Source organism: Heterodontus francisci, chromosome 44 (assembly GCF_036365525.1).
Source record: "Heterodontus francisci isolate sHetFra1 chromosome 44, sHetFra1.hap1, whole genome shotgun sequence".
In the NCBI taxonomy this organism is placed as follows: Eukaryota; Metazoa; Chordata; class Chondrichthyes; order Heterodontiformes; family Heterodontidae; genus Heterodontus; species Heterodontus francisci.
This window is the reverse complement of record NC_090414.1, coordinates 23,897,784-24,030,022: the sequence shown is the minus strand read 5'-3', so window position 1 is coordinate 24,030,022 and position 132,239 is coordinate 23,897,784. Positions and strand designations below refer to the sequence as shown.

General features: G+C 51.8%; 1 protein-coding gene across 1 annotated transcript; it reads right to left on the bottom strand.

Moving 5' to 3' along the window:
• Positions 1-19,584: 19,584 nt before the first annotated feature.
• On the bottom strand, positions 19,585-113,681 carry LOC137355843 (serine/threonine-protein kinase D3-like). The gene is made up of 17 exons (XM_068021421.1): positions 113,205-113,681; positions 92,200-92,341; positions 91,839-91,970; positions 91,369-91,496; positions 89,353-89,548; positions 86,216-86,299; positions 85,389-85,551; positions 82,091-82,214; positions 26,656-26,733; positions 26,235-26,505; positions 26,097-26,125; positions 25,204-25,276; positions 23,999-24,105; positions 22,508-22,669; positions 21,728-22,094; positions 21,538-21,623; positions 19,585-20,819 (listed from the first exon to the last, which is right to left on the bottom strand). The coding sequence occupies exons 1-17, from the start codon at positions 113,424-113,426 to the stop codon at positions 20,649-20,651; spliced, it is 2,535 nt and encodes an 844-aa protein (XP_067877522.1). The 5' UTR covers positions 113,427-113,681; the 3' UTR covers positions 19,585-20,648.
• Between the last annotated feature and the right edge of the window lie 18,558 nt (positions 113,682-132,239).

Here is a 132,239-nt window from a genome sequence, read left to right as displayed (position 1 = left end):
TGGGAGGCGTGGGGGGGAATCAGTGAGGGGGGAGGTGGGGGGGGGATCAGTGAGGGGGGAGGCGGGGGGGGGATCAATGAGGGGGGAGGTGGGGGGGATCAGTGAGGGGGGAGGTGGGGGGGAATCAGTGAGGGGGGAGGCGGGGGGGGATCAGTGAGGGGGGAGGCGGGGGGGGGGATCAGTGAGGGGGAGGCGGGGGGGGCATCAATGAGGGGGGAGGTGGGGGGGGATCAGTGAGGGGGGAGGTGGGAGGGAATCAGTGAGGGGGGAGGTGGGGGGATGATCAGTGAGGGGGGAGGTGGGGGGGGGATCAGTGAGGGGGGAGGTGGGAGGTGGGGGGGGATCAGTGAGGGGGGAGGCGGGGGGATGATCAGTGAGGGGGGAGGCGGGGGGGGGGATCAGTGAGGGGGGAGGTGGGGGGATGATCAGTGAGGGGGGAGGTGGGGGGATGATCAGTGAGGGGGGAGGTGGGGGGGGGATCAGTGAGGGGGGAGGTGGGGGGATGATCAGTGAGGGGGGAGGTGGGGGGATGATCAGTGAGGGGGGAGGCGGGGGGGGGATCAGTGAGGGGGGATGTGGGAGGTGCGGGGGGATCAGTGAGGGGGGAGGCAGGGGGGAATCAGTGAGGGGGAGGTGGGGGGGGAATCAGTGAGGGGGGAGGCGGGGGGGGATCAGTGAGGGGGGAGGCGGGGGGGGGATCAGTGAGGGGGGAGGCGGGGGGGGGATCAGTGAGGGGGGAGGTGGGAGGTGGGGGGGATCAGTGAGGGGGGAGGCGGGGGGGTGATCAGTGAGGGGGGAGGCGGGGGGGGGAATCAGTGAGGGGGGAGGTGGGAGGTGGGGGGGAATCAGTGAGGGGGGAGGTGGGAGGTGGGGGGGAATCAGTGAGGGGGGATGTGGGGGGATGATCAGTGAGGGGGGATGTGGGGGGGAATCAGTGAGGGGGAGGTGGGGGGGGAATCAGTGAGGGGGGAGGCGGGGGGGGGGAATCAGTGAGGGGGGAGGCGGGGGGGGGGAATCAGTGAGGGGGGAGGCGGGGGGGGGAATCAGTGAGGGGGGAGGTGGGAGGTGGGGGGGGAATCAGTGAGGGGGGAGGTGGGAGGTGGGGGGGGGAGGTGGGAGGTGGGGGGGGAATCAGTGAGGGGGGAGGTGGGAGGTGGGGGGGAATCAGTGAGGGGGGATGTGGGGGGGGGATCAGTGAGGGGGAGGTGGGGGGGGAATCAGTGAGGGGGGAGGTGGGAGGTGGGGGGGAATCAGTGAGGGGGGATGTGGGGGGGGGATCAGTGAGGGGGAGGTGGGGGGGGGATCAGTGAGGGGGAGGTGGGGGGGAATCAGTGAGGGGGGAGGTGGGGGGGGGATCAGTGAGGGGGAGGTGGGGGGGGATCAGTGAGGGGGGAGGTGGGGGGGGAATCAGTGAGGGGGAGGTGGGGGGGGATCAGTGAGGGGGGAGGCGGGGGGGGGGATCAGTGAGGGGGGAGGCGGGGGGGGAATCAGTGAGGGGGGAGGCGGGGGGGGGGATCAGTGAGGGGGGAGGCGGGGGGATGATCAGTGAGGGGGGAGGTGGGGGGGATCAGTGAGGGGGGAGGCGGGGGGGGGGGATCAGTGAGGGGGGAGGCGGGGGGGGATCAGTGAGGGGGGATCAATGAGGGGGGAGGCGGGGGGGGGATCAGTGAGGGGGGAGGCGGGGGGGGATCAGTGAGGGGGGAGGCGGGGATCAATGAGGGGGGAGGCGGGGGGGGAGGTGGGGGGATGATCAGTGAGGGGGGAGGTGGGGGGGAATCAGTGAGGGGGGAGGCGGGGGGATGATCAGTGAGGGGGGAGGTGGGGGGGAATCAGTGAGGGGGGAGGCGGGGGGGGGGATCAGTGAGGGGGGAGGTGGGGGGGGATCAGTGAGGGGGGAGGCGGGGGGATGATCAGTGAGGGGGGAGGTGGGGAGGAAATCAGTGAGGGGGAGGTGGGGGGGGAATCAGTGAGGGGGGAGGCGGGGGGGGGATCAATGAGGGGGGAGGTGGGGGGGGATCAGTGAGGGGGGAGGCGGGGGGGGATCAGTGAGGGGGGAGGTGGGAGGTGGGGGGGATCAGTGAGGGGGGAGGCGGGGGGATGATCAGTGAGGGGGGAGGTGGGGGGGAATCAGTGAGGGGGAGGTGGGGGGGGAATCAGTGAGGGGGGAGGCGGGGGGGGATCAATGAGGGGGGAGGTGGGGGGGGATCAGTGAGGGGGGAGGCGGGGGGGGATCAGTGAGGGGGGAGGTGGGGGGATGATCAGTGATGGGGGAGGCGGGGGGGGGGATCAGTGAGGGGGGAGGTGGGAGGTGGGGGGGGGATCAGTGAGGGGGGAGGCGGGGGGATGATCAGTGAGGGGGGAGGTGGGGGGGAATCAGTGAGGGGGAGGTGGGGGGGGGATCAGTGAGGGGGGAGGTGGGGGGGCGATCAGTGAGGGGGGAGGTGGGGGGGCGATCAGTGAGGGGGGAGATGGGGGGGATGATCAGTGAGGGGGGAGGCGGGGGGGGATCAGTGAGGGGGGAGGTGGGGGGGAATCAGTGAAGGGGGAGGTGGGGGGATGATCAGTGAGGGGGGAGGCGAGGGGGGGGATCAGTGAGGGGGGAGGTGGGAGGTGGGGGGGAATCAGTGAGGGGGGAGGTGGGGGGATGATCAGTGAGGGGGAGGTGGGGGGGATCAGTGAGGGGGGAGGTGGGGGGGAATCAGTGAGGGGGGAGGCGGGGGGGGGGATCAGTGAGGGGGGAGGCGGGGGGGGCATCAATGAGGGGGGAGGTGGGGGGGGATCAGTGAGGGGGGAGGTGGGAGGGAATCAGTGAGGGGGGAGGTGGGGGGATGATCAGTGAGGGGGGAGGTGGGGGGGGGGGGATCAGTGAGGGGGGAGGTGGGAGGTGGGGGGGGATCAGTGAGGGGGGAGGTGGGGGGGGATCAGTGAGGGGGGAGGCGGGGGGATGATCAGTGAGGGGGGAGGCGGGGGGATGATCAGTGAGGGGGGAGGCGGGGGGGGGGGGATCAGTGAGGGGGGAGGTGGGGGGATGATCAGTGAGGGGGGAGGCGGGGGGGGGGATCAGTGAGGGGGGAGGCGGGGGGGGGATCAGTGAGGGGGGAGGCGGGGGATGATCAGTGAGGGGGGAGGTGGGGGGATGATCAGTGAGGGGGGAGGCGGGGGGGGGGGATCAGTGAGGGGGGAGGTGGGAGGTGGGGGGGGATCAGTGAGGGGGGAGGCGGGGGGATGATCAGTGAGGGGGGAGGTGGGGGGGAATCAGTGAGGGGGAGGTGGGGGGGGGAAATCAGTGAGGGGGGAGGCGGGGGGGGGGATCAGTGAGGGGGGAGGCGGGGGGGGGATCAGTGAGGGGGCAGGCGGGGGGGGGATCAGTGAGGGGGGAGGCGGGGGGATGATCAGTGAGGGGGAGGTGGGGGGGGAATCAGTGAGGGGGAGGTGGGGGGGGGGATCAGTGAGGGGGGAGGTGGGGGGGGCGATCAGTGAGGGGGGAGGTGGGGGGATGATCAGTGAGGGGGGAGGTGGGGGGGAATCAGTGAGGGGGGAGGTTGGGGGGATGATCAGTGAGGGGGGAGGTTGGGGGGATGATCAGTGAGGGGGGAGGCGGGGGGGGGAATCAGTGAGGGGGGAGGTGGGAGGTGGGGGGGAATCAGTGAGGGGGGATGTGGGGGGATGATCAGTGAGGGGGGAGGTGGGGGGGAATCAGTGAGGGGGGAGGTGGGGGGGGGATCAGTGAGGGGGAGGTGGGGGGGGGAATCAGTGAGGGGGGAGGTGGGGGGGGAATCAGTGAGGGGGAGGTGGGGGGGGATCAGTGAGGGGGGAGGCGGCGGGGGGAATCAGTGAGGGGGGAGGCGGGGGGGGGGAATCAGTGAGGGGGAGGCGGGGGGGGGAATCAGTGAGGGGGGAGGTGGGAGGTGGGGGGGAATCAGTGAGGGGGGATGTGGGGGGGGATCAGTGAGGGGGAGGTGGGGGGGGAATCAGTGAGGGGGGAGGTGGGGGGGGAATCAGTGAGGGGGGAGGTGGGGGGGGAATCACTGAGGGGGGAGGTGGGGGGGGAATCAGTGAGGGGGGAGGCGGGGGGGGGATCAGTGAGGGGGGAGGCGGGGGGGGGATCAGTGAGGGGGGAGGCGGGGGGGGGATCAGTGAGGGGGGAGGCGGGGGGGGGGATCAGTGAGGGGGGAGGCGGGGGGGGGGATCAGTGAGGGGGGAGGCGGGGGGGGGATCAGTGAGGGGGGAGGCGGGGGGATGATCAGTGAGGGGGGAGGTGGGGGGGAATCAGTGAGGGGGGAGGTGGGGGGGATCAGTGAGGGGGGAGGCGGGGGGGGGGGATCAGTGAGGGGGGATCAATGAGGGGGGAGGTGGGGGGGGATCAATGAGGGGGGAGGTGGGGGGGGGATCAGTGAGGGGGGAGGTGGGGGGGGATCAGTGAGGGGGGAGGTGGGGGGGGGATCAGTGAGGGGGGAGGCGGGGATCAATGAGGGGGGATCAGTGAGGGGGGAGGTGGGGGGATGATCAGTGAGGGGGGAGGTGGGGGGGAATCAGTGAGGGGGGAGGCGGGGGGATGATCAGTGAGGGGGGAGGTGGGGGGGAATCAGTGAGGGGGGAGGCGGGGGGGGGATCAGTGAGGGGGGAGGTGGGGGGATGATCAGTGAGGGGGGAGGCGGGGGGGGGGATCAGTGAGGGGGGAGGCGGGGGGATGATCAGTGAGGGGGGAGGTGGGGGGGAAATCAGTGAGGGGGGAGGCGGGGGGGGGATCAGTGAGGGGGGAGGCGGGGGGGGGATCAGTGAGGGGGCAGGCGGGGGGGGGATCAGTGAGGGGGGAGGCGGGGGGATGATCAGTGAGGGGGAGGTGGGGGGGGAATCAGTGAGGGGGAGGTGGGGGGGGGGATCAGTGAGGGGGGAGGTGGGGGGGCGATCAGTGAGGGGGGAGGTGGGGGGATGATCAGTGAGGGGGGAGGTGGGGGGGAATCAGTGAGGGGGGAGGTTGGGGGGATGATCAGTGAGGGGGGAGGTTGGGGGGATGATCAGTGAGGGGGGAGGCGGGGGGGGGAATCAGTGAGGGGGGAGGTGGGAGGTGGGGGGGAATCAGTGTGGGGGGATGATCAGTGAGGGGGGAGGTGGGGGGGAATCAGTGAGGGGGGAGGTGGGGGGGGGATCAGTGAGGGGGAGGTGGGGGGGGGATCAGTGAGGGGGAGGTGGGGGGGGAATCAGTGAGGGGGGAGGTGGGGGGGGAATCAGTGAGGGGGAGGTGGGGGGGGATCAGTGAGGGGGGAGGCGGCGGGGGGAATCAGTGAGGGGGGAGGCGGGGGGGGGGGAATCAGTGAGGGGGGAGGCGGGGGGGGGGAATCAGTGAGGGGGAGGCGGGGGGGGGAATCAGTGAGGGGGGAGGTGGGAGGTGGGGGGGGAATCAGTGAGGGGGGATGTGGGGGGGGATCAGTGAGGGGGAGGTGGGGGGGGAATCAGTGAGGGGGGAGGTGGGGGGGGAATCAGTGAGGGGGGAGGTGGGGGGGGAATCACTGAGGGGGGAGGTGGGGGGGGAATCAGTGAGGGGGGAGGCGGGGGGGGGATCAGTGAGGGGGGAGGCGGGGGGGGGATCAGTGAGGGGGGAGGCGGGGGGGGATCAGTGAGGGGGGAGGCGGGGGGGGGATCAGTGAGGGGGGAGGCGGGGGGGGGATCAGTGAGGGGGGAGGCGGGGGGATGATCAGTGAGGGGGGAGGTGGGGGGAATCAGTGAGGGGGGAGGTGGGGGGGATCAGTGAGGGGGGAGGCGGGGGGGGGGATCAGTGAGGGGGGAGGCGGGGGGGGATCAGTGAGGGGGGATCAATGAGGGGGGAGGTGGGGGGGGATCAATGAGGGGGGAGGTGGGGGGGGGATCAGTGAGGGGGGAGGTGGGGGGGGATCAGTGAGGGGGGAGGTGGGGGGGGGATCAGTGAGGGGGGAGGCGGGGATCAATGAGGGGGGATCAGTGAGGGGGGAGGTGGGGGGATGATCAGTGAGGGGGGAGGTGGGGGGGAATCAGTGAGGGGGGAGGCGGGGGGATGATCAGTGAGGGGGGAGGTGGGGGGGAATCAGTGAGGGGGGAGGCGGGGGGGGAATCAGTGAGGGGGGAGGCGGGGGGGGGATCAGTGAGGGGGGAGGTGGGGGGATGATCAGTGAGGGGGGAGGCGGGGGGGGGGATCAGTGAGGGGGGAGGCGGGGGGATGATCAGTGAGGGGGGAGGTGGGGGGGAAATCAGTGAGGGGGAGGTGGGGGGGGAAATCAGTGAGGGGGGAGGCGGGGGGGGGATCAATGAGGGGGGAGGTGGGGGGGGATCAGTGAGGGGGGAGGCGGGGGGGGGATCAGTGAGGGGGGAGGTGGGAGGTGGGGGGGATCAGTGAGGGGGGAGGCGGGGGGATGATCAGTGAGGGGGGAGGTGGGGGGGAATCAGTGAGGGGGAGGTGGGGGGGGAATCAGTGAGGGGGGAGGCGGGGGGGGATCAATGAGGGGGGAGGTGGGGGGGGATCAGTGAGGGGGGAGGCGGGGGGGGATCAGTGAGGGGGGAGGTGGGGGGATGATCAGTGATGGGGGAGGCGGGGGGGGGGATCAGTGAGGGGGGAGGTGGGAGGTGGGGGGGGGATCAGTGAGGGGGGAGGCGGGGGGATGATCAGTGAGGGGGGAGGTGGGGGGGAATCAGTGAGGGGGAGGTGGGGGGGGATCAGTGAGGGGGGAGGTGGGGGGGCGATCAGTGAGGGGGGAGGTGGGGGGGAATCAGTGAGGGGGGAGATGGGGGGGATGATCAGTGAGGGGGGAGGCGGGGGGGGGATCAGTGAGGGGGGAGGTGGGGGGGAATCAGTGAAGGGGGAGGTGGGGGGATGATCAGTGAGGGGGGAGGCGGGGGGGGGATCAGTGAGGGGGGAGGTGGGAGGTGGGGGGGAATCAGTGAGGGGGGAGGTGGGGGGATGATCAGTGAGGGGGAGGTGGGGGGGATCAGTGAGGGGGGAGGTGGGGGGATGATCAGTGAGGGGGGAGGCGGGGGGGGGATCAGTGAGGGGGGAGGCGGGGGGGGCATCAATGAGGGGGGAGGTGGGGGGGGATCAGTGAGGGGGGAGGTGGGAGGGAATCAGTGAGGGGGGAGGTGGGGGGATGATCAGTGAGGGGGGAGGTGGGGGGGGGGGATCAGTGAGGGGGGAGGTGGGAGGTGGGGGGGGATCAGTGAGGGGGAGGTGGGGGGGGATCAGTGAGGGGGGAGGCGGGGGGATGATCAGTGAGGGGGGAGGCGGGGGGATGATCAGTGAGGGGGGAGGCGGGGGGGGGGGATCAGTGAGGGGGGAGGTGGGGGGATGATCAGTGAGGGGGGAGGCGGGGGGGGGGTTCAGTGAGGGGGGAGGCGGGGGATGATCAGTGAGGGGGGAGGTGGGGGGGGGGATCAGTGAGGGGGGAGGCGGGGGATGATCAGTGAGGGGGGAGGTGGGGGGATGATCAGTGAGGGGGGAGGCGGGGGGGGGGATCAGTGAGGGGGGAGGTGGGAGGTGGGGGGGGATCAGTGAGGGGGGAGGCGGGGGGATGATCAGTGAGGGGGGAGGTGGGGGGGAATCAGTGAGGGGGAGGTGGGGGGGGGAAATCAGTGAGGGGGGAGGCGGGGGGGGGATCAGTGAGGGGGGAGGCGGGGGGGGGGAATCAGTGAGGGGGGAGGCGGGGGGGGGAATCAGTGAGGGGGGAGGTGGGAGGTGGGGGGGAATCAGTGAGGGGGGATGTGGGGGGGGATCAGTGAGGGGGAGGTGGGGGGGGAATCAGTGAGGGGGGAGGTGGGGGGGGAATCAGTGAGGGGGGAGGTGGGGGGGGAATCACTGAGGGGGGAGGTGGGGGGGGAATCAGTGAGGGGGGAGGCGGGGGGGGGATCAGTGAGGGGGGAGGCGGGGGGGGGATCAGTGAGGGGGGAGGCGGGGGGGGGGGATCAGTGAGGGGGGAGGCGGGGGGGGGGATCAGTGAGGGGGGAGGCGGGGGGGGGATCAGTGAGGGGGGAGGCGGGGGGATGATCAGTGAGGGGGGAGGTGGGGGGAATCAGTGAGGGGGGAGGTGGGGGGGATCAGTGAGGGGGGAGGCGGGGGGGGGGGATCAGTGAGGGGGGAGGCGGGGGGGGAATCAGTGAGGGGGGATCAATGAGGGGGGAGGTGGGGGGGGGATCAATGAGGGGGGAGGTGGGGGGGGGATCAGTGAGGGGGGAGGTGGGGGGGATCAGTGAGGGGGGAGGCGGGGATCAATGAGGGGGGAGGCGGGGGGGGATCAGTGAGGGGGGAGGTGGGGGGATGATCAGTGAGGGGGGAGGTGGGGGGGAATCAGTGAGGGGGGAGGCGGGGGGGGGGATCAGTGAGGGGGGAGGTGGGGGGATGATCAGTGAGGGGGGAGGCGGGGGGGGGGATCAGTGAGGGGGGAGGTGGGGGGGGATCAGTGAGGGGGGAGGCGGGGGGATGATCAGTGAGGGGGGAGGTGGGGGGGAAATCAGTGAGGGGGAGGTGGGGGGGGAATCAGTGAGGGGGGAGGCGGGGGGGGGATCAATGAGGGGGGAGGTGGGGGGGGATCAGTGAGGGGGGAGGCGGGGGGGGATCAGTGAGGTGGGAGGTGGGGGGGATCAGTGAGGGGGGAGGCGGGGGGATGATCAGTGAGGGGGGAGGTGGGGGGGAATCAGTGAGGGGGGAGGTGGGGGGGAATCAGTGAGGGGGAGGTGGGGGGGAATCAGTGAGGGGGAGGTGGGGGGGAATCAGTGAGGGGTAGGTGGGGGGGAATCAGTGAGGGGGGAGGCGGGGGGGGGGATCAATGAGGGGGGAGGTGGGGGGGGATCAGTGAGGGGGGAGGCGGGGGGGGGATCAGTGAGGGGGGAGGCGGGGGGGGGGATCAGTGAGGGGGGAGGTGGGGGGATGATCAGTGATGGGGGAGGCGGGGGGGGGGATCAGTGAGGGGGGAGGTGGGGGGGGGATCAGTGAGGGGGGAGGCGGGGGGATGATCAGTGAGGGGGGAGGTGGGGGGGAATCAGTGAGGGGGAGGTGGGGGGGGGATCAGTGAGGGGGGAGGCGGGGGGGGGGATCAGTGAGGGGGGAGGTGGGGGGGCGATCAGTGAGGGGGGAGGTGGGGGGATGATCAGTGAGGGGGGAGGTGGGGGGGAATCAGTGAGGGGGGAGATGGGGGGGATGATCAGTGAGGGGGGAGGCGGGGGGGGGGGATCAGTGAGGGGGGAGGTGGGGGGGAATCAGTGAAGGGGGAGGTGGGGGGATGATCAGTGAGGGGGGAGGCGGGGGGGGGATCAGTGAGGGGGGAGGTGGGAGGTGGGGGGGAATCAGTGAGGGGGGAGGTGGGGGGATGATCAGTGAGGGGGAGGTGGGGGGAGGTGGGGGGGGGATCAGTGAGGGGGAGGTGGGGGGGGGAATCAGTGAGGGGGAGGTGGGGGGGGAATCAGTGAGGGGGAGGTGGGGGGGGATCAGTGAGGGGGGAGGCGGGGGGGGGGGATCAGTGAGGGGGGAGGCGGGGGGGGGGATCAGTGAGGGGGGAGGCGGTGGGGGGGATCAGTGAGGGGGGAGGCGGGGGGATGATCAGTGAGGGGGGAGGTGGGGGGGATCAGTGAGGGGGGAGGCGGAGGGGGGGGATCAGTGAGGGGGGAGGTGGGGGGGCGATCAGTGAGGGAGGAGGTGGGGGGGGGGATCAGTGAGGGGGGAGGTGGGAGGTGGGGGATCAGTGAGGGGAGAGGTGGGGGGGAATCAGTGAGGGGGGAGGTGGGGGAAGGGAATCAGTGAGGGGGGAGGTGGGGGAAGGGAATCAGTGAGGGGGGAGGTGGGGGGAATCAGTGAGGGGGGAGGTGGGGGGGGAATCAGTGAGGGGGGAGGTGGGGGGATGATCAGTGAGGGGGGAGGCGGGGGGGGGGATCAGTGAGGGGGGAGGTGGGGGGATGATCAGTGAGGGGGGAGGTGGGGGGGGATCAGTGAGGGGGAGGTGGGGGGGAGGTGGGGGGGATCAGTGAGGGGGGAGGCGGGGGGGGGGATCAGTGAGGGGGGAGGTGGGGGGGAATCAGTGAGGGGGGAGGTGGGGGGATGATCAGTGAGGGGGGAGGCGGGGGGGGAATCAGTGCGGGGGGAGGTGGGAGGTGGGGGGGAATCAGTGAGGGGGGAGGTGGGAGGTGGGGGGGGATCAGTGAGGGGGAGGTGGGGGGGGGAATCAGTGAGGGGGAGGTGGGGGGGGATCAGTGAGGGGGGAGGCGGGGGGGGGGATCAGTGAGGGGGGAGGCGGGGGGGGATCAGTGAGGGGGGATGATCAGTGATGGGGGAGGTGGGGGGGAATCAGTGAGGGGGGAGGTGGGGGGGATCAGTGAGGGGGGAGGCGGGGGGGGGGATCAGTGAGGGGGGAGGCGGGGGGGGATCAGTGAGGGGGGAGGCGGGGGGGGGATCAGTGAGGGGGGAGGTGGGAGGTGGGGGGGGAATCAGTGAGGGGGGAGGTGGGGGAGGGGAATCAGTGAGTGGGGAGGTGGGGGGGAATCAGTGAGGGGGGGGTTTGGGGGGAATCAGTGAGGGGGGGGTTTGGGGGGGAATCAGTGAGGGGGGAGGTGGGGGGGGGAATCAGTGAGGGGGGAGGTGGGGGGATGATCAGTGATGGGGGAGGTGGGGGGATGATCAGTGAGGGGGGAGGCGGGGGGGGGATCAGTGAGGGGGGGATCAGTGAGGGGGGAGGTGGGGGGGGGGAGAATCAGTGAGGGGGGAATCAGTGAGGTGGAGGTGGGGGGATGATCAGTGAGGGGGGAGGTGGGGGGGGATCAGTGAGGGGGAGGTGGGGGGGAGAATCAGTGAGGGGGGGTTCAGTGAGAGGGGAGGTGGGGGGGGAGAATCAGTCAGGGGGGAATCAGTGAGGCCGGATCAGAGAGGGGGGAGGTGGGGGGGGATCAGAGAGGGGGGAGGTGGGGGGGGGATCAGTGAGGGGGGAGGTGGGGGGGGAAATCAGTGAGGGCGAAGGTGGGGGGGGGATCTGTGAGGGGGGAGGTGGGGGGGGGGATCAGAGAGGGGAGAGGTGGGGGGGGATCAGTGAGGGGGGAGGTGGGGTGGGGATCAGAGAGAGGGGAGGTGGGGGGGGGATCAGTGAGGGGGGGGATCAGAGAGGGGGGAGGGGCAGGGGGGAACGGGGCAGAGTGGGGGAGGGACGGGGGGAAAGTGCGGTAGGGGGAAGGAGCAGGGAGGTAGAGGGGGGACGGGGAGGGGGGACGGAGGACGGAAGGTGTGAAGCGGGACGGAGGGAATGAGGACAGAAGGGAAGAGGGGGACGGAGGGAGGGGAGATGGAGGGGGGAGGGGCTGAGGGGGGACAGAGAGGGGGAGGAGGGCGGGGGACTGAGGGAAGGAGGGGGGACAGTGGGAGGGGGCAGAGGGAGGAAGGGAGGTGGGGGGGATCAGTGAGGGGGAAGGTGGGGGGGGGAATCGGTGAGGGGGGAGCTGGGCGGGAGGTGGGGGGGGAAATCAGTGAGGGGGAAGGTGGGGGGGGGGAAATCGGTGAGGGGGGAGGTGGGGGGGGGAAATCAGTGAGGGGGAAGGTGGGGGGGAGGAGCAGTGAGGGGGGAGGTGGGGGGGGAAATCAGTGAGGGGGAAGGTGGGGGGGGGATCAGAGAGGGGGGAGGTGGGGGGGGGGAGAATCAGTCAGGGGGGTATCAGTGAGGGGGGAGGTGGGAATCAGTGAGGGGGGGGGATCAGTGAGGGGGGGGTGGGGGGGGGATCAGTGAGGGGAGGTGGGGGGGGGATCAGTGAGGGGGGATCAGTGAGGGGGGAGGTGGGGGGGGATCTGTGAGGGGGGAATCAGTGAGGCCGGATCAGAGAGGGGGGAGGTGGGGGGGGATCAGAGAGGGGGGAGGTGGGGGGGGGGATCAGTGAGGGGGGAGGTGGGGGAGAAATCAGTGAGGGCGAAGGTGGGGGGGGGATCTGTGAGGGGGGGATGGTGGGGGGGGGATCAGAGAGGGGAGAGGTGGGGGGGGATCAGTGAGGGGGGAGGTGGGGTGGGGATCAGAGAGAGGGGAGGTGGGGGGGGGATCAGTGAGGGGGGGGATCAGAGAGGGGGGAGGTGGGGGGGGGAGAATCAGTCAGGGGGGTATCAGTGAGGGGGGAGGTGGGAATCAGTGAGGGGGGGGGGGATCAGTGAGGGGGAGGTGGGGGGGGGATCAGTGAGGGGAGGTGGGGGGGGGGATCAGAGAGGGGGGAGGTGGGGGGGGGATCAGTGAGGGGGGATCAGAGAGGGGGGAGGTGGGGGGTGGATCAGAGAGGGGGGAATCAGTGAGGGGGGAGGTGGGGGGGCATCAGTGAGGGGGGTGGTGGGGGGGGCATCAGTGAGGGGGGATCAGAGAGGGGGGAGGTGGGGGGGGATCAGTGAGGGGGGAGGTGGGGGGGGGAGAATCAGTGAGGGGGGAATCAGTGAGGGGGAGGTGGGGGGGAGAATCAGTGAGGGGGGGTATCAGTGAGGAGGAGGTGGGGGGGGGATCTGTGAGGGGGGAATCAGTGAGGCCGGATCAGAGAGGGGGGAGGTGGGGGGGGATCAGAGAGGGGGGAGGTGGGGGGGGGATCAGTGAGGGGGGAGGTGGGGGGAGAAATCAGTGAGGGCGAAGGTGGGGGGGGGATCTGTGAGGGGGGAGGTGGGGGGGGATCAGAGAGGGGAGAGGTGGGGGGGGATCAGTGAGGGGGGAGGTGGGGTGGGGATCAGAGAGAGGGGAGGTGGGGGGGGGATCAGTGAGGGGGGGGATCAGAGAGGGGGGAGGGGCAGGGGGGAACGGGGCAGAGTGGGGGAGGGACGGGGGGAAAGTGCGGTAGGGGGAAGGAGCAGGGAGGTAGAGGGGGGACGGGGAGGGGGGACGGAGGATGGAAGGTGTGAAGCGGGACGGAGGGAATGAGGACAGAAGGGAAGAGGGGGACGGAGGGAGGGGAGATGGAGGGGGGAGGAGCTGAGGGGGGACAGAGAGGGGGAGGAGGGCGGGGGACTGAGGGAAGGAGGGGGGACAGTGGGAGGGGGCAGAGGGAGGAAGGGAGGTGGGGGGGATCAGTGAGGGGGAAGGTGGGGGGGGGGAATCGGTGAGGGGGGAGCTGGGCGGGAGGTGGGGGGGGGGAAATCAGTGAGGGGGAAGGTGGGGGGGGGGGGAAATCGGTGAGGGGGGAGCTGGGGGGGGGGAAATCGGTGACGGGGGAGGTGGGGGGGGAGCAGTGAGGGGGGAGGTGGGGGGGGGGAAATCAGTGAGGGGGAAGGTGGGGGGGAGGAGCAGTGAGGGGGGAGGTGGGGGGGGAAATCAGTGAGGGGGAAGGTGGGGGGGGGGATCAGAGAGGGGGGAGGTGGGGGGGGGGAGAATCAGTCAGGGGGGTATCAGTGAGGGGGGAGGTGGGAATCAGTGAGCGGGGGGGGGGATCAGTGAGGGGGAGGTGGGGGGGGGATCAGAGAGGGGGGAGGTGGGGGGGGGGATCAGTGAGCGGGGATCAGAGAGGGGGGAGGTGGGGGGTGGATCAGAGAGGGGGGAATCAGTGAGGGGGGAGGTGGGGGGGCATCAGTGAGGGGGGTGGTGGGGGGGGCATCAGTGAGGGGGGAGGTGGGGGGGGGGAATCAGTGAGGGGGGAGGTGGGGGGGGGATCAGTGAGGGGGGAGGTGGGAGGTGGGGGGGGATCAGTGAGGGGGGGAGGTGGAGGGGGATCAGTGAGGGGGGAGGTTGGGGGGGGCGATCAGAGGGGGGAGGTGGGGGGGGATCAGTGATGGGGGGTTCAGTGAGGGGGGGTCAGTGAGGGGGGAATCAGTGAGGGGGGAATCAGTGAGGGGGGAGGTGGAGGGTGGGGATCAGTGAGGGGGGAGGTGGGGGGGGATCAGTGAGGGGGATCAGAGAGGGGGGAGGTTGGGGGAGGATCAGAGATGGGGATCAGAGAGGGGGGAGGTGGGGGGGGGATCAGAGAGGGGGGAGGTGGGGGGGGGGATCAGTGATGGGGGAGGTGGGGGGATCAGAGAAGGGAGAGGTGGGGGGATCAGAGAGGGAGGAGGGGCAGAGGGAGGGACGGGAATGGGGCGGGGGGGGAACGGGGCAGTGTGGGGGAGGGACGGTGGGAAAGTGCGGTAGGGGGAAGGAGCAGGAGGGGGAACGGTGGAGGAGGGAGGGAGGGGGACAGGAGGAAGGAGGTGGAGGGGGACGGAGGGAATGAGGACAGAAGGGAAGGGGGACGGAGGAAGGGGAGATGGAGGGGGGAGGAGCTGAGTGGGGACAGAGAGGGGGAGGGGGCGGGTGACTGAGGGAAGGAGGGGGGACAGTGGGAGGGGGGTGGGGGGATCAGTGAGGGGGGAGGTGGGGGGGGGAATCAGTGAGGGGGGAGGTGGGGGGGGATCAGTGAGGGGGAGGTGGGGGGGGATCAGTGAGGGGGGAATCGGTGAGGGGGGGAATCAGTGAGGGGGGGAGGTGGGGGGGAACAGAGAGGGGGGAGGTGGGGGGGGATCAGTGAGGGGGGAATCGGTGAGGGGGGGAATCAGTGAGGGGGAAGGTGGGGGGGAACAGAGAGGGGGGAGGTGGGGGGATCAGATAGGGGGGAATCAGTGAGGGGGGAACAGAGAGGGGGAGGTGGGGGGTGGATCAGTGAGGGGGGAGGTGGGGGGGGATCAGTGAGGGGGGAATCAGTGAGGGGGGAGGTGGGGGGGGATCAGTGCGGGGGGAGGTGGGGGAGGTGGGGGTGATCAGTGAGGGGGGAGGTGGGGGGGGATCAGTGCGGGGGGAGGTGGGGGAGGTGGGGGTGATCAGTGAGGGGGGAGGTGGGGGGATCAGTGAGGGGGGCAGTGGGGGGGGATCAGTGAGGGGGGAGGTGGGGGAGGTGGGGGGTGATCAGTGAGGGGGGAGGTGGGGGGGATCAGTGAGGGGGGAGGTGGGGGGGGATCAGAGAGGGGGCAGGTGGGGGGGTGATCAGTGAGGGGGGAGGTGGGGGGGGGATCAGAGAGGGGGGAGGTGGGGGAGGATCAGAGAGGGGGGAGGTGGGGGAGGATCAGAGAGGGGTGAGGTGGGGGGGGGATCAGAGAGGGGGGAGGTGGGGGGGGGATCAGAGAGGGGGGAGGTGGGGGGGGGATCAGAGAGGGGGGAGGTGGGGAGAGGATCAGAGAGGGGGGAGGTGGGAGGGGCTCAGAGAGGGGGAGATCAGTGAGGGGGGATCAGAGAGGGGGGGGATCAGTGAGGGGGGAGGTGGGGGGGACGTCAGAGAGGGGGGAGGTGGGGGGGATCAGAGAAGGGGGAATCAGTGAGGGGGGATCAGAGAGGGGGAATCAGTGAGGGGGTAGGTGGGGGGGGAATCAGTGAGGGGGGAGGTGGGGGGGATCAGTGAGGGGGGATCAGTGAGGGGGGGATCAGTGAGGGGGAGGTGGGGAGCTGGGGGGCATCAGTGAGGGGGGAGGTGGGGGGGATCAGTGAGGGGGGAGGTTGGGGGGGATCAGTGAGGGGGGAATCAGTGAGGGGGGAGGTGGGGGGGGGATCAGTGAGGGGGGAATCAGGGAGGTGGGGGGGATCAGTGAGGGGGGAGGTGGGGGGGATCAGTGAGGGGGGAGGTGGGGGGGGATCAGTGAGGGGGGAGGTGGGGGGGGGATCAGAGAGGGGGGAGGTGGGGGAGGATCAGAGAGGGGGGAGGTAGGGGGAGGATCAGTGAGGGGGGTGGGGAGGGGATCAGAGAGGGGGGTATCAGTGAGGGGGGAGGTGGGGGGGATCAATGAGGGGGGAGGTGGGGGGGGGGATCAGTGAGGGGGGAATCAGTGAGGGGGGGATCAGTGAGGGGGGGATCAGTGAGGGGAGTGGTGGGGGGGGATCAGTGAGGGGGGAGATGGGGGGGATCAGTGAGGGGGGAATCAGTGAGGGGGGGGGTATCAGTGAGGGGGGAGGTGGGGGGGGGGAATCAGTGAGGGGGGAGGTGGGGGATCAGTGAGGGGGGAGGTTGGGGGGGATCAGTGAGGGGGGAATCAGTGAGGGGGGAATCAGTGAGGGGGGAGGTGGGGGGGGATCAGTGAGGGGGGAATCAGGGAGGTGGGATCAGTGAGGGGGGTATCAGGGAGGTGGGGGGGATCAGTGAGGGGGGAGATGGGGGGGATCAGTGAGGGGGGAGGTGGGGGGGGATCAGAGAGGGGGGAGGTGGGAGGTAGGGGGAGGATCAGTGAGGGGGGAGGTGGGGAGGGGATCAGAGAGGGGGGTATCAGTGAGGGGGGAGGTGGGGGGGATCAATGAGGGGGGAGGTGGGGGGGGGATCAGTGAGGGGGGGGATCAGTGAGGGGAGTGGTGGGGGGGGATCAGTGAGGGGGGAATCAGTGAGGGGGGGGATCAGTGAGGGGGGGGATCAGTGAGGGGGGAGGTGGGGGATCAGTGAGGGGGGAGGTGGGGGGGATCAGTGAGGGGGAGGTGGGGGGATCGGTGAGGGGGGAGGTGGGGGTGGATCAGAGAGGGGTGAGGTGGGGGGGGGATCAGAGAGGGGTGAGGTGGGGGGGGAATCAGAGAGGGGGTAGGTGGGGGGGGGATCAGAGAGGGGGGATGTGGGGGGGGATCAGTGAGGGGGGAGGTGGGTGGGATCAGAGAGGGAGGAGGGGCAGAGGGGGGGACGGGAATGGGGCGGGGGGGGAACGGGGCAGTGTGGGGGAGGGACGGTGGGAAAGTGCGGTAGGGGGAAGGAACAGGAGGGGGAACGGTGGAGGAGGGAGGGAGGGGGACAGGATCAAGGAGGTGGAGGGGGGACGGAGGACGGAAGGGGTGAAGCGGGACGGAGGGAATGAGGACAGAAGGGAAGGGGGGACGGAGGGAGGGGAGATGGAGGGGGGGGGGCTGAGGGGGAACAGAGAGGGGGAGGGGGGCGGGGGACTGAGGGAAGGAGGGGGGACAGTGGGAGGGGGCAGAGGGAGGGAAGAGAGAGGGTTCAATGAGTTCGGGAGCAGCGGGAGAAGGGGGAGATGGAGCCTCAACTCCAGGAGCAGTCATTATGGAGTCAATGCCAGTGGAGGGAGAGGGTGCGAGTTGTATTAAAATGATAGGAATGGGAGGACTGAGGGATGGTGTGAAAGGTAACGGAGGTTTGGAGGTTGAGGTAGTGATTGGGTGCAGTCGGCCTGTAGGAATTGGATGGTGATTATTGAATATATGGTGAGACAGGGTCCAATGTAGGCCAATAATGGATCAATAGGAAGTCAGCTATAACAGGGTGCAGATTGCAGTGTTTTGGACGAGTGAGAGTCTGTGGAGTTGGGGTGTTCTTTGGAATAGAATTAGAGAACGGTTACAGCACATGAGAAGGCCATTTGGCCCATTTTCTCCATGCTGACTCTCTGCAAGCACACCTCACCCAGTCCCACTCTCCCCCACCTTGAAATTCGACACTATCCTCCTCACAGTTCACAGAGCTTCCAAGTTTTGCATCATTCGGCAATTTTGAAAACGTGCCCTGTACACCCAAGTCCAGGTCATTAAAATATATCAGGGAAAGCAGGGGTCTCAACCCCGAAGCCTATAAACCTTCCCGCAGTCCGGAAAAAACAAGGGTTCACCACTACTCCCCATTCCTGTCACTCAGCCAATTTCCTACTCATGCTCTCACTGTTTGCTGACAAGCCTATCATGTGCAACTTTATCAAACACCTTTTGGCAATCGAATAGTAGAGGCCCAGTGGGTGACAAAGAATGGATCAGGGTTTCAGTGACACAGGGACTGGAAAGTTGGATAGAAGGTAATGTCAGTGACTATCAGATATCACACCAACCATTCTGTACCTCTCCTGAAACAAACAAACTCATCTCTCACATTGATGACCAGTATGATTAAGGCATTGTTCAGTTCTTTATGTAAAGTATAATTTGTACAGTTTTTGGGCATGAATGAGGTACGAATATTAACTCTGACTGTTGGTAGTGGTCGGCAAACTGCTGGAAGCAGCAACACAATAAATACGTTTGGCAACCTCTGGGGGTAGAGGATCCATCTGTCAGTGAATGGGAAGGGGTTTAATCCATTTGGGATTGTGTACAGTGCGAGTGAATGGGAAGGGGTTTGGATCCATTGGATTGTGTACAGTGGGAGAGAATGGGAAGGGGTTTGGATCCATTGGGATTGTGTACAGTGGGAGTGAATGGAAGGGGTTTAATCCATTTGGGATTGTGTACAGTGGGAGTGAATGGGAAGGGTTTGGATCCATTGGGATTGTGTACAGTGGGAGAGAATGGGAAGGGGTTTGATCCATTTGGGATTGTGTACAGTGGGAGTGAATGGGAAGGGGTTTGGGTCCATTGGGATTGTGTACGGTGGGAGTGAATGGGAAGGGGTTTGGATCCATTGGGATTGTGTACAGTGGGAGAGAATGGGAAGGGGTTTGATCCATTTGGGATTGTGTACAGTGGGAGTGAATGGGAAGGGGTTTGGGTCCATTGGGATTGTGTACAGTGGGAGTGAATGGGAAGGGGTTTGATCCATTTGGGATTGTGTACAGTGGGAGTGAATGGGAAGGGGTTTGATACATTTGGGATTGTGTACAGTGGGAGTGAATGGGAAGGGGTTTGATCCATTTGGGATTGTGTACAGTGGGAGTGAATGGGAAGGGGTTTGATCCATTTGGGATTGTGTACAGTGGGAGTGAATGGGAAGGGGTTTGATCCATTGGGATTGTGTACGGTGGGAGTGAATGGGAAGGGGTTTGATCCATTGGATTGTGTACGGTGGAGTGAATGGGAAGGGGTTTGATCCATTTGGGATTGTGTACAGTGGAGTGAATGGGAAGGGGTTTGATCATTTGGGATTGTGTACAGTGGAGTGAATGGGAAGGGGTTTGATCCATTTGGGATTGTGTACAGTGGGAGTGAATGGGAAGGGTTTGATCCATTGGATTGTGTACGGTGGGAGTGAATGGGAAGGGGTTTGATCCATTTGGATTGTGTACGGTGGGAGTGAATGGGAAGGGGTTTGATCCATTGGATTGTGTACGGTGGGAGTGAATGGGAAGGGGTTTGATCCATTGGGATTGTGTACGGTGGGAGTGAATGGAAGGGGTTGATCCATTGGGATTGTGTACGGTGGGAGTGAATGGGAAGGGGTTTGATCCATTGGGATTGTGTACGGTTGGGAGTGAATGGGAAGGGGTTTGATCCATTGGGATTGTGTACAGTGGGAGTGAATGAGAAGGGGTTTGATCCATTTGGGATTGTGTACAGTGGGAGTGAATGGGAAGGGGTTTGATCCATTTGGGATTGTGTACGGTGGGAGTGAATGGGAAGGGGTTTGGGTCCATTGGGATTGTGTACGGTGGGAGTGAATGGGAAGGGGTTTGGGTCCATTGGGATTGTGTACGGTGGGAGTGAATGGGAAGGGGTTTGATCCATTGGGATTGTGTACAGTGGGAGTGACTGGGAAGGGGTTTGATCCATTGGGATTGTGTACAGTGGGAGTGAATGGGAAGGGGTTTGGGTCCATTGGGATTGTGTACGGTGGGAGTGAATGGGAAGGGGTTTGGGTCCATTGGGATTGTGTACGGTGGGAGTGAATGTGAAGGGGTTTGATCCATTGGGATTGTGTTTGTGTCTGTCAAGCTGTGCCAAATGAAATTACATTTTCTGTGCAATTATAACTTCCTTGTAAAATCTTTTATTGTTTATTTTACAGTATTTCTCTGTCTCCTGTGTTCAAGTGTAAAGCTCCGAGTGTCCAGTCCAGGAGTCTGCCCGTCGATCCTCGGGGTTATCCTTCCTTTCAATGCCAGTGGGCAGCAGCCATGCCCATGAGGGTCACCAACACTCCCGGACACTGATCCCAGGCTCCCGGACACTGATCGCCCAGGCAGGCGGGGTTGCTGTTACCCTGGGGGGGGGGGGGGGGTGCGGGGGAGACCCGTCCCTGGGGCGGGGTCAGCCGATTAGCCTTTCAAACCCTACTGAGAGTCTGCCCACTCACTTCCTGGTCAGACCTGCATGGTCCAAAGAGATGTTAGACTTGTGACGGGATTTCCTGATGGATCCTCAAACTTTCCAGTTCAATGTATTTTTTTTCAGTGCAGAGTAGAAAAGGACAGCCGGAAAAATACACAGGATTAATCCCCAACGAGTTCCTCCCAGGCTTCCGAGTTGAGGAGGAGATTAATTTCCCCGCAAGTGTGTCCAGTCTATTTCCTCTGTGTGTGGGCACAGCTTAAAAACAAGAGTACCCACTTATTGATGCCAGTTAACCCCGAGGTTTCATACACCAGTCAGTGGTCGAGGTGAATAGGATCGATACATTTAAGGGGGAAGCTGGATAAACATGAGGGAGAAAGGAATAGAGGGATAGGGTGGTAGGGTGAGATGGAGAGGGGGTGAGAGGAGGCTCATGTGGAGGAGAAACACCAGCACGTATTGGATGGGCCGAATGGCCAGATTCTGTGCTGTACATTTGATGTAAATCTTTGTCAGCCTCTTGCAGTAAAGCTGGACTCTCAGTGAAACGGTCTTTCACTCATTACCCGTAGTTTAATATAAGCTGTTCACCGGAACACAAACTTGACTGTCTGGAATTATCTGATGTTTCTCACGGCACAGCCTAATCTCCAACCTCTGGAAGGGCCTCGTCACTCTTTACTGAGTGCTGGTCGGGGGGATACTGGCCGACTGCGGAGTGCCCAGGACCAGCGGTCAGTCTGTAAACAGTCAGACGCAGGCGGCTGCCTCCCCTCAGAGTGCATCCTCATCGACCTCCTCGAGGCTGCTGATGAAGTGGGACGGGTAGTCGAGGCCGTGATCCTCAGCGTATCGTCGCCACCGGATGTCGTCACTCGCGTGTGTGATGTAACGCTCACCAAAACGGGTCTCGAAATCCCGCAGATCCAACCAGGTCTGAAAATCCTGTGAGGGAGAGAATGGGGGAGAGAGAGAGAGAGAGAGAGGGGGAGAGGGGAGGGAGAGACAAGGGGGAAATCGAAGGAAGGGAGAGAGAAGGGAAAGGGGGAAGAGAGAATATGGGAAGGAGTGAGTGAGAGAGAGAGAGAGAAGAGAGCAGAGAGAGAGGGAGGTGGAGAGGGAGAGAGAAGGGGGAAGGAAGGGAGAGAGAAGGGAAAGGGGGAGAGAGAATATGGGAAGGAGTGAGTGAGAGAGAGAAGAGAGCAGAGAGAGAGCGAGGGGGAGAAAGACGATAGAGAGAAAGAGAGACAAACAAAAAAGAGAGAGAGAGAGCAGTGACACAGATTGAGAGACAGGTTAGTCATTTTGACCTGCAGTTTGGGGAAATGTTTTTTTTTGGTCTTTGTAAAGTTTTCAGAATAAAGAGTTTGGAAGTGACCACAGTCGATGCGAGTTACTGATCCCCGCCACCCCCCCGCCCCCCCCCACCCCGTTCCCACCACCTCCCCCCCCCCGGTCCCACCCCCCCGCCCCCCCCACCCCGGTCCCACCCCCCCCCCCCCCCCCCGGTCCCACCCCCCCCCCCCCCCGCCCACCCCACCCCCGAGGCGGCAGTGAACCTGCTATTCTGTTAAAAGTGCAGTTCAGTAATCCTCCCATCCTTCCGTGGAGAGATGGTGTGTTCATTGTGTTTGTGGAGAGGTTTGTGCTCCATTCAACTTACCTGAAGCCACAAGTGGCTGAGAGCCTTGTCCACACTATGTCGGGTTCTGATGTTTACCTGCAGCAGGTTATTTATCAGTTCAATGGCTGCAAACACAGAGAGAGATTCAGACAATGAATGAGTTAACACTGAGTGCTCACGCTGAAGCTTGGCCTGAACAAACCCCCTCCCCTGCATCGCTCTCACTTACCCCCCAGTGAAACCTCCCTCCAGGGGCTGGGCGGATACATGAAGTCAGCGTTCTGGATCTGATCGTTGATATCCTCGTCCTCATTGAAGGGGAAGGTGCCGCTGAGGCTGACGTAGACAATGACGCCCACCGACCACATGTCCAGCGACCGGTTGTACCCCTTGCTTCGCAGGACCTCCGGGGCCAGGTAAGCTGGCGTGCCCACCACCGACCTCCGGAACGACTTCTCGCCAATGATCCGCGCAAAGCCAAAGTCGCAGAGCTTGACCTGGGGGAAAGGGTCAGCTGATGCCAGGAGGACGTTCTCGGGCTTCAAGTCACAGTGGACAATGTTCTTGAAGTGGAGATGGCGAAGAGCTTCCAGGATCTGCAGGGAGGGAGAGAGAGAGTGTGAGAGAGAGAGAGTGGGAGAGAGAGTGAGATAGAGAGAGAGAGAGAGAGAGAGAGTGAGAGTGGGAGAGAGAGTGAGAGAGGGAGATTGGAACTCAGTACTGCGGGCACTGGGTTATAATTTCACCTCCTTCCAATCACTTTTCCTCACGGCCGCACCCCCCTCGATAGCAGCTCCCGGTGCGTGGGTGCATGTCGGGAATCACACGCTGCCTGAGGGTGATCACCAGGCCACATCATTCATTCTTACCAGTCTCACACCCCACTTCCCCGACCACACTTAACCCCAGGATCAGCGGGACCCGCGATGCCCCACTTGGTCGAATTGCCGGGTTGGTGTCCAAGCTGCGGCTGCCAGGCCCGGAACCCGAAGGGACCCCACCCACCTACCTGGGTGGTCAGGAATTTGGTCAGTCTCTCCGGAAGCCGGCTGTTCTCGCTCGACAGGATCATCTCCAACATGTCCCCATGCAGCTTCTCCATCACCACAAAGACCCTGTCAGGAGTCTCGAACATGGCATCCAAGTTCACCACTCCTGCGTGTCGGAGGTTCTGCAGAGAGAGAGGTTAGATACAGAGTAAAGCTCCCTCTACACTGTCCCCATCAAACACTCCCAGGACAGGTACAGTACGGGGTTAGATACATAGTAAAGCTCCCTCTACACTGCCCCAATAAACACTCCCAGGACAGGTACAGTACGGGGTTAGATACAGAGTAAAGCTCCCTCTACACTGTCCCCAATAAACACTCCCAGGACAGGTACAGCACGGGGGGTTAGATACAGAGTAAAGCTCCCTCTGCACTGTCCCCATCAAACACTCCCAGGACAGGTACAGTACGGGGTTAGATACAGAGTAAAGCTCCCTCTACACTGTCCCCATCAAACACTCCCAGGACAGGTACAGTACGGGGTTAGATACATAGTAAAGCTCCCTCTACACTGCCCCAATAAACACTCCCAGGACAGGTACAGCACGGGGGGTTAGATACAGAGTAAAGCTCCCTCTGCACTGTCCCCATCAAACACTCCCAGGACAGGTACAGTACGGGGGTTAGATACAGAGTAAAGCTCCCTCTGCACTGTCCCCATCAAACACTCCCAGGACAGGTACAGTACGGGGGTTAGATACAGAGTAAAGCTCCCTCTACACTGTCCCCATCAAACACTCCCAGGACAGGTACAGCACGGGGGGTTAGATACAGAGTAAAGCTCCCTCTACACTGTCCCCATCAAACACTCCCAGGACAGGTACAGTACGGGGGTTAGATACAGAGTAAAGCTCCCTCTACACTGTCCCCATCAAACACTCCCAGGGGATAGTAAACAGGGGAGCCAATTTGTGCACAGTAAGCTCCCACAAACACTGTCCAATCATCTGTTTTTAGTGATGTTGGTTGAGGGATAAATATTGGCCCCAGGACACCGGGGAGAACCCCCCTGCTCTTCTTCCAATAGTGGCCGTGGGATCTTTTACACCCACCCGAGAGGGCAGACAGGGCCTCGGTTTAATGTCTCATCTGAAAGACGGCACCTCCGACAGTGCAGCACTCCCTCAGTACTGACCCTCCGACAATACAGCACTCCCTCAGTATTGACACTGGGAATGTGGGCCTCTATTATGGGGCTCAGGTCTCTGCAGTTGGGTCTCGAACCCATGAGCTTCTGACTCAGAGCCGAGAGAGAGAGAGAGTGCTATGCACTGTGTCACCAAACCTAGCCAACCCTGCGGAGAGGAGGGGTGAGGCGTGAACATGTTTGGTGAGGCACAAATGAGGGAAGAGTTTCGGGGCTGCAGACGTTGTCAGCGATGCTGCCGGGCAGGAATGGATGACGAGTCAGAGGGAGAGTGTCTCACAGGTGGAGTTAGTTCTGTGCCTACCTGCAAGATGGCCACCTCATTCCGTAGCTGACTCTCCTGTTTGGTTGGAAACCGTAACTTGTCAATGACTTTGATTGCGACATCCCGGCCCGATTTCCTGTGTTTCCCTGTAAAGGGGCAGAAAAGGAGCAGGAAAAGCTGTTAATATTGTCCAAAAGGGGATGCTGTTTATATCTGGAGTCCCTCCCTCTCCAGCATTACAACTCTACAGCACCTTTAACACCCCCTCTGACAGTGCGGCACTCCCTCAGTACTGACCCTCCGACAGTGCAGCACTCCCTCAGTACTGACCCTCCGATAGTGCGGCACTCCCTCAGTACTGACCCTCCGACAGTGCGGCACTCCCTCAGTACTGACCCTCCGACAGTGCGGCACTCCCTCAGTACTGACCCTCCGACAGTGCAGCACTCCCTCAGTACTGACCCTCCGACAGTGCGGCACTCCCTCAGTACTGACCCTCCGACACTCCCTCAGTACTGACCCTCCGACAGTGCAGCACTCCCTCAGTACTGACCCTCCGACAGTGCGGCACTCCCTCAGTACTGACCCTCCGACAGTGCGGCACTCCCTCAGTACTGACCCTCCGACAGTGCGGCACTCCCTCAGCACTGACCCTCCGACAGTGCGGCACTCCCTCAGCACTGACCCTCCGACAGTGCGGCACTCCCTCAGTACTGACCCTCCGACAGTGCGGCACTCCCTCAGTACTGACCCTCCGACAGTGCGGCGCTCCCTCAGTACTGACCCTCCGACAGTGCGGCGCTCCCTCAGTACTGACCCTCTGACAGTGTGGCACTCCCCCTGAACTGACCCTCCGACAGTGCGGCACTCCTTCAGTACTGACCCTCCGACAGTGCGGCACTCCCTCAGTACTGACCCTCCGACAGTGCGGCACTCCCTCAGTACTGACCCTCCGACAGTGCGGCACTCCCTCAGTGTCTTGGTGTTAGGGGGTTGGGGGAAACATTAGTCAGAGCTCCTGCTACTCATGAGACTCAGTGACACTTCCTTTGATGTCTTTTTGTGTGGGAACCGGGTGCAAACTAGCTGGGCTGCGATGCCACCCGTGGTCGAAAGACCTGGTGGCAGTCACAGCCTGGGCTCAACAAATAGACCAGGCCCCCTTGGGCAGGTTCCAGTAGGGGGAGTGGGTGCCCTCCACAGCGAGAGGGAGCACGGTTCACAGCATTCCCCCAGTTCCTCACCTCCATAGACAACTCCAAACTGTCCCGATCCCAAAACCTCATCTGGGAATATCTGATAAACAACACTGATATCCTGTGAGGGGCAAAGAGAGAGAGTGTCAGAGATCGAGAGAGTGTGTCAGACACCGAGCGAGAGACAGACAGAGGGCGACGGACACAGAGGAAGTGGGGGGGACGGACACAGAGGAGGGGGGGACGGACACAGAGGAGGGGGGGACGGACACAGAGAAGGGGGGGACGGACACAGAGTAGGGGGGGACGGACACAGAGAAGGGGGGGACGGACACAGAGTAGGGGGGGACGGACACAGAGTAGGGGGGGACGGACACAGAGAAGGGGGGGGACGGACACAGAGAAGGGGGGGGACGGACACAGAGAAGGGGGGGACGGACACAGAGAAGGGGGGTACGGACACAGAGAAGGGGGGGATGGACACAGAGAAGGGGGGATGGACACAGAGAAGGGGGGATGGACATAGAGAAGGGGGGTACGGACACAGAGAAGGGGGGTACGGACACAGAGAAGGGGGGGATGGACACAGAGTAGGGGGGGACGGACACAGAGTAGGGGGGGACGGACACAGAGAAGGGGGGGACGGACACAGAGAAGGGGGGGACGGACACAGCCATTTTCAGGTTCATGTGAATTAACTGAATAAATTGATTAGCTTGAAAGAGGATAATCGTGTTAGGTCATGTGTGTATTGCACTGTGGTTTATAAGCAAGAGGGAGCCGGAGAGAATGACACATGCAGGACTGAACAGTGAAAGCAAGAGCAACATGAATGAGGCTCACAGACACAATCCCTCACATCGACACTGCACCCCACACACCCCCTCCCTCAATCCAATCAGCCCACATCTGCTGCTGGAAACAGGGGTACAAAGACATACCGTGGTTCCCCGCAATTGGGAGCTGGAGTCTGAGGTGGGGACGGGAGAGAGAGAGAGAGAAGAGAAGAGCCGTTAGTTATCCATCATCTTGTTTCATCACCGTGCTCATCAAATCCCTCCCGCCAGACAAGTACTCACCGGGCTCTTTGTGGGGCCCTGTTTGGCTGCCAGTGTTGGTCTGAGGGGCGACAGGCATCAGGGCCTGCCTGATGGCTCTCTCCCAGGCCCGGGCCACGCCGGAGCCCAGGACTGCCCCCGGCTGGGTCTGGGTCGAGACATGTAGGTTCTCACCCACATAGTAAGTGTCGAAGTCGGTGACCAGCTCGAAGCAGTGAGGGGTGCTGTCTGGTGGCAGGTTGCAGAATTCCTGGGCGGACTTCACCAGGAGGATCTCGGACAGCGGGAATTCCTGCAGGGAGAGAAGGAGGAGGAGGAGCATCATCCTGAACGGAATGGTGAAGCAACCCAGAGCAGAACATCAGGACTCTCCTCAATGACCCCGTGACCTGCGGAAAGCGACCACTTTGCTCAACTGACGAGCGGGAGGGGGACAACTTACTTTGTAAAACTTGCTCCCGGTTTCATTCTGATACAGAGTGATACACTTGCTGTCCAGTCTCCAGTAATGTCGTTTCCTCTGTAATGGAGTGCAAAAACATCAGAAAACTAAACCAACGACAGAGTTACACAGTGAGTGACCCTCACCCTGAATAAACAGTGATTCTGTACAGTTACACAGTGAGTGACCCTCATCCTGAATAAACAGTGACACTGTACAGTTACACAGTGAGTGATCCTCACCCTGAATAAACAGTGACTCTGTACAGTTACACAGTGAGTGATCCTCACCCTGAATAAACAGTGACTCTGTACAGTTACACAGTGAGTGATCCCCACCCTGAATAAACAGTGACTCTGCACAGTTACACAGTGAGTGATCCTCACCCTGAATAAACAGTGACTCTGTACATTTACACAGGGAGAAACCCTCACCCTGAATAAACAGTGACTCTGTACAGTTACACAGTGAGTGACCCTCACCCTGAATAAACAGTGATTCTGTACAGTTACACAGTGAGTGACCCTTACCCTGAATAAACAGTGACTCTGTACAGTTACACAGTGAGTGATCCTCACCCTGAATAAACAGTGACTCTGTACAGTTACACAGTGAGTGATCCTCACCCTGAATAAACAGTGACACTGTACAGTTACACAGTGAGTGATCCTCACCCTGAATAAACAGTGACTCTGTACAGTTACACAGTGAGTGATCCTCACCCTGAATAAACAGTGACTCTGTACAGTTACACAGTGAGTGATCCCCACCCTGAATAAACAGTGACTCTGTACATTTACACAGGGAGAAACCCTCACCCTGAATAAACAGTGACTCTGTACAGTTACACAGTGAGTGATCCTCACCCTGAATAAACAGTGACTCTGTACAGTTACACAGTGAGTGATCCTCACCCTGAATAAACAGTGACTCTGTACATTTACACAGGGAGAAACCCTCACCCTGAATAAACAGTGACTCTGTACAGTTACACAGTGAGTGATCCTCACCCTGAATAAACAGTGACTCTGTACAGTTACACAGTGAGTGACCCTCACCCTGAATAAACAGTGATTCTGTACAGTTACACAGTGAGTGACCCTTACCCTGAATAAACAGTGACTCTGTACAGTTACACAGTGAGTGATCCTCACCCTGAATAAACAGTGACTCTGCACAGTTACACAGTGAGTGATCCTCACCCTGAATAAACAGTGACTCTGTACAGTTACACAGTGAGTGATCCTCACCCTGAATAAACAGCGACTCTGTACAGTTACACAGTGAGTGATCCTCAATCTGAATAAACAGTGACTCTGTACAGTTACACAGTGAGTGATCCTCACCCTGAATAAACAGTGACTCTGTACAGTTACACAGTGAGTGACCCTCACTCTGAATAAACAGGGACTCTGTACAGTTACACAGTGAGTGATCCTCACCATGAATAAACAGTGACTCTGTACAGTTGCACAGTGAGTGAACCTCACCTTGAATAAACAGTGACTCTGTACAGTTACACAGTGAATGATCCTCACCCTGAATAAACAGTGAATCTGTACAGTTACACAGTGACTGATCCTCACCCTGAATAAACAGTGACTCTGTACAGTTACACAGTGAGTGATCCTCACCCTGAATAAACAGTGATTCTGTACAGTTACACAGTGAGTGACCCTCACCCTGAATAAACAGTGATTCTGTACAGTTACACAGTGAGTGACCCTTACCCTGAATAAACAGTGACTCTGTACAGTTACACAGTGAGTGATCCTCACCCTGAATAAACAGTGACTCTGTACAGTTACACAGTGAGTGATCCTCACCCTGAATAAACAGTGACACTGTACAGTTACACAGTGAGTGATCCTCACCCTGAATAAACAGTGACTCTGTACAGTTACACAGTGAGTGATCCTCACCCTGAATAAACAGTGACTCTGTACAGTTACACAGTGAGTGATCCCCACCCTGAATAAACAGTGACTCTGCACAGTTACACAGTGAGTGATCCTCACCCTGAATAAACAGTGACTCTGTACATTTACACAGGGAGAAACCCTCACCCTGAATAAACAGTGACTCTGTACAGTTACACAGTGAGTGACCCTCACCCTGAATAAACAGTGACTCTGTACAGTTACACAGTGAGTGACCCTCACCCTGAATAAACAGTGATTCTGTACAGTTACACAGTGAGTGACCCTTACCCTGAATAAACAGTGACTCTGTACAGTTACACAGTGAGTGATCCTCACCCTGAATAAACAGTGACTCTGCACAGTTACACAGTGAGTGATCCTCACCCTGAATAAACAGTGACTCTGTACAGTTACACAGTGAGTGATCCTCACCCTGAATAAACAGCGACTCTGTACAGTTACACAGTGAGTGATCCTCAATCTGAATAAACAGTGACTCTGTACAGTTACACAGTGAGTGATCCTCACCCTGAATAAACAGTGACTCTGTACAGTTACACAGTGAGTGACCCTCACTCTGAATAAACAGGGACTCTGTACAGTTACACAGTGAGTGATCCTCACCATGAATAAACAGTGACTCTGTACAGTTGCACAGTGAGTGAACCTCACCTTGAATAAACAGTGACTCTGTACAGTTACACAGTGAATGATCCTCACCCTGAATAAACAGTGAATCTGTACAGTTACACAGTGACTGATCCTCACCCTGAATAAACAGTGACTCTGTACAGTTACACAGTGAGTGATCCTCACCCTGAATAAACAGTGATTCTGTACAGTTATACAGTGAGTGACCTTCCCCCTGAATAAACAGTGACTCTGTACAGTTACACAGTGAGTGACCCTCACCCTGAATAAACAGTGACTCTGTACAGTTACACAGTGAGTGATCCTCACCATGAATAAACAGTGACTCTGTACAGTTGCACAGTGAGTGAACCTCACCTTGAATAAACAGTGACTCTGTACAGTTACACAGTGAATGATCCTCACCCTGAATAAACAGTGACTCTGTACAGTTACACAGTGAGTGATCCTCACCCTGAATAAACAGTGACTCTGTACAGTTACACAGTGAGTGATCCTCACCCTGAATAAACAGTGACTCTGCACAGTTACACAGTGAGTGATCCTCACCCTGAATAAACAGTGACTCTGTACATTTACACAGGGAGAAACCCTCACCCTGAATAAACAGTGACTCTGTACAGTTACACAGTGAGTGATCCTCACCCTGAATAAACAGTGACTCTGTACAGTTACACAGTGAGTGACCCTCACCCTGAATAAACAGTGATTCTGTACAGTTACACAGTGAGTGACCCTTACCCTGAATAAACAGTGACTCTGTACAGTTACACAGTGAGTGACCCTCACGCTGAATAAACAGTGACTCTGCACAGTTACACAGTGAGTGACCCTCACCCTGAATAAACAGTGACTCTGTACTGTTACACAATGAGTGATTCTCAAACTGAATAAACAGTGACTCTGTACTGTTACACAGTGAGTGATCCTCACCCTGAATAAACAGCGACTCTGTACAGTTACACAGTGAGTGACCCTCACCCTGAATAAACAGTGACTCTGTACAGTGAGTGATCCTCACCCTGAATAAACAGTGACTCTGTACAGTTACACAGTGAGTGATCCTCACCCTGAATAAACAGTGACTCTGTACAGTTACACAGTGAGTGACCCTCACCCTGAATAAACAGTGATTCTGTACAGTTACACAGTGAGTGATCCTCACCCTGAATAAACAGTGATTCTGTACAGTTACACAGTGAGTGACCCTCACCCTGAATAAACAGTGATTCTGTACAGTTACACAGTGAGTGACCCTCACCCTGAATAAACAGTGACTCTGTACAGTTACACAGTGAGTGACCCTTACCCTGAACAAACAGTGACTCTGTACAGTTACAGTGAATGATCCTCACCCTGAATAAACAGTGACTCTGCACAGTTACACAGTGAGTGACCCTTACCCTGAATAAACAGTGACTCTGTACAGTTCCACAGTAAATGATCCTCACCCTGAATAAACAGTGACTCTGTACAGTTACACAGTGAGTGATCCTCACCCTGAATAAACAGTGACTCTGTACAGTTACACAGTGAGTGACCCTCACCCTGAATAAACAGTGACTCTGTACAGATACACAGTGAGTGATCCTCGCCCTGAATAAACAGTGACTCTGTACAGTTGCACAGTGAATGACCATCACCCTGAATAAACAGTGACTCTGTACAGTTACACAGTGAGTGATCCTCACCCTGAATAAACAGTGACTCTGTACAGTTACACAGTGAGTGACCCACACCCTGAATAAACAGTGACTCTGTACAGTTACACAGTGAGTGATCCTCACCCTGAATAAACAGTGACTCTGTACAGTTACACAGTGAGTGATCCTCACCCTGAATAAACAGTGACTCTGTACAGTTACACAGTGAGTGATCCTCACCCTGAATAAACAGTGACTCTGCACAGTTACACAGTGAGTGACCCTCAACCTGAATAAACAGTGACTCTGTACAGTTACACAGTGAGTGACCCTCACCCTGAATAAACAGTGACTCTGTACAGTTACACAGTGAATGATCCTCATCCTGAATAAACAGCGTCTCTGCACAGTTACACAGTGAGTGACCCTCACCCTGAATAAACAGTGATTCTGTACAGTTACACAGTGAGTGATCCTCACCCTGAATAAACAGTGACTCTGTACAGTCACACAGTGAATGATCCTCATCCTGAATAAACAGTGATTCTGTACAGTTACACAGTGAGTGATCCTCACCCTGAATAAACAGTGACTCTGTACAGTTACACAGTGAGTGATTCTCACCCTGAATAAACAGTGACTCTGTACAGTTACACAGTGAGTGATCCTCACCCTGAATAAACAGTGACTCTGTACAGTTACACAGTGAGTGACCATCACCCTGAATAAACAGTGACTCTGTACAGTTACACAGTGACTGATTCTCACCCTGAATAAACAGTGACTCTGTACATTTACACAGTGAGTGACACTCACCCTGAATAAACAGTGACTCTGTACAGTTACACAGTGAATGATCCTCACCCTGAATAAACAGTGACTCTGTACAGTTACACAGTGAGTGACACTCACCCTGAATAAACAGTGACTCTGTACAGTTACACAGTGAGTGATCCTCACCCTGAATAAACAGTGACTCTGCACAGTTACACAGTGAGTGATCCTCACCCTGAATAAACAGCGTCTCTGCACAGATCCACAGTGAGTGATCCTCACCCTGAATAAACAGTGACTCTGCACAGTTACACAGTGAGTGACCCTCACCCTGAATAAACAGTGACTCTGTACTGTTACACAGTGAGTGATCCTCACCCTGAATAAACAGCGACTCTGTACATTTACACAGTGAGTGATCCTCACCCTGAATAAACAGTGACTCTGTACAGTTACACAGTGAGTGATCCTCACCCTGAATAAACAGTGACTCTGTACAGTTACACAGTGAGTGATCCTCACCCTGAATAAACAGTGACTCTGTACAGTTACACAGTGAGTGATCCTCACCATGAATAAACAGTGACTCTGTACAGTTACACAGTGAGTGATCCTCACCATGAATAAACAGTGACTCTGTACATTTACACAGTGAATGACACTCACCCTGAATAAACAGTGACTCTGTAGTTACACTATGAGTGACCCTCACCCTGAATAAACAGTGACTCTGTACAGTTACACAGTGAGTGACCCTCACCCTGAATAAACAGTGATTCTGTACAGTTACACAGTGAGTGACCCTTAACCTGAATATACAGTGACTCTGGACAGTTACACAGTGAGTGATCCTCACCCTGAATAAACAGCGTCTCTGCACAGATCCACAGTGAGTGATCCTCACCCTGAATAAACAGTGACTCTGCACAGTTACACAGTGAGTGACCCTCACCCTGAATAAACAGTAACTCTGTACTGTTACACAGTGAGTGATCCTCAACCTGAATAAACAGTGACTCTGTACATTTACACAGAGAGTGATCCTCACCCTGAATAAACAGTGACTCTGTACATTTACACAGTGAATGACACTCACCCTGAATAAACAGTGACTCTGTAGTTACACAGTGAGTGAACCTCTCCCTGAATAAACAGGGACTCTGTACAGTCACACAGTGAGTGACATTCACCCTGAATAAACAGGGACTCTGGACAGTTACACAGTGAGTGATCCTCACCCTGAATAAACAGTGACTCTGTACAGTTACACAGTGAGTGATCCTCACCCTGAATAAACAGTGACTCTGTACAGTTACACAGTGAGTGATCCTCACCCTGAATAAACAGTGACTCTGTACAGTTACACAGTGAGTGACCCTCACCCTGAATCAACAGTGATTTTGTACAGTTACACAGTGAGTGACGCTTACCCTGAATAAACAGTGACTCTGTACAGTTACACAGTGAGTGACCCTCACCCTGAATAAACAGTGACTCTGTACAGTTACACAGTGAGTGACCATCACCCTGAATAAACAGTGACTCTGTACAGTTACACAGTGAGTGATCCTCACCCTGAATAAACAGTGACTCTGTACTGTTACACAATGACTGATTCTCACCCTGAATAAACAGTGACTCTGTACAGTTACACAGTGAGTGACCCTCACCCTGAATAAACAGTGACTCTGTACTGTTACACAATGACTGATTCTCACCCTGAATAAACAGTGACTCTGTACAGTTACACAGTGAGTGATCCTCACCCTGAATAAACAGTGACTCTGTACATTTACACAGTGAGTGACCCTCACCCTGAATAAACAGTGACTCTGTACAGTTACACAGTGAGTGATCCTCACCCTGAATAAACAGTGAATCTGTACAGTGAGTGATCCTCACCCTGAATAAACAGTGACTCTGTACATTTACACAGTGAGTGACACTCACCCTGAATAAATAGTGACTCTGTACAGTTACACAGTGAGTGATCCTCACCCTGAATAAACAGTGACTCTGTACAGTGAGTGACACTCACCCTGAATAAACAGTGACTCTGTACAGTTACACAGTGAGTGACCCTCACCCTGAATAAACAGTGACTCTGTACAGTTACACAGTGAGTGACCCTCACCCTGAATAAACAGGGACTCTGTACAGTCACACAGTGAGTGACAATCACCCTGAATAAACAGGGACTCTGTACAGTTACACAGTGAGTGACCCTCACCATGAATAAACAGTGACTCTGTACTGTTACACAATGACTGATTCTCACACTGAATAAACAGTGACTCTGTACAGTTACACAGTGAGTGACCCTCACCCTGAATAAACAGGGACTCTGTACAGTCACACAGTGAGTGACATTCTCCCTGAATAAACAGGGACTCTGCACAGTTACACAGTGAGTGATCCTCACCCTGAATAAACAGCGACTCTGTACATTTACACAGTGAGTGATCCTCACCCTGAATAAACAGTGACTCTGTACAGTTACACAGTGAATGATCCTCACACTGAATAAACAGTGTCTCTGTACAGTTACACAGTGAGTGACCATCACCCTGAATAAACAGTGACTCTGTACAGTTACACAGTGCGTGATCCTTACCCTGAATAAACAGTGACTCTGTACAGTTACACAGTGAGTGACCCTCACCCTGAATAAACAGTGATTCTGTACAGTTACACAGTGAGTGACCCTCACCCTGAATAAACAGTGACTCTGTACAGTTACACAGTGAGTGACCCTTACCCTGAATAAACAGTGTCTCTGTACAGTTACACAGTGAGTGACCCTTACCCTGAATAAACAGTGACTCTGTACAGTTACACAGTGAGTGACATTCACCCTGAATAAACAGGGACTCTGTACAGTTACACAGTGACTGATCCTCACCATGAATAAACAGTGACTCTGTACAGTTACACAGTGAGTGATCCTCACCCTGAATAAACAGTGACTCTGTACAGTTACACAGTGAGTGATCCTCACCCTGAATAAACAGCGACTCTGTACAGTTACACAGTGAGTGATCCTCAATCTGAATAAACAGTGACTCTGTACAGTTACAGTGAGTGATCCTCACCCTGAATAAACAGTGACTCTGTACAGTTACACAGTGAGTGATCCTCATCCTGAATAAACAGTGACTCTGTACAGTTACACAGTGAGTGATCCTCACCCTGAATAAACAGTGACTCTGTACAGTTACACAGTGAGTGATCCTCACCATGAATAAACAGTGACTCTGTACAGTTGCACAGTGAGTGACCCTCACCCTGAATAAACAGTGACTCTGTACAGTTACACAGTGAGTGATCCTCACCCTGAATAAACAGTGACTCTGTACAGTTACACAGTGAGTGATCCTCACCATGAATAAACAGTGACTCTGCACAGTTACACAGTGAGTGACCCTCAACCTGAATAAACAGTGACTCTGTACAGTTACACAGTGAGTGACCCTCACCCTGAATAAACAGTGACTCTGTACATTTACACAGTGAGTGACCCTCACCCTGAATAAACAGTGACTCTGTACAGTTACACAGTGAGTGACCCTCACCCTGAATAAACAGTGACTCTGTACAGTTACACAGTGAGTGATCCTCACCCTGAATAAACAGTGACTCTGTGCAGTTACAGTGAGTGATCCTCACCCTGAATAAACAGTGACTCTGTACATGTACACAGTGAGAGACCCTCACCCTGAATAAACAGTGACTCTGTACAGTTACACATTGAGTGATTCTCACCCTGAATAAACAGTGACTCTGTACAGTTACAAAGTGAGTGATCCTCACCCTGAATAAACAGTGGCTCTGTACAGTTACACAGTGAGTGACCCACACCCTGAATAAACAGTGACTCTGTACAGTTACACAGTGAGTGATCCTCACCCTGAATAAACAGTGACTCTGTACATTTACACAGTGAGTGACACTCACCCTGAATAAACATTGACTCTGTACAGTTACACAGTGAATGATCCTCACCCTGAATAAACAGTGTCTCTGTACAGTTACACAGTGAGTGATCATCACCCTGAATAAACAGTGACTCTGCACAGTTACACAGTGAGTGATCCTCACCCTGAATAAACAGTGACTCTGCACAGTTACACAGTGAGTGATCCTCACCCTGAATAAACAGTGACTCTGTACATTTACACAGTGAGTGATCCTCACCCTGAATAAACAGTGACTCTGTACTGTTACACAGTGAGTGACCCTCACCCTGAATAAACAGTGACTCTGTACTGTTACACAGTGAGTGATCCTTACCCTGAATGAACAGCGACTCTGTACATTTACACAGTGAGTGATCCTCACCCTGAATAAACAGTGACTCTGTACAGTTACACAGTGAATGACACTCACCCTGAATAAACAGTGACTCTGTAGTTACACTGTGAGTGACCCTCACCCTGAATAAACAGTGACTCTGTACAGTTACACAGTGAGTGACCCTCACCCTGAATAAACAGTGACTCTGTACAGTTACACAGTGAGTGATCCTCACCCTGAATAAACAGTGATTCTGTACAGTTACACAGTGAGTGACCCTTAACCTGAATATACAGTGACTCTGTACAGTTACACAGTGAGTGAACCTCACCCTGAATAAACAGGGACTCTGTACAGTCACACAGTGAGTGACATTCACCCTGAATAAACAGGGACTCTGTACAGTTACACAGTGAGTGATCCTCACCCTGAATAAACAGTGACTCTGTACAGTTACACAGTGAGTGATCCTCACCCTGAATAAACAGTGACTCTGTACAGTTACACAGTGAGTGACCCTCACCCTGAATAAACAGTGATTTTGTACAGTTACACAGTGAGTGACCCTTACCCTGAATAAACAGTGACTCTGTACAGTTACACAGTGAGTGACCCTCACCCTGAATAAACAGTGACTCTGTACAGTTACACAGTGAGTGACCATCACCCTGAATAAACAGTGACTCTGTACAGTTACACAGTGAGTGATCCTCACCATGAATAAACAGTGACTCTGTACAGTTGCACAGTGAGTGACACTTACCCTGAATAAACAGTGACTCTGTACTGTTACACAATGACTGATTCTCACCCTGAATAAACAGTGACTCTGTACAGTTACACAGTGAGTGACCCTCACCCTGAATAAATAGTGACTCTGTACTGTTACACAATGACTGATTCTCACCCTGAATAAACAGTGACTCTGTACAGTTACACAGTGAGTGACCCTCACCCTGAATAAATAGTGACTCTGTACTGTTACACAATGACTGATTCTCACCCTGAATAAACAGTGACTCTGTACAGTTACACAGTGAGTGATCCTTACCCTGAATAAACGGTGACTCTGTACAGTTACACAGTGAGTGATCCTCACCCTGAATAAACAGTGACTCTGTACAGTTACACAGTGAGTGATCCTCACCCTGAATAAACAGTGACTCTGTACAGTTACACAGTGAGCGATCCTCACCCTGAATAAATAGTGACTCTGTACAGTTACACAGTGAGTGATCCTCACCCTGAATAAACAGTGACTCTGTACAGTTACACAGTGAGTGATCCTTACCCTGAATAAACGGTGACTCTGTACAGTTACACAGTGAGTGATCCTCACCCTGAATAAACAGTGACTCTGTACAGTTACACAGTGAGTGACCCTCACCCTGAATAAACAGTGACTCTGTACAGTTACACAGTGAGTGACCCTCACCCTGAATAAACAGTGACTCTGTACAGTTACACAGTGAGCGACCCTCGCCCTGAATAAACAGTGACTCTGTACAGTTACACAGTGAGTGATCCTCACCCTGAATAAACAGTGACTCTGTACAGTTACACAGTGAGTGACCCTCACCCTGAATAAATAGTGACTCTGTACTGTTACACAGTGAGTGACCCTCACCCTGAATAAATAGTGACTCTGTACTGTTACACAATGACTGATTCTCACCCTGAATAAACAGTGACTCTGTACAGTTACACAGTGAGTGACCCTCACCCTGAATAAATAGTGACTCTGTACTGTTACACAATGACTGATTCTCACCCTGAATAAACAGTGACTCTGTACAGTTACACAGTGAGTGATCCTTACCCTGAATAAACGGTGACTCTGTGCAGTTACACAGTGAGTGATCCTCACCAAGAATAAACAGTGACTCTGTACAGTTACACAGTGAGTGATCCTTACCCTGAATAAACAGTGACTCTGCACAGTTACACAGTGAGTGACCCTCACCCTGAATAAACAGTGACTCTGTACTGTTACACAGTGAGTGATCCTCACCCTGAATAAACAGTGACTCTGTACAGTTACACAGTGAGTGACCCTCACCCTGAATAAACAGTGACTCTGTACAGTTACACAGTGAGTGATCCTCACCCTGAATAAACAGTGACTCTGTACAGTTACACAGGGAATGATCCTCACCCTGAACAAACAGTGACTCTGTACAGTTACACAGTGAGTGATCCTCACCCTGAATAAACGGTGAGTCTGTACAGTTACACAGTGAGTGATCCTCACCCTGAATAAACAGTGACTCTGTACAGTTACACAGTGAGTGACCCTCACCCTGAATAAACAGTGACTCTGTACAGTTACACAGTGAGTGATCCTCACCCTGAATAAACAGTGACTCTGTACAGTTACACAGGGAATGATCCTCACCCTGAACAAACAGTGACTCTGTACAGTTACACAGTGAGTGATCCTCACCCTGAATAAACGGTGAGTCTGTACAGTTACACAGTGAGTGATCCTCACCCTGAATAAACGGTGAGTCTGTACAGTTACACAGTGAGTGATCCTCACCCTGAATAAACAGTGACTCTGTACAGTTACACAGTGAGTGATCCTCACCCTGAATAAACAGTGACTCTGTACAGTTACACAGTGAGTGATCCTTACCCTGAATAAACGGTGACTCTGTGCAGTTACACAGTGAGTGATCCTCACCAAGAATAAACAGTGACTCTGCACAGTTACACAGTGAGTGACCATCACCCTGAATAAACAGTGACTCTGTACAGTTACACAGTGAGTGATCCTTAACCTGAATATACAGTGACTCTGTACAGTTACACAGTGAGTGAACCTCACCCTGAATAAACAGGGACTCTGTACAGTCACACAGTGAGTGACATTCACCCTGAATAAACAGGGACTCTGTACAGTTACACAGTGAGTGATCCTCACCCTGAATAAACAGTGACTCTGTACAGTTACACAGTGAGTGATCCTCACCCTGAATAAACAGTGACTCTGTACAGTTACACAGTGAGTGACCCTCACCCTGAATAAACAGTGATTTTGTACAGTTACACAGTGAGTGACCCTTACCCTGAATAAACAGTGACTCTGTACAGTTACACAGTGAGTGACCCTCACCCTGAATAAACAGTGACTCTGTACAGTTACACAGTGAGTGACCATCACCCTGAATAAACAGTGACTCTGTACAGTTACACAGTGAGTGATCCTCACCATGAATAAACAGTGACTCTGTACAGTTGCACAGTGAGTGACACTTACCCTGAATAAACAGTGACTCTGTACTGTTACACAATGACTGATTCTCACCCTGAATAAACAGTGACTCTGTACAGTTACACAGTGAGTGACCCTCACCCTGAATAAATAGTGACTCTGTACTGTTACACAATGACTGATTCTCACCCTGAATAAACAGTGACTCCGTACAGTTACACAGTGAGTGACCCTCACCCTGAATAAATAGTGACTCTGTACTGTTACACAATGACTGATTCTCACCCTGAATAAACAGTGACTCTGTACAGTTACACAGTGAGTGATCCTTACCCTGAATAAACGGTGACTCTGTACAGTTACACAGTGAGTGATCCTCACCCTGAATAAACAGTGACTCTGTACAGTTACACAGTGAGTGATCCTCACCCTGAATAAACAGTGACTCTGTACAGTTACACAGTGAGCGATCCTCACCCTGAATAAATAGTGACTCTGTACAGTTACACAGTGAGTGATCCTCACCCTGAATAAACAGTGACTCTGTACAGTTACACAGTGAGTGATCCTTACCCTGAATAAACGGTGACTCTGTACAGTTACACAGTGAGTGATCCTCACCCTGAATAAACAGTGACTCTGTACAGTTACACAGTGAGTGACCCTCACCCTGAATAAACAGTGACTCTGTACAGTTACACAGTGAGTGACCCTCACCCTGAATAAACAGTGACTCTGTACAGTTACACAGTGAGCGACCCTCGCCCTGAATAAACAGTGACTCTGTACAGTTACACAGTGAGTGATCCTCACCCTGAATAAACAGTGACTCTGTACAGTTACACAGTGAGTGACCCTCACCCTGAATAAATAGTGACTCTGTACTGTTACACAATGACTGATTCTCACCCTGAATAAACAGTGACTCTGTACAGTTACACAGTGAGTGACCCTCACCCTGAATAAATAGTGACTCTGTACTGTTACACAATGACTGATTCTCACCCTGAATAAACAGTGACTCTGTACAGTTACACAGTGAGTGATCCTTACCCTGAATAAACGGTGACTCTGTGCAGTTACACAGTGAGTGACCCTCACCCTGAATAAACAGTGACTCTGTACAGTTACACAGTGAGTGATCCTCACCCTGAATAAACAGTGACTCTGTACAGTTACACAGTGAGTGATCCTCACCCTGAATAAACAGTGACTCTGTACAGTTACACAGTGAGTGATCCTCACCAAGAATAAACAGTGACTCTGTACAGTTACACAGTGAGTGATCCTTACCCTGAATAAACAGTGACTCTGCACAGTTACACAGTGAGTGACCCTCACCCTGAATAAACAGTGACTCTGTACTGTTACACAGTGAGTGATCCTCAGCCTGAATAAACAGTGACTCTGTACAGTTACACAGTGAGTGACCCTCACCCTGAATAAACAGTGACTCTGTACAGTTACACAGTGAGTGATCCTCACCCTGAATAAACAGTGACTCTGTACAGTTACACAGGGAATGATCCTCACCCTGAACAAACAGTGACTCTGTACAGTTACACAGTGAGTGATCCTCACCCTGAATAAACGGTGAGTCTGTACAGTTACACAGTGAGTGATCCTCACCCTGAATAAACAGTGACTCTGTACAGTTACACAGTGAGTGACCCTCACCCTGAATAAACAGTGACTCTGTACAGTTACACAGTGAGTGATCCTCACCCTGAATAAACAGTGACTCTGTACAGTTACACAGGGAATGATCCTCACCCTGAACAAACAGTGACTCTGTACAGTTACACAGTGAGTGATCCTCACCCTGAATAAACGGTGAGTCTGTACAGTTACACAGTGAGTGACCCTCACCCTGAATAAACAGTGACTCTGCACAGTTACACAGTGAGTGATCCTCACCCTGAATAAACAGTGACTCTGTACAGTTACACAGTGAGTGATCCTCACCCTGAATAAACAGTGACTCTGTACAGTTACACAGTGAGTGATCCTCACCCTGAATAAACAGTGACTCTGTACAGTTACACAGTGAGTGATCCTCACCCTGAATAAACAGTGACTCTGTACAGTTACACAGTGAGTGATCCTCACCCTGAATAAACAGTGACTCTGTACAGTTACACAGTGAGTGATTCTTACCCTGAATAAACGGTGACTCTTTGCAGTTACACAGTGAGTGATCCTCACCCTGAATAAACAGTGACTCTGTACAGTTACACAGTGAGTGACCCTCACCCTGAATAAACAGTGACTCTGTACAGTTACACAGTGAGTGATCCTCACCCTGAATAAACAGTGACTCTGTACAGTTACACAGTGAGTGATCCTCACCCTGAATAAACAGTGACTCTGTACAGTTACACAGTGAGTGACCCTCACCCTGAATAAACAGTGACTCTGTACAGTTACACAGTGAGTGATCCTCACCCTGAATAAACAGTGACTCTGTACAGTTACACAGTGAGTGATCCTCACCCTGAATAAACAGTGACTCTGTACAGTTACACAGTGAGTGATCCTCACCCTGAATAAACAGTGACTCTGTACAGTTACACAGTGAGTGATCCTTACCCTGAATAAACGGTGACTCTGTACAGTTACACAGTGAGTGATCCTCACCCTGAATAAACAGTGACTCTGTGCAGTTACACAGTGAGTGATCCTCACCAAGAATAAACAGTGACTCTGCACAGTTACACAGTGAGTGACCCTCACCCTGAATAAACAGTGACTCTGTACAGTTACACAGTGAGTGATCCTCACCCTGAATAAACAGTGACTCTGTACAGTTACACAGTGAGTGACACTCACCCTGAATAAACAGTGACTCTGTACAGTTACACAGTGAGTGACCCTCACCCTGAATAAACAGTGACTCTGTACAGTTACACAGTGAGTGAACATCACCCTGAATAAACAGTGACTCTGTACTGTTACACAGTGAGTGATCCTCACCCTGAATAAACAGTGACTCTGTACAGTTACACAGTGAGTGACCCTCACCCTGAATAAACAGTGACTCTGTACAGTTACACAGTGAGTGACCCTCACCCTGAATAAACAGTGACTCTGTACAGTTACACAGTGAGTGATTCTCACCCTGAATAAACAGTGACTCTGTACAGTTACACAGTGAGTGATTCTCACCCTGAATAAACAGTGACTCTGTACAGTTACACAGTGAGCGACCCTCACCCTGAATAAACAGTGACTCTGTACAGTTACACAGTGAGCGACCCTCACCCTGAATAAACAGTGACTCTGTACAGTTACACAGTGAGTGACCCTCACCCTGAATAAACAGTGACTCTGTACAGTTACACAGTGAATGATCCTCACCCTGAATAAACAGTGACTCTGTACAGTTACACAGTGAGTGATCCTCACCCTGAATAAACAGTGACTCTGTACAGTTACACAGTGAGTGATCCTCACCCTGAATAAACGGTGAGTCTGTACAGTTACACAGTGAGTGATCCTTACCCTGAATAAACGGTGACTCTGCACAGTTACACAGTGAGTGACCCTCAACCTGAATAAACAGCGGCTCTGTACAGTTACACAGTGAGTGACCCTCACCCTGAATAAACAGTGACTCTGTACAGTTCCACAGTGAGTGACCCTCACCCTGAATAAACAGCGGCTCTGTACAGTTACACAGTGAGTGACCCTCACCCTGAATAAACAGTGACTCTGTACAGTTACACAGTGAGTGATCCTCACCCTGAATAAACAGTGACTCTGCACAGTTACACAGTGAGTGACCCTCACCCTGAATAAACAGTGACTCTGTACAGTTACACAGTGAGTGATCCTCACCCTGAATAAACAGTGACTCTGTACAGTTACACAGTGAGTGACCCTCACCCTGAATAAACAGGGACTCTGTACAGTTACACAGTGAGTGATCCTCACCCTGAATAAACAGTGACTCTGTACAGTTACACAGTGAGTGATCCTCACCCTGAATAAACAGTGACTCTGTACAGTTACACAGTGAGTGACCCTCACCCTGAATAAACAGTGACTCTGTACAGTTACACAGTGAGTGATCCTCACCCTGAATAAACAGTGACTCTGTACAGTTACACAGTGAGTGACCCTCACCCTGAATAAACAGTGACTCTGTACAGTTACACAGTGAGTGACCCTCACCCTGAATAAACAGTGACTCTGTACAGTTACACAGTGAGTGATTCTCACCCTGAATAAACAGTGACTCTGTACAGTTACACAGTGAGTGATTCTCACCCTGAATAAACAGTGACTCTGTACAGTTACACAGTGAGCGACCCTCACCCTGAATAAACAGTGACTCTGTACATTTACACAGTGAGTGATCCTCACCCTGAATAAACAGTGAATCTGTACTGTTACACAGTGAGTGACCCTCACCCTGAATAAACAGTGACTCTGTACTGTTACACAGTGAGTGATCCTCACCCTGAATGAACAGCGACTCTGTACATTTACACAGTGAGTGATCCTCACCCTGAATAAACAGTGACTCTGTACATTTACACAGTGAATGACACTCACCCTGAATAAACAGTGACTCTGTAGTTACACTGTGAGTGACCCTCACCCTGAATAAACAGTGACTCTGTACAGTTACACAGTGAGTGACCCTCACCCTGAATAAACAGTGACTCTGTACAGTTACACAGTGAGTGATCCTCACCATGAATAAACAGTGACTCTGTACAGTTGCACAGTGAGTGACCCTCACCCTGAATAAACAGTGACTCTGTACTGTTACACAATGACTGATTCTCACCCTGAATAAACAGTGACTCTGTACAGTTACACAGTGAGTGATCCTCACCCTGAATAAACAGTGACTCTGTACATTTACACAGTGAGTGACCCTCACCCTGAATAAACAGTGACTCTGTACAGTTACACAGTGAGTGATCCTCACCCTGAATAAACAGTGAATCTGTACAGTGAGTGATCCTCACCCTGAATAAACAGTGACTCTGTACATTTACACAGTGAGTGACACTCACCCTGAATAAACAGTGACTCTGTACAGTTACACAGTGAGTGATCCTCACCCTGAATAAACAGTGAATCTGTACAGTGAGTGATCCTCACCCTGAATAAACAGTGACTCTGTACATTTACACAGTGAGTGACACTCACCCTGAATAAACAGTGACTCTGTACAGTTACACAGTGAGTGACACTCACCCTGAATAAACAGGGACTCTGTACAGTCACACAGTGAGTGACAATCACCCTGAATAAACAGGGACTCTGTACAGTTACACAGTGAGTGACACTCACCCTGAATAAACAGGGACTCTGTACAGTCACACAGTGAGTGACAATCACCCTGAATAAACAGGGACTCTGTACAGTTACACAGTGAGTGACCCTCACCATGAATAAACAGTGACTCTGTACAGTTGCAGAGTGAGTGACCCTCACCCTGAACAAACAGTGACTCTGTACTGTTACACAATGACTGATTCTCATACTGAATAAACAGTGACTCTGTACAGTTACACAGTGAGTGATCCTCACCCTGAATAAACAGTGACTCTGTACAGTTACACAGTGAGTGATCCTTACCCTGAATAAACGGTGACTCTGTACAGTTACACAGTGAGTGATCCTCACCCTGAATAAACAGTGACTTTGTACAGTTACACAGTGAGTGATCCTCACCAAGAATAAACAGTGACTCTGCACAGTTACACAGTGAGTGACCCTCAACCTGAATAAACAGTGACTCTGTACAGTTCCACAGTGAGTGACCCTCACCCTGAATAAACAGCGGCTCTGTACAGTTACACAGTGAGTGACCCTCACCCTGAATAAACAGTGACTCTGTACAGTTACACAGTGAGTGATCCTCACCCTGAATAAACAGTGACTCTGCACAGTTACACAGTGAGTGAACCTCGCCCTGAATAAACAGTGACTCTGTACAGTTACACAGTGAGTGATCCTCACCCTGAATAAACAGTGACTCTGTACAGTTACACAGTGAGTGACCCTCACCCTGAATAAACAGTGACTCTGTACAGTTACACAGTGAGTGATTCTCACCCTGAATAAACAGTGACTCTGTACAGTTACACAGTGAGTGATTCTCACCCTGAATAAACAGTGACTCTGTACAGTTACACAGTGAGCGACCCTCACCCTGAATAAACAGTGACTCTGTACAGTTACACAGTGAGTGACCCTCACCCTGAATAAACAGTGACTCTGTACAGTTACACAGTGAGTGACCCTCACCCTGAATAAACAGTGACTCTGTACAGTTACACAGTGAATGATCCTCACCCTGAATAAACAGTGACTCTGTGCAGTTACACAGTGAATGATCCTCACCCTGAATAAACAGTGACTCTGTACATTTACACAGTGAGTGACCCTCACCTTGAATAAACAGTGACTCTGTACAGTTACACAGTGAGTGACCCTCACCCTGAATAAACAGTGACTCTGTACAGTTACACAGTGAATGATCCTCACCCTGAATAAACAGTGACTCTGCACAGTTACACAGTGAGTGATCCTCACCCTGAATAAACAGTGACTCTGTACAGTTACACAGTGAGTGATCCTCACCCTGAATAAACAGTGACTCTGTACAGTTACACAGTGAGTGATCCTCACCCTGAATAAACAGTGACTCTGTAGTTACACAGTGAATGATCCACACCCTGAATAAACAGTGACTCTGTACAGTTACACAGTGAGTGATCCTCACCCTGAATAAACAGTGACTCTGTACATTTACACAGTGAGTGATCCTCACCCTGAATAAACAGTGACTCTGTACATTTACACAGTGAGTGATCCTCACCCTGAATAAACAGTGAATCTGTACTGTTACACAGTGAGTGACCCTCACCCTGAATAAACAGTGACTCTGTACTGTTACACAGTGAGTGATCCTCACCCTGAATGAACAGCGACTCTGTACATTTACACAGTGAGTGATCCTCACCCTGAATAAACAGTGACTCTGTACATTTACACAGTGAATGACACTCACCCTGAATAAACAGTGACTCTGTAGTTACACTGTGAGTGACCCTCACCCTGAATAAACAGTGACTCTGTACAGTTACACAGTGAGTGACCCTCACCCTGAATAAACAGTGACTCTGTACAGTTACACAGTGAGTGATCCTCACCATGAATAAACAGTGACTCTGTACAGTTGCACAGTGAGTGACCCTCACCCTGAATAAACAGTGACTCTGTACTGTTACACAATGACTGATTCTCACCCTGAATAAACAGTGACTCTGTACAGTTACACAGTGAGTGATCCTCACCCTGAATAAACAGTGACTCTGTACATTTACACAGTGAGTGACCCTCACCCTGAATAAACAGTGACTCTGTACAGTTACACAGTGAGTGATCCTCACCCTGAATAAACAGTGAATCTGTACAGTGAGTGATCCTCACCCTGAATAAACAGTGACTCTGTACATTTACACAGTGAGTGATCCTCACCCTGAATAAACAGTGACTCTGTACAGTGAGTGATCCTCACCCTGAATAAACAGTGACTCTGTACATTTACACAGTGAGTGATCCTCACCATGAATAAACAGTGACTCTGTACATTTACACAGTGAGTGATCCTCACCCTGAATAAACAGTGACTCTGCACAGTTACACAGTGAGTGATCCTCACCCTGAATAAACAGTGACTCTGTACATTTACACAGTGAGTGACCCTCACCCTGAATAAACAGTGACTCTGTACAGTTACACAGTGAGTGATCCTCACCCTGAATAAACAGTGAATCTGTACAGTTACACAGTGAGTGATCCTCACCCTGAATAAACAGTGACTCTGTACAGTGAGTGATCCTCACCCTGAATAAACAGTGACTCTGTACATTTACACAGTGAGTGATCCTCACCATGAATAAACAGTGACTCTGTACATTTACACAGTGAGTGATCCTCACCCTGAATAAACAGTGACTCTGTACATTTACACAGTGAGTGATCCTCACCATGAATAAACAGTGACTCTGTACATTTACACAGTGAGTGATCCTCACCCTGAATAAACAGTGACTCTGTACATTTACACAGTGAGTGATCCTCACCATGAATAAACAGTGACTCTGTACATTTACACAGTGAGTGATCCTCACCCTGAATAAACAGTGACTCTGTACAGTTACACAGTGAGTGATCCTCACCCTGAATAAACAGTGACTCTGTACAGTTACACAGTGAGTGATCCTCACCCTGAATAAACAGTGACTCTGTAAAGTTACACAGTGAGTGATCCTCACCATGAATAAACAGTGACTCTGTACAGTTACACAGTGAGTGATCCTCACCCTGAATAAACAGTGACTCTGTACATTTACACAGTGAGTGATCCTCACCATGAATAAACAGTGACTCTGTACAGTTACACAGTGAGTGATCCTCACCCTGAATAAACAGTGACTCTGTACATTTACACAGTGAGTGATCCTCACCATGAATAAACAGTGACTCTGTACATTTACACAGTGAGTGATCCTCACCCTGAATAAACAGTGACTCTGTACATTTACACATTGAGTGATCCTCACCCTGAATAAACAGTGACTCTGTACATTTACACAGTGAGTGATCCTCACCATGAATAAACAGTGACTCTGTACATTTACACAGTGAGTGATCCTCACCCTGAATAAACAGTGACTCTGTACAGTTACACAGTGAGTGACCCTCACCCTGAATAAACAGTGACTCTGTACAGTTACACAGTGAGTGATCCTCACCATGAATAAACAGTGACTCTGTACATTTACACAGTGAGTGATCCTCACCCTGAATAAACAGTGACTCTGTACAGTTACACAGTGAGTGATCCTCACCCTGAATAAACAGTGACTCTGTACAGTTACACAGTGAGTGATCCTCACCCTGAATAAACAGTGACTCTGTAAAGTTACACAGTGAGTGATCCTCACCATGAATAAACAGTGACTCTGTACAGTTACACAGTGAGTGATCCTCACCCTGAATAAACAGTGACTCTGTACATTTACACAGTGAGTGATCCTCACCATGAATAAACAGTGACTCTGTACATTTACACAGTGAGTGATCCTCACCCTGAATAAACAGTGACTCTGTACATTTACACAGTGAGTGATCCTCACCATGAATAAACAGTGACTCTGTACATTTACACAGTGAGTGATCCTCACCCTGAATAAACAGTGACTCTGTACAGTTACACAGTGAGTGATCCTCACCCTGAATAAATAGTGACTCTGTACTGTTACACAATGACTGATTCTCACCCTGAATAAACAGTGACTCTGTACAGTTACACAGTGAGTGACCCTCACCCTGAATAAATAGTGACTCTGTACTGTTACACAATGACTGATTCTCACCCTGAATAAACAGTGACTCTGTACAGTTACACAGTGAGTGATCCTCACCATGAATAAACAGTGACTCTGTACAGTTACACAGTGAGTGATCCTCACCCTGAATAAACAGTGACTCTGTACAGTTACACAGTGAGTGATCCTCACCAAGAATAAACAGTGACTCTGCACAGTTACACAGTGAGTGACCCTCAAAATGAATAAACAGTGACTCTGTACAGTTCCACAGTGAGTGACCCTCACCCTGAATAAACAGCGGCTCTGTACAGTTACACAGTGAGTGACCCTCACCCTGAATAAACAGTGCCTCTGTACAGTTACACAGTGAATGATCCTCATCCTGAATAAACAGCGTCTCTGCACAGTTACACAGTGAGTGACCCTCACCCTGAATAAACAGCGGCTCTGTACAGTTACACAGTGAGTGACCCTCACCCTGAATAAACAGTGCCTCTGTACAGTTACACAGTGAATGATCCTCATCCTGAATAAACAGCGTCTCTGCACAGTTACACAGTGAGTGATCCTCACCCTGAATAAACAGTGACTCTGTACAGTTACACAGTGAATCGCCCTCACCCTGAATAAACAGTGACTCTGTACAGTTACACAGTGAGTGATCCTTACCCTGAATAAACAGTGACTCTGTACAGTTACACAGTGAGTGACCCTTACCCTGAATAAACAGTGACTCTGTACAGTTACACAGTGAGTGATCCTCACCCTGAATAAACAGTGACTCTGTACAGTTACACAGTGAGTGACCCTTACCCTGAATAAACACTGACTCTGTACAGTTACACAGTGAGTGATCCTCACCCTGAATAAACAGTGACTCTGTACAGTTACACAGTGAGTGATCCTCACCCTGAATAAACAGTGACTCTGTACAGTTACACAGTGAGTGATCCTCACCCTGAATAAACAGTGATTCTGTACAGTTACACAGTGAGTGATCCTCACCCTGAATAAACAGTGACTCTGTACAGTTACACAGTGAGTGATCCTCACCCTGAATAAACAGTGACTCTGTACAGTTACACAGTGAGTGACCCTCAACCTGAATAAACAGTGACTCTGTACAGTTACACAGTGAGTGATCCTCACCATGAATAAACAGTGACTCTGTACAGTTACACAGCGAGTGACCCTCACCCTGAATAAACAGTGACTCTGTACATTTACACAGTGAGTGATCCTCACCCTGAATAAACAGTGACTCTGTACAGTTACACAGTGAGTGACCCTCACTCTGAATAAACAGTGACTCTGTGCAGTTACACAGTGAAGAGACCCTCACCCTGAATAAACAGTGACTCTGTACAGTTACACAGTGAGTGATCCTCACGCTGAATAAACAGTGACTCTGTACAGTTACACAGTGAGTGATTCTCACCCTGAATAAACAGTGACTCTGTACAGTTCCACAGTGAGTGATCCTCACCCTGAATAAATAGTGACTCTGTACAGTTACACAGTGAGTGATTCTCACCCTGAATAAACAGGGACTCTGTACAGTTACACAGTGAGTGATCCTCACCTTGAATAAACAGTGACTCTGTACAGTTACACAGTGAGTGACCCTCACCCTGAATAAACAGTGACTCTGTACAGTTACACAGCGAGTGACCCTCACCCTGAATAAACAGTGACTCTGTACAGTTACACAGTCAGTGACCCTCACCCTGAATAAACAGTGTCTCTGTACAGTTACACAGTGAGTGATCCTCACCCTGAATAAACAGTGACTCTGTACAGTTACACAGAGAGTGACCCTCACCCTGAATAAACAGTGACTCTGTACAGTTACACAGAGAGTGACCCTCACCCTGAATAAACAGTGACTCTGTACAGTTACACAGTGAGTGACCCTCACCCTGAATAAACAGTGACTCTGTGCAGTTACACAGTGAGTGATCCTCACCCTGAATAAACAGTGACTCTGTACAGTTACACAGCGAGTGACCCTCACCCTGAATAAACAGTGACTCTGTACAGTTACACAGTGAGTGACCCTCACCCTGAATAAACAGTGATTCTGTACAGTTACACAGTGAGTGACCCTCACCCTGAATAAACAGTGATTCTGTACAGTGACACAATGAGTGACCCTCACCCTGAATAAACAGTGACTCTGCACAGTTACACAGTGAGTGACCCTTACCCTGAATAAACAGTGACTCTGTACAGTTACACAGTGAGTGACCCTCACCCTGAATAAACAGTGACTCTGTACAGTTACACAGTGAGTGATTCTCACCCTGAATAAACAGCGACTCTGTACAGTTACACAGTGAGTGATCCTCACCCTGAATAAACAGTGACTCTGTACAGTTACACAGTGAGTGATCCTCACCCTGAATAAACAGTGACTCTGCACAGTTACACAGTGAGTGACCCTCACCCTGAATAAACAGTGACTCTGTACAGTTACACAGTGAGTGATTCTCACCCTGAATAAACAGTGACTCTGTACAGTTACACAGTGAGTGATTCTCACCCTGAATAAACAGTGACTCTGTACAGTTACACAGTGAGTGATTCTCACCCTGAATAAACAGTGGCTCTGTACATTTACACAGTGAGTGACCCTCACCTTGAATAAACAGTGACTCTGTACAGTTACACAGTGAGTGACCCTCACCCTGAATAAACAGTGACTCTGTACATTTACACAGTGAGTGATCCTCACCCTGAATAAACAGTGACTCTGTACATTTACACAGTGAGTGATCCTCACCCTGAATAAACAGTGACTCTGTACAGTTACACAGTGAGTGACCCTCACCCTGAATAAACAGTGACTCTGTACATTTACACAGTGAGTGATCCTCACCCTGAATAAACAGTGGCTCTGTACATTTACACAGTGAGTGACCCTCACCTTGAATAAACAGTGACTCTGTACAGTTACACAGTGAGTGACCCTCACCTTGAATAAACAGTGACTCTGTACATTTACACAGTGAGTGATTCTCACCCTGAATAAACAGTGACTCTGTACAGTTACACAGCGAGTGATCCTCACCCTGAATAAACAGTGACTCTGTACAGTTACACAGTGAGTGATCCTCACCCTGAATAAACAGTGACTCTGTACAGTTACACAGTGAGTGATCCTCACCCTGCTGAATAAACAGTGACTCTGTACAGTTACACAGTGAGTGATCCTTACCCTGAATAAACAGTGACTCTGTACAGTTACACAGTGAGTGATCCTCACCCTGAATAAACAGTGGCTCTGTACATTTACACAGTGAGTGACCCTCACCTTGAATAAACAGTGACTCTGTACAGTTACACAGTGAGTGACATTCACCCTGAATAAACAGGGACTCTGTACAGTTACACAGTGAGTGATCCTCACCCTGAATAAACAGTGACTCTGTACAGTTACACAGTGAGTGATCCTCACCCTGCTGAATAAACAGTGACTCTGTACAGTTACACAGTGAGTGATCCTTACCCTGAATAAACAGTGACTCTGTACAGTTACACAGTGAGTGATCCTCACCCTGAATAAACAGTGGCTCTGTACATTTACACAGTGAGTGACCCTCACCTTGAATAAACAGTGACTCTGTACAGTTACACAGTGAGTGACATTCACTCTGAATAAACAGGGACTCTGTACAGTTACACAGTGAGTGATCCTCACCCTGAATAAACAGTGACTCTGTACAGTTACACAGTGAGTGATCCTCACCATGAATAAACAGTGACTCTGTACAGTTGCACAGTGAGTGACACTTACCCTGAATAAACAGTGACTCTGTACTGTTACACAATGACTGATTCTCACCCTGAATAAACAGTGACTCTGTACAGTTACACAGTGAGTGACCCTCACCCTGAATAAACAGTGACTCTGTACTGTTACACAATGACTGAATCTCACCCTGAATAAACAGTGACTCTGTACAGTTACACAGTGAGTGACCCTCACACTTAATAAACAGTGACTCTGTACAGTTGCACAGTGAGTGACCCTCACCCTGAATAAACAGTGACTCTGCACTGTTGCACGGTGAGTGATCCTTACCCTGAATAAACGGTGACTCTGTACAGTTACACAGTGAGTGATCCTCACCCTGAATAAACAGTGACTCTGTACAGTTACACAGTGAGTGATCCTCACCAAGAATAAACAGTGACTCTGCACAGTTACACAGTGAGTGACCCTCAACCTGAATAAACAGTGACTCTGTACAGTTACACAGTGAGTGACCCTCACCCTGAATAAACAGCGGCTCTGTACAGTTACACAGTGAGTGACCCTCACGCTGAATAAACAGTGACTCTGTACAGTTGCACAGTGAGTGACCCTCACCCTGAAAAAACAGTGACTCTGCACTGTTGCACAGTGAGTGATCCTTACCCTGAATAAACGGTGACTCTGTACAGTTACACAGTGAGTGATCCTCACCCTGAATAAACAGTGACTCTGTACAGTTACACAGTGAGTGATCCTTACCCTGAATAAACGGTGACTCTGTACAGTTACACAGTGAGTGATCCTCACCCTGAATAAACAGTGACTCTGTACAGTTACACAGTGAGTGATCCTCACCAAGAATAAACAGTGACTCTGCAAAGTTACACAGTGAGTGACCAAAACCTGAATAAACAGTGACTCTGTACAGTTAGACAGTGAGTGACCCTCACCCTGAATAAACAGCGGCTCTGTACAGTTACACAGTGAGTGACCCTCACCCTGAATAAACAGTGACTCTGTACAGTTGCACAGTGAGTGACCCTCACCCTGAATAAACAGTGACTCTGCACTGTTACACAGTGAGTGATCCTCACCCTGAATAAACAGTGACTCTGTACATTTACACAGTGAGTGACACTCACCCTGAATAAACAGTGACTCTGTACAGTTACACAGTGAGTGATCCTCACCCTGAATAAACAGTGACTCTGTACAGTGAGTGATCCTCACCCTGAATAAACAGTGACTCTGTACATTTACACAGTGAGTGACCCTCGCCCTGAATAAACAGTGACTCTGTACAGTTACACAGTGAGTGATCCTCACCCTGAATAAACAGTGACTCTGTACAGTGAGTGATCCTCACCCTGAATAAACAGTGACTCTGTACATTTACACAGTGAGTGACACTCACCCTGAATAAACAGTGACTCTGTACAGTTACACAGTGAGTGATCCTCACCCTGAATAAACAGTGATTCTATACAGTTACACAGTGAGTGATCCTCACCCTGAATAAACAGTGACTCTGTACAGTTACACAGTGAGTGACCCTCACCCTGAATAAACAGGGACTCTGTACAGTCACACAGTGAGTGACATTCACCCTGAATAAACAGGGACACTGTACAGTTACACAGTGAGTGACCCTCACCATGAATAAACAGTGACTCTGTACAGTTGCAGAGTGAGTGACCCTCACCCTGAATAAACAGTGACTCTGTACTGTTACACAGCGAGTGATTCTCACACTGAATAAACAGTGACTCTGTACAGTTACACAGTGAGTGATCCTCACCCTGAATATACAGTGACTCTGTGCAGTTACAGTGAGTGATCCTCACCCTGAATAAACAGTGACTCTGTACAGTTACACAGTGAGTGATCCTCACCCTGAATAAACAGTGACTCTGTACAGTTACACAGTGCGTGATCCTTACCCTGAATAAACAGTGACTCTGTACAGTTACACAGTGAGTGATCCTCACCCTGAATAAACAGTGACTCTGTACAGTTACACAGTGAGTGATCCTCACCATGAATAAACAGTGACTCTGTACAGTTACACAGTGAGTGACCCTCACCCTGAATAAACAGCGGCTCTGTACAGTTACACAGTGAGTGACACTCACCCTGAATAAACAGTGACTCTGTACGTTTACACAGTGAGTGACACTCACCCTGAATAAACAGTGACTCTGTACAGTTACACAGTGAATGATCCTCACCCTGAATAAACAGTGACTCTGTACAGTTACACAGTGAGTGACCATCACCCTGAATAAACAGTGACTCTGCACAGTTACACAGTGAGTGACCATCACCCTGAATAAACAGTGACTCTGTACAGTTACACAGTGAATGATCCTCACCCTGAATAAACAGTGACTCTGTACAGTTACACAGTGAGTGACCCTCAGCCTGAATAAACAGTGACTCTGTACAGTTACACAGTGAGTGACCATCACCCTGAATAAACAGTGACTCTGCACAGTTACACAGTGAGTGACCCTCACCCTGAATAAACAGTGACTCTGTACTGTTACACAGTGAGTGATCCTCACCCTGAATAAACAGTGACTCTGTACTGTTACACAGTGAGTGACCCTCACCCTGAATAAACAGTGACTCTGTACAGTTACACAGTGAGTGATCCTCACCCTGAATAAACAGTGACTCTGCACAGTTACACAGTGAGTGACCCTCACCCTGAATAAACAGTGACTCTGTACAGTTACACAGTGAGTGATCCTTACCCTGAATAAACAGTGACTCTGTACAGTTACACAGTGAGTGATCCTCACCCTGAATAAACAGTCATTCTGTACAGTTACACAGTGAGTGATCCTCACCCTGAATAAACAGTGACTCTGTACAGTTACACAGTGAGTGATCCTCACCCAGAATAAACAGTGACTCTGTACAGTTACACAGTGAGTGACCATCACCCTGAATAAACAGTGACTCTGTACAGTTACACAGTGAGTGACCATCACCCTGAATAAACAGTGACTCTGTACATTTACACAGTGAGTGATCCTCACCCTGAATAAACAGTGACTCTGTACAGTTACACAGTGAGTGATCCTCACCCAGAATAAACAGTGACTCTGTACAGTTACACAGTGAGTGACCATCACCCTGAATAAACAGTGACTCTGTACAGTTACACAGTGAGTGATCCTCACCCTGAATAAACAGTGACTCTGTACAGTTACACAGTGAGTGACCCTCACCCTGAATAAACAGTGACTCTGTACAGTTACACAGTGAGTGATCCTGACTCTGAATAAACAGTGACTCTGTACATTTACACAGTGAGTGATCCTCACCCTGAATAAACAGTGACTCTGTACAGTTACACAGTGAGTGATCCTCACCCAGAATAAACAGTGACTCTGTACAGTTACACAGTGAGTGATCCTGACTCTGAATAAACAGTGACTCTGTACATTTACACAGTGAGTGATCCTCACCCTGAATAAACAGTGACTCTGTACAGTTACACAGTGAGTGATCCTCACCCTGAATAAACAGTGACTCTGTACAGTTACACAGTGAGTGACCCTCACCCTGAATAAACAGTGACTCTGTACAGTTACACAGTGAGTGATCCTGACTCTGAATAAACAGTGACTCTGTACATTTACACAGTGAGTGATCCTCACCCTGAATAAACAGTGACTCTGTACAGTTACACAGTGAGTGATCCTCACCCTGAATAAACAGTGACTCTGTACAGTTACACAGTGAGTGACCCTCACCCTGAATAAACAGTGACTCTGTACAGTTACACAGTGAGTGATCCTGACTCTGAATAAACAGTGACTCTGTACATTTACACAGTGAGTGATCCTCACCCTGAATAAACAGTGACTCTGTACAGTTACACAGTGAGTGACACTCACCCTGAATAAACAGTGATTCTGTACAGTTACACAGTGAGCGATCCTCACCCTGAATAAACAGTGACTCTGTACAGTTACACAGTGAGTGACCCTCACCCTGAATAAATAGTGACTCTGTACAGTTACACAGTGAGTGATCCTCACCCTGAATAAACAGTGACTCTGTACAGTTACACAGTGAGTGACCCTCACCCTGAATAAACAGTGACTCTGTACAGTTACACAGTGAGTGATCCTCACCCTGAATAAACAGTGACTCTGTACAGTTACACAGTGAGTGACCCTCACCCTGAATAAACAGTGACTCTGTACAGTTACACAGTGAGTGATCCTCACCCTGAATAAACAGTGATTCTGTACAGTTACACAGTGAGTGATCCTCACCCTGAATAAACAGAGACTCTGTACAGTTACACAGTGAGTGATCCTCACCCAGAATAAACAGTGACTCTGTACATTTACACAGTGAGTGATCCTCACCCTGAATAAACAGTGACTCTGTACAGTTACACAGTGAGTGATCATCACCCTGAATAAACAGTGACTCTGTACAGTGACACAGTGAGTGACCATCACCCTGAATAAACAGTGACTCTGTACAGTTACACAGTGAGTGATCCTCACCCTGAATAAACAGTGACTCTGTACAGTTACACAGTGAGTGATCATCACCCTGAATAAACAGTGACTCTGTACAGTGACACAGTGAGTGACCATCACCCTGAATAAACAGTGACTCTGTACAGTTACACAGTGAGTGATCCTCACCCTGAATAAACAGTGACTCTGTACAGTGACACAGTGAGTGACCATCACCCTGAATAAACAGTGACTCTGTACAGTTACACAGTGAGTGATCCTCACCCTGAATAAACAGTGACTCTGTACAGTTACACAGTGAGTGACCCTCACCCTGAATAAACAGTGACTCTGTACAGTGAGTGACCCTCACCCTGAATAAACAGTGACTCTGTACAGTTACACAGTGAGTGACCATCACCCTGAATAAACAGTGACTCTGTACAGTGACACAGTGAGTGACCATCACCCTGAATAAACAGTGACTCTGTACAGTTACACAGTGAGTGATCCTCACCCTGAATAAACAGTGACTCTGTACAGTTACACAGTGAGTGATCATCACCCTGAATAAACAGTGACTCTGTACAGTGACACAGTGAGTGACCATCACCCTGAATAAACAGTGACTCTGTACAGTTACACAGTGAGTGATCCTCACCCTGAATAAACAGTGACTCTGTACAGTGACACAGTGAGTGACCATCACCCTGAATAAACAGTGACTCTGTACAGTTACACAGTGAGTGACCATCACCCTGAATAAACAGTGACTCTGTACAGTTACACAGTGAGTGATCCTCACCCTGAATAAACAGTGACTCTGTACAGTTACACAGTGAGTGACCCTCACCCTGAATAAACAGTGACTCTGTACAGTGAGTGACCCTCACCCTGAATAAACAGTGACTCTGTACAGTTACACAGTGAGTGATCCTCACTCTGAATAAACAGTGACTCTGTACAGTGACACAGTGAGTGATCCTCACCCAGAATAAACAGTGACTCTGTACAGTTACACAGTGAGTGATCCTCACCCAGAATAAACAGTGACTCTGTACAGTTACATAGTGAGTGATCCTCACCCTGAATAAACAGTGACACTGTACAGTTACACAGTGAGTGATCCTCACCCTGAATAAACAGTGACTCTGTACAGTTACACAGTGAGTGATCCTCACCCTGAATAAACAGTGACTCTGTACAGTTACACAGTGAGTGACCCTCACCCTGAATAAACAGTGACTCTGTACAGTTACACAGTGAGTGATCCTCACCCTGAATAAACAGTGACTCTGTACAGTTACACAGTGAGTCATCCTCACCCTGAATAAACAGTGACTCTGTACAGTTACACAGTGAGTGATCCTCACCCTGAATAAACAGTGACTCTGTACAGTTACACAGTGAGTGATCCTCACTCTGAATAAACAGTGACTCTGTACAGTGACACAGTGAGTGATCCTCACCCAGAATAAACAGTGACTCTGTACATTTACACAGTGAGTGATCCTCACCCTGAATAAACAGTGACTCTGTACAGTTACACAGTGAATGATCCTCACCCTGAATAAACAGTGACTCTGTACAGTTACACAGTGAGTGATCCTCACCCTGAATAAACAGTGACTCTGTACAGTTACACAGTGAATGATCCTCACCCTGAATAAACAGTGACTCTGTACAGTTACACAGTGAGTGATCCTCACCCTGAATAAACAGTGACTCTGTACAGTTACACAGTGAGTGACCCTCACCCTGAATAAACAGTGACTCTGTACAGTTACACAGTGAGTGACCCTCACCCTGAATAAACAGTGACTCTGTACAGTTACACAGTGAGTGATCCTCACCCTGAATAAACAGTGACTCTGTACAGTTACACAGTGAGTGATCCTCACCCTGAATAAACAGTGTCTCTGTACAGTTACACAGTGAGTGACCCTCACCCTGAATAAACAGTGACTCTGTACAGTTACACAGTGAGTGATCCTCACCCTGAATAAACAGTGACTCTGTACAGTTACACAGAGAGTGATCCTCACCCTGAATAAACAGTGACTCTGTACAGTTACACAGTGAGTGACCCTCACCCTGAATAAACAGTGACTCTGTACAGTTACACAGTGAGTGACCCTCACCCAGAATAAACAGTGACTCTGTACAGTTACACAGTGAGTGATCCTCACCCTGAATAAACAGTGACTCTGTACAGTTACACAGTGAGTGTCCCTCACCCTGAATAAACAGTGACTCTGTACAGTTACACAGTGAGTGACCCTCACCCTGAATAAACAGTGACTCTGTACAGTTACACAGTGAGTGATCCTCACCCTGAATAAACAGTGACTCTGTACAGTTACACAGTGAGTGATCCTCACCCTGAATAAACAGTGTCTCTGTACAGTTACACAGTGAGTGACCCTCACCCTGAATAAACAGTGACTCTGTACAGTTACACAGTGAGTGATCCTCACCCTGAATAAACAGTGTCTCTGTACAGTTACACAGTGAGTGACCCTCACCCTGAATAAACAGTGACTCTGTACAGTTACACAGTGAGTGATCCTCACCCTGAATAAACAGTGACTCTGTACAGTTACACAGTGAGTGACCCTCACCCTGAATAAACAGTGACTCTGTACAGTTACACAGTGAGTGACCCTCACCCAGAATAAACAGTGACTCTGTACAGTTACACAGTGAGTGACCCTCACCCTGAATAAACAGTGACTCTGCACAGTTACACAGTGAGTGATCCTCACCCTGAATAAACAGTGACTCTGTACAGTTACACAGTGAATGATCCACACCCTGAATAAACAGTGACTCTGTACAGTTACACAGTGAGTGATCCTCACCCTGAATAAACAGTGACTCTGTACAGTTACACAGTGAGTGACCCTCACCCTGAATAAACAGTGATTCTGTACAGTTACACAGTGAGTGATCCTCACCCTGAATAAACAGTGACTCTGTACAGTTACACAGTGAGTGATCCTCACCCTGAATAAACAGTGACTCTGTACAGTTACACAGTGAGTGATCCTCACCCTGAATAAACAGTGACTCTGTACAGTTACACAGTGAGTGACCCTCACCCAGAATAAACAGTGACTCTGTACAGTTACACAGTGAGTGATCCTCACCCTGAATAAACAGTGACTCTGTACAGTTACACAGTGAGTGACCCTCACCCTGAATAAACAGTGACTCTGTACAGTTACACAGTGAGTGACCCTCACCCTGAATAAACAGTGACTCTGTACAGTTACACAGTGAGTGATCCTCACCCTGAATAAACAGTGACTCTGTACAGTTACACAGTGAGTGATCCTCACCCTGAATAAACAGTGTCTCTGTACAGTTACACAGTGAGTGACCCTCACCCTGAATAAACAGTGACTCTGTACAGTTACACAGTGAGTGATCCTCACCCTGAATAAACAGTGTCTCTGTACAGTTACACAGTGAGTGACCCTCACCCTGAATAAACAGTGACTCTGTACAGTTACACAGTGAGTGATCCTCACCCTGAATAAACAGTGACTCTGTACAGTTACACAGTGAGTGACCCTCACCCTGAATAAACAGTGACTCTGTACAGTTACACAGTGAGTGACCCTCACCCAGAATAAACAGTGACTCTGTACAGTTACACAGTGAGTGATCCTCACCCTGAATAAACAGTGACTCTGTACAGTTACATAGTGAGTGATCCTCACCCTGAATAAACAGTGACTCTGTACAGTTACACAGTGAGTGACCCTCACCCTGAATAAACAGTGACTCTGTACAGTTACACAGTGAGTGATCCTCACCCTGAATAAACAGTGACTCTGTACAGTTACACAGTGAGTGATCCTCACCCTGAATAAACAGTGACTCTGTACAGTTACACAGTGAGTGAACATCACCCTGAATAAACAGTGACTCTGTACAGTTACACAGTGAGTGATCCTCACCCTGAATAAACAGTGACTCTGTACAGTTACACAGTGAGTGACCCTCACCCTGAATAAACAGTGACTCTGTACAGTTACACAGTGAGTGAACATCACCCTGAATAAACAGTGACTCTGTACAGTTACACAGTGAGTGAACATCACCCTGAATAAACAGTGACTCTGTACAGTTACATAGTGAGTGACCCTCACCCTGAATAAACAGTGACTTTGTACAGTTACACAGTGAGTGATCCTTACCCTGAATAAACAGTGACTCTGTACAGTTACACAGTGAGTGAACATCACCCTGAATAAACAGTGACTCTGTACAGTTACACAGTGAGTGATCCTCACCCTGAATAAACAGTGACTCTGTACAGTTACACAGTGAGTGACCCTCACCCTGAATAAACAGTGACTCTGTACAGTTACAGTGAGTGACCCTCACCCTGAATAAACAGTGACTCTGTACAGTTACACAGTGAGTGATCCTCACCCTGAATAAACAGTGACTCTGTACAGTTACACAGTGAGTGATCCTCACCCTGAATAAACAGTGACTCTGTACAGTTACACAGTGAGTGACCCTCACCCTGAATAAACAGTGACTCTGTACAGTTACACAGTGAGTGATCCTCACCCTGAATAAACAGTGACTCTGTACAGTTACACAGTGAGTGACCCTCACCCTGAATAAACAGTGACTCTGTACAGTTACACAGTGAGTGACCCTCACCCTGAATAAACAGTGACTCTGTACAGTTACACAGTGAGTGATCCTCACCCTGAATAAACAGTGACTCTGTACAGTTACACAGTGAGTGACCCTCACCCTGAATAAACAGTGACTCTGTACAGTTACACAGTGAGTGATCCTCACCCTGAATATACAGTGACTCTGTACAGTTACACAGTGAGCGATCCTCACCCTGAATAAACAGTGACTCTGTACAGTTACACAGTGAGTGAACATCACCCTGAATAAACAGTGACTCTGTACAGTTACACAGTGAGTGATCCTCACCCTGAATAAACAGTGACTCTGTACAGTTACACAGTGAGTGAACATCACCCTGAATAAACAGTGACTCTGTACAGTTACACAGTGAGTGATCCTCACCCTGAATAAACAGTGACTCTGTACAGTTACACAGTGAGTGAACATCACCCTGAATAAACAGTGACTCTGTACAGTTACACAGTGAGTGATCCTCACCCTGAATAAACAGTGACTCTGTACAGTTACACAGTGAGTGACCCTCACCCTGAATAAACAGTGATTCTGTACAGTTACAGTGAGTGACCCTCACCCTGAATAAACAGTGACTCTGTACAGTTACACAGTGAGTGACCCTCACCCTGAATAAACAGTGATTCTGTACAGTTACACAGTGAGCGATCCTCACCCTGAATAAACAGTGACTCTGTACAGTTACACAGTGAGTGACCCTCACCCTGAATAAACAGTGACTTTGTACAGTTACACAGTGAGTGAACATCACCCTGAATAAACAGTGACTCTGTACAGTTACACAGTGAGTGATCCTCACCCTGAATAAACAGTGACTCTGTACAGTTACACAGTGAGTGAACATCACCCTGAATAAACAGTGACTCTGTACAGTTACACAGTGAGTGATCCTCACCCTGAATAAACAGTGACTCTGTACAGTTACACAGTGAGTGAACATCACCCTGAATAAACAGTGACTCTGTACAGTTACAGTGAGTGATCCTCACCCTGAATAAACAGTGACTCTGTACAGTTACACAGTGAGTGACCCTCACCCTGAATAAACAGTGATTCTGTACAGTTACACAGTGAGTGATCCTCACCCTGAATAAACAGTGACTCTGTACAGTTACACAGTGAGTGATGCTCACCCTGAATAAACAGTGACTCTGTACAGTTACACAGTGAGTGATCCTCACTCTGAATAAACAGTGACTCTGTACAGTTACACAGTGAGTGATCCTCACCCTGAATAAACAGTGACTCTGTACAGTTACACAGTGAGTGATCCTCACCCTGAATAAACAGTGACTCTGTACAGTTACACAGTGAGTGAACATCACCCTGAATAAACAGTGAATCTGTATAGTTACACAGTGAGTGATCCTCACCCTGAATAAACAGAGACTCTGTACAGTTACACAGTGAGTGATGCTCACCCTGAATAAACAGTGACTCTGTACAGTTACACAGTGAGTGATCCTCACCCTGAATAAACAGTGACTCTGTATAGTTACACAGTGAGTGATCCTCACCCTGAATAAACAGTGACTCTGTACAGTTACACAGTGAGTGACCCTCACCCAGAATAAACAGTGACTCTGTACAGTTACACAGTGAGTGATCCTCACCCTGAATAAACAGTGACTCTGTACAGTTACACAGTGAGTGATCCTCACCCTGAATAAACAGTGACTCTGTACAGTTACACAGTGAGTGACCCTCACCCTGAATAAACAGTGACTCTGTACAGTTACACAGTGAGTGATCCTCACCCTGAATAAACAGTGACTCTGTACAGTTACACAGTGAGTGATCCTCACCCTGAATAAACAGTGACTCTGTACAGTTACACAGTGAGTGACCCTCACCCTGAATAAACAGTGACTCTGTACAGTTACACAGTGAGTGACCCTCACCCTGAATAAACAGTGACTCTGTACAGTTACACAGTGAGTGAACATCACCCTGAATAAACAGTGTCTCTGTACAGTTACACAGTGAGTGAACATCACCCTGAATAAACAGTGACTCTGTACAGTTACACAGTGAGTGATCCTCACCCTGAATAAACAGTGACTCTGTACAGTTACACAGTGAGTGATCCTCACCCTGAATAAACAGTGACTCTGTACAGTTACACAGTGAGTGATCCTCACCCTGAATAAACAGTGTCTCTGTACAGTTACACAGTGAGTGAACATCACCCTGAATAAACAGTGACTCTGTACAGTTACACAGTGAGTGATCCTCACCCTGAATAAACAGTGACTCTGTACAGTTACACAGTGAGTGATCCTCACCCTGAATAAACAGTGACTCTGTACAGTTACACAGTGAGTGATCCACACCCTGAATAAACAGTGACTCTGTACAGTTACACAGTGAGTGATCCTCACCCTGAATAAACAGTGACTCTGTACAGTTACACAGTGAGTGATCCTCACCCTGAATAAACAGTGTCTCTGTACAGTTACACAGTGAGTGAACATCACCCTGAATAAACAGTGACTCTGTACAGTTACACAGTGAGTGATCCTCACCCTGAATAAACAGTGACTCTGTACAGTTACACAGTGAGTGATCCTCACCCTGAATAAACAGTGACTCTGTACAGTTACACAGTGAGTGATCCTCACCCTGAATAAACAGTGACTCTGTACAGTTACACAGTGAGTGATCCTCACCCTGAATAAACAGTGACTCTGTACAGTTACACAGTGAGTGATCCTCACCCTGAATAAACAGTGTCTCTGTACAGTTACACAGTGAGTGAACATCACCCTGAATAAACAGTGACTCTGTACAGTTACACAGTGAGTGATCCTCACCCTGAATAAACAGTGACTCTGTACAGTTACACAGTGAGTGATCCTCACCCTGAATAAACAGTGACTCTGTACAGTTACACAGTGAGTGATCCTCACCCTGAATAAACAGTGACTCTGTACAGTTACACAGTGAGTGATCCTCACCCTGAATAAACAGTGACTCTGTACAGTTACACAGTGAGTGATCCTCACCCTGAATAAACAGTGACTCTGTACAGTTACACAGTGAGTGAACATCACCCTGAATAAACAGTGAATCTGTATAGTTACACAGTGAGTGATCCTCACCCTGAATAAACAGTGACTCTGTACAGTTACACAGTGAGTGATCCTCACCCTGAATAAACAGTGACTCTGTACAGTTACACAGTGAGTGATCCTCACCCTGAATAAACAGAGACTCTGTATAGTTACACAGTGAGTGATCCTCACCCTGAATAAACAGTGACTCTGTACAGTTACACAGTGAGTGACCCTCACCCTGAATAAACAGTGACTCTGTACAGTTACACAGTGAGTGATCCTCACCCTGAATAAACAGTGACTCTGTACAGTTACACAGTGAGTGATCCTCACCCTGAATAAACAGTGACTCTGTACAGTTACACAGTGAGTGAACATCACCCTGAATAAACAGTGAATCTGTATAGTTACACAGTGAGTGATCCTCACCCTGAATAAACAGAGACTCTGTACAGTTACACAGTGAGTGATCCTCACCCTGAATAAACAGTGACTCTGTACAGTTACACAGTGAGTGACCCTCACCCTGAATAAACAGTGACTCTGTACAGTTACACAGTGAGTGATCCTCACCCTGAATAAACAGTGACTCTGTACAGTTACACAGTGAGTGATCCTCACCCTGAATAAACAGTGACTCTGTACAGTTACACAGTGAGTGAACATCACCCTGAATAAACAGTGAATCTGTATAGTTACACAGTGAGTGATCCTCACCCTGAATAAACAGTGACTCTGTACAGTTACACAGTGAGTGATCCTCACCCTGAATAAATAGTGACTCTGTACAGTTACACAGTGAGTGACCCTCACCCTGAATAAACAGTGACTCTGTACAGTTACATAGTGAGTGATCCTCACCCTGAATAAACAGTGACTCTGCACAGTTACACAGTGAGTGATCCTCACACTGAATAAACAGTGACTCTGTACAGTTAAACAGTGAGTGATCCTCACCCTGAATAAACAGTGACTCTGTACAGTTAAACAGTGAGTGATCCTCACCCTGAATAAACAGTGACTCTGTACAGTTACACAGTGAGTGATCCTCACCCTGAATAAACAGAGACTCTGTACAGTTACACAGTGAGTGATGCTCACCCTGAATAAACAGTGACTCTGTACAGTTACACAGTGAGTGACCCTCACCCTGAATAAACAGTGACTCTGTACAGTTACACAGTGAGTGAACATCACCCTGAATAAATAGTGACTCTGTACAGTTACACAGTGAGTGATCCTCACCCTGAATAAACAGTGACTCTGTACAGTTACACAGTGAGTGATCCTCACCCTGAATATACAGTGACTCTGTACAGTTACACAGTGAGTGATCCTCACCCTGAATAAACAGTGACTCTGTACAGTTACACAGTGAGTGATCCTCACCCTGAATAAACAGTGACTCTGTACAGTTACACAGTGAGTGATCCTCACCCTGAATAAACAGTGACTCTGTACAGTTACACAGTGAGTGATCCTCACCCTGAATAAACAGTGACTCTGTACAGTTACATAGTGAGTGATCCTCACCCTGAATAAACAGTGACTCTGTACAGTTACACAGTGAGTGATCCTCACCCTGAATAAACAGTGACTCTGTACAGTTACACAGTGAGTGATCCTCACCCTGAATAAACAGTGACTCTGTACAGTTACACAGTGAGTGATCCTCACCCTGAATAAAGAGTGACTCTGTACATTTACACAGTGAGTGATCCTCACCCTGAATAAACAGTGACTCTGTACATTTACACAGTGAGTGATCCTCACCCTGAATAAACAGTGACTCTGTACAGTTACACAGTGAGTGACCCTCACCCTGAATAAACAGTGACTCTGTACAGTTACACTGTGAGTGATCCTCACCCTGAATAAACAGTGACTCTGTACAGTTACACAGTGAGTGATCCTCACCCAGAATAAACAGTGACTCTGTACAGTTACACAGTGAGTGACACTCACCCTGAATAAACAGTGACTCTGTACTGTTACACAGTGAGTGATCCTCACCCTGAATAAAGAGTGACTCTGTACATTTACACAGTGAGTGATCCTTACCCTGAATAAACAGTGACTCTGTACAGTTACACAGTGAGTGATCCTCACCCTGAATAAACAGTGACTCTGTACAGTTACATAGTGAGTGATCCTCACCCTGAATAAACAGTGACTCTGTACAGTTACACAGTGAGTGACCCTCACCCTGAATAAACAGTGACTCTGTACAGTTACACAGTGAGTGATCCTCACCCTGAATAAACAGTGACTCTGTACAGTTACACAGTGAGTGACCCTCACCCTGAATAAACAGTGACTCTGTACAGTTACACAGTGAGCGATCCTCACCCTGAATAAACAGTGACTCTGTACAGTTACACAGTGAGTGACCCTCACCCTGAATAAACAGTGACTCTGTACAGTTACACAGTGAGTGATCCTCACCCTGAATAAACAGTGACTCTGTACAGTTACACAGTGAGTGATCCTCACCCTGAATAAACAGTGACTCTGTACAGTTACACAGTGAGTGACCCTCACCCTGAATAAACAGTGACTCTGTACAGTTACATAGTGAGTGATCCTCACCCTGAATAAACAGTGACTCTGTACAGTTACACAGTGAGTGACCCTCACCCTGAATAAACAGTGACTCTGTACAGTTACACAGTGAGTGATCCTCACCCTGAATAAACAGTGACTCTGTACATTTACACAGTGAGTGATCCTCACCCTGAATAAACAGTGACTCTGTACAGTTACACAGTGAGTGATCCTCACCCTGAATAAACAGAGACTCTGTACAGTTACATAGTGAGTGATCCTCACCCTGAATAAACAGTGACTCTGTACAGTTACACAGTGAGTGACCCTCACCCTGAATAAACAGTGACTCTGTACAGTTACACAGTGAGTGATCCTCACCCTGAATAAACAGTGACTCTGTACAGTTACACAGTGAGTGATCATCACCCTGAATAAACAGTGACTCTGTACAGTTCCACAGTGAGTGATCCTCACCCTGAATAAACAGTGACTCTGTACAGTTCCACAGTGAGTGACCCTCACCCTGAATAAACAGTGACTCTGTACAGTTACACAGTGAGTGATCATCACCCTGAATAAACAGTGACTCTGTACAGTTACACAGTGAGTGATCCTTACCCTGCTGAATAAACAGTGACTCTGTACAGTTACACAGTGAATGATCATCACCCTGAATAAACAGTGACTCTGTACAGTTACACAGTGAATGATCATCACCCTGAATAAACAGTGACTCTGTACAGTTACACAGTGAGTGATCCTTACCCTGAATAAACAGGGACTCTGTACAGTTACACAGTGAGTGATCCTCACCCTGAATAAACAGTGACTCTGTACAGTTACACAGTGAGTGATCCTCACTCTGAATAAACAGTGACTCTGTACAGTTACACAGTGAGTGACCCTCACCCTGAATAAACAGTGACTCTGTACAGTTACACAGTGAGTGACCCTCACCCTGAATAAACAGTGACTCTGTACAGTTACACAGTGAGTGATCCTCACCCTGAATAAACAGAGACTCTGTACAGTTACACAGTGAGTGACCCTCACCCTGAATAAACAGTGACTCTGTACAGTTACACAGTGAATGATCCTCACCCTGAATAAACAGTGACTCTGTACTGTTACACAATGACTGATTCTCACCCTGAATAAACAGTGACTCTGTACAGTTACACAGTGAGTGATCCTCACCCTGAATAAACAGTGACTCTGTACAGTTACACAGTGAGTGACCCTCACCCTGAATAAACAGTGACTCTGTACAGTTACACAGTGAGTGACCCTCACCCTGAATAAACAGTGACTCTGTACAGTTACACAGTGAGTGACCCTCACCCTGAATAAACAGTGACTCTGTACAGTTACACAGTGAGTGATCATCACCCTGAATAAACAGTGACTCTACACAGTTACACAGTGAGTGACCCTCACCCTGAATAAACAGTGACTCTGTACAGTTACACAGTGAGTGATCCTCACCCTGAATAAAGTGACTCTGTACAGTTACACAGTGAGTGATCCTCACCCTGAATAAACAGTGACTCTGTACAGTTACACAGTGAGTGACCCTCACCCTGAATAAACAGTGACTCTGTACAGTTACACAGTGAGTGATCCTCACCCTGAATAAACAGTGACTCTACACAGTTACACAGTGAGTGACCCTCACCCTGAATAAACAGTGACTCTGTACATTTACACAGTGAGTGATCCTCACCCTGAATAAACAGTGACTCTGTACAGTTACACAGTGAGAGATCCTCACCCTGAATAAACAGTGACTCTACACAGTTACACAGTGAGTGACCCTCACCCTGAATAAACAGTGACTCTGTACAGTTACACAGTGAGTGACCCTCACCCTGAATAAACAGTGACTCTGTACAGTTACACAGTGAGTGATCCTCACCCTGAATAAACAGTGACTCTGTACAGTTACACAGTGAGTGATCCTCACCCTGAATAAACAGTGACTCTGTACAGTTACACAGTGAGTGATCATCACCCTGAATAAACAGTGACTCTACACAGTTACACAGTGAGTGACCCTCACCCTGAATAAACAGTGACTCTGTACAGTTACACAGTGAGTGATCCTCACCCTGAATAAACAGTGACTCTGTACAGTTACACAGTGAGTGATCCTCACCCTGAATAAACAGTGACTCTGTACAGTTACACAGTGAGTGATCCTCACCCTGAATAAACAGTGACTCTACACAGTTACACAGTGAGTGACCCTCACCCTGAATAAACAGTGACTCTGTACAGTTACACAGTGAGTGATCCTCACCCTGAATAAACAGTGACTCTGTACAGTTACACAGTGAGTGATCCTCACCCTGAATAAACAGTGACTCTACACAGTTACACAGTGAGTGACCCTCACCCTGAATAAACAGTGACTCTGTACAGTTACACAGTGAGTGATCCTCACCCTGAATAAACAGTGACTCTGTACAGTTACACAGAGAGTGACCCTCACCCTGAATAAACAGTGACTCTGTACAGTTACATAGTGAGTGACCCTCACCCTGAATAAACAGTGACTCTGTACAGTTACACAGTGAGTGACCCTCACCCTGAATAAACAGTGACTCTGTACAGTTACACAGTGAGTGATCCTCACCCTGAATAAACAGTGACTCTGTACAGTTACACAGAGAGTGACCCTCACCCTGAATAAACAGTGACTCTGTACAGTTACACAGAGAGTGACCCTCACCCTGAATAAACGGTGACTCTACACAGTTACACAGTGAGTGATCCTCAGCCTGAATAAACAGTGACTCTGTACAGTTACACAGTGAATGATCCTCACCCTGAATAAACAGTGACTCTGTACAGTTACACAGTGAATGATCCTCACCCTGAATAAACAGTGACTCTGTACAGTTACATAGTGAGTGACCCTCAACCTGAATAAACAGTGACTCTGTACAGTTACACAGTGAGTGACCCTCACCCTGAATAAACAGGGACTCTGTACAGTTACACAGTGAGTGATCCTCACCCTGAATAAACAGTGACTCTGTACAGTTACACAGTGAGTGATCCTCACCCTGAATAAACAGTGACTCTGTACAGTTACACAGTGAGTGATCCTCACCCTGAATAAACAGTGACTCTGTACAGTTACACAGTGAGTGACCCTCACCCTGAATAAACAGTGACTCTGTACAGTTACACAGTGAGTGATCCTCACCCTGAATAAACAGTGACTCTACACAGTTACACAGTGAGTGATCCTCAGCCTGAATAAACAGTGACTCTGTACAGTTACACAGTGAATGATCCTCACCCTGAATAAACAGTGACTCTACACAGTTACACAGTGAGTGATCCTCAGCCTGAATAAACAGTGACTCTGTACAGTTACACAGTGAGTGATCCTCACCCTGAATAAACAGTGACTCTGTACAGTTACACAGTGAATGATCCTCACCCTGAATAAACAGTGACTCTGTACAGTTACATAGTGAGTGACCCTCACCCTGAATAAACAGTGACTCTGTACAGTTACACAGTGAATGATCCTCACCCTGAATAAACAGTGACTCTGTACAGTTACACAGTGAATGATCCTCACCCTGAATAAACAGTGACTCTGTACAGTTACATAGTGAGTGACCCTCACCCTGAATAAACAGTGACTCTGTACAGTTACATAGTGAATGATCCTCACCCTGAATAAACAGTGACTCTGTACAGTTACACAGTGAGTGATCCTCACCCTGAATAAACAGTGACTCTGTACAGTTACACAGTGAGTGATCCTCACCCTGAATAAACAGGGACTCTGTACAGTTACACAGTGAGTGACCCTCACCCTGAATAAACAGTGACTCTGTACAGTTACACAGTGAATGATCCTCACCCTGAATAAACAGTGACTCTGTACAGTTACACAGTGAGTGATCCTTACCCTGAATAAACAGTGACTCTGTACAGTTACACAGTGAGTGATCCTCAGCCTGAATAAACAGTGACTCTGTACAGTTACACAGTGAATGATCCTCACCCTGAATAAACAGTGACTCTGTACAGTTACACAGTGAGTGATCCTCACCCTGAATAAACAGGGACTCTGTACAGTTACACAGTGAGTGACCCTCACCCTGAATAAACAGTGACTCTGTACAGTTACACAGTGAATGATCCTCACCCTGAATAAACAGTGACTCTGTACAGTTACACAGTGAGTGATCCTCACCCTGAATAAACAGGGACTCTGTACAGTTACACAGTGAGTGATCCTCACCCTGAATAAACAGTGACTCTGTACAGTTACACAGAGAGTGATCCTCACCCTGAATAAACAGTGACTCTACACAGTTACACAGTGAGTGATCCTCAGCCTGAATAAACAGTGACTCTGTACAGTTACACAGTGAATGATCCTCACCCTGAATAAACAGTGACTCTGTACAGTTACACAGTGAGTGATCCTCACCCTGAATAAACAGGGACTCTGTACAGTTACACAGTGAGTGATCCTCACCCTGAATAAACAGTGACTCTGTACAGTTACACAGAGAGTGATCCTTACCCTGAATAAACAGTGACTCTGTACAGTTACACAGTGAGTGATCCTCACCCTGAATAAACAGTGACTCTGTACAGTTACACAGTGAGTGATCCTTACCCTGAATAAACAGTGACTCTGTACAGTTACACAGTGAGTGATCCTCACCCTGAATAAACAGTGACTCTGTACAGTTACACAGTGAATGATCCTCACCCTGAATAAACAGTGACTCTGTACAGTTACACAGTGAATGATCCTCACCCTGAATAAACAGTGACTCTGTACAGTTACACAGTGAGTGATCCTCACCCTGAATAAACAGGGACTCTGTACAGTTACACAGTGAGTGATCCTCACCCTGAATAAACAGTGACTCTGTACAGTTACACAGAGAGTGATCCTTACCCTGAATAAACAGTGACTCTGTACAGTTACACAGTGAGTGATCCTCACCCTGAATAAACAGTGACTCTGTACAGTTACACAGTGAGTGATCCTTACCCTGAATAAACAGTGACTCTGTACAGTTACACAGTGAGTGATCCTCACCCTGAATAAACAGTGACTCTGTACAGTTACACAGTGAATGATCCTCACCCTGAATAAACAGTGACTCTGTACAGTTACACAGTGAGTGATCCTCACCCTGAATAAACAGTGACTCTACACAGTTACACAGTGAGTGATCCTCAGCCTGAATAAACAGTGACTCTGTACAGTTACACAGTGAGTGACCCTCACCCTGAATAAACAGTGACTCTGTACGGTTACACAGTGAATGATCCTCACCCTGAATAAACAGTGACTCTGTACAGTTACACAGTGAGTGATCCTCACCATGAATAAACAGTGACTCTGTACAGTTACACAGTGAGTGATCCTCACCCTGAATAAACAGTGACTCTGTACAGTTACACAGTGAGTGATCCTCACCCTGAATAAACAGTGACTCTGTACAGTTACACAGTGAGTGACCCTCACCCTGAATAAACAGTGATTCTGTACATTTACACAGTGAGTGATCCTCACCCTGAATAAACAGTGACTCTGTACTGTTACACAGTGAGTGACCCTCACCCTGAATAAACAGTGACTCTGTACAGTTACACAGTGAGTGATCCTCACCCTGAATAAACAGTGGCTCTGTACAGTTACACAGTGAGTGATCCTCACCCTGAATAAACAGTGACTCTGTACAGTTACACAGTGAGTGATCCTCACCCTGAATAAACAGTGACTCTGTACAGTTACACAGTGAGTGATCATCACCCTGAATAAACAGTGACTCTGTACAGTTACACAGTGAGTGACCCTCACCCTGAATAAACAGTGACTCTGTACAGTTACACAGTGAGTGATCCTCACCCTGAATAAACAGTGACTCTGTACAGTTACACAGTGAGTGATCCTCACCCTGAATAAACAGTGACTCTGTACAGTTACACAGTGAGTGATCCTCACCCTGAATAAACAGTGATTCTGTACAGTTACACAGTGAGTGATCCTCACCCTGAATAAACAGTGACTCTGTACAGTTACACAGTGAGTGACCCTCACCCTGAATAAACAGTGACTCTGTACAGTTACACAGTGAGTGACCCTCACCCTGAATAAACAGTGACTCTGTACAGTTACACAGTGAGTGATCCTCACTCTGAATAAACAGTGACTCTGTACAGTTACACAGTGAGTGATCCTTACCCTGAATAAACAGTGACTCTGTACAGTTACACAGTGAGTGATCCTCACCCTGAATAAACAGTGACTCTACACAGTTACACAGTGAGTGACCCTCACCCTGAATAAACAGTGACTCTGTACAGTTACACAGTGAGTGATCCTCACCCTGAATAAACAGTGACTCTACACAGTTACACAGTGAGTGACCCTCACCCTGAATAAACAGTGACTCTGTACAGTTACACAGCGAGTGACCCTCACCCTGAATAAACAGTGACTCTGTACAGTTACACAGTGAGTGATCCTCACCCTGAATAAACAGTGACTCTGTACAGTTACACAGAGAGTGATCCTCACCCTGAATAAACAGTGACTCTACACAGTTACACAGTGAGTGATCCTCAGCCTGAATAAACAGTGACTCTGTACAGTTACACAGTGAATGATCCTCACCCTGAATAAACAGTGACTCTGTACAGTTACACAGTGAGTGATCCTCACCCTGAATAAACAGGGACTCTGTACAGTTACACAGTGAGTGATCCTCACCCTGAATAAACAGTGACTCTGTACAGTTACACAGAGAGTGATCCTTACCCTGAATAAACAGTGACTCTGTACAGTTACACAGTGAGTGATCCTCACCCTGAATAAACAGTGACTCTGTACAGTTACACAGTGAGTGATCCTTACCCTGAATAAACAGTGACTCTGTACAGTTACACAGTGAGTGATCCTCACCCTGAATAAACAGTGACTCTGTACAGTTACACAGTGAATGATCCTCACCCTGAATAAACAGTGACTCTGTACAGTTACACAGTGAATGATCCTCACCCTGAATAAACAGTGACTCTGTACAGTTACACAGTGAGTGATCCTCACCCTGAATAAACAGGGACTCTGTACAGTTACACAGTGAGTGATCCTCACCCTGAATAAACAGTGACTCTGTACAGTTACACAGAGAGTGATCCTTACCCTGAATAAACAGTGACTCTGTACAGTTACACAGTGAGTGATCCTCACCCTGAATAAACAGTGACTCTGTACAGTTACACAGTGAGTGATCCTTACCCTGAATAAACAGTGACTCTGTACAGTTACACAGTGAGTGATCCTCACCCTGAATAAACAGTGACTCTGTACAGTTACACAGTGAATGATCCTCACCCTGAATAAACAGTGACTCTGTACAGTTACACAGTGAGTGATCCTCACCCTGAATAAACAGTGACTCTACACAGTTACACAGTGAGTGATCCTCAGCCTGAATAAACAGTGACTCTGTACAGTTACACAGTGAGTGACCCTCACCCTGAATAAACAGTGACTCTGTACGGTTACACAGTGAATGATCCTCACCCTGAATAAACAGTGACTCTGTACAGTTACACAGTGAGTGATCCTCACCATGAATAAACAGTGACTCTGTACAGTTACACAGTGAGTGATCCTCACCCTGAATAAACAGTGACTCTGTACAGTTACACAGTGAGTGATCCTCACCCTGAATAAACAGTGACTCTGTACAGTTACACAGTGAGTGATCCTCACCCTGAATAAACAGTGACTCTGTACAGTTACACAGTGAGTGACCCTCACCCTGAATAAACAGTGACTCTGTACAGTTACACAGTGAGTGATCCTCACCCTGAATAAACAGTGACTCTGTACAGTTACACAGTGAGTGATCCTCACCCTGAATAAACAGTGACTCTGTACAGTTACACAGTGAGTGATCCTCACCCTGAATAAACAGTGACTCTGTACAGTTACACAGTGAGTGATCCTCACCCTGAATAAACAGTGACTCTGTACAGTTACACAGTGAGTGATCCTCACCCTGAATAAACAGTGACTCTGTACAGTTACACAGTGAGTGATCCTCACCCTGAATAAACAGTGACTCTGTACAGTTACACAGTGAGTGATCCTCACCCTGAATAAACAGTGACTCTGTACAGTTACACAGTGAGTGACCCTCACCCTGAATAAACAGTGACTCTGTACAGTTACACAGTGAGTGATCCTCACCCTGAATAAACAGTGACTCTGTACAGTTACACAGTGAGTGATCCTCACCCTGAATAAACAGTGACTCTGTACAGTTACACAGTGAGTGACCCTCACCCTGAATAAACAGTGACTCTGTACAGTTACACAGTGAGTGACCCTCACCCTGAATAAACAGTGACTCTGTACAGTTACACAGTGAGTGATCCTCACCCTGAATAAACAGTGACTCTGTACAGTTACACAGTGAGTGACCCTCACCCTGAATAAACAGTGACTCTGTACAGTTACACAGTGAGTGACCCTCACCCTGAATAAACAGTGACTCTGTACAGTTACACAGTGAGCGATCCTCACCCTGAATAAACAGTGACTCTGTACAGTTACACAGTGAGTGACCCTTACCCTGAATAAACAGTGACTCTGTACAGTTACACAGTGAGTGACCATCACCCTGAATAAACAGTGACTCGGTACAGTTACACAGTGAGTGACCCTCACCCTGAATAAACAGTGACTCTGTACAGTTACACAGTGAGTGATCCTCACCCTGAATAAACAGTGACTCTGTACAGTTACACAGTGAGTGACCCTCACCCTGAATAAACAGTGACTCTGTACAGTTACACAGTGAGTGACATTCACCCTGAATAAACAGTGACTCTGTACAGTTACACAGTGAGTGATTCTCACCCTGAATAAACAGTGACTCTGTACAGTTACACAGTGAGTGATCCTCACCCTGAATAAACAGTGACTCTGTACAGTTACACAGTGAGTGACCCTCACCCTGAATAAACAGTGACTCTGTACAGTTACACAGTGAGTGACCCTCACCCTGAATAAACAGTGACTCTGTACAGTTACACAGTGAGCGATCCTCACCCTGAATAAACAGTGACTCTGTACAGTTACACAGTGAGTGACCCTTACCCTGAATAAACAGTGACTCTGTACAGTTACACAGTGAGTGACCCTCACCCTGAATAAACAGTGACTCTGTACAGTTACACAGTGAGTGATCCTCACCCTGAATAAACAGTGACTCTGTACAGTTACACAGTGAGTGACCCTCACCCTGAATAAACAGTGACTCTGTACAGTTACACAGTGAGCGATCCTCACCCTGAATAAACAGTGACTCTGTACAGTTACACAGTGAGTGATCCTCACCCTGAATAAACAGTGATTCTGTACAGTTACACAGTGAGTGACCCTCACCCTGAATAAACAGTGACTCTGTACAGTTACACAGTGAGCGATCCTCACCCTGAATAAACAGTGACTCTGTACAGTTACACAGTGAGTGACCCTCACCCTGAATAAACAGTGACTCTGTACAATTACACAGTGAGTGACCCTCACCCTGAATAAACAGTGACTCTGTACAGTTACACAGTGAGTGATCCTCACTCTGAATAAACAGTGACTCTGTACAGTTACACAGTGAGTGACCCTCACCCTGAATAAACAGTGACTCTGTACAATTACACAGTGAGTGACCCTCACCCTGAATAAACAGTGACTCTGTACAGTTACACAGTGAGTGATCATCACCCTGAATAAACAGTGACTCTACACAGTTACACAGTGAGTGATCCTCACCCTGAATAAACAGTGACTCTGTACAGTTACACAGTGAGTGACCCTCACCCTGAATAAACAGTGACTCTGTACAGTTACACATTGAGTGATCCTCACTCTGAATAAACAGTGACTCTGTACAGTTACACAGTGAGTGACCCTCACCCTGAATAAACAGTGACTCTGTACAATTACACAGTGAGTGACCCTCACCCTGAATAAACAGTGACTCTGTACAGTTACACAGTGAGTGATCATCACCCTGAATAAACAGTGACTCTACACAGTTACACAGTGAGTGATCCTCACCCTGAATAAACAGTGACTCTGTACAGTTACACAGTGAGTGATCCTCACCCTGAATAAACAGTGACTCTGTACAGTTACACAGTGAGTGACCCTCACCCTGAATAAACAGTGACTCTGTACAGTTACACAGTGAGTGACCCTCACCCTGAATAAACAGTGACTCTGTACAGTTACACAGTGAGTGACCCTCACCCTGAATAAACAGTGACTCTGTACAGTTACACAGTGAGTGATCCTCACCCTGAATTAACAGTGACTCTGTACAGTTACACAGTGAGTGACCCTCACCCTGAATAAACAGTGACTCTGTACAGTTACAGTGAGTGATCATCACCCTGAATAAACAGTGACTCTGTACAGTTACACAGTGAGTGATCCTCACCCTGAATAAACAGTGACTCTGTACAGTTACACAGTGAGTGACCCTCACCCTGAATAAACGGTGACTCTGTACAGTTACACAGTGAGTGATCCTCACCCTGAATAAACAGTGACTCTGTACATTTACACAGTGAATGATCCTCACCCTGAATAAACAGTGACTCTGTACATTTACACAGTGAATGATCCTCACCCTGAATAAACAGTGACTCTGTACAGTTACACAGTGAGTGATCCTCACCCTGAATAAACAGTGACTCTGTACAGTTACACAGTGAGTGACCCTCACCCTGAATAAACAGTGACTCTGTACAGTTACACAGTGCGTGATCCTCACCCTGAATAAACAGTGACTCTGTACAGTTACACAGTGAGCGATCCTCACCCTGAATAAACAGTGACTCTGTACAGTTACACAGTGAGTGACCCTTACCCTGAATAAACAGTGACTCTGTACAGTTACACAGTGAGTGACCATCACCCTGAATAAACAGTGACTCGGTACAGTTACACAGTGAGCGATCCTCACCCTGAATAAACAGTGACTCTGTACAGTTACACAGTGAGTGACCCTTACCCTGAATAAACAGTGACTCTGTACAGTTACACAGTGAGTGATCCTCACCCTGAATAAACAGTGACTCTGTACAGTTACACAGTGAGTGACCCTCACCCTGAATAAACAGTGACTCTGTACAGTTACACAGTGAGTGACCCTCACCCTGAATAAACAGTGACTCTGTACAGTTACACAGTGAGCGATCCTCACCCTGAATAAACAGTGACTCTGTACAGTTACACAGTGAGTGACCCTTACCCTGAATAAACAGTGACTCTGTACAGTTACACAGTGAGTGATCCTCACCCTGAATAAACAGTGACTCTGCACAGTTACACAGCGAGTGACCCACACCCTGAATAAACAGTGACTCTGTACAGTTACACAGTGAGTGATCCTCACCCTGAATAAACAGTGACTCTGTACAGTTACACAGCGAGTGACCCACACCCTGAATAAACAGTGACTCTGTACAGTTACACAGTGAGTGATCCTCACCCTGAATAAACAGTGACTCTGCACAGTTACACAGCGAGTGACCCACACCCTGAATAAACAGTGACTCTGTACAGTTACACAGTGAGTGACCCTCACCCTGAATAAACAGTGACTCTGTACAGTTACACAGTGAGTGATCCTCACCCTGAATAAACAGTGACTCTGTACAGTTACACAGTGAGTGACCCTCACCCTGAATAAACAGTGACTCTGTACAGTTACACAGCGAGTGACCCACACCCTGAATAAACAGTGACTCTGTACAGTTACACAGTGAGTGACCCTCACCCTGAATAAACAGTGACTCTGTACAGTTACACAGTGAGCGATCCTCACCCTGAATAAACAGTGACTCTGTACAGTTACACAGTGAGTGACCCTTACCCTGAATAAACAGTGACTCTGTACAGTTACACAGTGAGTGATCCTCACCCTGAATAAACAGTGACTCTGCACAGTTACACAGCGAGTGACCCACACCCTGAATAAACAGTGACTCTGTACAGTTACACAGTGAGTGATCCTCACCCTGAATAAACAGTGACTCTGTACAGTTACACAGCGAGTGACCCACACCCTGAATAAACAGTGACTCTGTACAGTTACACAGTGAGTGATCCTCACCCTGAATAAACAGTGACTCTGCACAGTTACACAGCGAGTGACCCACACCCTGAATAAACAGTGACTCTGTACAGTTACACAGTGAGTGACCCTCACCCTGAATAAACAGTGACTCTGTACAGTTACACAGTGAGTGATCCTCACCCTGAATAAACAGTGACTCTGTACAGTTACACAGTGAGTGACCCTCACCCTGAATAAACAGTGACTCTGTACAGTTACACAGTGAGCGATCCTCACCCTGAATAAACAGTGACTCTGTACAGTTACACAGTGAGTGATCCTCACCCTGAATAAACAGTGACTCTGTACTGTTACACAGTGAGTGACCCTCACCCTGAATAAACAGTGACTCTGTACAGTTACACAGTGAGTGATCCTCACCCTGAATAAACAGTGACTCTGTACAGTTACACAGTGAGTGACCCTCACCCTGAATAAACAGTGACTCTGTACAGTTACACAGTGAGTGACCCTCACCCTGAATAAACAGTGACTCTGTACAGTTACACAGTGAGTGATCATCACCCTGAATAAACAGTGACTCTACACAGTTACACAGTGAGTGATCCTCACCCTGAATAAACAGTGACTCTGTACAGTTACACAGTGAGTGACCCTCACCCTGAATAAACAGTGACTCTGTACAGTTACACAGTGAGTGATCCTCACCCTGAATAAACAGTGACTCTGTACAGTTACACAGTGAGTGACCCTCACCCTGAATAAACAGTGACTCTGTACAGTTACACAGTGAGTGACCCTCACCCTGAATAAACAGTGACTCTGTACAGTTACACAGTGAGTGATCCTCACCCTGAATAAACAGTGACTCTGTACAGTTACACAGTGAGTGATCCTCACCCTGAATAAACAGTGACTCTGTACAGTTACACAGTGAGTGATCCTCACCCTGAATAAACAGTGACTCTGTACAGTTACACAGTGAGTGACCCTCACCCTGAATAAACAGTGACTCTGTACAGTTACACAGTGAGTGATCCTTACCCTGAATAAACAGTGACTCTGTACATTTACACAGTGAGTGATCCTTACCCTGAATAAACAGTGACTCTGTACAGTTACACAGTGAGTGATCCTCACCCTGAATAAACAGTGACTCTGTACAGTTACACAGTGAGTGATCCTCACCCTGAATAAACAGTGACTCTACACAGTTACACAGTGAGTGATCCTCACCCTGAATAAACAGTGACTCTGTACAGTTACAGTGAGTGATCCTCACCATGAATAAACAGTGACTCTGTACAGTTACACAGTGAGTGACCATCACTCTGAATAAACAGTGACTCTACACAGTTACACAGTGAGTGATCCTCACCCTGAATAAACAGTGACTCTGTACAGTTACACAGTGAGTGACCCTCACCCTGAATAAACAGCGACTCTGTACTGTTACACAGTGAGTGATCCTCACCCTGAATAAACAGTGACTCTGTACAGTTACACAGTGAGTGACCCTCACCCTGAATAAACAGCGACTCTGTACAGTTACACAGTGAGTGATCCTCACCCTGAATAAACAGTGACTCTGTACAGTTACACAGTGAGTGATCCTCACTCTGAATAAACAGTGACTCTGTACAGTTACACAGTGAGTGACCCTCACCCTGAATAAACAGTGACTCTGTACAGTTACACAGTGAGTGATCCTCACCCTGAATAAACAGTGACTCTGTACAGTTACACAGTGAGTGATCCTCACCCTGAATAAACAGTGACTCTGTACTGTTACACAGTGAGTGACCCTCACCCTGAATAAACAGTGACTCTGTACAGTTACACAGTGAGTGATCCTCACCCTGAATAAACAGTGACTCTGTACAGTTACACAGTGAGTGATCCTCACTCTGAATAAACAGTGACTCTGTACAGTTACACAGTGAGTGACCCTCACCCTGAATAAACAGTGACTCTGTACAGTTACACAGTGAGTGATCCTCAATCTGAATAAACAGTGACTCTGTACAGTTACACAGTGAGTGATCCTCACCCTGAATAAACAGTGACTCTGTACAGTTACACAGTGAGTGATCCTCACTCTGAATAAACAGTGACTCTGTACAGTTACACAGTGAGTGACCCTCACCCTGAATAAACAGTGACTCTGTACAGTTACACAGTGAGCTAATGAAGTTATGTTAAACCTTTATAAATCACTGGGTTCTCCCCCAGCTGGAGAATTGAGTCCAATTCCGGACCCCGCACTTTCAGAAGGATATCAAGGCCTTGGAGAGGTTGCGGAGGAGATTTACTGGAATGGTCCCAGGGATGAGGGACTTCAGTTAATGTGGAGAGACTGGGAGAAGCTGGGATTGTTCTCCTTAGAGCAGAGAAGGTTAAGGGAGAGATTTAATCGAGACGTTCAAAATCAGGAAGGGTTTTGCTGGAGTAAATAAGGAGAAACTGTTTCCAGTGGCAGGAGGGTCGGTAACCAGAGAGACACAGATTGAAGAGAATTGGGGAAAGAACCAGAGGGGGAGATGAGGAGAATTTTTTTTACACAGTGAGTTGTTGTGATCTGGAACGCGCTGCCTGAAAGGGCGGTGGAAGCAGATTCAATAGTAACTTTCAAAAGGGGAATTGGATAAATAGTTGAAAAGGAGAAATTTACAGAGCTGTGGGGGAGTGGGACTGATTGGGTCGGTGTTTCAAAGAGCCAGCACAGGGATGATGGGCTGAAGGGCCTCTTCTTGTGCTAGACGATTCTATGTCTGCAAAAACCGTGATGCTTTTCAAGGAGAGCAGAGCCTGCATGTTGAGCCTTTCCCCGCGCATGTGTAACTGATGTGCGGCAGTCAGGCAGCAGAGAGCAGTTTACTGACCAGGGAGTCTCGCTTGCTGTAATGCATCAACCAGCCCTCCTTCAACACTGAGCTGTTCTTCCTCTTGGCATGTCTGAAAGACTGAACCACTCGCATCAGCGGAATGTTGTTCATGCAACTTGGGCTGCCCAGCAGAACAGAAAGGACAGCAATTAATAAACTGCTGACAGCACAATCCGGAACATTCTCCACCTTCAGCGTACGCACCCCTGCTTTCCAGCCAATCGAGTGACACTTTATCTTGTACCAGTGGACACTCACCGTCCACCTGCGAGACCAATCGGCCGTCACCTTCAGGCTCCCAACCAATGGGGAGCTCTGTGGCAGAACCCACCCGCACCCCCACCCGCACCCCCACCCCCCCCCCCCCCCACCACCCGCCCGTCAGTGCCAAGGTTTTCAATTCCGACACCTGCCAGTCACCCCAGGAACGACGGTCAGCCGGGGATCATTCTCCATCTCTCTCTGGATGATAGATTTGTGGGTCCAGACCCCAGTCCAGAGCCCCATAATCCAGGACAACAGTCCCAATGCAACTACTGAGGGAGTGCCGCACTGTCGGAGGATCGGTACTGAGGGAGTGCCGCACTGTCAGAGGGTCAGTACTGAGGGAGTGCCGCACTGTCGGAGGGTCATTACTGAGGGAGTGCCGCACTGTCGGAGGGTCAGTACTGAGGGAGCGCCGCACTGTCGGAGGGTCAGTACTGAGGGAGCGCCGCACTGTCGGAGGGTCAGTACTGAGGGAGCGCCGCACTGTCGGAGGGTCAGTACTGAGGGAGTGCCGCACTGTCGGAGGGTCAGTACTGAGGGAGTGCCGCACTGTCGGAGGGTCAGTACTGAGGGAGCGCCGCACTGTCGGAGGGTCAGTACTGAGGGAGCGCCGCACTGTCGGAGGATCAGTACTGAGGGAGTGCCGCACTGTCGGAGGGTCGGTACTGAGGGAGTGCCGCACTGTCGGAGGGTCAGTACTGAAGGAGTGCCGCACTGTCGGGGGGTCAGTACTGAGGGAGTGCCGCACTGTCGGAGGGTCAGTACTGAGGGAGTGCCGCACTGTCGGAGGATCAGTACTGAGGGAGTGCCGCACTGTCGGAGGATCAGTACTGAGGGAGTGCCGCACTGTCGGAGGGTCAGTACAGAGGGAGTGCCGCACTGTCGGAGGGTCGGTACTGAGGGAGTGCCGCACTGTCGGAGGGTCGGTACTGAGGGAGTGCCGCACTGTCGGAGGGTCGGTACTGAGGGAGTGCCGCACTGTCGGAGGATCGGTACTGAGGGAGCGCCGCACTGTCGGAGGGTCAGTACTGAGGGAGTGCCGCACTGTCGGAGGGTCGGTACTGAGGGAGTGCCGCACTGTCGGAGGATCGGTACTGAGGGAGTGCCGCACTGTCGGAGGGTCATTACTGAGGGAGTGCCGCACTGTCGGAGGGTCCGTACTGAGGGAGTGCCGCACTGTCGGAGGGTCAGTACTGAGGGAGTGCCGCACTGTCGGAGGGTCAGTACTGAGGGAGTGCCGCACTGTCGGAGGGTCAGTACTGAGGGAGTGCCGCACTGTCGGAGGGTCAGTACTGAGGGAGTGCCGCACTGTCGGAGGGTCAGTACTGAGGGAGTGCCGCACTGTCGGACGGTCAGTACTGAGGGAGTGCCGCACTGTCGGACGGTCAGTACTGAGGGAGTGCCGCACTGTCGGAGGGTCAGTACTGTGGGAGTGCCGCACTGTCGGAGGGTCAGTACTGAGGGAGTGCTGCACTGTCAGAGGGTCAGTACTGAGGGAGTGCTGCACTGTCAGAGGGTCATTACTGAGGGAGTGCCACAGTGTCGGAGGGTCAGTACTGAGGGAGTGCTGCACTCTGGGAGGGTCAGTACTGAGGGAGCGCCGCACTGTCGGAGGGTCATTACTGAGTGAGCGCCGCACTGTCGGAGGATCAGTACTGAGGGAGTGCCGCACTGTCGGAGGGTCAGTACTGAGGGAGTGCCGCACTGTCGGAGGGTCAGTACTGAGGGAGTGCCGCACTGTAGGAGGGTCAGAACTGAGGGAGTGCCGCACTGTAGGAGGGTCAGAACTGAGGGAGTGCTGCACTCTGGGAGGGTCAGTACTGAGGGAGCGCCGCACTGTCGGAGGGTCATTACTGAGGGAGTGCCGTACTGTCGGAGGGTCAGTACTGAGGGAGTGCCGCACTGTCGGAGAGTCAGTACTGAGGGAGCGCCGCACTGTCGGAGGTTCAGTACTGAGGGAGTGCCGCACTGTCGGAGGATCAGTACTGAGGGAGTGCCGCACTGTCGGAGGGTCAGTACTGAGGGAGTGCCGCACTGTCGGAGGGTCAGCACTGAGGGAGTGCCGCACTGTCGGAGGGTCAGCACTGAGGGAGTGCCGCACTGTCGGAGGGTCAGCACTGAGGGAGCGCCGCACTGTCGGAGGGTCAGCACTGAGGGAGTGCCGCACTGTCGGAGCGTCAGTACTGAGGGAGTGCCGCACTGTCGGAGACTAAGTACTGAGGGAGTGCCGCACTGCTAGAGGATCAGTACTGAGGGAGTGCCGCACTGTCAGAGGATCAGTACTGAGGGAGCGCCGCACTGTCAGAGGATCAGTACTGAGGGAGCGCCGCACTGTCAGAGGATCAGTACTGAGGGAGCGCCGCACTGTCAGAGGATCAGTACTGAGGGAGTGCCGCACCGTCGGAGGGTCAGGACTGAGGGAGTGCTGCATCGTCGGAGGGTCAGTACTGAGGGAGTGCTGCATTGTCGGAGTGTCAGTACTGAGGGAATGCTGCACCATCGGAGGGTCAGTACTGAGGGAGCGCCGCATCGTCGGAGGGTCAGTACTGAGGGAGTGCCGCACTGTCGGAGGGTCAGTCCTGAGGGAGTGCCGCACTGTCGGAGGGTCAGTACTGAGGGAGTGCTGCACTGTCAGAGGTGCCGTCTTTCAGATGAGACATTAAACCGAGGCCCCCGTCTGCCCGATCGGGTGGGTGTAAAAGATCCCACGGCCACTATTGGAAGAAGAGCAGGGGAGTTCTCCCCGGTGTCCTGGGGACAATATTTATCCCTCAACCAACATCACTAAAAACAGATGATCTGGGTCATTATCACATTGCTGTTTGTGGGATCTTGCTGTGCGCAAATTGGTTGCTGCATTTCCTACACAGTGGCTTCAAAAGAGCGTCACTGGCTGTGGGTGACCTTTGGGATGCCACGAGGGTGGTGAAAGGCGCTACACAAATGCAGTTTCTTATTACCAAGCCGTCCATCGGGCACCCTGCAATCGGCCGTTGCAGGGTTTGTTAAAGATGATGGAATGAGTTACCTGAGCATTCCGGGAGTGTCCTCAGAGATCCAATCCGGAGAACTGGGCTCAGGCTTCGGAATGCTCTCACCATCTGCCGGCAGCCTGCTGCAGGAATCGTGGAAATCAGAATCTGTCGTCTCTCCGTCGGGAAGTGGATCCTCAAGTTCAGAATTGATCGCGTCTGATAGAAACAGAAATTGAATCAAATCGAGGGAGAAACACAGGGACAGGAGGAGGCCATTCAGCCCCTCGAGCCTATCCCACCATTCAGTTAGATCACGGCATGACCTGTGTTTTAACTCCATCTCCCCCCCGCCTGGGTTCTGTAACCCTTAATCCCCCTTCACCCAACTAAAATCTATCAATCTCAGGTCTGAAATTCCCAATTGACCCCCGGCCTCAGCAGCTTTCTGGGGGGGAGAGAGTTCCCGATTTCCACTCCCCTTTGTGTGAAGAAGTGTTTCCTGACATCACCCCTGAACGGCCCGGGCTCGAATGTTAAGGTTTTGTCCCCTTGTTCTGGACTAACCCCCGACCAGAGGAAATAGTTTCTCTCTATCGACCCGATCAAATCCTTTAATCATCTTAAACCCCTCGATTAGATCAACCCCTTAATCTTCTACACTCGAGAGAACACAAGCCCAGTCTGTGTGACCCGTCCTCGGAAATTAACCCTTTCATCCCCGGGATCATTCTGGTGAATCCGCACTGCACCCTCTCCCAGGACAATATCTCCTTCCTGAGGTGCGGGGCCCGGAACTGAACACAGTTTTTAAGTGCTTGGCCTTTTAAGCCTGACGGCTTTACAGGAGGCTCCCTGTTGGTTCAAATTAAAATTTCCTTACATTCTCCATTTGCCAAAGCTGTTTCTCCCAAACAGACATTCGGAACAAAAGCGATGCAGCGTTTGTGGCAGTTAAACTTGCAATCTAGCGGAAAGACAAAAGGTACAGGAAAAGACTTTGAAACTCTCGAAAAAAACTGTGAGGCTTTCAGCTGATAGGACGCAGATGGTCAGAACACGACAGTGCAGTGGGTCAGTGCTCAATACTGGGCTGGACCGAGCAGGAAAACCCAGGCTCCATTCCTGACCCTGAACAAAGCAGGCCCCGTCAGACAAGGGATCAGCAAGATCCCACAAACAGCAATGTGATAATGACCCAGATCATCTGTTTTTAGTGATGTTGGTTGAGGGATAAATATTGTCCCCAGGACACCGGGGAGAACTCCCCTGCTCTTCTTCCAATCGTGGCCGTGGGATCTTTTACACCCACCCGAGAGGGCAGACAGGGGCCTCGGTTTAATGTCTCATCTGAAAGACGGCACCTCCGACAGTGCGGCACTCCCTCAGTACTGACCCTCCGACAGTGCGGCACTCCCTCAGTACTGACCCTCCGACAGTGCGGCACTCCCTCAGTACTGACCCTCCGACAGTGCAGCACTCACTCAGTACTGACCCTCCGACAGTGCGGCACTCCCTCAGTACTGACCCTCCGACAGTGCGGCACTCCCTCAGTACTGACCCTCCGACAGTGCAGCACTCACTCAGCACTGACCCTCCGACAGTGCGGCACTCCCTCAGTACTGACCCTCCGACAGTGCAGCACTCACTCAGCACTGACCCTCCGACAGTGCGGCTCTCCCTCAGTACTGACCCTCCGACAGTGCAGCACTCCCTCAGTACTGACACTCTGACAGTGCAGCACTCCCTCAGTACTGACCCTCTGACAGTGCAGCACTCCCTCAGTACTGACCCTCCGACAGTGCGGCACTCCCTCAGTACTGACCCTCTGACAGTGCAGCACTCACTCAGTACTGACCCTCCGACAGCGCAGCGCTCTCTCAGTACTGACCCTCCAACAGTGCACTGCTGCCTCAGTACTGACCCTCCCACAGTGCAGCACTCCCTCAGTACTGACCCTCCGACAGTGCAGCACTCCCTCAGTACTGACCCTCCGACAGTGCAGCACTCCCTCAGTACTGACCCTCCGACAGTGCAGCACTCACTCAGTACTGACCCTCCGACAGTGCGGCACTCCCTCAGTACTGACCCTCCGACAGTGCGGCACTCCCTCAGTACTGACCCTCCGACAGTGCAGCACTCACTCAGCACTGACCCTCCGACAGTGCAGCTCTCCCTCAGTACTGACCCTCCGACAGTGCAGCACTCCCTCAGTACTGACACTCTGACAGTGCAGCACTCCCTCAGTACTGACCCTCTGACAGTGCAGCACTCCCTCAGTACTGACCCTCCGACAGTGCGGCACTCCCTCAGTACTGACCCTCTGACAGTGCAGCACTCACTCAGTACTGACCCTCCGACAGCGCAGCGCTCTCTCAGTACTGACCCTCCAACAGTGCACTGCTGCCTCAGTACTGACCCTCCCACAGTGCAGCACTCCCTCAGTACTGACCCTCCGACAGTGCAGCACTCCCTCAGTACTGACCCTCCAACAGTGCGGCACTCCCTCAGTACTGACCCTCCGACAGTGCGGCACTCCCTCAGTACTGACCCTCCGACAGTGCAGCACTCCCTCAGTACTGACCCTCCAACAGTGCACTGCTGCCTCAGTACTGACCCTCCCACAGTGCAGCACTCCCTCAGTACTGACCCTCCGACAGTGCAGCACTCCCTCAGTACCGACCCTCCGACAGTGCAGCACTCCCTCAGTACCGACCCTCCGACAGTGCGGCACTCCTTCAGTACTGACCCTCCGACAGTGCAGCGCTCGCTCAGCACTGACCCTCCGACAGTGCGGCACTCCCTCAGTACTGACCCTCCGACAGTGCGGCACTCCCTCAGTACTGACCCTCCGACAGTGCAGCGCTCGCACAGCACTGACCCTCCGACAGTGCGGCACTCCCTCAGTACTGACCCTCCGACAATGCAGCACTCCCTCAGTACTGACCCTCCAACAGTGCAGCACTCCCTCAGTACTGACCCTCTGACAGTGCAGCACTCCCTCAGTACTGACCCTCTGACAGTGCAGCACTCCCTCAGTACTGACCCTCCGACAGTGCAGCACTCCCTCAGTACTGACCCTCCGACAGTGCAGCACTCCCTCAGTACTGACCCTCCGACAGTGCAGCACTCCCTCAGTACTGACCCTCCGACAGTGCGGCATTCCCTCAGTACTGACCCTCCGACAGTGCAGCACTCCCTCAGCACTGACCCTCCAACAGTGCAGCACTCTCTCAGTACTGACCCTCCGACAGTGCGGCACTCCCTCAGTACTGACCCTCCGACAGTGCGGCACTCCCCCAGTACTGACCCTCCGACAGTGCGGCACTCCCTCAGTACTGACCCTCCGACAGTGCGGCACTCCCTCAGTACTGACCCTCCGACAGTGCGGCACTCCCTCAGTACTGACCCTCCGACAGTGCGGCACTCCCTCAGTACTGACCCTCCGACAGTGCGGCACTCCCTCAGTACTGACCCTCCGACAGTGCGCCACTCCCTCAGTACTGACCCTCCGACAGTGCGGCACTCCCTCAGTACTGACCCTCCGACAGTGCGGCACTCCCTCAGTACTGACCCTCCGACAGTGCGGCACTCCCTCAGTACTGACCCTCCGACAGTGCGGCACTCCCTCAGTACTGACCCTCCGACAGTGCGGCACTCCCTCAGTACTGACCCTCCGACAGTGCGGCACTCCCTCAGTACTGACCCTCCGACAGTGCGGCACTCCCTCAGTACTGACCCTCCGACAGTGCGGCGCTCCCTCAGTACTGACCCTCCGACAGCGCGGCGCTCCCCCAGTACTGACCCTCCGACAGCGCGGCGCTCCCTCAGTACTGACTTGAGGTGGGGCTGTCAGACTGGGTTGTGGGGCCCAGCTCGCTGAAGTCAGGGCTTGAGTCGAGGAGCATCGGTAGCAGGCGAGAGTGAGTGTGGGAACCAATGGAACAAAGCTGAGACACTCAGTAGGTCTTGGTGGTGATGCTCTCCTGCCCATGGACCCATGGTGTGTGCTGTCCTTACCTCTGCATTGCATGCCTTGTCTGAACAGTCCCTTCAGGAGATGATTGCAGTGCTGACAGATGGTTGGTCTAGTGTAGGAGTGGATGTGGAAAGTGTGAGGGACCTTGACCCGCGTCATCGCCCGCATATCCATCCAGATGGGTCGGCCACTGAACGAGGGTGTCCTCCTCCCAGATCCACCTGGGTTACGATGAGCCTGAGATGAGACACAGTGGGGTTGGCAGGAGGTGGGTCAGTACAATGATCAATCAGCTCAAACACACAGCCTCGAAAACACTGCGGACCCACGACGGATCGATGACACATTGGCAAGGAGGGAGCTCGTCCTCTCACCCCAGTGAAAGTCAGTGTGTGTGGGACCCGTACCCCAGTGAGAGTCAGTGTGTGTGGGACCCGTACCCCGGTGAGAGTCAGTGTGTGTGGGACCCGTACCCCAGTGAGAGTCAGTGTGTGTGGGACCCGTACCCCAGTGAGAGTCAGTGTGTGTGGGACCCGTACCCCAGTGAGAGTCAGTGTGTGTGGGGGACCCGTACCCCAGTGAGAGTCAGTGTGTGTGGGACCCGTACCCCAGTGAGAGTCAGTGTGTGTGGGACCCGTACCCCAGTGAGAGTCAGTGTGTGTGGGACCTGTACCCCAGTGAGAGTCAGTGTGTGTGGGACCCGTACCCCAGTGAGAGTTGGTGTGTGTGGGACCCGTACCCCAGTGAGAGTCAGTGTGTGTGGGACCCGTACCCCAGTGAGAGTCAGTGTGTGTGGGACCCGTACCCCAGTGTGAGTGTGTGTGTGGGACCCGTACCCCAGTGAGAGTCAGTGTGTGTGGGACCCGTACCCCAGTGAGAGTCAGTGTGTGTGGGACCCGTACCCCAGTGAGAGTCAGTGTGTGTGGGACCAGTACCCCAGTGAGAGTCAGTGTGTGTGGACCCGTACCCCAGTGAGAGTCAGTGTGTGTGGGACCAGTACCCCAGTGAGAGTCAGTGTGTGTGGGACCTGTATCCCAATGAGAGTCAGTGTGTGTGGGACCAGTACCCCAGTGAGAGTCAGTGTGTGTGGACCCGTACCCCAGTGAGAGTCAGTGTGTGTGGGACCCGTACCCCAGTGAGAGTCAGTGTGTGTGGGACCAGTACCCCAGTGAGAGTCAGTGTGTGTGGACCCGTACCCCAGTGAGAGTCAGTGTGTGTGGACCCGTACCCCAGTGAGAGTCAGTGTGTGTGGGGGACACGTACCCCAGTGAGAGTCAGTGTGTGTGGGACCCGTACCCCAGTGAGAGTCAGTGTGTGTGGACCCGTACCCCAGTGAGAGTCAGTGTGTATGGGGGACCCGTACCCCAGTGAGAGTCAGTGTGTGTGGGACCCGTACCCCAGTGAGAGTCAGTGTGTGTGGAACCCGTACCCCAGTGAGAGTCAGTGTGTGTGGGACCCGTACCCCGGTGAGAGTCAGTGTGTGTGGGACCCGTACCCCAGTGAGAGTCAGTGTGTGTGGGACCCGTACCCCAGTGAGAGTCAGTGTGTGGGGGACCCATACCCCAGTGAGAGTCAGTATGTGTGGGACCCGTACCCCAGTGAGAGTCAGTGTGTGTGGGACCCGTACCCCAGTGAGAGTCAGTGTGTGGGGGACCCGTACCCCAGTGAGAGTCAGTGTGTGTGGGACCCGTACCCCAGTGAGAGTCAGCGCGTGTGGGACCCGTACCCCAGTGAGAGTCAGCGTGTGTGGGACCCGTACCCCAGTGAGAGTCAGTGTGTGTGGGACCCGTACCCCAGTGAGAGTCAGTGTGTGTGGGACCCGTACCCCAGTGAGAGTCAGTGTGTGTGGGACCCGTACCCCAGTGAGAGTCAGTGTGTGTGGGACCCGTACCCCAGTGAGAGTCAGCGTGTGTGGGACCCGTACCCCAGTGAGAGTCAGCGTGTGTGGGACCCGTACCCCAGTGAGAGTCAGCGTGTGTGGGAGCGGAAGGGGAGAAAGGGTGTTGTTGGTTAACAGATTGGGACACTGTGCAATGTCATGTTGTGCAGTGATGTACCTCTTCGTGGGAGACCACACTCCGCTGAGGGCTGTTACTGGAGCTGGAGGTCAGGCTTTGGAGACTCCTTCTCTTGCAGTTATTGGGAATGTTAAAGGCACATCTCTTGTGGTAATCTAGGCCGCAGCCTGTAGAGAGAGGAGGGCATGGTTAGAATCGGGTGCAGCCCGAGTGAGGGGGGAGGGTCTGGAGGGGAGGAAGCTGGGGCAAAAAGTAGATGAGGCATATCCATGGTAACCGGTCAGCTCTCATTCCCTCAGCCAGAGTGGCCTATTGAACCCCCTCAGGGGTCACACTGGGGAGCCTCGGCCTAGTCTGGAGGGCTCTCACTTCGATGGAATGAGGGCTCGAACGCATGGCAGTCTGACTCAGAAAGAGACATTGAGCTGACACCCGTAAACCAGGCCAGCAGCAGAAAAACTCCCCACCTAACTGCTCAGGACAATCTCCCACCCCCGGGTCAGGTTTACCATCACATTTCAGGCCTTGTCGCATTAATCCCCACAGCATCTCTCCACAGTAGTTGCAGAAGGCTGGTGTCCTGTAGGAATGTACGAAGAGCACGTGGGGTCGAATGTCGGTGCCTCCTACTGACGCGGAGCCTGAGGGGACAGACAAAGAGCCGTTAGTACACGGACATGAGGAAAGGCCCAGTTAACCTCCTCCCGCAGGCCCACACCCACTCTCCCCGCCTCACGGACTCTCCCGAAGGTGCCGGCTCTCGCCGGGGACCCCCCACCCCCCCCCGCCCCGTGAGGCCCACTTTCACGTCCGGGCTATTCCACCCGTGGGCCGGTTACTCCCACCGTCCCTGCCCTCACCACCGCTCACCTGCTAAGACCGCCTCAATGAGGTCATCCTCGCGAATGACGTCGGTGGACAGCAGCCTCTGGAGGATGTTCGTCGAGTCGAGGTCATGGCGGAAAAGGAGGATCTGATCTTTCGACAGTCCATAAAATTCACACTCGGGAAACTGAGGAACAGATCAGAGCAGTTAAACCAGTTTGGGGAGGGGGGAGGTTGGGGGGGGGGGGGGAGGGGGGAGGTTGGGGGGAGGAGGGAGTTGGGGGGAGGAGGGAGTTGGGGGGAGGAGGGAGCAGTTGGGGGGAGGAGGGAGCAGTTGGGGGGAGGAGGGAGCAGTTGGGGGGAGGGGGGAGATGGGGGGAGTGGGGAGATGGGGGGAGTGGGGAGATGGGGGGAGTGGGGAGATGGGGGGGGAGGGGTCTAGTTGATGTCCACCATTATCTTTTCCCATGAGAACTTTCCCTCAACTCTTCATCTGCCGTGTGTTCAGCATCTGACCCCATCTCTCCTCCATCACCAAGAGCACCTCACAACATTACTCAACTCCTCTCCTGCCCCAGCTCATCGGCTGCTGAAACCCTCGCCCTTGCCTTTGTCACCTCCAGACTTGACTATTCTGACACTCTCCCTACTGGCCTCCCACATTCCACATCTCCATGAACAACCCATCCCAAACTCCGCTAACCTCGGTTCCTAACTCACACCGAGTCCCGTTTACCCATCACCCCCTGTGCTCGCTGACCGACACTGGCTCCCGGTCCGGCAACACCTCGATTTTAAAATTCTCATCCTCCTGTTCAAATCCCTCCATGACCTCCTCGCCCCCCTCCCGATCTCTGTAACCTCCTCCCACCCCGACAACCCTCCCTTTCTCTGTAACTTCCTCCCGCCCCGACAACCCTCCCTATCTCTGTAACCTCCTCCCGCCCCGACAACCCTCCCTATCTCTGTAACCTCCTCCAGCCCCTACAACCCTCCCTATCTCTGTAACCTCCTCCAGCCCCTACAACCCTCCCTATCTCTGTAACCTTCTCCAGCCCCGACAACCCTCCTTATCTCTGTAACCTCCTCCCGCCCCGACAACCCTCCCTATCTCTGTAACCTCCTCCAGCCCCGACAACTCTCCCTATCACTGTAACCTCCTCCCGCCCCGACAACCCTCCCTATCTCTGTAACCTCCTCCAGGCCCTACAACCCTCCCTATCTCTGTAACCACCTCCAGCCCCTACAACCCTCCGAGATCTCTGCGCTCCTCCAATTCCAGCCTCTTGTCCATCCCCCGATTCCCATCGCTCCACCATTGGCGGCCGTGCCTTCAGTTGCCTGGGTCCCTAAGCTCTGGAATTCCCTCCCTAAACCTCTCCGCCTCTCTCTCTCCTCCTTTAAGACGCTCCTTAAAACCCGACCTCTTTGACCGAGCTTTTGGTCGCCTGTCCCTAATATCTCCTTATGTGGCTCGGGGGTCAAATTCTGTCTGATTTACGCTCCGGTGAAGCACCTTGGGGGCGTTTTACTGTTAAAGGCGCTAGATAAATGCAATTTGCTGTTGTCGACGAGGGGCCGACTGGGAGCTGGGCGGGGGGGAGAAAAACCCTCATAACCTGAGAGGATCGAGGCACAAGCCCCTAATATTTGAGAGGCTGCCGCACGGAGACGTCCTCAACCTGGGTTAAAATTAGCTCCAAGTTTATTTCGAGGGGCCCGGGGGGCCTGACCAAATTATTCTGGAGCGGCAGGACCCTGCCAGGGCCACTGTTGTATCACAAACATTAAGCGAGGGCTTGGCAGAAACATGTTCTCAGGGTTGGAGGGGGGGTTTGGGTGCAAGGTGAGGGTTTGTGGGGAAGACTGTTCCCAGTCCTCTCAGGAACATGCAACAGGCATCTCCTGTTAGGCTTCGGTTAGGCCTGAAAGGCCTCAGTCAGTGGAGGGGGGTCCGGCACTCCCCCAGTTTGACACCACTTGGGCAGCAGGCGGTAGGCGGAGTTAAAATTAACTTCATTTAAACCCTGGGGTAGGGAAGAGTGGAGAAGAAAAAGCAAACCATGGTCCCCACGGCAACTCCAACTTAAAGCCGTACTCCACACACAGGCAGGCCTGCTTGTGGGATCCGTGCGTCCTATTTGTTCCCTTGCCGTCCTGGGACGGAAGGAGTTCAGCGACGGGTGCAGTGACCAAGGTGTTTGTTGAGTCTTGCTGTGGGTACCTTGGCCTTTATAAGCCCAGCCACTTTAGTGCCCCTTTTGTTACTTCCAGAAGGCTCGGACATCGAGAGTAGGCCCCGTCATCTGCATCCAATAAGATAAATCCACGAGCAAAATACTGGATTCCTCAAAGATCCAACTCAATCAGATTGAAGCTTCCCGCATGAAAAGCCGGAAAAAAATCCAGCAGCTTTGGTCGAAGAGTTACAGAACAGAAACAGGCCATTCAGCCCATCTGGAGGCGTTGCCCATCCTTAATTCCCCTTGAGAAAGTGGTGCTGAAGCATGAGCCTCCTCCCACCCCCTCTCCATCTCACCCTATCACCATATCCTTTATTCCTTTCTCCCTCTGTTCACCCAGCTTCCCCTTAAATACATCGACACTATTCACCTCAACCACTCCCTGTGGTCGTGAGTTCCACATTCCCCCCACTCTACAGAATTCCCCATTGGATTTATTACTGACTGTCTTATATTGATGGCCTCCTAGTTCTGGTCTCCCCCACAAGTGGAACATCTTCTCTACGTCGACCCTATCGAACCCCCTTCATCATTTTAAAGCCCTCGATCAGGTCACCCCCCCCCCCCCCTCAGCCTTCTCTTTTCCAGAGAAAAGATCCCCAGCCTGTTCGATCTTTCCTGATCGTTACAACCTCGCAGCTCTGGTAGTTAGCCAGTAATGTGGACAGGATGTTTCCTCTTGGGGGTGAGTCCAGAACGAGGGGGAACTGTTCTAAAATCAGGGGTCGTCCTTTTAGGACGGAGATGAGGTGAAATTTTTTCTCTCGGAGGGTTGTGCAACTTTGGAACTCTCTGCCTCAGAAGATGGTGGAGGCGGGGTCAGTGAATAATTTTAAGGCGGAGGTGGATAGATTCCTGTTAGGCAGGGGAATCAAAGTTTATTGGGGTAGATGGGAGTGTGGAGTTCGAGAAACAAAGAGATCTTAATGAAGAGCGGAGCAGGTTAGAGGGGCCGAATGGCCTACTCCTGCTCCTACTCCGCGTGTTTGTAGAGTCGTAGCATCCTTGAAAATCTTATTTTACACCTTCTACAGTGCCTCTGTATCCTTTTTATAATCTGGAGAAGGGAACTGTGCACAGTAACTGCAAGTGTGGGATATGGAGACGGGAACTGTGCACAGTAACTGCAAGTGTGGGATATGGAGACGGGAACTGTGCACAGTAACTGCAAGTGTGGGATATGGAGACGGGAACTGTGCACAGTAACTGCAAGTGTGGGATATGGAGACAGGAACTGTGCACAGTAACTGCAAGTGTGGGATATGGAGACGGGAACTGTGCACAGTAACTGCAAGTGTGGGATATGGAGACGGGAACTGTGCACAGTAACTGCAAGTGTGGGATATGGAGACGGGAACTGTGCACAGTAACTGCAAGTGTGGGATATGGAGACAGGAAATGTGCACAGTAACTGCAAGTGTGGGATATGGAGACTGGAACTGTGCACAGTAACTGCAAGTGTGGGATATGGAGACGGGAACTGTGCACAGTAACTGCAAGTGTGGGATATGGAGACGTGAACTGTGCACAGTAACTGCAAGTGTGGGATATGGAGACAGGAACTGTGCACAGTAACTGCAAGTGTGGGATAGGGAGACAGGAACTGTACACAGTAACTGCAAGTGTGGGATATGGAGACGGGAACTGTACACAGTAACTGCAAGTGTGGGATATGGAGACGGGAACTGTGCACAGTAACTGCAAGTGTGGGATATTGAGTCGGGAACTGTGCACAGCAACTGCAAGTGTGGGATATGGAAACGGGAACTGTGCACAGTAACTCCAAGTGCGGGATATCGAGACGGGAACTGTGCACAGTAACTGCAAGTGTGGGATATTAAGTCGGGAACTGTGCACAGTAACTGCAAGTGTGGGATATGGAGACGGGAACTGTGCACAGTAACTGCAAGTGTGGGATATGGAGACAGGAAATGTGCACAGTAACTGCAAGTGTGGGATATGGAGACTGGAACTGTGCACAGTAACTGCAAGTGTGGGATATGGAGACGGGAACTGTGCACAGTAACTGCAAGTGTGGGATATGGAGACGTGAACTGTGCACAGTAACTGCAAGTGTGGGATATGGAGACAGGAACTGTGCACAGTAACTGCAAGTGTGGGATAGGGAGACAGGAACTGTACACAGTAACTGCAAGTGTGGGATATGGAGACGGGAACTGTACACAGTAACTGCAAGTGTGGGATATGGAGACGGGAACTGTGCACAGTAACTGCAAGTGTGGGATATTGAGTCGGGAACTGTGCACAGCAACTGCAAGTGTGGGATATGGAGAGGGGAACTGTGTACAGTAACTGCAAGTGTGGGATATGGAGACAGGAACTGTGCACAGTAACTGCAAGTGTGGGATATTGAGTCGGGAACTGTGCACAGCAACTGCAAGTGTGGGATATGGAAACGGGAACTGTGCACAGTAACTCCAAGTGCGGGATATCGAGACGGGAACTGTGCACAGTAACTGCAAGTGTGGGATATTAAGTCGGGAACTGTGCACAGTAACTGCAAGTGTGGGATATTAAGTCGGGAACTGTGCACAGTAACTGCAAGTGTGGGATATGGAGACAGGAACTGTGCACAGTAACGGCAAGTGTGGGATGTGGAGACGGGAACTGTGCACAGTAACCGCAAGCGTGGGATGTGGAGACGGGAACTGTGCACAGTAACTGCAAGTGTGGGATATGGAGACTGGAACTGTGCACAGTAACTGCAAGTGTGGGATATGGAGACTGGAACTGTGCACAGTAACTGCAAGTGTGGGATGTGGAGACGGGAACTGTGCACAGTAACTGCAAGTGTGGGATATGGAGACGGGAACTGTGCACACTTACGGCAAGTGTGGGATGTGGAGACGGGAACTGTGCACAGTAACGGCAAGTGTGGGATGTGGAGACGGGAACTGTGCACAGTAACTGCAAGTGTGGGATATGGAGACGGGAACTGTGCACAGTAACGGCAAGTGTGGGATGTGGAGACGGGAACTGTGCACAGTAACTGCAAGTGTGGGATATTGAGTCGGGAACTGTGCACAGTAACTGCAAGTGTGGGATATTGAGTCAGGAACTGTGCACAGAAACTGCAAGTGTGGGATGTGGAGACAGGAACTGTGCACAGTAACGGCAAGTGTGGGATGTGGAGACAGGAACTGTGCACAGTAACTGCAAGTGTGGGATATGGAGACAGGAACTGTGCACAGAAACTGCAAGTGTGGGATATGGAGACGGGAACTGTGCACAGTAACTGCAAGAGTGGAATATGGAGACGGGAACTGTGCACAGTAACTGCAAGAGTGGAATATGGAGACGGGAACTGTACACAGCAACTGCAAGTGTGGGATACTGAGTCGGGAACTGTGCACAGTAACTGCAAGAGTGGAATATGGAGACGGGAACTGTGCACAGTAACTGCAAGTGTGGGATATTGAGTCGGGAACTGTGCACAGTAACTGCAAGTGTGGGATATTGAGTCGGGAACTGTGCACAGTAACTGCAAGTGTGGGATATTGAGTCGGGAACTGTGCACAGTAACTGCAAGTGTGGGATATGGAGACAGGAACTGTGCACAGTAACTGCAAGTGTGGGATATGGAGACGGGAACTGTGCACAGTAACTGCAAGTGTGGGATATGGAGATGGGAACTGTGCACAGTAACTGCAAGTGTGGGATATGGAGACAGGAACTGTGCACAGTAACTGCAAGTGTGGGATATGGAGACGGGAACTGTGCAGAGTAACTGCAAGTGTGGGATATGGAGACGGGAACTGTGCACAGTAACGGCAAGAGTGGGATATGGAGATGGGAACTGTGCAGAGTAACTGCAAGTGTGGGATATTGAGTCGGGAACAGTGCACAGTAACTGCAAGTGTGGGATATGGAGACGGGAACTGTGCACAGTAACTGCAAGTGTGGGATATGGAGACAGGAACTGTGCACAGTAACTGCAAGTGTGGGATATGGAGACGGGAACTGTGCACAGTAACGGCAAGAGTGGGATATGGAGATGGGAACTGTGCAGAGTAACTGCAAGTGTGGGATATTGAGTCGGGAACAGTGCACAGTAACTGCAAGTGTGGGATATGGAGACGGGAACTGTGCACAGTAACGGCAAGTGTGGGATGTGGAGACGGGAACTGTGCACAGTAACTGCAAGTGTGGGATATTGAGTCGGGAACTGTGCACAGTAACGGCAAGTGTGGGATATGGAGACAGGAACTGTGCACAGTAACTGCAAGTGTGGGATATGGAGACAGGAACTGTGCACAGTAACTCCATGTGCAGTGTAACCAAGGCTTTATGCATGTTTAATGTTTCTTTTCTTCTTTTCAATTCTATCCCTTTTGAAATGAACAGCGAGATTGGTTTGTTTTTTTTCTTAAATGGCCTCGTTAACCTGTGTGGGTATTTTTATTGGTTTGTCTCTGTGTCATGCCCCAATTCCTCTGCTCCTCTATGACATTTAGGCTTGTGAGGCTCCCCGATAGACAAGCTTTGATGGACCGAATGGACTTTCTATTCCTCTGAGGGTTCGACAGGACGGGGTTTGATCTGTGAATTGCACAGTGGAACTGAACACTTGAATCACACAATCGTCTGCACTGGTGGGACAGTCACTCCAGCTGGAACAATAAGCATCCTGTCAGAGTCGCCCCACAGTCGGGGCAGGAAGTTAGCAAGTAACGCACTTTCCAGTAAAACCTGGGCAACACTGTGTGTCAATGAACAGCCTGGTGTGTGACTCAGCTACAGATAAAAACAGGGGAATGGTATATCCCACAGAATATGGAGTGAGAGTCAGTGTGTGTGGGAACCCGTACCCCAGTGAGAGTCAGTGTGTGTGGGACCCGTACCCCAGTGAGAGTCAGTGTGTGTGGGACCCGTACCCCAGTGAGAGGCAGTGTGTGTGGGACCCGTACCCCAGTGAGAGTCAGTGTGTGTGGAACCCGTACCCCAGTGAGAGTCAGTGCGTGTGGGACCCGTACCCCAGTGAGAGTCAGTGTGTGTGGGACCCGTACCCCAGTGAGAGTCAGTGTGTGTGGGACCCGTACCCCAGTGAGAGTCAGTGTGTGTGGAACCCGTACCCCAGTGAGAGTCAGTGCGTGTGGGACCCGTACCCCAGTGAGAGTCAGTGTGTGTGGAACCCGTACCCCAGTGAGAGTCAGTGTGTGTGGAACCCGTACCCCAGTGAGAGTCAGTGTGTGTGGGACCGGTACCCCAGTGAGAGTCAGTGTGTGTGGGACCCGTACCCCAGTGAGAGTCAGTGTGTGTGGGACCCGTACCCCAGTGAGAGTCAGTGTGTGTGGGACACGTACCCCAGTGAGAGTCAGTGTGTGTGGGACCCGTACCCCAGTGAGAGTCAGTGTGTGTGGGACACGTACCCCAGTGAGAGTCAGTGTGTGTGGGACCCGTACCCCAGTGAGAGTCAGTGTGTGTGGGACACGTACCCCAGTGAGAGTCAGTGTGTGTGGGACCCGTACCCCAGTGAGAGTCAGTGTGTGTGGGACCCGTACCCCAGTGAGAGTCAGTGTGTGTGGGACACGTACCCCAGTGAGAGTCAGTGTGTGTGGGACACGTACCCCAGTGAGAGTCAGTGTGTGTGGGACCCGTACCCCAGTGAGAGTCAGTGTGTGTGGGACCCGTACCCCAGTGAGAGTCAGTGTGTGTGGAACCCGTACCCCAGTGAGAGTCAGTGTGTGTGGAACCTGTACCCCAGTGAGAGTCAGTGTGTGTGGGACCCGTACCCCAGTGAGAGTCAGTGTGTGTGGAACCCGTACCCCAGTGAGAGTCAGTGTGTGTGGGACCCGTACCCCAGTGAGAGTCAGTGTGTGGGGGACCCGTACCCCAGTGAGAGTCAGTGTGTGGGGGACCCGTACCCCAGTGAGAGTCAGTGTGTGGGGGACCCGTACCCCAGTGAGAGTCAGTGTGTGGGGGACCCGTACCCCAGTGAGAGTCAGTGTGTGGGGGACCCGTACCCCAGTGAGAGTCAGTGTGTGGGGGACCCGTACCCCAGTGAGAGTCAGTGTGTGGGGGACCCGTACCCCAGTGAGAGTCAGTGTGTGGGGGACCCGTACCCCAGTGAGAGTCAGTGTGTGGGGGACCCGTACCCCAGTGAGAGTCAGTGTGTGTGGGACCCGTACCCCAGTGAGAGTCAGTGTGTGAGAGTTGCTTGGGAAGGGGGAGAGAGAAGTTGATGAAAGGAGTGAGGGGCCTATGTAGAGGTGTCAGTGCGCGCAGTGTCTAAGCGTTCAGCAGCTTTCGGAAGCGAAAGGCTGAGTGAATGGAAACTGTTCGGGTTTGTGTGGTGGTTTGTGTGGTCACACAGCATCCTCTGAGCTCATTTGAAGGTCGCTAGATATGGTGATGATTGTGGAGGGTTTGCAGATGTCAGAGAGAGTGAAGAGGAGGTTGGGGAGGTCTGTGACTGATGGAAAGTATGTCAGTGTGTGGGGTACAGCAGCCCCCATGATCAGATTGATGTTGAGTGACTGGCAGGAGCGGAGTGAATAAGAACAAAGAACAAAGAACAATACAGCACAGGAACAGGCCATTCGGCCCTCCAAGCCTGCGCCGATCTTGATGCCTGCCTAAACTAAAACCTTCTGCACTTCCGGGGCCCATATCCCTCTATTCCCTTCCTATTCATGTATTTGTCAAGATGTCTCTTAAACGTCGCTATCGTATCTGCTTCCACCACCTCCCCCGGCAGCAAGTTCCAGGCACTCACCACCCTCTGTATAAAAAAAACTTGCCTCGCACATCCCCTCTAAACTTTGCCCCTCTCACCTTAAACCTATGTCCCCTAGTAACTGACTCTTCCACCCTGGGAAAAAGCTTCTGACTATCCACTCTGTCCATGCCGCTCATAACTTTGTAAACCTCTATCATGTCGCCCCTCCACCTCCGTCGTTCCAGTGAAAACAATCCAAGTTTATCCAACCTCTCCTCATAGCTAATGCCCTCCAGACCAGGCAACATCCTGGTAAACCTCTTCTGTACCCTCTCCAAAGCCTCCACGTCCTTCTGGTAGTGTGGTGAGCAGAATTGCCCGCAATATTCCAAGTGTGGCCTAACTAAAGTTCTGTACAGCTGCTGCATGACTTGCCAATTTTTATACTCTATGCCCCGACCGATGAAGGCAAGCATGCTGTATGCCTTCTTGACTACCTTATCCACCTGCGTTGCCACTTTCAGTGACCTGTGGACCTGTACGCCCAGATCTCTCTGCCTGTCAATACTCCTAAGGGTTCTGCCATTTACTGTATATTTCCCACCTGCATTCGACCTTCCAAAATGCATTATCTCACATTTGTCCAGATTAAACTCCATCTGCCATTTCTCCGCCCAAGTCTCCAACCGATCTATATCCTGCTGTATCCTCTGACAATCCTCATCACTGTCCGCAACTCCACCAACCTTTGTGTCGTCCGCAAACTTACTAATCAGACCAGCTACATTTTCCTCCAAATCATTTATATATACTACAAACAGCAACGATCCCAGCACAGATCCCTGTGGAACACCACTAGTCACATCCCTCCATTCAGAAAAGCACCCTTCCACTGCTACCCTCTGTCTTCTATGACCGAGCCAGTTCTGTATCCATCTTGCCAGCTCACCTCTGATCCCGTGTGACTTCACCTTTTGTACCAGTCTGCCATGCGGGACCTTATCAAAGGCTTTACTGAATTCCATATAGATAATATCCACTGCCCTTCCTTCATCAATCATCTTTGTCACTTCCTCAAAAAACTCAATCAAATTAGTGAGACACGACCTCCCCTTCACAAAACCATGCTGCCTCTCACTAATAAGTTCATTTGTTTCCAAATGGGAGTAAATTCTGTCCCGAAGAATCCTCTCTAATAATTTCCCTACCACTGACGTAAGGCTCACCGGCCAATAATTTCCTGAATTATCCTTGCACCCTTCTTAAACAAAGGAATAACATTGGCTATTCTCCAGTCCTCTGGGACCTCACCTGTAGCCAATGAGGATGCAAAGATTTCTGTCAAGGCCCCAGCAATTTCTTCCCTTGCCTCCCTCAGTATTCTAGGGTAGATCCCATCAGGCCCTGGGGACTTATCTACCTTAATGCTTTGCAAGCCACCCAACACCTCCTCCTTTTTGATAATGAGATGACTGAGACTATCTGTACTCCCTTCCCTAGGCTCATCATCCACCAAGTCCTTCTCTTTGGTGAATACTGATGCAAAGTACTCATTTAGTACCTTGCCCATTTCCTCTGGCTCCACACATAGATTCCCTTCTCTGTCCTTGAGTGGGCCAACTCTTTCCCTAGTTACCCTCTTGCTCTTTATATATGTATAAAAAGCCTTGGGATTATCCTTAATCCTGTTTGCCAATGACTTTTCATGACCCCTTTTAGCCCTCCTGACTCCTTGCTTAAGTTCCTTCCTACTGTCTTTATATTCCTCAAGGGATTTGTCTGTTCCTAGCCTTCCAGCCCTTACGAATGCTTCCTTTTTCTTTTTGACTAGGCTCACAATATCCCGCGTTATCCAAGGTTCCCGAAACGTACCAAATTTATCCTTCTTCCTCACAGGAACATGCTGGTCCTGGATTCTAATCAACTGACGTTTGAAAGACTCCCACATGTCAGATGTTGATTTACCCTCAAACAGCCGCCCCCAATCTAAATTCTTCAGTTCCTGCCTAATATTGTTATAATTAGCCTTCCCCCAATTTAGCAGCTTCACCCGAGGACTACTCTTATCCACAAGTACCTTAAAACTTATGGAATTATGGTCACTGTTCCCGAAATGCTCCCCCACTGAAACTTCGACCACCTGTCCGGGCTCATTCCCCAATACCAGGTCCAGTACAGCCCCATCCCTAGTTGGACTATCTACACATTGTTTCAAGAAGCCCTCCTGGATGCTCCTCACAAATTCTGCCCCATCAAAGCTCCTCGCACTAAGTGAGTCCCAGTCAATATAGTGGAGGTTAAATCACCCACCACTACAACCCTGTTACCTTTACATCTTTCCAAAATCTGTCTACATATCTGCTCCTCTTCCTCCCACTGGCTGTTGGGAGGCCTGTAGTAAACCCCCAACATCGTGACTGCACCCTTCCTATTCCTGAGCTCCACCCATATTGCCTCACTGCATGACCCCTCCGAGGTGTCCTCCCGCAGTACAGCTGTGATATTCTCCTTAACCAGTAATGCAACTCCCCCACCCCTTTTACATCCCCCTCTATCCCGCCTGAAGCTTCTAAATCCTGGAACATTTAGCTGCCAATCCTGTCCTTCCCTCAACCAAGTCTCTGTAATAGCAACAACATCATATTTCCAAGTACTAATCCAAGCTCTAAGTTCATCTGCCTTACCTGTTATACTTCTTGCATTGAAACAAATGCACTTCAGACCACCAGTCCCGCTGTGCTCAGCAACATCTCCCTGCCTGCTCTTCCTCTTAATCTTACTGGCCTTATTTACTAGTACCCCTTCATTTATTTCACTTGCTGTCCTACTGCTCTGGTTCCCACCCCCCTGCCACACTAGTTTAAACCCTCCCGAGTGATGCTAGCAAACCTCGCAGCCAGGATATTTGTGCCCCTCCAGTTTAGATGCAACCCGTCCTTCTTGTACAGGTCCCATCTGTCCTTGAAGAGATCCCAATGGTCCAGATATCTGAAACCCTCCCTTCTACACCAGCTGTTCAGCCACGTGTTTAGCTGCACTATCTTCCTATTTCTAACCTCACTGGCACGTGGCACAGGGAGTAATCCCGAGATTACAACCCTAGAGGTCCTGTTTTTTAACTCCCAGTCCCTGCTCCAGTCACTCCACCACCTCAGAACATGTAATGTGAGCTCCCCCTCAGTCTCTCACTGATTTCCTCAGACGGTTCCCCCTCGATACCCACACTCAGCGCTCCCCTCACACTCTTTCTCCCACACTCCTACCACCCTCCAGATCATGTTGCTCCTCTCTTGCCCACCAACGTCTCTGCAACCCTCACCCAGTCTCCTACTCATTCACCCTACACTCCATCTGAAGGGAGGCAGGAGGGGTGGGGTGGGGGGGGGAGTTTGCGGGGGGGTGGGGGGGAAAAGAGAGACAGATAGAGAGACACAGACACAGATCAGTCGGATGTGAAGATGGAACTAGCTGAATAGATAAGGGGGAACTGGTGGATGTGGTATATTTAGATTTTCAGAAAGCTTTTGATAAGGTCCCACGCAAGAGGTTAGTAAACAAAATTAGAGCACATGTGATTGGGGGAATGTACTGGCATGGATTGAGAACTGGTAAACGGACAGAAAACGGAGAGGAGCAATAAATGGGTCATTTTCAGATTGACAGGCTGTGACTAGTTGTGTACCGCAAGGATCAGTGCTTGGGCCCCAGCTGTTCACAATCTATATCAATGAATTGGAAGTGGGGATTAAATGTAATGTTTCCAGGTTTGCAGCTGGCACAAAACTAGGTGGAAGTGTGAGTTGTGAGGGGGATGCAAGGACACTTCAAGGGGATTTGGAGAAGCTAAGCGATTCGTTAATTCTTTGGAATTCCCTTCACCAGAGGGCCGTGGAGGCTCGGGGTTCAAGAGTGAGATTGATAGGTTGCTACATCAAGTGGATCGTGCAGGAAGATGGTGTTGAAGCAGATCAGACGTGATCTCATTGAATGGCGGAGCAGGCTCGAAGGGCTGAATGGCCTCCTCCTGCTCCGATTTCTTATGTTCTGATGTCAAGCAGGTCCTCCTCCCACGTGCACAGTAAACAGCGACAACAACAGCACCTTTCCCAGCAGCAGTTCACGCTTTCAGTCAACTCCCACTCACAAGGGTACTCCTCCATTACCAATAACTTCCCGACTGTCACATTTCAACAACACATCCTTTAGCAGACTAAATATCACGGTTAATCTCACTTGTCCATCCCCCGATTCCCAGCGCTCCACCATTGGTGGCCCTGCCTTCAGCTGCCTGGGGCCCTAAGCTCTGGAATTCCCTCCCTAAACCTCTCCGCCTCTCTCTCTCCTCCTTTAAGACGCTCCTTAAAAACCGACCTCTTTGACCGAGCTTTTGGTCGCCTGTCCCTAATATCTCCTTATGTGGCTCGGGGTCAAATTCTGTCTGATTTACGCTGCGCTGAAGCACCTTGGGGATGTTTTACTGTTAAAGGCGCTCGATAAATGCAGAGTGTTTTGAGACAGAGAGAGAGAGAGAGACAGCATTTATTGACCCTCAGGATGGGACTGGTGAGAGCGCGGTACGGAGGAGGAAGGGAGCATTGTTATTTGGTTGTCATTGCTGAAGAAGCGAGCTGTCTCTGTGCTTGGTTTTTTTTCTGCAGCCTGTGCAGTTGGAGGAAAGCACCTACACTCTCCGACCGCAAAGGTGAACTCACCATAAACACTGCTTTGCCAGCGGTCACTCCCTGCTGCAGTTGAAGTACAGATCTTGCACAGACACCTCTTATCATTTCCTCTCCCTCTCAGCTTGCTCTGCTCTGTCAAAATTCTGAATTAAAAAGCACCAAATTCTGCTTCAAAGGGCCAGCCTCCTGATCAAAGGAAACTAAATGTAACACAGTTCCTGTTCCAGCAGGCTCCCAGGAACAACCAAAGTAGGTTCTCTCCAAAGTGGGTGTGAAAGATCCCACGGCCACTGTTGGAAGAAGAGCAGGGGAGTTCTCCCCGGTGTCCTGGGGACAATATTTATCCCTCAACCAACATCACTAAAAACAGATGATCTGGGTCATTATCACATTGCTGTTTGTGGGATCTTCCTGTGCGTAAACAGGTTGCCCCGCTTCCTACATTACAACAGGGACTACACTTCAAAAGCCTTCCCATTGTGTGCGAGGGGCTTCGGGACGTCCCGAGGGGGTGAAAGGGTCTGGAGAGACGGGACGGAGGGTTGTAGGGGCTGGAGGAGGGTTACAGAGATAGGGAGGGTTGTAGGGGCTGGAGGAGGTTACAGAAATAGGGAGGGTTGTAGGGGCTGGAGGAGGTTACAGAGATAGGGAGGGTTGTAGGGGCTGGAGGAGGTTACAGAGATAGGGAGGGTTGTAGGGGCTGGAGGAGGTTACAGAGATAGGGAGGGTTGTAGGGGCTGGAGGAGGTTACAGAGATAGGGAGGGTTGTAGGGGCTGGAGGAGGTTACAGAAATAGGGAGGGTTGTAGGGGCTGGAGGAGGTTACAGAGATAGGGAGGGTTGTAGGGGCTGGAGGAGGTTACAGAGATAGGGAGGGTTGTAGGGGCTGGAGGAGGTTACAGAGATAGGGAGGGTTGTAGGGGCTGGAGGAGGTTACAGAGATAGGGAGGGTTGTAGGGGCTGGAGGAGGTTACAGAGATAGGGAGGGTTGTAGGGGCTGGAGGAGGTTACAGAGATAGGGAGGGTTGTAGGGGCTGGAGGAGGTTACAGAGATAGGGAGGGTTGTAGGGGCTGGAGGAGGTTACAGAGATAGGGAGGGTTGTAGGGGCTGGAGGAGGTTACAGAAATAGGGAGGGTTGTAGGGGCTGGAGGAGGTTAGAGAGATAGGGAGGGTTGTAGGGGCTGGAGGAGGTTACAGAGATAGGGAGGGTTGCAGGGGCTGGAGGAGGTTACAGAGATAGGGAGGGTTGCAGGGGCTGGAGGAGGTTACAGAGATAGGGAGGGTTGTAGGGGCTGGAGGAGGTTACAGAGATAGGGAGGGTTGTAGGGGCTGGAGGAGGTTACAGAGATAGGGAGGGTTGTAGGGGCTGGAGGAGGTTACAGAGATAGGGAGGGTTGCAGGGGCTGGAGGAGGTTACAGAGATAGGGAGGGTTGTAGGGGCTGGAGGAGGTTACAGAGATAGGGAGGGTTGTAGGGGCTGGAGGAGGTTACAGAGATAGGGAGGGTTGCAGGGGCTGGAGGAGGTTACAGAGATAGGGAGGGTTGCAGGGGTTGGAGGAGGTTACAGAGATAGGGAGGGTTGTAGGGGCTGGAGGAGGTTACAGAGATCGGGAGGGTTGTCGGGGCTGGAGGAGGTTACAGAGATAGGGAGGGGGATGAGGGCCAGGGAGGGATTTGAAAACAAGGATGAGAATTTTACCGGGAGCCGGTGTTGGTCAGCGAGCACAGGGGGTGATGGGTGAACGGGACTCGGTGTGAGTTAGGACATGGGGGGGTGGGGGGGGGGGAGGGGGGCGGGTGTGGGCAGCGGAGTTTGGGATGCGCGGAGGTTTGGGGAGGGGGAGACGGTGGGACAATGGTCAGCAGGGAATTCCCTACCAACCAAGATAAACCGGGAGCTGACCGTTCACTGATCGATGCACAGGCGATGGGATTATGCGGACGACAAAACGGGCCCCGCCGTTCCCCTTCACCCCCCCCCCCCCACCCACTCCCCTCCCCAGCCTGACCCTCTGCCAAACAGTTCCACAGGAAGTGCGTTGGGTCATTTTGCAGGGAGGTGTTGGATTCATTAAGGAGGGGACTGTCGGGTTTGTGACCGTTTTAGCAGAGGTTGACCCACATTCAATGAAAAAATACCCCTCCTCCCCCAGACAGATGATCCGGGTCATTATCACATTGCTGTTTGTAGGAATGTGAGATTCGGTATCAAAAGGATGTGTGTTGTTCTGACGGAACCCCCAGTGAAAGACACTGGCCGTTTATTCCCACAGCCCAGCTACTGAGCTGGAGACTGCGAAACTGTGTGAGCTGCCCGAGAGGACATTGCCAAGCGCCAGCCTGGGCAGTGGGTGTCGACAAGCAATTTAACTGTGTGAGGCATCGCAGCCAAGAAACACTTCTTATTTGAGCTCACCGTACATGAGAGCAGAATTAAAAACATTCAGCAGCCTTCCAAGATTGCAATGCATCTCACACTGGCCATTCAGCCCATTGAACCCGTACCATCTCTTGGAAAGAGCTATCCAATTAGTCGCACTCTTCCCCCCCCACCCCCAACCTGCCTTTCCCCCACAATCATCTTTCAAATCCAGAAATGATATTAAACCGACTGGGGACAAGCCCACAGAAGCAGATATCTCTCATGCAGGAGTCTGAATTATTACAAGCATAAAAGCAGGGCATTCGTTCTTGTTAAAAACAATCACAGTTTGATTTCTGACCTGCAGCCTGAAATTTACAACAACACCCTGCATTTCTCTAGCGCCTTTAATATGGTAAAACGTCCCCAAAGTGCTTCACAGGGTCGTAAATCAGACAGAATATGACCCCCGAGCCACATCAGGAGATATTAGGGACAGGCGACCAAAAGCTCGGTCAAAGAGGTCGTTTTTTAAGGAGCGTCTTAAAGGAAGAGAGAGAGAGGCGGAGAGGTTTAGGGAGGGAATTCCAGAGCTTAGGGCCCAGGAAGTCCTGGGAGTGTTTGATGGGGACAGTGTAGAGGGAGCTTTACTCTGTATCTAACCCCCCGTACTGTACCTGTCCTGGGAGTGTTTGATGGGGACAGTGTAGAGGGAGCTTTACTCTGTATCTAACCCCCCGTACTGTACCTGTCCTGGGAGTGTTTGATGGGGACAGTGTAGAGGGAGCTTTACTCTGTATCTAACCCCCGTACTGTACCTGTCCTGGGAGTGTTTGATGGGGACAGTGTAGAGGGAGCTTTACTCTGTATCTAACCCCCCGTACTGTACCTGTCCTGGGAGTGTTTGATGGGGACAGTGTAGAGGGAGCTTTACTCTATCACAGTAACAGTTAAATAGGTTGAGTTGACAAACAGAGCAATCTTGACCTGCGTTCAACCCGACTTCCCTTCCTCCCCTGCTGCTCATCACACACTCAATTGTTTCCCGTGTTGGGAAGTCCGTGACTGCAGTCAGATCCCAGCAGCATTCCAGCCTGAAATTCCAATAAAAGTGTTTATCTCCATTAGAGTGGGTGGATTATCGGAAACCAGGGGAGATGTGCAGCACTGGCTCCACTTCAAACGTGGGAAATGCAGCAGCCAATTTGTGCACAGCAAGATCCCACAAACAGCAATGTGATAATGACCCAGATCATCTGTTTTTACTGATGTTGTTTGAGGGATAAATATTGTCTCCAGGACACCGGGGAGAACTCCCCTGCTCTTCTTCCAATAGTGGCCGTGGGATCTTTTACACCCACCCGAGAGGGCAGACGGGGGCCTCGGTTTAATGTCTCATCTGAAAGACGGCACCTCTGACAGTGCAGCACTCCCTCAGTACTGACCCTCCGACAGTGCAGCACTCCCTCAGTACTGACCCTCCGACAGTGCAGCACTCCCTCAGTACTGACCCTCCGACAGTGCTGCACTCCCTCAGTACTGACCCTCCGACAGTGCAGCACTCCCTCAGTACTGACGCCCCGACAATGCGGCACTCCCTCAGTACTGACCCTCCGACAGTGCGGCACTCCCTCAGTACTGACCCTCCGACAGTGCGGCACTCCCTCAGTACTGACCCTCCGACAGTGCGGCACTCCCTCAGTACCGACCCTCCGACAGTGCAGCACTCCCTCAGTACCGACCCGCCGACAGTGCGGCACTCCCTCAGTCCTGACCCTCCGACAGTGCGGCACTCCCTCAGTACTGACCATCCGACAGTGCGGCACTCCCTCAGTACTGACCCTCCGACAGTGCGGCACTCCCTCAGTACTGACCCTCCGACAGTGCCGCACTCCCTCAGTACTGACCCACCGACAGTGCGGCACTCCCTCAGTACCGACCCTCCGACAGTGCGGCACTCCCTCAGTACCGACCCGCCGACAGTGCGGCACTCCCTCAGTACTGACCCTCCGACAGTGCGGCACTCCCTCAGTACTGACCCTCCGACAGTGCGGCGCTCCCTCAGTATTGACCCTCCGACAGTGCGGCACTCCCTCAGTACTGACCCTCCGACAGTGCCGCACTCCCTCAGTACTGACCCACCGACAGTGCGGCACTCCCTCAGTACTGACCCTCCGACAGTGCGGCACTCCCTCAGTACTGACCCTCCGACAGTGCCGCACTCCCTCAGTACTGACCCTCCGACAGTGCCGCACTCCCTCAGTACTGACCCTCCGACAGTGCCGCGCTCCCTCAGTACTGACCCTCCGACAGTGCCGCGCTCCCTCAGTACTGACCCTCCGACAGTGCGGCGCTCCCTCAGTACTGACCCTCCGACAGTGCCGCACTCCCTCAGTACTGACCCTCCGACAGTGCCGCACTCCCTCAGTACTGACCCACCGACAGTGCGGCACTCCCTCAGTACTGACCCTCCGACAGTGCCGCACTCCCTCAGTACTGACCCTCCGACAGTGCGGCACTCCCTCAGTACTGACCCTCCGACAGTGCCGCACTCCCTCAGTACTGACCCTCCGACAATGCCGCACTCCCTCAGTACTGACCCTCCGACAGTGCAGCACTCCCTCAGTACTGACCCTCCGACAGTGCAGCACTCCCTCAGTACTGACCCTCCGACAGTGCGGCACTCCCTCAGTACTGACCCTCCGACAGTGCGGCGCTCCCTCAGTATTGACCCTCCGACAGTGCGGCACTCCCTCAGTACTGACCCTCCGACAGTGCGGCACTCCCTCAGTACTGACCCTCCGACAGTGCGGCACTCCCTCAGTACTGACCCTCCGACAGTGCCGCACTCCCTCAGTACTGACCCTCCGACAGTGCCGCACTCCCTCAGTACTGACCCTCCGACAGTGCCGCGCTCCCTCAGTACTGACCCTCCGACAGTGCGGCGCTCCCTCAGTACTGACCCTCCGACAGTGCCGCACTCCCTCAGTACTGACCCTCCGACAGTGCCGCACTCCCTCAGTACTGACCCACCGACAGTGCGGCACTCCCTCAGTACTGACCCTCCGACAGTGCCGCACTCCCTCAGTACTGACCCTCCGACAGTGCGGCACTCCCTCAGTACTGACCCTCCGACAGTGCCGCACTCCCTCAGTACTGACCCTCCGACAATGCCGCACTCCCTCAGTACTGACCCTCCGACAGTGCCGCACTCCTTCAGTACTGACCCTCCGACAGTGCCGCACTCCCTCAGTACTGACCCTCCGACAGTGCGGCGCTCCCTCAGTACTGACCCTCCGACAGTGCCGCACTCCCTCAGTACTGACCCTCCGACAGTGCCGCACTCCCTCAGTACTGACCCTCCGACAGTGCCGCACTCCCTCAGTACTGACCCTCTGACAGTGCCGCACTCCCTCAGTACTGACCCTCCGACAGTGCCGCACTCCCTCAGTGCTGACCCTCCGACAGTGCCGCACTCCCTCAGTGCTGACCCTCCGAGATGTGAAGGTAGTTGGAAGACACAAATTTCTGTGCAGTGCAGTACTTGGCAGAGAATAAACGGAGGCTCTGCAGCGCCACCACTGGTGGGAAGATGTTACCACTGCGTGACACGTTTACATTGTAAATCAGGACATGCATTCATCAGAACAAAATTTTGCCACAAAACTGTGGCTGCAATATGGGAACTGAAACATAGGTGTTTAATATATTGCAGTTGGGTGCTTTTGCGCTTAGTAGGGTTAATTATCAGAGGGTTGCGAGTATATCAAATCTCAATCCAATTACATGTGCTCCGACCAGCAAAGCTCAGAACACAATGTAACTGAAACAATGAATGGGTTAGCAAGGACTCCATGACCCAGTCAAAAAGTGCCTTGGCCAGAGTGCAGACCAAAACACCCCAGGATCCAGCCCTGCTCTCTGGTCGGTTAGATAATCGTAGCTTAATTAATAATTGAGGTTATAATCAGAACCTTGTGGAAAGCTGGTTGGTTTTCCATCCCAGTACCCCAGTGAGAGTCGGTACCATCAGGAGAGGAGGGGACTCGTACCCCAGTGAGAGTCAGTACCTTCAGGAGAGGAGGGGACCCCAGTGAGAGTCGGTACCCTCAGGAGAGGAGGGGACTCGTACCCCAGTGAGAGTCAGTACCTTCAGGAGAGGAGGGGACCCCAGTGAGAGTCGGTACCCTCAGGAGAGGAGGGGACCCGTACCCCAGTGAGAGTCAGCACCTTCAGGAGAGGAGGGGACCCCAGTGAGAGTCGGTACCCTCAGGAGAGGAGGGGACCCGTACCCCAGTGAGAGTCAGTACCTTCAGGAGAGGAGGGGACCCGCACCCCAGTGAGAGTCAGTACCTTCAGGAGAGGAGGGGACCCGTAGCCCAGTGAGAGTCAGTATCTTCAGGAGAGGAGGGGACCCGTACCCCAGTGAGAGTCAGTACATTCAGGCGAGGAGGGGACCCCAGTGAGAGTCAGTACCTTCAGGAGAGGAGGGGACCCGTACCCCAGTGAGAGTCGGTACCCTCAGGAGAGGAGGGGACCCGTAGCCCAGTGAGAGTCAGTATCTTCAGGAGAGGAGGGGACCCGTACCCCAGTGAGAGTCAGCACCTTCAGGAGAGGACGGGACCCGTACCCCAGTGAGAGTCAGCACCTTCAGGAGAGGAGGGGACCCGTACCCGAGTGAGAGTCAGCACCTTCAGGAGAGGAGGGGACCCGTACCCCAGTGAGGGTCAGTACCTTCGGGAGAGGAGGGGACCCGTACCCCAGTGAGAGTCAGTACCTTCAGGAGAGGAGGGGACCCGTACCCCAGTGAGAGTCAGTACCTTCAGGAGAGGAGGGGACATTGTGGGAAGGGGAGGAGGCCATTCGGCCCCTCAAGCCATTCAGTTTGGACCAGCCCTTTCATATTCAGGCATCAAGGTGACGCACCACCTGGTCGAAGAGCCCGAAGGCACCAATCCCCTTGAGTTAACTGTAAAACTGGTTGGTAGTGATGTGGAGGGAGGGTGATATTTGTAACCTGTAAATTAGACTAAGGAAGTTTCCTATCTTCCTGCTGACAGCCAAAACATTAATTAATGTCTTACCTTTGTCTCGATCAGACTGAGGGTCAGCTTCTTGGCTGCCCTGACAGACACATCATGGAGCGCCAAAGAGACACTTTCTCGCCACAGACCCAGCTGCAGGTTGAACTGGACACTGCTCAGCGGCTCGGTCGAGAAACTCAAGCCGCCTTGGGAGCTCCTGGAGGCGGCGCCGACCGGCACCGGAGCCGCTCCCGGGCTGCGGAGGTCGGGAACCGAGGACATTAAACACTCGCAGAGAGAAGTGGGGGGGGGAGAAAGTTACACTTTATACAAACACATTATATATTTTTATATTTAAAAAAAAACAAATTTGATCAATTAAATTTCAAACAAGTGGGGGGAAAAATAAGGCAAATTCAGTTAAAATGTCAAGTTTCTAAACTTTGGAAGAAGTTTTCAAACTTCAGTCAAAACTTGTCGCAAACTTGACTTCACCAGTTCAAGAGAGGCTTGTACGGAATCTGCACAGACTGAAACCCAGAGAGGCGGAGACATAGGAGGAAACTGACACTGAAACTGACAGCCACCCCAGACAGATTAACCAATCACCAGGTTAGAGAGATTAACCAGTCTCCAGGTCAGAGATTAACCAGTGTTCAGGTTAGAGATTAACCAGTCTCCAGGTTAGAGAGATTAACCAGTGTCCAGGTTAGAGAGATTAACCAGTGTCCAGGTTAGAGAGATTAACCAGTGTTCAGGTTAGTGATTAACCAGTCCCCAGGTTAGAGATTAACCAGTCCCCAGGTTAGAGATTAACCAGTCTCCAGGTTAGAGAGATTAACCAGTGTCCAGGTCAGAGATTAACCAGTGTTCAGGTTAGTGATTAACCAGTCCCCAGGTTAGAGATTAACCAGTCTCCAGGTCAGAGATTAACCAGACCCCAGGTTAGAGATTAACCAGTCTCCAGGTTAGAGAGATTAACCAGTGTCCAGGTCAGAGATTAACCAGTGTTCAGGTTAGTGATTAACCAGTCCCCAGGTTAGAGATTAACCAGTCTCCAGGTCAGAGATTAACCAGACCCCAGGTTAGAGATTAACCAGTCTCCAGGTTAGAGAGATTAACCAGTGTTCAGGTTAGTGATTAACCAGTCCCCAGGTTAGTGATTAACCAGTCCCCAGGTTAGAGATTAACCAGTCTCCAGGTCAGAGATTAACCAGTGTCCAGGTCAGAGATTAACCAGTGTTCAGGTCAGAGATTAACCAGTACCCCAGGTTAGAGATTAACCAGTCTCCAGGTCAGAGATTAACCAGTGTTCAGGTCAGAGATTAACCAGTACCCCAGGTTAGAGATTAACCAGTGTCCAGGTTAGAGATTAACCAGTCTCCAGGTCAGAGATTAACCAGTGTTCAGGTCAGAGATTAACCAGTACCCCAGGTTAGAGATTAACCAGTGTCCAGGTCAGAGATTAACCAGTGTTCAGGTTAGTGATTAACCAGTCCCCAGGTTAGAGATTAACCAGTCTCCAGGTCAGAGATTAACCAGACCCCAGGTTAGAGATTAACCAGTCTCCAGGTTAGAGAGATTAACCAGTGTTCAGGTTAGTGATTAACCAGTCCCCAGGTTAGTGATTAACCAGTCCCCAGGTTAGAGATTAACCAGTCTCCAGGTCAGAGATTAACCAGTGTCCAGGTCAGAGATTAACCAGTGTTCAGGTCAGAGATTAACCAGTACCCCAGGTTAGAGATTAACCAGTCTCCAGGTCAGAGATTAACCAGTGTTCAGGTCAGAGATTAACCAGTACCCCAGGTTAGAGATTAACCAGTGTCCAGGTTAGAGATTAACCAGTCTCCAGGTCAGAAATTAACCAGTCTCCAGGTCCAGGATTAGCCAATCCCCAGGTGAGAGATTAACCAGTGCCCAGGTTAGAGATGAACCAGACCCCAGGTTAGAGATTAACCAGTCTCCAGGTCAGAGATTAACCAGTCTCCAGGTCAGAGATTAACCAGTGTTCAGGTCAGAGATTAACCAGTACCCCAGGTTAGAGATTAACCAGTCTCCAGGTCAGAGATTAACCAGTGTTCAGGTCAGAGATTAACCAGTACCCCAGGTTAGAGATTAACCAGTGTCCAGGTCAGAAATTAACCAGTCTCCAGGTCCAAGATTAGCCAATCTCCAGGTGAGAGATTAACCAGTGCCCAGGTTAGAGATGAACCAGACCCCAGGTTAGAGATTAACCAGTGCCAAGGTTCGAGATTAATCACTCACCAGGTCAGAGAACAACCAGTCCCCAGGTCAGAGATTAACCAGTCCCCAGGTCAGAGATTAACCAGTCTCCTGGTCAGAAATTAACCAGTCTCCAGGTCCAAGATTAGCCAATCCCCAGGTGAGAGATTAACCAGTGCCCAGGTTAGAGGTTAACCAGTGCCCTGGTCAGACATTAACCAGTCTCCAGGTTAGAGATTAACCAGTCTCCAGGTTAGAGATTAACCAGTCCCGAGGTCAGAGATTAACCAGTCCCGAGGTCAGAGATTAACCAGTGCCCAGGTCAGAGATTAACCAGTCTCCAAGTTCGAGATTAACCAGTCTCTAGGTCAGAGAATAATCAGTCTCCAAGTCAGAGATTAACCCGTCTCCAGGTCAGAGAGATTAACCAGTCACCAGGTCAGAGATTAACCCGTCTCCAGGTCAGAGAGATTAACCAGTCACCAGGTTAGGGATTAACCAGTCTCTAGGTCAGAGATTAACCAGTCTCCAGGTCAGAGATTAACCAGTCTCCAGGTTCAGAGATTAACCAGTCACCAGGTCAGAGAATAACCAGTCTCCAGGTCAGAGATTAACCAGTCACCAGGTTAGGGATTAACCAGTCTCTAGGTCAGAGATTAACCCGTCTCCAGGTCAGAGATTAACCCGTCTCCAGGTCAGAGATTAACCAGTCACCAGGTCAGAGATTAACCCGTCTCCAGGTCAGAGATTAACCAGTCACCAGGTTAGGGATTAACCCGTCTCCAGGTCAGAGATTAACCAGTCTCCAGGTCAGAGATTAACCCGTCTCCAGGTCAGAGATTAACCCGTCTCCAGGTTCAGAGATTAACCAGTCACCAGGTCAGAGATTAACCAGTCTCCAGGTCAGAGATTAACCAGTCACCAGGTTAGGGATTAACCCGTCTCCAGGTCAGAGATTAACCAGTCCCCAGGTCAGAGATTAACCCGTCTCCAGGTGTCAGGTGTAACTGGGGATTGGCTCTTGGAGCTGGAGTAATGATAGTGGGTGCTGTAGGTTTCTGAAGCCCAGGTTCTGTACACTAACCCTGTGTAAAAATGATCTGATAGATTGAGGGCCCTCTGTCACTCCCTAACAGTCTGACCTTTTTCCCATGTTTAGTTCACAGCAGAGGGGAGCGGTTCTCTAGGGGGTCTCGGTGCGGTCTCCGTGGTAATGGAGCTCTGAGAAACTACACTTGTGCCTCATTATGACATGGACAAAGGAATGGGAGGGTTATTCCAGCTGTCCACACAGCTGCAGTCAGAGCTTGACCAGATTTACCCAGCAACAGGAGGCCAGGAGGACACGGGGAAAGAGAGAGATAGAGAGGAGCAGAAAATAGGGGGCACAGATAGACAGAGAGAGAGAGGGAGGAAAGAAAACAGGGGGCAGAGCGAAACAGAAGGAGAGACGTGGAAATAGAGAGAAGAGAGACAGAAAGTGAGAGGGACGCACACACAGAAACGGGCTAACATTTATTCAGGGCGGGCAACAGTCCGGAAGGGAAGAACAGGGTGAAAGAGGGAACACAGAAACTAAAGGAGTGACAGATACAGCAAAGAGGACAGTGTAAGGCAGTGCTGAGTGAAGGAGAGTCTGTGCCAACCAGATGTGCTTGGATTGGGATCCTGTTGCCTTAGCTTGGCTGGGTTGAGTTGACCTGGGTTATCTTGCTCCAACCTGGCTGCGGTGTTGGTGGAGCAACTGTCTAATTCCAGACACTGTGAGATTGGGGACCAAGCTAACTCCTGTCTGGCCCCATTGGGGTGCGCGAGGGTTTGGTGTGGAGCCGTTGAGTCTGGCTTATTTGGGACCGCTGCACATCAGGTTTCAGGTGGATTGGGTGGTGCCCCGTCAGGGACAGTTTGGGCCCAGTGTCTGAGAGTCCTCCTGACTCAGACCCTTCTGCCATCGGGTTGGGTTTGGGGTCTGCAGTTGTGCTTGTGTGGAAAACAACAGTGCTTTCTTCTCAACTTCACAATGCTGAAGGACGAAGGTGAGAATGTTAACAACATTCAGTAGCTGGGGGTGGGTTTGCACTTATTTTCGTGATTCGGTGCAATCTCAATAATCTCCTCTTCAATCTGGTCAGGACTGAGAAGGTGTTGCAGTGTCGGAGGGTCAGTACTGAGGGAGTGCTGCACTGTCGGAGGGTCAGTACTGAGGGAGTGCTGCACTGTCGGAGGGTCAGTACTGAGGGAGTGCTGCACTGTCGGAGGGTCAGTACTGAGGGAGCGCCGCACTGTCGGAGGGTCAGTACTGAGGGAGTGCTGCACTGTCGGAGGGTCAGTCATTGAGGTATACATTACAGCCGAGTGCTGACCTGGTGCTTTGCCTCCTGACCAATGTAAAATAAAAGTATCAGCCACCCTGCTGTAGTCAGTTTGTGTGCTGTGCCAATCTAAGCCGCATCACCCTTGTAAATGTGCCAGATTTGAAAGTCGCTGACCCACAGGAAAGTGAGTGTCCTGAGGAAGTGATATATTGTGAGATAAATGCCTCTGTTGCAGCTGCTAAGGCAGATTGGAGTGACAGGTTGCATGGCCGATTCTCCAAACATGTTCTCAATGTGTATAACCTGCAGGTCGTTCTTTAGCCGCTGATAGATCCATGTCTCTCCACACTGGCAAGTCTTCACTGGATGGCTATGTCTATCGTCGAGAGTTAATGGAGGTCTACAGCTTCCTGAGACACATTGTGAAGGACTTTATCGAATCGTCCATCGTGGGCACCTTCATCTTAGTCATTGTCCTCATCAACATTGTCATGGTGGTGTCGCAGACCTACGTCACTGTGATGGTGCGTGGAGGTAGGACAGTTAAACCCCCACCCACCCCTCACCCCCACTCCCTCACTCTGTCCGGCAACACCTCCAATTTAAAATTCTCAACCTCGTTTTCAAATCCCTCCATGGCCTCCTCACACCCTCCCTATCTCTGTAACCTCCTCCAATCCCGACAACCCTCCCTATCGCTGTCACCTCCTCCAGCCCCTACACCCTCCCTATCTCTGTAACCTCCTCCAGCCCCAACAACCCTCCCTATCTCTGTAACCTCCTCCAGCCCCTGCACCCTCCCTATCTCTGTAACCTCCTCCAGCCCCCACAACCCTCCCTATCTCTGTAACCTCCTCCAGCCCCTGCACCCTCCCTATCTCTGTAACCTCCTCCAGCCCCCACAACCCTCCCTATCTCTGTAACCTCCTCCAGTCCGACAACCCTCCCTATTTCTGTAACCTCCTCCAGCCCCAACAACACTTCCTATCTCTGAACCCTCCTCCAGCCCCTACAACCCTCCATATCTCTGTAACCTTTCCAGCCCCTACAACCCTCTCTATCTCTGTAACCTCCTCCAGCCCCTACAACCCTCCCTATCGCTGTCACCTCCTCCAGCCCCGACAACCCTCCCTATCTCTGTAATCTCCTCCAGCCCCGACAACCCTCCCTATCGCTGTCACCTCCTCCAGCCCCGACAACCCTCCCTATCTCTGTAACCTCCTCCAGCCCCGACACCCTCCCTATCGCTGTCAGCTCCTCCAGCCCCTACACCCTCCCGATCTCTGTCACCTCCTCCAGCCCCTACAACCCTCGCTATCGCTGTCACCTCCTCCATCCCCAACAACCCTCCCTATCTCTGTAACCTCCTCCAGCCCCTACACCCTCCCTATATCTGTAACCTCCTCCAGCCCCCACAACCCTCCCTATCACTGTCACCTCCTCCATCCCCCACAACCCTCCCTATCTCTGCAACCTCCTCCAGCCCCTACACCCTCCCTATCTCTGTAACCTCCTCCAGCCCCCACAACCCTCCCTATCTCTGTAACCTCCTCCAGCCCCCACAACCCTCCTTATCTCTGTAACCTCCTCCAGCCCCTACACCCACCCTATCTCTGTAACCTCCTCCAGCCACCACAACCCTCCCTATCTCTGGAACCTCCTCCAACCCCTACACCCTCCCTATCTCTGTAACCTCCTCCAGCCCCTACAATCCTCCCTATCTCTGTAACCTCCTCCAGCCCCTACAACCCTCCCTATCGCTGTCACCTCCTCCAGCCCCTACACCCTCCCTATCTCTGTAACCTCCTCCAGCCCCTACAACCCTCCCTATCTCTGTAACCTCCTCCAGCCCCTGCACCCTCCCTATCTCTGTAACCTCCTCCAGCCCCCACAACCCTCCCTATCTCTGTAACCTCCTCCACCCTCCCTATCTCTGTAACCTCCTCCAGCCCCCACAACCCTCCCTATCTCTGTAACCTCCTCCAGCCCCTACACCCTCCCTATCTCTGTAACCTCCACCAGCCCCGACACCCTCACTATCTCTGTAACCTCCTCCAGCCCCCATAACCCTCCCTATCTCTGTAACCTCCTCCAGCCCCTACACCCTCCCTATCTCTGTAACCTCCTCCAGCCCCCACAACCCTCCCTATCTCTGTAACCTCCTCCAGCCCCTACATCCCTCCCTATCTCTGTAATCCCCTCCAGCCCCTGAAACCCTCCCTATCTCTGTAACCTCCTCCAGCCCCTACAACCGTCCCTATCTCTGTAACCTCCTCCAGCCCCTACACCCTCCCTATCTCTGTAACCTCCTCCAGCCCCCATAACCCTCCCTATCTCTGTAACCTCCTCCAGCCCCTACACCCACCCTATCTCTGTAACCTCCTCCAGCCCCTACACCCTCCCTATCTCTGTAATCTCCTCCAACCCCTGCAACCCTCCCTATCTCTGTAACCTCCTCCAGCCCCTGCAACCCTCCCTATCTCTATCACCTCCTCCAGCCCCTGCAACCCTACCTATCTCTGAAAGCTCCTCCAGCCCCTACAACCCTCCCTATCTCTGAAAGCTCCTCCAGCCCCTACAACCCTCCCTATCTCTGTAACCTCCTCCAGGCCCTACAACCCTCCCTCTCTCTGTAACCTCCTCCAGCCCCTACAACACTCCCTATCTCTGTAATCTCCTCCAGCCCCTGCAACCCTCCCTATCTCTGTAACCTCCTCCAGCCCCTGCAACCCTCCCTATCTCTATCACCTCCTCCAGCCCCTGCAACCCTATCTCTGAAAGCTGCTCCAGCCCCTACAACCCTCCCTATCTCTGTAACCTCCTCCAGGCCCTACAACACTCCCTCTCTCTGTAACCTCCTCCAGCCCCTACAACACTCCCTATCTCTGTAATCTCCTCCAGCCCCTGCAACCCTCCCTATCTCTGTAACCTCCTCCAGCCCCACAACCCTCCCTATCTCTGTAGCCTCCTCCAGCCCCTACGACCCTCCCTATCTCTGTAATCTCCTCCAGCCCCTGCAACCCTCCCTATCTCTGTAACCTCCTCCAGCCCCTGCAACCCTCTCAGATCTCTGCACTCCTCCAATTCCAGCCTCTTGTCCATCCCCCGATTCCCATCGCTCCACCATTGGTGGCCCTGCCTTCAGCTGCCTGGGGGCCCTAAGCTCTGGAATTCCCTCCCTAAACCTCTCTGCCTCTCTCTCTCCTCCTTTAAGACGCTCCTTAAAACTGACCTCTTTGACCGAGCTTTTGGTCGCCTGTCCCTAATATCTCCTTATGTGGCTCGGGGTCAAATTCTGTCTGATTTACGCTCCTGGGAAGCACCTTTGGGGTGTTATACTCTGTTTGAGATGCTAGATAAATGCAGGGTGTTGTTACTGGCATATCCTGGAATTTGAAGGTTGATGTCCTGAACAAACCCTGCAGGAAATCGTGCATTTGTTTCTTTTTGACTAATTGTGCATTCGATGTAAGAATGGGGAAAAATGAGTTGTTTGCTTTCCAGTCAAGGTTCACCAATCCCTTTCTGATTGACTGTGGGAAGGTGAGTTGCGGTGAGGATGGACATGTCAGATGATCAATGGCGGGAGAGCGACGGGCGCGGGGGGGGGGAGGGTGCAGTTGGTGGCAGGAGGTCATGTGATGAAATCACCAGTTGGCGACCCTTAAACCAAAGCCCCCGTCTGCCCTCTCGGGTGGGTGTAAAAGATCCCACGGCCACTATTGGAAGAAGAGCAGGGGAGTTCTCCCCGGTGTCCTGGGGACAATATTTATCCCTCAACCAACATCACTAAAAACAGATGATCTGGGTCATTATCACGTTGCTGTTTGTGGGATCTTGCTGTGCACAAATTGGGGCAAAATAAGCAATTCATTGGCTGTGAAGCACTTTGCGACGTTCCAAGAGTGTGAAAGGTGCTATATAAATGCAAGATCTTCCTTTCTTTTCTGTGTAATATTGCTCTCCTGCTTCACACCTCCCCCCCGCCACCAGGCACAGCGGTCCTGACAGCTCAGCCCCCTGACTCTACTCTTCCTCGCGTCCCTCCTACCCCCTCCCTTCCCCTGGTTCACCATCAGATCTCCCAGACCATCTCTCTCTCTCTCCCACCCCTTTCCCCGCTTATCAAAACCAGTGCACCATCAGTCCAAACTCTCCCAGTGCTCCTGGCTGTTTGTTTTCCCCTCTGTGACATCCTTTGGGCACAATTCCCGTGTGAAAGGCGCCACTTAAATGAAAATTAGTCACTGTTGTTGGTCCCATGGCAGGTGTCGCGTATTAAAAGAGAGAATGATGAAGGAATTCCTTTTGCTATCAATTTCTCCTGACCTGGAGGTGGAAATTTACAGGCATCCGCCCATCCAGAGAATTCCACCACTGCTTGCAATTGAACTCTGGATGACCTCAGGATATGGACATTGCGGACAATTATCTTTGAGGTCTCACTAAGCCAGGCCAGATTGAACATAGATCCAAGTGGCAAAGAGGATAGCATTGTGCATCACTTTCCGAGCACTTCCAAACAAAAGCCAAGGGAAATTGGCTTATCTGCAAAAAATAAATCATTTGCGCCAACAAACCAATTTCTTCTACTGTCCATGTACACTGTCCCCTATTGTGGAGTCTACTCACCCACTTGGACATCTGCCACACCCCATTAGATTCTGACTGACCCCAGAGCTGAAGAGTGTTGCTGTCTGTGACATCTTCCTGTGCACAAGTTATTTCCCTAATATAGCCAACACTAGTTGGGCCACAGCTGGAGTACTGCGTGCAGTTCTGGTCACCGCACTATGGGAAAGATGTGATTGCACTGGGGAGGGTGCAGAGGTGATTTGCTGGGATGTTGCCTGGACTGGAGAATTTTAGTTATCAGGAAAGATTGGAGAGGCTACGGTTATCTGCTTTGGAACAGAGGGGGCGGAGTGAGGGGAGACTGAATTGAAGTGTAGAAACTCATGAGAGGTCTAGCTCCAGTGGATAGGAAGCCCCTATTCTGCTTGGTTGAGGGGTTCATAACTAGGGAACATAGACTCAGGATAAGAGGTAGGAGGTTTAAAGGGGATTCAAGGGGACATTTATTTCATCAAGAGGGTGTTGGGGACCTGGAATTCAATGCCTGAAAGGGTGGTAGAGGCAAAAACCCTCAACATTTAAAAAGTACTTGGATATGCACTTGGACGTCTAATAACCGACAAGGCGACGGACCAACAGTCGGAAAGTGGGATTAGGTTGGATGGCTACTTATCGGCCAGCGGGGACACAATGTGCTTCGGATTGTTTGGATCATTCCACAGTGAGTGAGGGAGCTGTAGTGTGTAAAGGCAAGTCTTTTTTTATCCCTCTCTGCTTCCCTAGGCTGGTTTCTGTCAGCGATGGATTCCGTGTTCATGGCTGTTTATGTGACCGAGTACATCCTCAAAGTCTTTGTGTGGAGAAAAAGCTTTTTCAAGAATCTTTGGAATGACCTGGGTGAGTCATCTTCATTCCATTAATTTCCATGGAACCCTGCGACCACAACAGGAACAACTCAAATTTGTGGAGGCCCCACTGATAGAGGGGGCTGTCAGCGAGGAAATGGCCGGGGTGCCGGGGGGGTTCAGAAGAGGAAGGTTCAGGTGGGGGTAACTGAGGGCTTGTTCGGAGAGATGGACTTTGAGGAGTTATCCAAAGGAGGGGAGTGAAAGATCGAGGCTGGAACGGTTTAGGAAGGGAGTTCCAGAGAGTGGGAGTGGAGGCTCCCAATGATTCTGACCCCAATGGTGGGTGAGGGAAAGGGGAACGAGAGCCAAGAGGAACAGAGTGTTGGAGAAGGGTCCAGAACCTCGAGAGGCTCAGGGAGGTAATGGAAGGTCAAGGAGAACGGTCGTGTGGTTGGAGAGGCTGAGATGAAGCTGGAGGTAGTGGAGGTTGTGGGGGTGCAAGTAAAGTACTTCAGCTGAGGCTGAGGTCACAGATAGTCTTCATCGAGAGAGAGAGAGTGTTGCCAGGGAGGAGGTGGGGGGAGGGGGTCGTAAAGCCAGTCAAGGCAGGGGCAGAGGAGACAATGGGTCCAGACGTGTCCCTCACACTGACCTGGTGGAGAGTGCCACTACTCCAAGCAACTGGCCTAGACTCCACCAGCCAACGTGGTCCCAAACCCTACAGGCAGGAAGGTCCCACCTCTGTACTGGTCTCAGGGTGTCGAGGTTCCTGGGTGGGAGGAGAGAGGGGGGGGGGGGGGGAAGAGAAAGGGAGTGAGGAGAGAGGGAAGGGGAGGAGAGATAGGAAGGAGCTGGGGAAGGGAAGGAGGACAGGAGGAGAGAGCAGAGGATAGGGAATGAGGGGAGGGAGGGAAGAGAGAGATAGAAAGGAGAGACAGAGCAAGAGGAGGGAGGGGAGGGAGGAGACAGAGGGAGAGGTGGGAAGGGGAATTCAGTCCCGGCTCCCAATCATGATCCAGTGACTCCTGCCGGAAGCCAAGCAAGAACAAGAATGGATGAGGCTGGCGGCTGTCTGTTCTCACACGTGGAAATGAGGAGTTATTCATGCCAGTGCACACAGTCTTCAGGAGTTGGGGTTGTGGGAGTCGGGGGTAATGGGGAGACTGAGGAGGTGATCTGCTGTCTGGAAACCCCCTGCGTCGCTGGACTTTCCTTGCCGGTCACTGAGGAATCTTTCCTTCTCTCCAGATCTGGGGATCGTCTGTCTGACTCTGGTGGTATTCATCCTGCCTGTGGTACAGCCCAGTGGGAAGATCACCCACACCAGGGAGGTCACCGTCTTCCGCATCCTCAGGATATTCAAGGTGGCCCAGGCCATGCAAGTGATCCAGATCTTTAAAAACAACAGGTGAGCAGTGGAGGGAGGGAGAGAGAGAGAGAGAGTGGGGGAAGAGAGAGGGAGAGTGGGGGAAGAGAGACAGAGGGGAAGAGAGAGGGAGAGAGCGGGGAGAGAGACAGAGTGGAAGAGAGAGTGAGAGTGGGGGGAGAGGGAGGGAGGGGAAGAGAGAGGGAGAGTGGGGGAAGAGAGAGAGGGGAGAGTGGGGGAAGATAGACAGAGGGGAAGAGAGAGGGGAGAGTGGGGGAAGGAAGAGAGAGGGGAAAGTGGGGAAAGAGAGAGGGGGAAGAGATGGGGAGAGTGGGGGAAGAGAGATGGAGGGGAAGAGAGAGGGAAAGTGGGGGAAGAGAGAGGGAGGGGGTAAGAGGCAGAGAGAGAGAGAAGGAAAGAGAGAGGGAGGGGAAGAGAGGGAGGGGGGAAGAGAGAGGCGGAGAGAGAGGGAGGGGAAGAGAAGAGAGGGAGAGGAGGAGGAAGGGGAAGGAGAGAGAGGGGGAAGAGTTGGAGAGAGAAAGAAGGAGAGAGGGAGGGGAAGAGAGCCAGAGAGGAAAGAGAGAGGGGGGAGAGGAGAGAGGGGGAAGGAGTGAGGGGAGAGTCCACTTTCCTCCATAGTTGACTCGACCCACCCATTTAATCACCCACAGCCCATGTACAGGGGAGGTGGTGGTGTAGTGGTAATGTCACTGGACTAGTAATCCAGAGCCCAGGCTAATGCTCTGGGGACATGAATACGAATCCCACCACGACAGATGGTGAAATTTGAATTCATTTAATTAATCTGAAATTAAAGGCTAGTCTAACGGTGACCATGAAACCATTGTCGATTGTTGTAAAAACCCATCTGGTTCAGTGATGTCCTTTAAGGAAGGAAATCTGCTGTCCTTACCTGGTCTGGTCTACGTCTGACTCCAGACCCACAGCAATGTGGCTGACTTTACTGCCCTCTGAAATGGCCTAGCAAGCCACTCAGTTCAAGGGCAATTAGGGATGGGCACAAATGCTGGCCTTGCCAGCGACGCCCACATCCCAAGTGTGATTTAAACCAGCAAGGGCAGTGTGCTGAATGGATTGACCTATCACAACAGCCCAATTATGATATTGTTCCTTCACAGGTTCCTTGACAATATCCAGACCATCTTCATGACCTGCCTACAGTCTCTCCAATCCATGGGAGCCATCATCGTGCTCATGCTGAGTTACCTGGGTATCCCTTCTGTATTGTGTCTGCGGGTCTGCAAGATGCCAGTGTCATTCTGACAGGATTCCAGGGAGTGATTCAATTCATCTGCCTTAGACTCAATTTTTAAGATGTGTGTTTCAGCCATCGGCAGCTCAATCTCTCTGTGTCTGTCTGTCTCTGTCTCCCTCTCTGTCTGTCTGTCTGTGTCTGCCTCAGTCTCCATCTGCCTCTCTGTCGGTCTCTGTCTCTCCTTCTCTGTGTCTGTCTGTCTCTGTCTCCCTCTCTCTCTGGTTCCCCTCTGAGTCACAAGATGGTGGTTCAAGTCCCAACTCCAGAGACAGAATCCAAGCTGACACTCCCAGTGAGGTACTGAGAGAGCACGGTGCAGTTGGAGGGTCAGTACTGAGGGAGTGCCGCGCTGTCGGAGGGTCAGTACTGAGGGAGCGTCGCACTGTCGGAGGGTCAGTACTGAGGGAGCGCCGCACTGTCGGAGGGTCAGTACTGAGGGAGCGCCGCACTGTCGGAGGGTCAGTACTGAGGGAGCGCCGCACTGTCGGAGGGTCAGTACTGAGGGAGCGCCGCACTGTCGGAGGGTCAGTACTGAGGGAGTGCCGCACTGTCGGAGGGACAGTACTGAGGGAGTGCCGCACTGTCGGAGGGTCAGTACTGAGGGAGTGCTGCACTGTCGGAGGGTCAGTACTGAGGGAGCGCTGCACTGTCGGAGGGTCAGTACTGAGGGAGTGTTACATAGAAAAACAGCAGAGATGTTTGTCCTGGTGTCCTGGGCCAATATTTAATCACTCAATCATTGTTGAAAAGAGATTGCTGTTCTGGGATTTTGCGGTGTACAAATCGCCCTTTCCACAGCTCATCGCTGACTACATTTGGCGAGTACATATTTGAGGGGCCGAATGGTGCTCCCACAGTGCATCTCAGGATGCTTAAAAATGTGGCTCTGAATTGATCTGCTTTATACACATTTACATCTGGAGATTGAGCACCAGTAGGACATTCGACTGCAGTGTGCCTCAGAGCTGAGCTCAGGTTCTGCTCACAGCCACAAGGCAGAATAATGTACACAAAATGCTGTATACCTTTCCAGAACAGGCACAGGCCATTCGGCCCATCCGCTGTGCTGGGGTTTCTGCTCCACACCAGCCTCCTCCTACCCCCTCTCCATCTCACCCTATCCTTCTATCCCTTTCTCCCTCATCTGTTCATCCAGCTTCCCCTTAAATATATTGATACTATTCACCTCACCCACTCCCTGTGATAGTGAGTTCCACATTCCCCCCCACTCTCTGGGGAAAGGAGATTCTCCTGAATTCCCCATTGGATTTATTAGTGACTGTCTTATATTGATGCCTCCCTAGTTCTGGTCTCCCCGACAATTGGAAACATGTTCTCTACATCGACCCTATCAAACCCCCTTCATTATTTTAAAGTCCTCTGTCAGGTCACCCCCTCAGCCTTCTCTTTTCTAGAGAAAAGATCCCCAAACTTAGTTTAGTTTTTAGTTTAGAGATACAGCACTGACACCGAGTCTGTGCCGACCATCAACCACCCATTTATACTAATCCTACACTAATTCCATATTCCTACCACACCCCCACCTGTCCCTATATTTCCGTACCACCTACCTATATGTGTTCAATCTTTCCTGATAGTGATATATGGAAAGCAGAACTGTGCACAGTAACTGCAAGTGTGGGATATGGAGATGGGAACAGCGCACAGTAACTGCAAGTGTGGGATATGGAGATGGGAACTGTGCACAGTAACTGCAAGTGTGGGATATGGAGACTCGAACGGTGCACAGTAACTGCAAGTGTGGGATATGGAGACGGGAACTGTGCACAGTAACTGCAAGTGTGGGATATGGAGACTGGAACTGTGCACAGTAACTGCAAGTGTGGGATATGGAGACGGGAATTGTGCACAGTAACTGAAAGTGTGGGATATGGAGACGGGAACTGTGCACAGTAACTGCAAGTGCGGGATATGGAGACGGGAACTGTGCACAGTAACTGCAAGTGTGGGATATGGAGACTGGAACTGTGCACAGTAACTGCAAGTGTGGGATATGGAGACTGGAACTGTGCACAGTAACTGCAAGTGCAGTGTTAGCAAGGTTTTATGCAGGTTTAACTTATCATTTCTGCTTTTCAATTCTATCCCTGTGGATAGCCTTATTAACCTCTGTTGCTTTTATTTGTGATTTGTGTATCTGTAACCACCCCCCAGAACCCTCGATCCCATATATAGTCTTATTATCCAGGAGTTGGTGCCTCCTCATTTTAACCCAAGGCGGGGTCTGGTGTCTGTTCAGTGAGGTTCCTTAACTTGCATTCTGTGCAGGTGTGTTCTCCATCATGTTCCGGGAGCTGTACGCTGAATCAGACCCGGAACGATTTGGAAACATGTTTTCGACGATCTACACTTTATTTCAGCTCCTCACCCTGGACGACTGGACCCTGGTGTACTTCACAAGTCGTGACGCAGGTAAAGGCGGATCCATAACCAGCTCCCCTTACACGTGGACCTCACACTCCCATGTCCCAGTGCGTGCCTGCACCGCAGCGTGGTACTGAGCCACACACACACAAACACAGCAGCAAATGCTCCAGGCTCCATAAGAGCCTAAGAAGTAGGAGCAGGAGAAGGCCATTCGGCCCCTCGAGCCTGCTCCACCATTCTGTAAGCTCACAGCTGATATAATTGTGGCCTGAACTCCACTTTCCTGCCCATTCCCCATAACCATTGACTTCGTAATAGTTCAAAAACTCAGCCTTGAATATAATTAATGACCCAGCCTTCACTGCTCTCAGGGGAAGAGAATTCCAAAGACTAACAACCCTCAGAGAGAAGAAATTCCTCCCAATCTCCACTTAAATAGGAGATCCCTTATTCTGAAACTGTGTCCCCTAGTTCTAGGTTCCCCAACAAGAGGAAACATCCTCTCAGCAAGTACTCTATCAAGCCCCCTCAGAATCTAATATGTTTCTTCTAAACTCCAATGAATGTAGGCCCAACCTTTCCTCATACGACAAACCCTTCAGCCCTGGAATCAGCCTAGTGAACCTTCTCTGAACTGCCTCCAATGCAAGAATATCCCTCCTTAAGTAAGGAGACCAAAACTGTACGCAGCACTCTCGGTGTGGTCTCACCAACGCCCTGTACAGCTAAATTCCATTTGCCATCCTAATTCCTTGCTGTCGCTCCAGTTTTGTGGGCGGGTCAGGGAGGAGTAAATAAGGCAGGGTGTATGCAGCCAAACCTCCGCAATCACCAAACGGAGATCCCTGTTGAAACATGTGCATACAGGGACAGGACCGGGCATGACACTCACCGTCTACAGTCGCACTGTGTTGGGGAGGGAGCATTGGGAGGTGTGGGTGAAAGGCGTGATAAAGATGCCTTCCTACATCACTCTGATACTTGGCTCTTCCTGTGTCCTGCAGGTTATTGGCACATCATCATTTTCCTTTTCTTGTACATCTTTGTGGAGCACTTCATCTTCTTCACGTAAGTTCAAAGGCCACGTACATCCTTCAGCTCTTCACTCCACTCTCCGCGTAGTAGTGGGACTCAGGCTAGTTGCAGACTGCTGCCCAGTTACACACACAGCTGGGTGGGACCAGACTCCAACTCTGGTAGTTCAGCCATGCGCTGGTAGGTTAGCCCATCGCGTAGTAGGGTGTCAGGACTGATTCCGGGTCCCGTCTTCACAGCCTGGAGTATCCCGGAGGTTCTGTAAACCTCAGCGTCACTCCAAATCCAGCTCACTCCATTCCGACGTTTAGCAGCACAAAAAACCTTATAAAACGTCCCAAGCACCTGGAATCGTTAAGAATGCAAAACTCAAGTCCCTCCAATGTGGTTCCAAATAAGGAAACTACTGATAGTGTACACAATCCCAATGGATCAAACCCCTTCCCATTCACTCCCACCGGACACAATCCCAATGGATCAAACCCCTTCCCATTCACTCCCACCGTACACAATCCCAATGGATCAAACCCCTTCCCATTCACTCCCACCGTACACAATCCCAATGGATCAAACCCCCTCCCATTCACTCCCACCGTACGCAATCCCAATGGATCAAACCCCTTCCCATTCAATCCCACCGTACGCAATCCCAATGGATCAAACCCCATCCCATTCACTCCCACCGTACGCAATCCCAATGTATCAAACCCCTTCCCATTCACTCCCACCGTACACAATCCCAATGGATCAAACCCCTTCCCATTCACTCCCACCGTACACTATCCCAATGGATCAAACCCCTTCCCATTCACTCCCACCGTACACTATCCCAATGGATCAAACCCCTTCCCATTCACTCCCACGGTACACAATCCCAATGGATCAAACCCCTTCCCATTCACTCCCACCGTACACAATCCCAATGGATCAAACCCCTTTCCATTCACTCCCACCGTACACAATCCCAATGGATCAACCCCCTTCCCATTCACTCCCACCGTACACAATCCCAATGGATCAAACCCCTTCCCATTCACTCCCACCGTACACAATCCCAATGGATCAAACCCCTTCCCATTCACTCCCACCGTACACAATCCCAATGGATCAAACCCCTTCCCATTCACTCCCACCGTACACAATCCCAATGGATCAAACCCCTTCCCATTCACTCCCACCGTACACAATCCCAATGGATCAAACCCCTTCCCATTCACTCCCACCGTACACAATCCCAATGGATCAAACCCCTTCCCATTCACTCCCACCGTACACAATCCCAATGGATCAAACCCCTTCCCATTCACTCCCACCGTACACAATCCCAATGGATCAAACCCCTTCCCATTCACTCCCACCGTACACAATCCCAATGGATCAAACCCCTTCCCATTCACTCCCACCGTACACAATCCCAATGGATCAAACCCCTTCCCATTCACTCCCACCGTACACAATCCCATTGGATCAAACCCCTTCCCATTCACTCCCACCGTACACAATCCCAATGGATCAAACCCCTTCCCATTCACTCCCACCGTACACAATCCCAATGGATCAAACCCCTTCCCATTCACTCCCACCGTACACAATCCCAATGGATCAAACCCCTTCCCATTCACTCCCACCGTACACAATCCCAATGGATCAAACCCCTTCCCATTCACTCCCACCATACACAATCCCAATGGATCAAACCCCTTCCCATTCACTCCCACCGTACACAATCCCAATGGATCAAACCCCTTCCCATTCACTCCCACCGTACACAATCCCAATGGATCAAACCCCTTTCCATTCACTCCCACCGTACACAATCCCAATGGATCAAACCCTTTCCATTCACTCCCACCGTACACAATCCCAATGGATCAAACCCCTTTCCATTCACTCCCACCGTACACAATCCCAATGGATCAAACCCCTTCCCATTCACTCCCACTGTACACAATCCCAATGGATCAAACCCCTTCCCATTCACTCCCACTGTACACAATCCAATTGGATCAAACCCATCCCATTCACTCCCACGGTACACAATCCCAATGGATCAAACCCCTTCCCATTCACTCCCACTGGACACAATCCCAATGGATCAAACCCCTTCCCATTCACTCCCACCGTACACAATCCCAATGGATCAAACCCCTTCCCATTCACTCCCACGGTACACAATCCCAATGGATCAAACCCCTTCCCATTCACTCCCACTGTACACAATCCCAATGGATCAAACCCCTTCCCATTCACTCCCACTGTACACAATCCCAATGGATCAAACCCCTTCCCATTCACTCCCACGGTACACAATCCCAATGGATCAAACCCCTTCCCATTCACTCCCACGGTACACAATCCCAATGGATCAAACCCCTTCCCATTCACTCCCACCGTACACAATCCCAATGGATCAAACCCCTTTCCATTCACTCCCACCGTACACAATCCCAATGGATCAAACCCCTTCCCATTCACTCCCAATGTACACAATCCCAATGGATCAAACCCCTTCCCATTCGCTCCCACGGTACACAATCCCAATGGATCAAACCCCTTCCCATTCACTCCCACTGTACACAATCCCAATGGATCAAACCCCTTCCCATTCACTACCACGGTACACAATCCCAATGGATCAAACCCCTTCCCATTCACTCCCACTGTACACAATCCCAATGGATCAAACCCCTTCCCATTCACTCCCACTGTACACAATCCCAATGGATCAAACCCCTTCCCATTCACTCCCACCGTACACAATCCCAATGGATCAAACCCCTTCCCATTCACTCCCACCGTACACAATCCCAATGGATCAAACCCCTTCCCATTCACTCCCACCGTACACAATCCCAATGGATCAAACCCCTTCCCATTCACTCCCACCGTACACAATCCCAATGGATCAAACCCCTTCCCATTCACTCCCACCGTACACAATCCCAATGGATCAAACCCCTTTCCATTCACTCCCACCGTACACAATCCCAATGGATCAACCCCCTTCCCATTCACTCCCACCGTACACAATCCCAATGGATCAAACCCCTTCCCATTCACTCCCACCGT

What these genes read in the sequence shown, in the direction of transcription:
- LOC137355843 (XM_068021421.1), bottom strand. Translation starts at nt 113,426, where the DNA reads ATGTCCTCGGTTCCCGACCTCCGCAGCCCGGGAGCGGCTCCGGTGCCG. An exon ending in AGGGCCCCACAAAGAGCCCG is followed by an intron (nt 26,126 to 26,234) that starts GTGAGTACTTGT and finishes TCCCCACCTCAG; the next exon opens with ACTCCAGCTCCCAATTGCGG. An exon ending in GAGGGAGGTTTCACTGGGGG is followed by an intron (nt 21,624 to 21,727) that starts GTAAGTGAGAGC and finishes CTGTGTTTGCAG; the next exon opens with CCATTGAACTGATAAATAAC.